Source organism: Protomyctophum bolini (assembly GCF_963924005.1).
Source record: "Protomyctophum bolini genome assembly, chromosome: 18".
Taxonomy (NCBI): domain Eukaryota; kingdom Metazoa; phylum Chordata; class Actinopteri; order Myctophiformes; family Myctophidae; genus Protomyctophum; species Protomyctophum bolini.
This window is the reverse complement of record NC_137879.1, coordinates 23,084,523-23,206,418: the sequence shown is the minus strand read 5'-3', so window position 1 is coordinate 23,206,418 and position 121,896 is coordinate 23,084,523. Positions and strand designations below refer to the sequence as shown.

The following is a 121,896-nucleotide window of genomic DNA, read 5'->3' as shown; positions in this document are numbered from 1 at the left end:
GATGACCATTCCTTTCTAGTGTAGCTGGTACCACTTATTGATATGTCTGTCTCAGACTCAGTTATAGTGTTCCTTATATTAACCTTAATGTTGTGCTTTCTAACCTTATACTCCCAACTTGGCACAAAGAAGATGAGCGCCGCAGATACAGCCACAGGTATGTATGAAAGAATGTTTACATTTACACAATGAAGAACATGCTGGTGGTGGTTTAAGCTGGCCTCACACTAATTGGACTCTGAGCTAGGTGTCTATACACACCTGTTTTGCATCAAGCACACAGGATAAATCAGCCATGCCCCACACACAGAGAAAGAGAGAGAGAGAGCCTCTGTCATGACAGGTTGTTATCATATCTTATGTGGCTTTCTCATTCCTAATTTACCCTCTGTTGTAAGATGATGCTGCGTGTCAGGAATAGGCCATTTCTGGCATGCAACACTGCCTTAATACTGAGGAGAACAATGTATAAATCAGACATGCAGCACGTTACTTGGCAACTAGAAATAAAGAGAACTTTGATATGTCTGTTTCCGCCCTCAATGAGCTATTTACAACATATGTTGTAAACATGTTTAATGTTTTATTGTTTTATGCTCCTTTGCAGACCCATGGTTTCCCAGCATTGTGCTCCTAAAATCCCTGAGGGGGACAGGGTAGATTTTGACGTATGTTTCAATTACTACAGAGTTTTTAAATCAACTGGTTTATCATAACATGATTGTTGACAACAGTTGTCCTTGATTCCTATACATCCTCACACAGGACATCCACAGGAAGAGGATGGAGAAGGATCTTTCGGAGTTGCAGACTCTGATAGATGTTCACTTTGACCAGAGGAAGAAAGAGGAAGAGGAACTGATTGGACTGAAATATAGGATCGTAGGATCATTTCTTTCCCTCTTTTTTAACACAATTCTATAATGCTGTCATTCTTTCTTAGCTTCTACCTAGATCAGGATGTTTTTTGTCTGACAGTCGCCCAATTTGATGCTCATTAGGCCATGGACCCATTGATAGAGACCCTGATATGAAAAGATATTTTTAATTGTGCAAATGCCATGAATAGAAATTTTATTTGTGGTGATATTGAAAATTAGAATAGGCTAGTCATATACTCATGTGGCTGGGGACCCCCTGGCACCCCCTGGAGGATGACTGGGGATCCCGGACCACCTCACCACTGGCCTAGAGACCACAGGGGTGTGAGGTTACACTGGTGTTCTGACAACAACGTATGGGCTTTCTATTCTAGGAAAACCGTCGAGCGGAAAGGGCCGAACAGCAGCGAGTCCGGGCTGAAAAAGAACGTGACAGACAGACAAGAATTGCGGTAATTAACTTAGCAGCAAAAGCATTAATTAGTGTTACTGCATGGGTAATTAACCACATTTAAAAATGCTAAAATCATCCCGTCATAAAATAATTAATGAATTGAATTAAGTGTAGCCTAATTTAAAAGTGACAATATCAAATATTAACGTCCTACTTTAAATGTGTGGTGTTGTGGCACTATGCAGGTCTTACTTAAATGTATGTGGTTGTTTGCCTGCTTGTGTGTAATTGCATGCACACAGCTGCCTCTAACTATATGTGTGTAGCAGGCAGTCAGGTCATTAGTGTGTAGTGTATATTGCTCATAATAAGTCTGGTTGTCTTGTGGAAAAGCTATCCTGGAGCCCGCAGCTGAAACAGTAAATGGTTGGGATGTCTGGGGTCTTTGCTTAATGTAAGTCGCTCTGGATTAAGAGCGTCTGCTAAATGCCTAAATTGTAAATTGTCTTTGATACTACTACTATGGGTTTACCGACACATTCTCTGGTACTATATCCTGGATGGAGGGAAGCTCACATCCACTGATGTGCTGCGCTGTCCTCGTGTCCATCTGCAGCAGTTTGTGGTTGCAGTGCAGACAGTTCCCATACCAGGCCGTGATGCATCCAGTTAGGAATGCTTCTGGCCTGTAGGATAAGGCCATAATACAAACTTCTTCAGCTGCCTTAGCTGAGCACCACCTGACCGTTGGTTCAAGAGTCAAGAGTAAGACCAAGGATAAATTCAATCAATCGTGAAATAATAGATACAAACTAGATAAAGTGCCCCTCGGGGCACAGGTCTCCACCAGGGCATGTCAAGTTGTGGCCTCCTGGTGGCGCTATAATAGGCCAATGTGAAAAGGGTGCAATTTCTTCTTATGCCTTGGATGATTTGAGGCATTTTGTTCCAAAAATGTGTTTTGCAAAAATCCACCTGTTGGTGGCGCTATAACAGGCCGTAAAAGGGTGGTTGTTATGTGCAATAATGTCTTCCCTTTGTATTTAGGGTTTCTGGAGGCTGAAACCTTGACAGTCAAACGTGCAAATGAAAAGAAACAGTGCCATAGTGATCACAATATCATCCAGTCCCCCTTATTTATGAAGTAAAGTATTTAGTATTATTCATTGATATAACTCATTTAAAGAACGTTTTTCTTTAGGAGGAGCGACAGAGGAAAGAGGATGAAGAGGCAAGGAAAAGAGCAGATGATGATGCAAAGAAGAAGAAAGTGCTGTCAAACATGGGCGCTCACTTCGGAGGCTTCCTGGCTAAGGTCAGTGTTGCACTCATACAGAAATATTGAAATTGTGGCCAGATTTTCATTTCTACCTACTTTGACTATATTGTATTAACATACTGTAGGATGTCCAGACCTGAAAGGTTAGTCATAAAATATTCTGGAAGGGTTGTGGACCAAGAATAAGTCTAACTGAGGACTATTGGGTCATTAATTACAACATATTGAAAGTTGGGTCCCAGTGAGGAATGAGGATCTAGTTGTAAAATTGTGACCCTGTCCGATTGACCCTTATAGATGGCTGAATTAACCTCAGCTCAGTTTGTTGAGTGATGTTGCTGGTTTCTCATTGTTCATCTCAGTTTCATTGTGTTCTGCAGGTAGAGCAGAGGAAAGGGAAGAAGCAGACAGGGAGAGAGATTAAGAAGAAAACTCTGGGAGAAAGACGCAAGCCACTGGACCTTGACAATCTGAGAGAGGACGGCCTGAGGTCAGTTAGAGAGGACTCGACAGACCTCAGATCCCTTTAACTTTGGAATATCTGTCTCAAACATGTTTCAGGTCTCTGCAAGTTGTGTTTCATACCATACAAAACCAAATATCACAATATTTCTGACCAAATACCTCAATATTGATAGTGTGACAATAATAATAAATGTATTTTTTCTAAATTTGTCAAAAAGCTTGTAGACTCCACTATTTCTGAAAGTATCAAATAAGGTTCAAATGATATAGGCTTCATGAAAAGGTAATGGATAGAATAAGCACTAAGCAGATAATGGAATCCCTAGTTCTCTGCTGATGCTGTGTGTCCTAAAGGGAGCGAGCCATGGAGATGTGGGAATGGATCTACCAGCTGGAGTCTGAGAAGTTTGACCTGGCCGATGAGATGAAGGGACAGAAGTATGAAGTGAGTACATTGATTTTTGGTTTCTATACAGTCAAATCTTCAGTGTTGATCTAGCTCTGAGTTACAGTTACTGTTGATATTAAAATAACTTACAATTTAAGGGCAAAGCCTGGGAAAATATAGCATACAGTGACTTTTTATGCTTTCAGATCAATGTCCTCCTGAACAGAATTCGGAACGCTCAAAAATTGTGAGTCCTACATTCTCAGTTTTTAGACATAAACCATAAAAACATGAATGAATGCAAAACCACAGTCATTACGCTATATTATGATGCCACATGTGTATTGATAGAGATTGCTAAGCATTGAATGTGATTTTTTTAAATATATTCTGCTCCAGCTCCCACCTTTCTATCCATTTTCTCTATACAGCAAAAAAGTTCATGGAAAGGGCAAGGTTGGAGGACGCTGGAAGTGAACGCGCTTACACACACACACACACACACACACACACACACACACACACACACACACACACACACACACACCATTATCATCATCAGACCTTCAACTACTACAAGATACAACCTTTTGCCATGTGATATACACAAAAAGTTATAACTGATATTAAAATAGAACAAACATGTCAATTCAATGGAGAATTCATAAAATATGGGGGATTGTACAAAAGTAATATATCATTTTTTAAATACAAACAATCAAAAAGAGTATGAAGAAAGAAACAAAACATTCATGTGCAATAATAAGAAAAACTGTTATGTGTAAAGAGCTCTGAATAAATATCAGCTTTACTCTCAGACAGTTTCATTTCTACAAATAATTCTCTTTGTTATTTGACCAGCTCTGTCCCTTCACAGTGAAATCCTTTCAGAGTTTATTGTGTCTTTCTTGTATGTTAGAGATATCGGAGTACCGATACGATACCAGTGTGTCATTTAAACACATCTAGAACTGATGGGGGTCCTTGAAATTAAAAGGTTTGAGAACGACTTGAGCTAGGAATAAATATCAATTCCAATAATATTTGTCCATGTGTAGCTACAAGTTAGTTCAAATCAAATGTATAAAACAGTCCTGCAACATCAACTGAAGCAATCCAAATATGACTGTAAATGAAATATCATGTGATGTGTTACGTGGTATCGGAATAGCATACTGGTATACTGGTATACTCGCCGATGCCGATACCAGCATTTGGCAGTACTGGCAGGTATCGGTATCGGAACAACTCTACTGTATGTTGTAAGTAAGGTACTGCTGGAGATGCTGGTGATTTGAGAGCCCACGCAGTATATTTAGAGCTGTGCCTGTGCCAGGATTCAGTCAGCGTTAGTCTGCAGTGTGAAGGTTGCATGGACGTCATCACGCTCCGTCTGCTCCCTCGTTGGTGCAAATCCAGCGTCTTTAGCCATGTCCACCACTCTCTCTGCAAAGCCCGCCACTTGCTGTTTGGTCAGGTCCAGTAGGTAACTGAGATGTACACAGTAAAACGGGTTAGTTTATTGTACGAACTAGGCATTTTATTAGCAGATGCTCTTACGCAGACCAACTCGCAAGTGGGAAATCAAGAGTAAGCAATGTAAACATGAACCCCTAATAGTCAGCAAACGGTAAATAGTCACATGAGTAGAGAGAACAATGTAGTGCCTAAAAGAAACTAGGAAGAAGGAAGATCTCTGTTTAACTCAACATGACAACATTATTGAATGGCTGACCAAAGACAATAAATGCCATAAAATGTTATGTGTCTTATATGTATTTGTCATGTATAACAGAAAGCTATTTGGATGTCTATATTGCAGGTGACTGAATTGTCACCATGGTAACAAGGCGGTGTTACTATAAAAAACCCTCACTTGGCCAGTTCCACGATAAGCACAGCTCCCGGTGCTGCAATCTGTCTCAACGTAGGGTCCAACTGGTGCACCAAGCTACAATGAAAAACACACAGGCAATGAACGTGTGGTGATGGGAATCAAATAAATCACAGTAGTCTGCAGAGTGGAGGAGTAGGCCTACGAATGAAAATACTGTCCTGACTCCTGACACATTTACTCAAATGTTTTCATGCCAAGGACCCCCAAATGAAGGTTAAAGTGGTAAAATAAAAACGGCTTCTCATTTTGCTGCGGATCTTCTGGAACAAACGTTACTTTGAGAACCACTGTTTACCGTATGTACAAATGATGCACTCAGACCTAGCCCTGCAAAATGTAGCACACCTGGCGGCAATGTAGATAGTGTTGAAGAACTGGGAGTATTTCTGCTTCTCTGGCAGTTTCGCGAGCGAATCCAACGGCAAGAACGTCACTGAGACCCCATTCAGATGCATCAGATCTGGTACAAACAAATTTGGGTCAGGTTCAATAAAGACAAATTTAACTAAGGCATTGGGTGTTTCTGTTTTATGGATTTTATGCAATGTGCTTTTGGTAGTACTTAATGTTTTACCATGAATGTTGGTGGTATGGTGGCGAGCCTCTGGCTGCATTAATGACTCCTTTGCTAACTCACTCCCTGTGTGTGGCTGGGAAGTAGTGGAGCGACTCCCTCTACAGGACAGGGAATGGAACAACACCTGCACATTTGCACAGGAGATATCCTGGGCTGTCTGTGCATTATGGAGGCAAAAACACAAGAAATTCACACTCAACACGCTTCAGTTGTATTGAAATGTAACAGCTTAGCAAACTACTGAAATAAGCGATAGCGGTGCAGACGTGCAGTTATTACATTTTACCTTGACATGTTGCCCATTCTGCGTCTGTAATAGAGTCTTGTCATCGGTCTCAATGCCAAAGGAGAGGTAAGGGCTAGAAACAATGTCTCCCCAGTAGCCCCTAGCTGCCACTCTGTCACCCCTCTAACACACGCATGCACGCACACATGCACACACACACACACACACGCACACACACGCGCGCGCGCACACACACACACACAGTCATTGAAGGTATGTATTTCCGTGGTATGACATCACAGCATCAGGCACTGTCTCATAATACACACATGTACGTACATTTACTTACATGACTGAATATGCGTGTGGAGAGCAAGGTTGGATTGGCTGTTTGGTAGATTCCTTCCCTCATCTCAAATGCCAAGCCCTTTTCCCTCCACTGAATGTACTGCTGTTTGTTGATGGCACCGCACTAAACATAGATAACAAGGAGTTACCAGAGCCCCCTTTGTCTACATTTTCAAAAATAGCTGATAAACTCACAAAGCATCACATTGCGATGCGTTAAGAGCTAGTATAGATTGTCTATTTTCGAATAGCAGGGGAAATAAAATAGGGCCTAAGTGGGCACCCCCTGGATCGCCAGAGGGTCCCCAGACCATACTTTGAGAACCAGTATCATAAGACACGTGCTACATACTGTATGCCCACCACTGTGTCTACATATTGTGGAGGTGGAACATTCAAATTCGAAAGATTCGACCGCCAATCTTTCTACCAACATAGAAATGGTATTCAGTGATATACCCCTCTCTGATGCAGCTTCATGGTGAGGTCCCAGTCAAAGCAGCCCTGACTGGAGTCATAGCGCTTTCCCAGGTGCTTCCTGACCCGGCCATCCCAGGCCGTGGTTATGGAGACGGGAGCGTCACGGCCAGAGGATGCCGGTGATGGTGGAGGCTGGATCCACAGCTTGAATATCCTGACCAGCTCGTCGCGTTCCTTATACTGTGTAGAGGTGCAAATAAAATGGGATGGTGGCCTCTTACTGATATCTTTGTGTAGCAATTACGATTACAATTACAATCAGTGCATTATGGTGACAATAAATTAACTGAATGATGAGTCATCAGCCAGATCGATATGGGTTTGGCCGATATAGCTGCCATTATTTTACTTTTGAAGGAGAATATTTTCAAATGTTTTCAAAAGTAGCGGATCTACAAGCTCACAACGAGCAATGAGCTTATATGTTTGAAGGTTTCCGAAATCGGTGGGCCAGGACTCTCCAAAATTGTCCCAAACATTCTGGCACGGATCAGGCTCTTTAAATGTGTAGTGTAAGCATGTTTGAAAACAACGTTTGAAAGCTTACACAAATGGAAAGCGGTGGATCACTATACACAGTATGTATTCCAGGATGTTCTATTTACCTTCAGCACAGTTGTGTCAAGACAGGGATGTGAGGCTGTTTCCTGCATGTCGCTGACAGACAGAGAGAGCTGGGACGCAACGTGCTTCAGTGTCTCCTCTGTCTGGCTGCGGATCTCACTGTTTCCAAACACCTCCAGGAAAATCTCAGTCTTCTCTGTGATTAAATCATGCCGTGTTGGCATACTGTTAGTATGATAATACTTTCACTGAGCAGTCTCTTGTAGACACATTGTCCCCATTATGTCTAAGTTCAGCAGTACACATTCATATTAGTGTTATGCTTAGATTCCCACACAGAAGGTGTGCATTCATTCTGTCGTGACTGGAATCTCTTTAATAGCTTTTTCTTTATCTGCAATTCTGCACAGGAAGATGCTGTTATGGGCCTAGCTGTGTTTGGGGATTCCTGGAAATAAAAGTCTGGGTTTCCGAGGCTAGGGGATTGGTGCCTGAAGATCTGATTAAGGGCTGCCTGACTGCCTGTTAATCCTGTTAACTGATTGATTAGAACATGGGGAGCATCTTGGGTGGATTGCTATTCATATTGTGGTTGGTTGATTAGAAATGTAAGGGTGGAGTCTGCAGAGTATATAAAGGAAACTGCTCAGTAGGAGTGTAGGCTGTCATGGGGAGAGGTTGACACTTTGCCTACTCCAATAATTTAAGTTTTTTGAATTGTGTTTTCTTTGGTTGCACATTTTGCCATTTTTGTTGTCTTGGCCTGAATCAACTTAAGCCTTTTTCTGCAAGTTCACCAGGTCTGTTCCATTTAGATTTTTTTACTGACTTTGGTTCCCAGGCATTCACAAACCCACTTTGTGACAAATACAATTTCATAGAACACTTATTGTTACAAAGTGCTAGTCTTAATACTGAAGAAAAATCTATTCAAACTGAACAAAAACATGATGTGTGCACAAAATACAGTGAAATAAAAACATTCAATAGAATTAACATTGACACAGTATAAACAATAAAAGCAGGTTAAAACGCACAGACCATATCCCACAGTTGTGACAATATAATACAGTAGTGCAATGAGCAGAACAAAAAACAAACAAGGCAGAATAAAGACTATATAAAAGGCTATAAAAATGGATCAGGTCAAAGGTACATGGGAGAAAAAAATATGGAATAAAAAAGAGTCTTTAGGAGTCTCTTAAAACCGTCAACTGACTCAGCATTTTTTAACGCCAGAGGCAAGGCATTCCATAGGGTAGGAGCTACCACAGCGAATGCCCGCTCACCCTTTATTTTCAGCTTGGATGTGGGTATTTCTAGAAGACCTTTGTTGGAGGACCTGAGAGGTCTGACATTGGTCTTAGGAGGCAATATACAGCGGGCCAGCCCATGTAGAGCTTTAAAAGTATTTTAAAATCAATTCTGGCTTTAATAGGAAGCCAGTGTAGTGCGGCTAATACTGGAGTTATATATATTAATTATAGTAAGGGCCTTGACCAAATCTATCAATAACAAGGTATTGGGAAACCAAACAATTGGGCATGACTTCTAACTGTACTTATCTTGAATAAATTACATGGTTAGTACTGTATTTGGTTGTGTAAAGGATGAATTATAAATAACAGTGTGTAATCACTGTAAACACAGACTGCCAGACCCTTCATTGACACTCATTTGCAATGTGGACTCACCATGAGGTCCCATGCTTTCTAGAGGTGTAAGAGCCAGATAGACGAGCAGCAATTGACGGGCAACCACCTCCATACTGTTTTCTATGACCCATATCTACAGGGAAAACAGAAAGGTCACACACTATTGCACATCAGGCCAGTGGTTTTCAAAGTAGTGTCCGTGGATGATTGATAGTTAGGAACCAAATAGACCCTATAACTATCAGGTCTGTAACTCCACAAAATGGAACCAAATGGAGCTTACCAGTCCATTTGGTTCCATTTGAGAGTTGTGGCCTAATGTATATCTAATTGTGTTCCATGAAATTAAAACGTTTTGAGAACCACTGCATTAGATTAGCCAGGCAGCCCTACACCTGTCTATCGTCAGTAGATAAACAATGAGTACAATAGGCTCACATGAAGGGTATCGGTGTCCCTCAAACCGGCAATGGTCTTCAGAATGTGACGTGGATCTGTGCTGCCAACCAGCAAGATGTTGAACTCTCCCTCCTGTCTCTCAGAACCTATATGGGGGAGAGTGAGAGAAAGGGAGTATAGGCTAGGCTGCACCGCACCTGTATACATTTGATGGCAAAGTTGCAATGGTACACATAGTTATATAGACACATTTCATTATTCAGGCCTATTATAATTTTTTCTCCATGCACTTCACTTGCTTTGGCAATGAATGTTTGCCATGCATGCCAATAATACATTTAGAGGGTGGCTACTGGCTGTTGCAGCTACACCATACAGTAGCACACTGATTGATTGATTGATTGGATTTATTGATTGATCGATTGATTGATTGATAAACACTTTATTGAAAATGTATTTAAAAAGATATTTAGGACGCAAAAATCTGTTTCCATTGTGGTCCATTGTGGCACTAAAATATCAACTTACATCTGCCACATATCATTCAGTTATTTAGAAAACGCAATCCAATCCAGCATCATTATAAAAAAGAAAGCAAATATAATTCCCTGAATAAAGATCACATTTTAGTACGTGCACGTTAATCTCACCTGTATTCAGCAGGTCTCGTGCAGGGCTAAAGCCCCACCAGGTCACACAGCCGGGGCCATCTAGAGTTTGTCCTGCGCTCATTCTGCAGACTGGGAAAAAAAGGGGAAAAAAACCTAGCCTACTCGGTGAAAGTAGCTGCTGTTGATCGTGTAAAACTCCTGATTTAATTAATGCAAGTTATTGTTTTGGATGGATCTTCCAGAAACATTAAAAGACATGCCTCGTTTGTGTTGAGTGAGTGGTTTCGTTAGTTGCGCACAAATCCCTAGCCTGGAGAACAGAATAACCTCAAAGTTTGGAATGTGTTGCTAGGCAATAGTTTCCCAAAAACAAAAAGGACAACGTGCGCCCCCTGTCTGTGGGGGTCTCTCATGTCTGTTCCATACAGATGTATCAAGTAAAAAGCAGTGTATTGAAGTTTTGGTTTATTTTATCAAGTTATTTATTGAGACCATTTGTGAAATATTACAACAGTAATACTGTATTTACCACAATTGATTACAGCATGCAACACATGCAGGTCAAATTAAATAGTTAAATAGTCAATTGAGGAACTATCAATCCCTTCTTCCATTAATCCTTCATAATTATACATAGGAACTAGGTATGCAGATATATATTTGTTCTTCTGTTATACATTTAAACGTTTTTAAACACCCAAATGTCAAAATCATATTTAGAATTTATTTATGTACACACTAGGATACAGACTATTAGGCCTACTGAAGGTGCATTCACAAAATCATGGACCAGTGGCATTGGTCTTCACAATACAAAACATATTACAGCCGTTCTCAGGGGTACACACCACGCACACACACACACACACACACACACACACACGCACACGCACACGCACTCCATACCAAACCTGGCCAAAGAACAGAGCAAATGCTATGGCAACGTACATAACATGTGAATTGAGTAAACATTAGGATGAACAAACATTAGGATGGATACATTGGAACAATGCATTTTGTTGATATTGAAATGTCAGAGGACAGCGTCCTAGCGAGGTTTAGCCTTCAGAGCTTCGTCCACCTCCTCCACTAGAAGCAGAGTGTGCCACTGGGCTACCGGACGTCTGGGATTGGCCAGCATGTCCGACCAGTGGCGAAGGCCCACTCCCGTGGCTCCATAGCCCATGAAGGTCTTGCCGATGGGGTCGTTGCTCCCCAGCTTGTCGTAGTCGAACACTGTTATGACCACCTGTACTTTCTGAAGACGGAATAAAACCTGATTTATACTTTGCAGGAAATAACTGAGTCCTAAGAACTATAAGACCACTGCACGTACAGTGCACAACTTTTTTTTTTGACAATCTCAAATTGATGATTGGGGTGAAGAAATTAGCTGACCTGTATCTGCTCAAAGGGCACCTCGAAGCTGAAACTCTCATTAAAGTAAGGATTGAGTGTGTTCTTCTTGACTGTGGTCTTCTTTTTCTTGATTTTCTTCCCATTTTGCTGCAGAACAATCTTCACAAATGGATCTGATGGAAGAGTATAGGAGATGTTTCACTGCGTTTTGGCGGAATTACCCACTGGGTGACGAGGAATGAAGCACGAAACAAGGCATTCAAGGTAAGATATTGTTTACCTGATAAACCACCGACATCCATCTTCTTAAGGTTCTTTGCCTCCATGATGTTGACAGTCAGTTTGCCAGCAGTGGGTACATAGCGCAGCGAGATACAAATGTCACCCAGTTTTTCTTGCTGAAAAGGACACATTTGAATGGTAATATCACAGCTGCATTTTAGACTGTGTGATGTGTGCATGCGTGTGTGCAAAAAGTGTCATCATACCTCTTCCTTCTCACCACTCTGCAAGTCTCTCCATGTCTGCATTGGCTGACCCAAGTCCACACTGTTCATTGGTATCTCAATAACCCCAATCATGTCATGTTTGGAGAAACGGTCAAAGTCATAGACTTGCAACACCAAGGTCTTCCCTCCCAAATCTGCATATGGCAGCTGGAAAGGTAAGTAGTTAAAAAGGGAGGGGGGTATACAGTATACAGAATTCAATTATGTATACATGATGTCAAAGAAAACAATGTTGATACAATGGCAATTACGTTTTCACATAGTTTAACAAATATAGGACATTTAAAGTGACTGTACAAACAGGAGATACAAATGCATAATTTTATCACTCTGCATTTGTTTCCTTGGGTGGGATGACAGTGGGAGGCAGAGAGGTACCTTGACAAGGAATGAGAGACTAAAGACGAAGGGGAGTTGAGACATGGGCCAAACCTCTGCCGAACAATCTGGAATATCGACACAAGTAGACAGAGACACAACGACAAAGGGAGACAACCAACCAAAGCCAGACGATATCAAATAAACAATGTCACACTGACAGAGAGCGTCGTACCTTGAAGATAAAGGTTTCGTTAAAAACTGGGCACAAGTTCTTGCGCTGCACCTTGGTTTCATACTTCTTCTTCTTATCTGGTAATAGGAAGACTTTGACGTAAGGATCAGAGGTACCCCCCATATCCATGGCAGCAAGGTCCTGAGCCTGGAGGATTCCTACGATGAGCTTTGAGTAGAACAAAACAAGAGAGTGTAGCCAGTGAAAGACAGACATTATTACTTACCCACAATGCATTGCATGAACAGCCAGAGGTCAGCATGCCGAATTAAGTTCAGTTCGGGTATACATTTTAAATGTTAAAAATACTGTAAATACTTATTTTTCAATCGATTCTTGTGCCAATTCATATTTATGTTATTATAATGTGTAAGTCTCATGGCTCATGGAGTTCTAGGGGAAGGGACATCCTGGCTTCAGGCCTACCTGGGTGTCTGTGAAATTGTAGTCCAATGAGAACTCCAGTTTCCCCAGTTTCTCCTTCTCCTCCTCTTCCCCGCCTTCCTTCTTCTCCTCTCCCTCCCCCTACATGATAGATCAACATCTGAGCAACACGCATCCACATACAGTACACTTACACTATAATTGTGATAATTATCGTGCCGAAAGAAAGATGCTATGATTATACCTGGTTTGTTGTGAGTGAAACATAGATTTTCCTCATACCTTTTCTCCACCCTCTCCTTCCCCTTCCTTCGCCTTTCTCCGGCGACCACCCTTCGTCTCTCTCACTTTCTTGGTCTTCTTCTTTTTCCCAAAGCATTTCTTGAAAAAACAGAATATGCAGCACCCCACCAAGGCCAGTACCAAGACGATAATGGCCCCCACCGCCCACATGGGGACTGTGGAAAAGAAACAGTCGCTAAAGATGGGAGCATTACCTGTTTGTTACAGTCAACGTGGAAAGTCTCATCATTGCATTATTCACAATTGACTACATGTGATATGAACAGAAGGAACATAAGATCTGAACTACGATTATATACTAAGAAAAATATCATGAAGCAACATGCCCAGCACAGCTAGTACTGTACTTACCAATAATCCCTTTTTATCCCAACATCCTAAACCACCATATAGACAGAGCAATCAAAATTATGCTATTTTTGCTTCTCTACATTAAATATTTTCAGAATTTAAATAAAACAACAGATTTCCAAGGGGATTAAAATCTCCGGCTTGAGATGACTTTATTATTATTATTATTATTATTATTATTATTATTATTTCTACAGTATGCTTTACTCTACAGTCAAATCAATATCTGTGAAAATTAATTGTTAGGTCTTATAAGTAAGCTGTGATATTCTCGAGGGACACAAACTCGGATCAGCTCAAATGACGTGAATGATTTGTGAATGCTGTGGACAAAATGTTTATTTCTGCTTTTACACCTGAACTTTGTTTGCACATATGAACGTCTCCAGCAACATTCTGCGTCACGTTCATATAATTACATAATCACACCCAGGGAGCTGTCCAGTATAAAAAGTCTTCTGCTGTCTTCAACTAAGTAAGTGGGGATAAGTTGATGCTAGTTGTTGATGGAGGGGAGGAATTTACTCATTCTGTTTCCTCATACAGATTCCACAGCCATAAAAAAGTGTTCTGGTAATGTTAAGCCAAATCTTAATTAAACTAGGAAGTCCAAAACCCATTTAGGACTGAGGCAGATATTTGCTATACTGTAGATAGCAACAAGAATCCCAAAACGGGTTCCCGTCCTGAATGGGTTAAGCCATCCTATACAAGACACCTTCATATGTGTTTCCGCCGGTTCATATTTTCTGCTGAGCATATCAAACACATCTATGGGAAAAGACACTGGAACTGAAAATGGTACTGTAAGCCACTTTCAAGAACCCAGGACTACAGTTATGCACAGTATATTATTGAGGGTGGTCTCTATTGCTGCACTATAGCTGCCTGTTCAGCAGGCAGGAGGGATAGCGCATCCCATCTCAATGTGTGAGCTTGTAGAGCGGTTATTTTCGCCGAAAAATACAATTGAGCTCAGCTCTTTATTTGTTTTAATAGGCCTCCCTGGAACCCCCTCAATGACTCCTGAGGTTCCCCAAACCCCACTTTGAGAACCAGTGGCATGCGCCCTTAAACCCTCCCCAAGACCAACAGTAGGGCTTGGCAGTGACATGGACTATATTCACATGGGGGGGAATTGACATCTATAACAACTGAATTGAGAAAAAAGGAGCAAAGACTCACGTGGCAGTCTTTCTATCTCATTCATGAACTTGTTCTTCATGTGGTCATACTCATGGTGTGGGTGGTGCTCGTGCTCTGTTTGGGTGTGGACCGTGTGGTCATGGTGAACAGGTTCTGGTGTTGCCTCCTTCGGCTCTGATTCTGAGTGCTCTTCTACGGCCCGCCGGGCACGCACCCCGACACTAGCCAACCTCATGACAGCTGTAAAACAGCAGAATATCTGAGTTATTTGGTGTTAATAAGTAACAGGCCGCTGAGTGCAGTTACTCAGATTCTGTATAGTTATAGGCTCAATTCTTCGGTAGTATGAAAGAAAAGTTAACTGAATTGCATAATCCGTACATGCTTATGCGTCATGTCTAGTACCATGGCTTCATACAGCAGGACACAGGACATCTCTAAGCCAGATGCTCAACATGGCTGACCTTAATCCCTCTGTTTTTGCACCCCACCCATAACCCACCATGTCTAACCTCTTCTATTTCTCCCATACCCATTTGCCTCCCTTATTTCTGCATTTTCACCTTATCAGCATGTAATTGGAGTGAATGTTGTGGCTTTGACATTAATCCATATGCATTGACCCTTAAATAAAGAATATGGCCTCCTCCATCCATTTACCCCACCAAAATTGAGGAGGTATTCCAGCTGTAGCAAAACTAGTTACATCACATTTTTGCAAAGGAAAAATATTCAAAGAATTTGATGAAGAGTTGAATATATCATGTTGGCACGGATTTAAATGACTAATCAAGCTCTTAGCTTACATGATTCATGATAACTACTTCGTATGTATTTGATGTATTACCATGCTTTTTTAATTCTTTGTTCTTGCTTAATGTAAATCGCTCTGGATTAAGAGCGTCTGCTAAATGACTAAATTGTAAATCATATAACATTGTATTTAATATGCTGTTCTCATTTCTGGACCGTTTTACAGAAACAAAAAACAATACCAATATCTTTTAGCTCACATTATGATGCAACTGTCTGCTGTTTATTCACAAGGCAAATACATATTTAATTCAAAATACAATATTTACCTTACCTGGTAACCTATTCCTTTCTATATATTGACAAATATGTTGGAATGAGTATTTTTTTGGTTTCCCTCGTCTTGTTTGGAGTCCTTACACACCCATTGTCTCCTTGTTCATCAACCTTCCACCGACCATATCTCGCTCCCTGACCAAGTTAAAGCACTGGCAAATCACTAAAGCAGCGTTGGGATTTAATCCCCACCCCTACCCACCACCACCCTCCAACATGGACTCATGTCAAAATCACATCTGTTGCTATATATTTTCGGCTACAAGGCAATAACTTCCTTTATTTCTACAGCTTTTATTCTTTTTTTAAAAGGACCTCAGCCTAACTGACTAGTTCAAGGGTCCTCCTTGTTGAGATCCAGGAGTGACTGCTCACTCATTTAACTGATGAGGCACTGCTGTTGTGGTTGCAGTGAGATTGAAGTGCGTCCGTCTCTCCATCTCTTGCTAATCCTCTTGGCGTAGCTGTCCTGGTTGGTGTGGTCATTGTATTTACACACTGCTTTCACTGGACATTCCATCCTTTGGCTTATAGCATGTCCCTGTACTACTAAACACAGATCCTTACAGTGGTGGAAGATGTACACACTTTATTTTTGAGTAAAAGTATCAATACCACAATGTAGAAATACTGTTACAAGTAAAAGTCTGGTATTCAGAGTTTACTTGAGTAAAGTAAAAGTATCTGCACCAAAATATAGGGCTGAATTTGTTAATGTATGATTTTGCAATAATCAAAATTATTCAGTTAAAAATAGATAAACTAAGAGAGAAAATGGAAATGAAAAACCTCCTTACAAGACAAAATATGAAAGTGGATTTTTAAATACTTTCATGATCTATCAATTACATTTTGTGCAAACTTGGGGTATTAATCTGGCCCTGTATGCAAGTTTTGTAAGTACTTCAAACACCCTGAACCTCACATTCCTGGACAAGTAACCAAGTATGTGGTTTAGTCCTATTAAGGGATTGTCCTCTGTAATAATAAGGTGAGCAAGCAACACCAGAAGACGTGCTTTCAGACGTGCTTCCATGAACAAGGAATTTATCAGATAACATGAAATATATGAGCCAAGTATTTATATCATTATCCCATATGTTGTTCACACAGTATGAAAAGTCAGCTTTGTACAGTTGTAGGGCATCAGTAGAAAAACTGAAGACAAAAAACCCCCAGAAGATTAGAGCATTGGTCTTACTGCGATGCACACCACTATGCAGGTGAAGCTTGCCCTTGTAACCTGCAATTTACTGAAAAACAGCAGACTGTAGGCTATAATATAGTATCCAGACGACTCATGTTAAATATTAAGCACAACCGGCCACCCAGCTATGACAAAGCATTTTCTAGTCCCAAAGTCCCAGCGTTATCTATATGATGTCCTATATGTGCATACATGAGATTATAGGGTGTGTGTGTGTGTATAGACAGTTGAGATGATCGTTTCTGTTTGGCTCATGGTGTCTTGAGTGTAACACAACTGGTAATACAAGATTTAGATGCACACAGAAGTCAAAACAAGTCTTAATATAATCTTATTTTAATCAATTCAATTGCACTTTCTTCTGTTTGATCTGAAAATGTCAAACTCTTCAAAGCATTTCAATTGATCTAAATTTCAGTAGCACTGTAGTAACCAAAGTACGGTAGATTAACAAACTGATTGACTATGATGACAAAAATGATTTGAAATCATGCTGGAATGTAAAATACAAGGTGATCTGCAGATCTGTAAAGAGTCACTTAATAGCTTAAAAAGGTTTAGCACCAGACTAATGAGGTCATTTGAGCAACTGTTGAGGTATTTAACATTACTTTAGTTTATGCTACTGTGCTCAGTCAGGGGACGAACATGATGTATTGAAATAAAGTGTATGATTCCCGTCTTCCTATGGGTCTTACAGAGTGTGTTTGTCAAACAGGTATTCTCCCATAGCACCGTGGGACTCAGAGGAGGTGAGACGGGTCAGACTGCCGACGTAGTCTCCCAGTTTCTTGATGGTGTCATGGCTGTCGTCAAGGAATTTATCCTCGAGGAAGTCACACAACTGCAGAAAAAAAAGAAGACATGGCATACAGTTAATGTGATCCAAAACACTACAAGTGCAGTAAGTACTGTAAGCATGTACTGTAGAGCAGTGATTCTCAAACCTATTCATGTCAACGAGCCACAAATTAATTAATATATAGCCGTGGACCCCCATCAGAAAAGAAATGTGTGACAGGGACCTCCCATCCAAAATATTCCAATGTTTTTTTTTTCTTTTAAATGATAGAACTACAAGCTCTTAATGCTTTGCATCGCATGGCGTTTTTCTGGGGACCCACCAGAACCCTGTCAAGGCCTCAGACACCACTTTGAGAACCACTGCTGTTGAGCATCTGAATGTAGCGATAAGCAGGTCCAATGAATACCACGTTTTACATCAAGTATGTTAATATCTAACCAGTTTATTTTCTCACAATCGGTCACACAGGGACAACAAGTATTGCAACAGTTACATTATATCATATGTTATTTTCTAGGCATGTAACGATATATCGTAAATCGATCAAACTGAGTGCAATTTAAAACGTGATTAAATTGCAATTTGAATCGTGATGCAAACGGTAGAGAAAAGTAAGAAAAGAAGAAAATACAGGATCTTAGTAAGATAATTGATTAAAAAAAAAGTTTTCAGCCATTTGCTACTGCTACTACTAAGAGAAGAAAATTAAAAGAGAAAGAAAATACTGGATTTGTGTAAGATTCTTCGATTATTTGTCAATTTAGTCTTCAAAAAATAATCGTGAAAAAAATCGTATTGTGAACCTAGTACCGTGATTGGAATTGTATTGTGAGTTCAGTGAATCATTACATGCCTATTATTTTCTAAAATAGGTGTCAAATACAATAGCTTGGACTTACATGAGCGTCACCGTGGTTACCAGCTCTGCGGTGCACCTCGAGGATAACCGTGTTAAGAGACTTCTGGTAGTCCAGAGAGAAGGACAGCGCATCCAGACCACCTCTCCAGTCCTGTCTGCTTGGTTTCTACAATCAAATCAACACCAGAAATACATGAGACGAAAAGGTGAGAAAAAGGTCAGAAGAGATGGCCTTGAACACTTAAAACACCATATACTTGACCAGGGTCCCCCATCTGCATGTATGGCCAATTTATTCTGAATATTATAATTTGGATATTGCGTATATGAGTAATAGTCTGGAATGAAAAAAATCCATGCTCTCTTTTCCATTTTTTATAGTTATGCAGACCTGGAGATTCAAATCAAATTCAATACTTTCCATACTTGTGTGTAGGAAGCCAAACCAGGATGGATTGTAACAGGGAGTCATGGCTCATGGACGCTCTGAAAAATGGAGACGTGATGATGGCAGACTGACTAACCAGGATTGTATTCAGTAGAATCTGGCCACCTCTCATATTCTGATACTCCAGTAGCTTCTCTGCTTGCTCCCTCTCCTTTACTGACCGCTTCAGGAAAAAACTGGAGAAATTCGACAGGGCAACATCATCCCTGTCGAAATACATCCCCTACAGGAGAGTTGGGAGAAAATACACTGATGACAGCCAGCCCGTCGCAACAAAGCAATTTCTGTACGAATCATTTTAATTCAATAGCTGTCCCTTGGCAGGTTGATGTTAAAAGGTTAAAAAGAAAAATGGAAAAAAATACATTCAGAACACAATATTACAAAGCACATAGATTACATAAAAGCTAATCCATACATGTCCCAAAGGACTGCACAAATATATAAGCAATGCATTATAGTATTGAATTTGATTCATTATTAAACATTGCTGACATAAATGATTTCAATGAATTGCCAATTACCAGCTTTTAAAGATAAGTCAAGCTTTTAAAGATTCTCTAGTCAGTTGGAAGGATGTCCAACTATCCATCTGACTTGTCCAACTATGCAAAGCTCAAAATGAAAGTGCAGATTCAAAGCACCTTTTGCCGTCACCTCTGAAATCCCTAGTAATAGTATTTTTTATTTACAAAGTGCGTGGTGTAAGTCCATTAACTTGCATTAAGCCTTTAAAAAACTAACATTAACTAGTCTATTAACCTTTTATATAGAACTTCAGGCCAGGGATTGTAACACACTCAAATGCATTGCATCATGATAAATTATTCTCAAGAAATTGAGTTATCATACCAGAGAAAGGTAGGTGTAGGATGTAGTCAACTTGAGGTTGATGAGTTTGTTGATGTCTTCTTCACATTCGGAGTGGAAGTTTTGCTTCACCGTGGACTGCATGATTTCTGAAGAGGGGAAAAACAGTGGAGTTCAGATGTTGAACACAAAGCATCGGCTATACCAGGTTATCCTATTTTAATGTTATACTTCTCCTATTCGAAAATACAGAACATTGATAACGTGAACATTTTAGGAAGTAAGTTGACACATTTTGCGACGCCAGGGTTATAAATAAGCCTCATTGTTGATAAGCAACAGTGAAAGAAGAATACCGTTAAACACTGATGGTCTCTGTGTGTGTTCTGTGTTGTAATGTTGATGTCTGTCTGCACTCAGTGTGATAACGACACCTTTTATGCAGACACACACTGTTTATAACAGCTTCAAGAACAGAACAGAGCGTCACTAGTTTTATAGGTGAATGGGTTCAAGGTGGGTTGTGTCTAATCACAGTACGCAAACCAATTTCCTACTCTTTACAATATCGCATTAATAGTGTGGTGATTGTTGTGTTAAAAAACAACAATGCAATGTGTATGTCCTGTCTGTCTCTGCTCGAATTTAGTTTCTAGTCACTTACTCGCTTTGGTCCCAAGAAAGCAATCTGCCGTGACAGTGTTGTTGCAGGCTGGATACCTAAATGTCTGATTTGTCGTCGAACCACGATCTTTGTTTTATTATTATTAAAACCAAGAAGCTGCATCAACAGTCCGACTAGCTTGCTAAGCTAGCTGGAAGTAGTAGCGAATAGCATAAAGATGCATAAGTTAGGTACGTGACGACGGTGACGTCACAACATAATGCGGGCCCGGTGGACTCACCGGCGGTACATTTGCGTGTCCAAGCTACCGGTATATAAAGTTGTATACCTGTATATATTAATAATTTATAAATATATTACTTTGGACTTGTGACTTGAATTTTCGTCCGCCGGAATCACTTCCGCATGGCAGTGACATCAGTGACTAGACCTTGTTATATAAACCAGCGTGATCTTATTATAAAGAGATATTTGACGCCATCTGCAGTATTGAAGATGTATAACATCTTTCTGGCACTGTTTAGACTTGATGGAGGTGAACTGGAGAGGGTGCTGCCCACATAGGCCAGTCAGTCTAAGATTTAATTTTGGCCCAAAATAAATTGCAATAGTAATCGTTCAAAGTTTTTTATGATCCATAAATTAGGGTCATCCAAATAACACATAAAAAATTGATGGATTGAATTTATTTGGATCATGGTAAATTCAGGTGTTGAAAGTTGGTGTGCCATTAAAAACCTATAAGGCAAACATTTCTAATTGTAATTATGCTTTAAGTAGCATGTGACGTGTCAAACTAGGGGACGTTATTCATGATTCTGAATCCGTTGCAAGCATTAGTTTTGCATGAAAAACACTCTTTGGGTAAAACCTTAGGGTAAAACGGCCATGGCTGTCATCACAGCTGATGAGGTCATCACATTTGGGCAAGTGGCTATGGCCTAATTTAGCTCAAGGAGTGTTTTTTGTGCAAAATGCTTGGAATTTTTTCAGAATCATGAATATCCCCTAGTTTGACACGTCACATGCTACTTAAAGCCTAAGATATTTTTACCTTATAGGTTTTTAATGGTACCCCCATTTTCAACCCCTGCTTTTACCATGATACAAACATTTTCAATCCATACATTTTTAATGTTATTTGGATGACCCTAAGGATGATTAAAAAAAACTTGGATGATTACTTTTGCAATTTATTTTAGTTCACGCCTCTTTTTAGAGTAGATTGACTGGCCGCAAGCAACTAAAAGCCATGTTCATGACCTCCCACGTTTATGGGGTCACCCGGGTCAGTGGTTCTTCTTTTACTTAGGTAAAATAAAAATAATAAAAAACCCCAAAACACTGCTCATCTGCTGAAAAAACGTAAGTAAAGGACGTGCTGGAGTCACAGAAGGATAATGAAAAAAATTAAGGGGATCTGTGCACAATCAATGTTATTTGCAAGCTTTCGGTCTATACAGCCTGAAGATTAAGGTCAGTAATAGTATAAACCGAAAGCTTGAAAATAGTGTGCAGAGCTTCCCTTTATTTTTTTCACTTAGGTAAAAGTAGCAATAGCCTACCACAATGTAGACATTTTCTTTACTTGCTCACAAGTTGTGAGCTAGTATCTGCAATGCATTGTGACTCACAGCGCATTGCATCGTGATGTGAATCTGTGAAGCTTGTAAATCTGCTATTTCCGAATACCCAAACTTATGTTTTGTATTAATAATCTAAAAGTTAAAAGTTTACCTGAGGCTGTAAAATAATTTGTAGTATTCAATAACTGAGGTGTGCCGCTGCAAACTTTAAATGATAAAATAGGAAAGTACATTTTGTACGTACCTCAAAATTGTACTTTTGTACAGTAATAGTAAATGTACTGTTACTTTCCACCATGGCCGCCTGATATGTTTGTTGCAAGTAGTAATAAAATATTGTGATTTGTATGTCAACATGTTTGGTATGGTATGACTCCTACAGTCAGCCACTGGAAAACTCTGCCAATGGAAAGCTGTGATCACGTCCTGAAAATCTGCTTTCTTTTTGTGGATACCGATAACAGTGCACTTTGATGACTGCAGGGAAGACTGTTGTTTAACCCCAAATAACAGTTACTCTGGCTCCTAGCCATCATTTATAGGAGGCTAATATTCTTAGCTGCTATTTTGTTGTTTTATCAGTTTATTATTTGGTATCCTATTGTGAAGCACTTGTCTTAGCATAAATAATGCTTTGCTTTCTTATTTACTTACTAATGTACTTATTCTTTTTTTTTTTAACTTAATATTGTTCCATCTATAACCTTTACTTTGCTGTGGTGCTACTACAGGGGTACTGTTGAGTGGTTAGAAAAACCAACATAGTGGCACTGCAGTCAAATGGTTAGAGAAACCATAGAATTAACATTATTTTTATTTTATTTTTTCTTCCTAGACCAGTCACTCTGGAACGTGGGCTGCTGTGGGGTAAGTGAATGAGGTATTCCTCATCTTTCAGTAACTGTTGTTGAAGTGCCCAGTGTTTATTTTAGCACAGAATTGGGAACCACCCCTTGAGGTGGGGTCATAAGAAGATTTGCCTTTCTTATAGCCCCACATGACTACAGTGGGGTCGGTCCCAATTCAGGGCTAGTCTTGATTATGTATCTATAAAGGAGCCTATGTGTTCGACTAAGACAACTGGCTAGGTTAAATGTTCTCTCTAAAGTGGTTGCACAGGATGTAATAGCATGAAATAATCAGGATTTAATCTTAATACTTTATTTCTATTTTTGTGAAGATGCCAGGTACCAAGGCCTACCACTATAATCTCTAGTCTTGAGCTTATTAACCCATTTAGGACTAAGGCTGATTCTACAAACACCTTCTAAATCACAAAATTAAATAACAGAAGATGTGCTTATGGAATAAAATCTAAAGAAATATCTTTAAAAACTCCAAGGTAAATACAAATGTAAGTGAATGAGTGCCTAACATATGAGTATGAGTATCATATTTTATAATTCCAGTATTTCAGTTTGGTCCACATTTATTTACCTTTATTTCCTTCTACTGTTTCCTCATTATACAAAGTTATCTTTAAAACATTTTATTGCCTTCTCACATATAGTGGGTGCAATAAACAAGTTCAATGATATTAGGCTCTGCTGGAAAGTGTTGAGAAATGTAAACAAAAATGGTATAGGCTTCTTTGAATAGCGCTCAGAATCTTAAAAGATAAGCTAGCTATTTTAATAAACAATTATATGTAAGTTTAAATGAATTTAACACTATCTAATAATATTAAATCCCGTTCAGGACCCCGTGGAGGTGTTCGAAAATGCTTATCTTTCTTTAGTCACAAAGCTAATTACAAGGTTGCACTTTGACAGCGCAATACATTTGTTGACACAACTCTTATGATAATTTTACTGGGCTGAGATACATTTCACAAGTGGCAGGCCATCAAAGTTACTAAGGAAGTACCAGGCGGGGCAAAGGTCTCTGTGGTTTGTACTGGGCTGAAAATGAGAAGTAACAATAAATTAGGTCTCTGACAGCCATGAATGAGAATCAGAGGTGGCAACGAGGACAAGTGGAGGTTAAAACAATTGGCACAGGTGGAATGAAGCAAATAGTGGACTAGTGTTGATTCAAATGACTAATAGCCCTTAGAAACCTGGAATTGTTTCTTGTTGAAGTAAATAAAGGAAGGTCAGCAAGCTTATACTGTAGTATAGGTTAATAACTACAGTATATGTAAGATGACTAAGTCTGTATCTTACAAATTTAAATTGGCTGCCTTGCTGCTGGGCCTCTGTCTAACTCACGTTTTGGTAAGTTTTATTTATCTTACATTGATTGTCGTTGGATTGCATAGTTGTACTTTCATTTTATCAGTTAAGAAACAATAGCCGAGTGTCAAATGACAATGAAGATAATGTGTGAACACATATTTTGAAAAGGGGAGTAGAATATAATTGTCTGATTGTTACAATCAGGTTGTAATTGTAAGGTTTTATAGGTGAGCTATATAGGCTACTTTGAAACATGGAAATGCCTTTTTTAACGTGGTCTCCAGTAATGTGCTGTCACCAACTTCCTCATGGAAACTACAGCAGTAACATAGGAAACAACCCACTCTTAAGATAAAGGAAAATGTGCCTCAAATAATCCATTCTGTGCATACCCTAATGTAGATAGTGTGTAATTGTGTTGCTGTGTACTGCTCAATGACTTTATCTGTTAATGTAATGCAATAATAGAAGATGTACTATAGCCCATAAAAGTTATTTTAACTTAAAGTATTTTGGGGTCAAGAAGCCCTTGTTGTGTGTAGAATCTGAAGGAAAATGTAGAGTGTAGATGACTTCATTTTATCCAATCCAATCCAATCCACTTTATTTATAAAGCACATTTTTATACAACAAGGTTGAAACAAAGTGCTGTACACAAAGAAATACTAGAATATCAAGAAAAAAGCAACAACAACAGTACATAACAGTACATTTATCAATATATTTAATATTTTCTCACTAACATGTAATTACAGTGTAATAGTACAAAATGAAATAAAGTAAATCGTACCATTAGGCTCTGACGCAAAACCTGGACTGCACTATATCCTTTACATCACAATTTATCATAATATTATAATGATGATGTTTCTTGGCATCATCAATGCCGGTTTTTATTAAAGTGCCTCGGTAATAAAGGACACTTTAGTGTTAGTGTTATTTCACTTTTTTCTTTGTGAAATTAGGTTGAGGTTAAGGTCAGTAGGATCACACGAAGAGAAGGATTAAGGCAGACAAAAAAAGCCCAAAAAAACCTTTCAGATAAGAGATATTTTTAATCAGAATTGTGGTTAATAGCTCATCAATACATACTGTAACTCATTCAGTGTGCATCAGTCTACAAAATGATTGGAGATAGGCCTGTTAATAATAATATTATTAATAAGGATAAAGCATGGTTGGTAATTATCAGTTAGTGTAAGTCACGTGGCATGGTTTAGTATAGCTATTATTAACTGACAACAGAAAAAAGGAGAAATGATACTGCTGTATCTGTATGAAAATATTGACTGTGTCAGTGTGAAACCACTGGGCCATTTTCTTTTCAAACCATATTTAGACATCAATATCCCCAGTGTTCATTTAACTTTAAATATATTTTCTCTTGTGTCCTAACAAACTGTATGTTTCGATCTTTAGTGTCAAACCGAAGCTTATGAAAGTTGGACACACATGTCACACACATCTCTGCCACATCCAGAGACAACCGCAACAAAAGCAGAACCTGGTAAGCAACCATGATGCATCTGTGTCAATCTGTGGGTAGTGAGTGGTACATTGTCTGTTTACTTGATTATTAAAGAACATGTTCAATTTTACAGCATGGCACTTATACCAAATTTACAATCAGAATTATTTCCTATTTGTCATGCACCACTTGTTTTCTCTCCATTAATGATTGCCAATTTCTTTCCTATAGCTACTGAAAATGTGCATGATGTGAATCATGTGATGGTGTTACATGAAAATGTTACAGGTATGAAGTATTTTGTTACAGATTGGGGACTATATACGTATCAGATACATGTATTTATTGAACTAACTGCTTTTTATTAATTCCCATCTTAATATAAGAAATACAAGTAAAATGTTTAAAGCATTGCAATGAATTCGGCAAAAACACACAATCACATAAACACTGTCATTTCAGACAGACATTTATAATTCCTGCCTGTAATTTTATAACTGCATTTCTTTCTTTTTTTCTTTTTCTTCAAACATCAAATTAAAATATGCTAGCCTACTGTATAACGATGACTTAAAAGAAAATATCCCTTCTCTCTTTGTCAGCTCCTTCTAATGTGACGGTGTCAGGGCAAACTGAGAACAGCATAACTCTGAAATGGAGTACGGTGGATAGCATTCTAACATACAGGATACAATACATTAAAAGTGTTAACATCACGGAGGAAGACGCCAATGGTACAGAGGGACAAACATCAGTTGAACATACAGTCTTAAATCTCACTAGTGGGACTACATATAACTTCACCCTCTTCACTGTGTCTCTTAATGGCAGCAGCTCCGTTGGACATAACTTTACAGCTGCTACAGGTAAGTGACCATGGTAGCCGGGACAGATTTATTATAGGCTTATATACACTGTACAATATATGACAGAAATTGCTTTATTTAATCTGCTTTTTCATAAATCTTTATTAATATGATAATCTCTGACTTTGACTTTCGTAAAGTTAAAATGTTTGCAGCGAATTCTGTGAAAACAAAGCCCTAGATTGAAATAAAAATAATACTGCTACATTGTCTGTATTAACAACCCCATTTTCTGCTGTGATGACTTAAAAAACACTTTTCTCTTCACCAGCTCCTAAAAATGTAGATGAGGTGACGGCATTAAGGGAAAGCGAGATCAACATAACTCTGCAATGGAGTACGGTGGAAAACATTCTAACATACAGGATACAATACAGTGAAAGTGGTAACCCCAACACCACTGATGAAGAAGCCAATGGATCAGCGGGACAAACATCAGTTGAATATGTGGTCTCAAATCTCATTAGTGGGACTACATATAACTTCACCCTCTTCACAGTGTCTGGTAATGTCAGCAGCTCTGGATTGAACTTTACAGCTGTTACAGGTAGGGGAGCATCTAATTATCTTACTATGTATGTAGTAGAACAGTGGTTCTCAAACTTTTTAATTACAAGGACCACCATAACTCTGAGCGTGTCCATTTGGTTCCATTTGCACACTCTCAGTGTTACAGACCTGTAAGGGTCCTTTTGGAACCCACTCAAGGCACGCTGATGGTCCCTGGACCCCACACCAGAAAACAGCTTTATTTAATATGAACTATATTTGTATCTAGTGTCAATTTAACTATTGGGCTGACTGTGCAGTTGATACTCATTGTACTATAATCAAAAAATAAACATAATTTGTACAATAACAGCATGTCTTCTAATGGTGACAATTTCTCCACACCAGCTCCTGAAAATGTACATAACATGACGGTGTTACGGCAAAATGAGACCAGTATAACTCTGCAATGGAGCACGGTGAAGAACATTCTAACATACAGGATACAACGTGGTTTGAATCACACGCAGGACATCACTGGGGAAGAGGGACAAACTATTGATCATGTGGTTTCAAATCTCACTAACGGGACTGTTTATAACTTCATCCTCCTCACCCTGTTCAGTTATGCCACCAGCACTGGATACCCCCTTAGAGCTGTAACTGGTAAGTGACTCTGGATACTTTACTTCTGTTATAGGCTACAAATAATTGAGACGTGTGTTTCATCGACAATAATTGATATCTAAAGAAAAGGCACTAAACCGCATGAACCCTAGAAGACCCGAGTGTCAGTCCCACGAACATAAAAAACCCAATCTAGATACTGTATTAGCTATTTTCAGCAAAGATATTTAGTATAAAAGGAGGAAACGAGGGGGTCTAATAATAATATGCCGGGGTACTTACTGTTGTAAGTATGCAAACTATGTGTTGTAAGCTTGTAGTTATATTAACTTTTTTTAAGACTTCATAATGAAACAAAATATTAAAGTTTTGAAATATGAATTTGTAATCTAATCAATAAATCTGTAAGTGCAATATCCAGTGGTTGGTTTTTTGTATGTTTCCTTACTTTCTTAGATTTAATGTAGGCCTACCGGTATGTACTTATGGTTTATAAATCATGTGACATATGACTAACCTAACAGTTTATTGTCTTATCATGCTGTATTTGTATTTTGCTGCTTATAATGCAAATAGACTGACTAACCATCTGTTTCCATTCCAGCTCCTAGCAATGCACTGGATTTCAAACCAGTTGACCAAAATGAGACCAGCATAACGCTGCAGTGGAGCAAAGTGAACAACATCAGTAAATATGTACTTAAGTTCAATGGAAATGAAATGGCTATCAACGCAATAAACGCATCAAGCGGAAGTGAAAGTGTGGAACTCCCTGTCTCGTCACTCATGAATGGAACTCTGTATAACTTCACTCTCTTGACTGTGTTTGAAAACGTCAACAGCAGTGGAGAAAACATTAGTGCAGCCACTGGTAAGATATCTTATTAAGTAGTTATATATTACACGATTTCTAGTATCACAGTGAGTATTATTACTATTAGTAATAATTCGTTTTAAAAGTGCTGTAAGTGATATTTTGTGGTTAAGATTGAAAGTGGAAAGTTAAAGCTCTATATTCTGACAGTAATTGGATCGATATATATACAGACATTTTATTATATGAATTGGCTTTGAATGAAACTTTTAGTGTGTGCCTCTGACTCACTTTAATGGATAGATTTCCATGTGATGAAAACACACACACACACACACACACACACACACACACACACACACACACACACACACACACACACACACACACACACACACACACACACACACACACACACACACACACAAATAATTTCTAAATACAGACCTCAGACTTGTGGCCATGTGTGCAATACAATATAATACTACCCTTTTCCTATTTTCCCTTTTTACTTCTATAGCTCCATGCATGGTAGATGATTTCAACGCAGCTGGGCAAAATGAGACCAGTATCACTCTACAGTGGAGAAAAGTGTACAAGACTGTACAAGACTATGTACTTGACTTTAATGGAAGTGAGACATACCTCACTGCAGAAGATGAAAGTGAACTATTTACATATAATGTGTCACCTCTACATGCTACAAATGAATATGAATTCACTGTCTTCACTGTGCTGAACGATGTTAGAAGCACTGGGAAAACCATCTCAGCAGTCACAGGTAAGTAAGATGTGGTTCTCATTTTCTTGTCAAGGAACCCAAAGCAATACGTATGTAATTGGCCATGAACTGAACCCCTATTTGAAGACATGTTCCGTGGCGTACGTATGAAAGTGAATTGAAAGCTTGCGATTACTTTAGTTCAGTTAATAACTCCAGACTTTCCTTCTTCTCCTACCAGCTCCCTCAAATGTGCCTCGTGTCTCCACAAAACGCTTTTTGACCAATGTGACCCTGCAGTGGATTAAGGTCCATGAAAACACCACTTACATACTAGAGATTAATGGGAGCAGTATACCTATACACAATCAGATCTCAGTTGTGACCAGTGGTGAGCTGACATACACAGTCGAGCATCTCAAGCCTGGAACAGAATATAATTACACTCTCTACACTGTGTTCAAAGAGGTCAACAGCAGTGGCTTTGAAGATGTCACAGCCACAGGTATAGTACTCATAATTATTTGTATATAATATAGGATATTGATTATGTTGCGACTAGCGTTTTGTTTAGGCGTGAAAGGATTACTCTGAATGTCTCATGTCATGTTCACAGTAGATGGTCATCAGTTCAAGTCTTATTACACGTACAAATATTTTTTATTTATTTACCACTCTTCATAGTCATAGACTGTGCCGCATCACATTGGATTTTTGACAACTCATCAATCAAAGCAACGATTGAGGGTGTATTCTCACATGGAAGCGCCAATAATGGATCAGGAACGCCAATAATGAGTCCAGGAGGTAGCAATGTGTCCTTTACTGGCTTGTACCCTGGCTCTACCTATGAGGTGTCTCTGTGGTACAGAGCGGATCTACAGTGTGAACACAGCATATTCATAACCATAAGTGAGTCTAACTCTAAAATATAAAATGAATTTGTCCACATTATACGCTGTTTTAGAAGTTAGTACTGACATGAGCCTATTAACGACAATCGACTTGTTTTGTTCAGTTCCCCCAGATATTCAGGTACACTGTGTCCAAGGGGCTGCTGCTTATGCTATTTTTCTGAGCTGGGATGTGCCGGAAGGGCGGTGGACCCAAGTGGAGGTGAACGTGACCGGAGATCATTACACTGTGGGACAGAACAACGAGCTCACAGCAACTATTACTGGGTTACAACCTGCCAAGACCTACAAAGTGTCTGCAGTGTTTGCAGTGCAGTCCACAAAGTCTGGGATCTTGCGGAAGTTGCAGAGTAAAGTTGCTGAGACGACTTGCTCCACTTATACAGGAGGTGCGTGACAGACAGACCTATTGCATTATTTTGTACTTTGCCCTAGTTTTGTTCTGCTTTTAATTGTGTTCTTGTACTGTGTTTTTACTGTACGGCGACCTTGAGTGCCCTAAAAGGCGCCTTATAAATAAAATGTATTATTATTATTATTATTTTCTGTTTAGACCAAAATCACACCCTCACTTTATCTTTTATAATTTCTGAAATTAGATGAATATAGTACATCAACTTAGTATTTTATGCAAATCTCAACGCAGAGCACCCCTAAACCAAGTTTTATTTCTTGTAGGGGTCATAGCAGGATCTGTGATGGCCGTGCTGCTATTCTGTCTCCTGGTTTGTTTGGCTGTCTTCATTTGGCGCCGGAAACCAGATATTTTCAGGTTAATAATAGTTCTTCATAGATAATAATAATAAGAATAATCACCTCAAATATACTCTGAGAGAATACATAAATGGTTCATTCATATTGTTTCCTTCTCCCTCCGCAGGAAGGAATCATCATACATGGGCAGTTCCAAACGATCTAGTGTCAAATTCAAGTATGTATAAGTATGCATGAGAACCAACGCTTTCAGTGTGGTGGAAAACACAAAAGCAGGGAAAGGCCTATGTAAGTCAGGGATACAAATTCACAAAGAATTATCCATCCATTGTTTTTCCAGTGATATTCCTGTGGAGAAGTTTCCGGATTACTTCTATGAAATGAGTAGGGATGAAGACAGAGCATTCATCGAGGAATACGAGGTACTGTTCTGGACACTGTTCTGGTAATATAATACAGCCAGGTGACTAACTATGATCTGTCTTTTGTATGTTGATTGTAGATTTACATGCTAATTGCTATATATATTTTTTCATTTTCATTATTTTCATGCAGAGGTTCTTTCCAGTGGGAAAGGAGCAGACACAGAAAACAGCAGATCTCCCAGAGAACAGGCCAAAGAATCGCTTCACCAATGTGCTGCCATGTAAGTCGGTCACATGAATGCTTGCTACTTCATTCTATCAGCACTGCAGCTATATGAAGGCCTATAATATTTTTGTCTGGTTTTAAAAGTGACTTCCATACTATGTAACCAAATTGTGGATTATGCCATTTGACTGTACACACCCTACTTAGCCTGGTTCTTCATTTGTCCCACAATGCTTTGATTAAACCAAACTATTGGTTTCTCATTCTAGATGACTGGTCTCGGGTGAAGTTATCTACAATTCAACATGATGAGACCTCTGACTACGTCAATGCTTGTTATATGCCAGTAGGTGATGCAACTTGACATCTGATCTGTTCGCTTAAACTCTCTAAAAGTGCATTGTCCCTGGGAAGCCTGATGCACAATCTTATTTCCAGTTTATCTGTAAGAGAGCTAAATTTTATGTCTATTTACTATCGGCCAGTTTGCCAGTAAGTAATCATAATGACCACTGTGTGAATGTGGCTAATTGGTTCAACTGCCGTTGTCAGTAAATGACCAATAATGGTATATTAGCATTCTAGATATTATCGTCGCTGTCGGGCAGAAACTTTATTGTAAGGGAAAATAACCTACAATCTACAAGCTTGCAATGCATTGCATCACATTACGTTGTGAGCTTAGAGGGTATGCGCGTGACATCATCATCAAACTCGGAAGTTATGCAGGAAGGCCTACTGAGTGTCAAAAAACTACTTTCTGGCCATGACAGCCCATGCATCCAAACAGAGAAGTCCTATCTGATTGCATTAAACAACGTTAAACAATGTTGAACTCCCTTTGCATGTTGCTTTGCTACTCGATGTGCCATTCACTTTAAGCATGCGCATACCCTCTATAGGATCTGCAATTTTCAGTGTTTCTGAACATAAATGTGAGTTTTTAGAGCGTGTGACTAAATCATAAATAACTACTTCCATTGGAGCAGTTTTTTTCCTTTTCTGAAAAGTAACAGTTTACAAGATTTCTGCCCGACAGCAATAATATGTGCATATGACTTATTTTGATGTTTTTTGTTCTTAGGGTTATGGCAGTACCAGACAGTACATTGCTGCTCAGGGTCCTCTACCCTCCACAGTCAATGAATTCTGGCGGATGATATGGGAGCAAAGGGTGAAGGGCGTGGTCATGGTAACCAACTGCACTGAGGGGGGACGGGTGAGTTTTCAAGGAATGTCAGATAATCCTATATTGTCACATTTATATCAAGAACGTAAATAATAATCCATTGAAAATAATCAGTGCTAATGTTGACATGGAATGTTTTACATTTTTCAAATAATCGAGAATTTCTGCTTGGCTTTTAAAATCTAATTGAAAATACATTAAATTCAGTGGTAACCTAACTTTAAAGCTGAAATCCAGAACTTATTTGATTGAATAGATTACTATAGGCAGTGTAATGTAGGGTATTTTAATACACTATAGCTACTGACACATCTGCAGTGGTTGGCAGTGGACTCCCTTCTCTTCCATTGACTCTGGTGTTGGTAGTAAAAAGTAGTAAAAGTAGTACTGTCTGACGTTAATAATAATATATGCAATTATCTCCCCTGAACACTCGTTCAGTGGTAGAAATGTAGTCTGTCGTGCAGCTGGGATTCAGATCTCAGATAGGACATACAGTAAAGGTTTATTACAAAAATAACAGCTCACTGAAATGTTGTAGGCTGGATTACCTCTCAGTCAAGCCAAGCTGATTTTCATACATAGAAATTAATTGAATCTAATGGCTTCATTGAAAATAAAATCGAAAAATAACTATAGCTTTGGGAAATCGCTCTGGATTAAGAGCGTCTGCTAAATGCCTAAATTGTAAATTGTAAATTGAAATGGTCGCCAGTAATGTCAAGTATACCATCAGTTGTACACTACAGTCAATGGGCTAAACACAGCGGTGTGTTGTACCGTTATACGCTATATACATAGTATGCTCATTGCTGTGCCGAATTTTAAACAAAAAGCATATACCGTCTGTTTCATGCATCCACGTGAGAGCGTATAGCCTATGTGTGCATGTCTCACAGGGAATAATTATGGTATACCGCCTGAACAAAACTAGACTACAGCATTGGCTAAACATGCCATACCATCGTTATGTTCCTTTATAGTGTTGGTACCCAGATTTTGAGATTTAAATCAGTCTATAGCTTAGTTCATAGCTGCTTGGTCACATTTTATTCCACACATTGATGTCACTTTGTTATAATATTCCTAATAATTTAAAAAACAACTTAATTATGTTACGTGGTGTGAACGCAACATTCTAAATCTGCAAATGAATATATACTAAACATGTTAATCACAATTTTCTGTTTGTTCACACACCAGAAATTAACAGTGCTGAACAACAGTGTCAGCATTATGTTATATTCATATTCAATATTGTCCATCGTGCTTTTTGAATCCTACAAGTGGACAATAAAGTTTCTATTTTATTCTGTTTTCAACATTTCCTTCTCCCAGGTCAAGTGTGATCAGTACTGGCCACTGGATTCCACTCCTTGCCGATACGGAGACTTAATTGTCACCATCAATTTTGAGCACAGGGGAACCAACTGGACAATCAGAGAATTTGGAGTGAAACATGTAAGAGACATCTCAAACAGCAGATGGTGACATTATGACACAAAAAAGATGCTATTATTAAGAGAATGAATGAATGAATGAAGCAAACATCTACCGTCATAGTCAAAATCTTTGAATTTGTTTCAACACTTTATTCCGCTGGTATCGGATACTGCCGTTACTTCTGTGGTAGCATTAAACAGGAACTTGTGAATTTGTGTGGGATTCTTCGTCACAGATGGAAACCTCAGAGGAACGCACAGTGAAACAATTCCACTTCACAGCCTGGCCAGACCATGGAGTCCCAGAGGGAACAGAAGCTCTCATCCAGTTCAGGGGGCTGGTCAGGCAGCACATAGAGAGCGAGGGGGCCAGGGCACCAACCGTGGTTCACTGCAGGTCAGTGTTGTTTTCGTCGACTGAAACTATGACGAAAAATGTTCATCGACTACCTTTTTTCACTGACGAAAACTAAACTGAAACTAAATTAAAACTAAGCTATGATGACTAAAACCAAGATTAAATATTCTACAAATAAAAACTAGACTAAAATGTTAGCAAGGGACTAGTGGACAAGAGATCCAGTATAAGCCATTTACACTTGGTTGCATGCTGAAAATAGCTGATCTACAAGCTCACAACGCGTCGCACTGAGACGCGTTGTGAGCTTGTAGATCAGCGATTTTCAGCAAGTGTAAAATCAGTTATTACGACGGCATCAAGGCCCGCCAAAACACATTTTAGTCGACTAAATCAACTGTAGATTTAGTAGCCTAAAATGTTATATTTAGTCGACTGAAACTATTCAACACTACATTGACTACAACACTGATATTCCTGTTGAGTGGTGCAACTCCGTGTGGGGGTCCCCTAGGGGTCCCCGGAACTTCGACCCACAGGAACGAGCCCATGGTGCCGGCGGCTCGAGAAATGACAGTTAGCGTGAGGGGGGTCCTCGGAACACCCAGACCCTGAGGAACGTGCCCAGGGTGCGAGCCTGGTTCCGGCAAGCCGCTCCGCGTCCGAAACGGTCGAGAAATGACAGTTAGCGTGAGGGGGTCCTCGGAACATTCAGACCCCCAGGAACGTGCCCAGGGGGTTGAGCTGCTTCCGGCGAGCCACCCCGCGTCCGAAACGGTTGAGAAATGACAGTTACTATGTGGGGGATTTTCATGCTCGGACAGATGGACCCAGGCAGGGACAAACATAGCTCCGTAATGGAGTGGTTTCACCACTCAAAATGTAACCTCTAGAGTGTGGATATATACTAAATGAACTAAATCAAATTTTGTGTGAGTTAATTTTAAATGCTGGAAATGCAAATGTGAAAAACAGTACCAATGTATAATTTGGCATTCTCGTAATGCTAAATATGTTATACATTTTCAGTCCAGCCCAATATTTGCAAAATCTAGTAAAAAATCTTTTGTCATGTCAGGAGAGGAAGAAATCCACCCTGGTAAACTGATCCAAGCTCTGGCTAAACAAATACAAATCATTCTATTTCTGTCTCTCTCAGTGCTGGAGTGGGGAGGACCGGTACCATTATTGCCCTGGATGTGCTACTCCAGCAGCTAGAGCAGGAGGGGAAAGTGGGTGTAGCTTCCTTTGTTCACAAGATGAGACTGAGTCGGCCACTCATGGTGCAGACAGAGGTAAGGCTTTAACCACTAAGACCCTTGCTTAGTAAAACCTTGAAAATGACACGCTTACCGTCGCCGAAAAGTGTCTGTGCCCCAAGATTGAGTTAATAGTTGTCTCGATAGTTATAGATCACATGCTCAGGGACTATAAACTGAAATGTTAGGGTTAATGAATTATTTAATTGAAAATAGCAGATCTACAAGTTCACAGTGCATCGCACCGTGGCCTTGTGAGCTTGTAGATCAGCTATTTTTTACTTTGTACACCACCATTGTATGACATACAACTAGTTTAAATGGTTAATCAGCCTAATGATTTGTCAATTCATCCATATAATAAATAAAATATATGCACCTGCTTTTCAATTCTTAATCTACAAGCAATATTAAGTTATTGGTTCTAAATATCGTTCTTTTTAATATATATTAACATATACCATGAGCTATGTATACACTTGATGCCCAGGTGAAGCTTATACAAGAATTCCAGTAACTCTGGTCTATTCTTCCTTTTAGTCTCAGTATACATTCCTGCACCAATGCATCTTGAATTTCCTGGAGTCAAAGTCAAGACTTGAAGAACCCCTATATGAGAACACAGAGATGATATATGAAAATGCAACAGCACTTAAAGAGTTTCATCAATCGACCAAGACAAATGTTTGATCGTTAAGTAATAAACTCTACATTCAGATATGGTACCACCATATCAAGTTAACTAATGTAATTCACATCTGTATAAACTATTGTTACTATTGCTTTTGTAAGTATCATTCTAATATAATTTGAATTTTAAGTATTCTATAATATTTTGTGAGCGTATACTCAGGGAAATCATGGCACTTTTTTGGGGGGACGGGACTATTGCCCTTTTCCTTTATTTACAATCAAATGTAAATTATGTGAGAATAAATAAGTGTATGAAAAAACTAAGAAAACATTTTTGGACAAACTTTTTTCCCCACAAAACCTGCAAAGGACAGCTCTCTGTATCTCTGATACATGATCAATGAACGTGATGGCTTCTATTCCAAAGCGTCAGTGTTAAAGCCACTCTGAAACAACCTTTGAGGGTGCATACTGCATAGACTGGTTACGTTTTAAAATCCAGAGTTCAGTACTGTAGTAATAGTTGATGAACTGCCTGAAGACTAAGAGTCACAATATTTCTAGAATTTCACTACACGGTATAAATTGTATATATGTACATACATTTATATGTATAAATTTATGTGCAGAGCAACCGAGTCAGAAAATGACATCATTACTGCTGTGACTAACCCTGTATACAGCTTTTATAGATTGTGGAAGCATTGGCGGGCTTGTCTGCATGCTAGACATTGAAAAACTGTATTTAATTTTTTTGTACTGTACTTGTGTGATTTGTACTGTTTTATGTATTTTACTCTTCTGTGATATGGATCTCCCTGGATCTGAAATAAAGCATTGATTGATATAAGTATTGTTAGGTCTACATAATATTAAAATACTTTACACAGTTTATTCTATATTTTTCTAGACTTTAAGACTATAACATAGTGAGCCTGAGCCATCCAGTTTAGCTATGTCGCTGATGTCAAGTCAGTATGCATGCAGCCTTGGAATCCTGTTACTCAGGTTCATTCATTCAACTAGAAAGGTCGCAATTTTTCAAAATTGCAAAGTGTGGTTGCCACAGTCGCTTACATAGGCCCCTCCCACTAATATTGCCAGCCAATTACAATGTCACGTCACCCCTGTGATCATGCATAACTACTTCGGAGGATATTTATCTTCCAAAAATCATGTTTTTGCGACAAAAGGTAAAACGGTAAAGGGCCCCAGCACGAAAAGCTACTATACGGCCTGTTTTGAAACCGAATATACAAAAGATATTTTTACACTACTTTTCTTTCACTTAAAGGAGGAAACTGATACAAAAAGATACAAAAAGAGAGAACTATTTCAACTTCATGTTGACATATCCGTGGTGCAGTAGATCATATCATGGAGATGTGGTCCGGTCCCATTTAGACCTGAAGACATTTCTGCAAATGTCAGTTTTCTGAAAACCCTATGTCAGTCATTCTTAAAGTTTTTCATGTCAAGGACCCCAAAGATATATGTAATTGGAAAATATGTTGTTCCAGGGACCCCCCATGAAGCAAAGATTGAGTTAAAAACGATCGCTCTGACAGAATATATATTCAAAGATTTGCAGATTTGCAGACCTACAAGCTCGTAGCGTGGCACTCTGTGCCTCGTTATGAGCTTGTAGATCTGCTACTTTTCAATAGCTAAAGTATAACATACTTCTTAAAACACCAATATACTGTACAGTACTATGCTGCGTGAATAAACATACAATTTGATAGCATACAGTAGAATAGATCACCCAGGTTTTATGGTTTTTCAATCCTCACACGTGTGCGTGTGTGTATGTATAAGTGTTGCAACACTTAAAATGTAGAATATGACATTTTAACGGTAATATCGTATATCGTATCGATATTGCAATATTTGGCATAAAAACAGAGATTTGTAATACGGAAGTTTACGGAATGTATTGTAGTCGATAGGGCTCGCGTGAGTACATGAACACGTGACCGGGCTGTTTTCTGCGCCCTCAATGTCGCAACTCTGTCTATACTCTATGGCTCTGTTGTAATCCAAACGTACTGTACACGTGTGTGGGTAAAGGGATAGGGTGGCCTGGCTGGGTGTATGACTTGACTACCGCGGCCTGAATGATTCAGCCCTGCAGCGAGATATGATCTGGACAACAGATGTCAATATGAAGTTGAGGATAACATTGACCACTTCTGTGTCTTAGTCATACTTCTCTCTCCTTTCTTTTGTAATCTTTTTTGTCATCAGACGGACAGCTTGGTCATATACTTCTCTCTTTGTTGACGTTTTGTTAACTCATCCTCCTGCCGTTAACCCAGTGGTGGAAAGTAAATAAGTACATTTACTCAAATACTGTACTTAAGTACAATTTTGAGTTATTTGTACTTTACTTGACTCCAATTTCCAATACATTTACAAAATCTGTAGGAGGAGAAGCCGGAGGAAAAGTGTGTTTTCAATTAATTTTCATAATTATGAACCTCCCTCCCAAGTCTTGTAAATATGGCGCTTACAGTCTCCACTCTCCAATGGAAAAAAAATACTTACATTTAGTCTTCGATTTCCCCATTATAAATCTATGGAGAACTAATTAATTAATCAATTAAACTATACAACAGATCTCTTAGCAAAATACAAGCACACGATTCCCGATGAAGCCGGTCAATTTGACATATGGCTTGAGTGTGTGCGGCAGAAACTGGGGGAGGAGTAGTGCGGCAAAGTATCGCTCATTTACAATAACAATAGTCTGGTTGCCCTGGCAACCACACTAATAACCCAGTCATTTACCGAAATCCAGTTCAATGACCTTTTTGAGACATCAAAAAGGTCCTGGAGCAGGAACAGAGAACTTCTTAGCAATATTGTGCAAGACACAACATGCCTTGATGACCAAAACCTTTTTGTCCAAAGCACTTTCTTTGGCAAAGCCCAGTTTCAAAAGGCACCCAAAACGCCTCTTCAAGGAATACAGAGTCTTCTGCATGACACTGTGAAGTTTGGCATGAGCAACGTTGAAGGACTTGTCATCTTCATTTAAGGGTTGTACACATGGAGGCAGGACGTGTTTACTCAAGGCATAGTCCTTCCCAGCTTTAAAAGATAAAGAGGAAGGAGTTAATAATACTCTGTGGAAAGCAAAGCAGGGTTGACAGTTTAGTGCTGTGGATAATGTGAACTATTCTTTGCACTTGACATAATAAAGCAATAAAAATGAATGTTGTATTTCTGCGTTATGCAACTAGACAACCTCCATCCTAAATCATGCAAGCTCAGTTCTGTCCAATGAGCAAGGTAAAATGTTTGTGTGGCTTTGACTAGGGCTGGACTGGACTAGACCTATCTCACACTACAGTGAGGATAGCCGCAATTTACAACACTAGATTGTTTTAATAATGGGATTAATCTAGAGTTGCAATACCATCCATTGACAGCCCATTGATCCAAATCGAATTTTCTATCTGCAAAGCGGTTGTTTCATAAAAAATCACCGTAGATGTTATGAGATACTTTCTGGAATTTCTGCTAATAAATTCAGTGCTGTGATACATGTTGGAGATACCGTCTCCAACATGTAGCTTTGTCCCTATGTTTAGAGAACCAACAGGTGAGAAAGTGGCGTTGTTGAGCTTCACAGTTCACACTGTGCACAGGTTCATGATGGGAAGCTGAGTTTTTTGTGTAACATGGCAGTATTTTTCAGCACGAGTGTTTGTCTGTACAGGAGTTCAGTAAGACGCCTGAGGGCGAGTGCACGCATCTGCCTGGGTGACAGCAGACTGCTTGGCGAACGCTGACGCTTTGGAATGGGGGGGTCAGATCAACATATCTGCCTGGGTGACAGCAGACTGCTGGGCAATCGCTGGCGCTTTGGAATGGGGGGTCAGCTCCATATATGGAGATCTAATGGTTTGAGGTGAGATGTAGAGTTGCTGGCCAATATCATCTGGGATCTCCATCCCTGATGATGTCACGTGATCCATCCCTGATGTCACATGCTCTCTCGAGGGGTCAACAACACACACACACACTGGGGAAATGCACGTTTCCATAGCAATTACATTACAGTATAGTTCCACCGCTTTTTTTAGTTGGGATTAGCACTCGTTTTTATTAACGGCTCGTGCTGCTGCCAAATTATGTGCAAATTCGAAACACGCAAGTCAAGGCCGTTTAGTGACTTCTACAGGCGCTTTCAAACTCCAACACTTCACCTGCATAGAATTTATTGACAGAAAGTAGCTCATGAAAACAAACACTTTGCAGATTGAATGGATAATTCAAGTTTGCCCGGCTACAGCTGCAATGTTGGAAAGCTGTGATGTAGCCGATCATGTCACGTGCGTGTTCATTTACCAATAACCCGGTAATCTCCATCCACATCTCCCTCCAATTCAATTTTCCTAAGAGATGAATCCCAGATGTCTTGTGGTGGGGTACTTCCCGCACGGCAGTTCTCTTCCACGCTCAATAGGTTTCCATCGCAGTCGCATATCATTTGGATTGCGACTGTTGAGTGACCGAAGTTGTTCTGAAAAACCTGCAGCGCTGCCGTGTCCGATGTTTTTACCTTGAATTGAGCACACTCCAGGACGCCCAGCACCTTCGGTATCCCACAGAATCTCTCCATTTCGGACGCAACGTTTGCTCGGTCTTCGCCGCCGAAAGGGAACGCGATAAAGTGATCGGCCATGCCCGAAATGACTTGAGACACGATGCGGATGACATCGGCGCAATCGACCCGTTTCGTGCCGGTTTTTTCTTGAATTGCGAGCGACAAAACGCCATGTGCGTAGTAGTTGAGCGTGATCATGATCATGCCGTCCGCGGACACCCCGGGTTTGGTCATTTGGATCTCCCGCTGCGTGCGGCCACGAATGTTGTCAGCGATGAACGTGATGCAGGCTCTGTTGAGGTGAAACGTCTGGAATAAAGCCTCGTCGTCGAAGTCATCGAAGCTGACCTCCGATGTCGAGTCACCGCCACCATCATCCACAACGCCGCTGCTCTCCATTAGTTCATTCTGAACCATCAGCCAAATGGTGGAATTAAAAAAGGCCATTGTTCTGTTGTTGTTCCGCGTATCGTAAAAAAGTAGAGGAAAGAGGAAGACACCGGAAGTACATGTGTTCAACGGAAGTGATTGCCACGAAAATAACTAATCTACAAGCCGACCAGCTGACCTTTGTTAGCTTGTAGATCAGTTATTTGTTGGCGACACCGCTGTACGGCGGGCGGATGCACTTCTACTCTGTTACATTTAGCAGCTTCAATTTAAGTTTTGATTGATTGTAATTTTTACGATTGGTACAGGCAAGGATTAAATGTGCTACATAACTAGATAACGCTTCTTTTGTTACATGTTTTCAAAAGTAGCCACATTTGTTGAGCCTATGCCTATCATGTAGGCCTATTGTGTAATATAATCAAGTCCAAGGTGTATTGATGTCATTTTTCTTTTTAATTTCCCCATTACTATTTCATCATTGCCATAATCACTATTTGGTTGAATGACAGACCAATTTAATCAAGATAAATAATAGAAGCACACAGCATAGAACCAACCATACATACTTTATGCATTAATTGGATGCACACTCTGGTACACAGTCATGAATCCTACATTTGTTAAGTCTGATTTACTGCCGGAATTTTTTTATAAGACAGTAATAAGTCAGCTGGAAATAATGTAACCCATGAGCAATTCAACTTTTATTTACTTTTTTATAGTGGTCCTTCAAAAAGCACTTGTGATAAAGATGACATGTAAATTTGTAATGGAGGCAAAAATAATTTACAAGAGCAATAAACTTTATTGTCCAAAAGGACATCAGTGCACTGAAACAGTAAACTTCATGGAGAATTTCATGATTATAAATAACTAGGCTATAAATAAAAAAATACACAAATATAGCTCAATATTAGCCAACCAATACATTGGTCAGCTAGGTTATGACTTTAGTAGTCTCGCGTTACCAGACTGTTGCCTCTTGCAATTCCCCAATAGTTGTCTGGCTACGCGAGACTATGACTTTGGAGACAAGTAAAACATTTTGTTGACTTCACTGATGTCAACATCCTTTAGCCTGGGTATCCCCCCTTTCTGGCAGTCATCCATCCTCTGTGCTTTGGCATAGGTATCTGTCATGATCCAGAGATACAAATACAAGAGTTTAGGCTGGGAGGAAAATATTAGAACGCAAGAAACTCCTGCCCACAATCATGTTCTATTTTTAACCTCATGTACACAACTGCTAATATAATTATGCCATATGTATATCTCAGAACATTTGATTGCTTGACTGTTTCGGTTTTGTTTGCTTGCTGTTCCTTATAATCGCCATTCCTTTCCTCCTCCCACTACCTGAAAAAATACATATGATGTTGCCTGTACTAAAAAAACAAATTATATGAAATATGATGTGACAATAATGATTCTGATTGACATACCGAGTAGGTTTCAAAGATATTCTGGCGCTTCAAACACACAGGATCCTTTTATAAGACCAATTAATGGGTGGTCTTAATAATAATCATAATAAATTACTAAATAGAAATGGTTCTGGAGGGCAGCTTGTTTAGTATTATTTTAATGCATATCTATTATCGGATGTCTGCCTCCTTCCTGGTATGTGCATTCTCACTAATGTTTGGCTTGTTTCATGAGACCCAGATATCACCAATGAATTTCACACTCTTGTGTGAAACTTGACTAAGACTGACATTCCAGAAGCTAGTACTAAACTACACCATTTTTGACACCACTCAGCCCAATTCCTTGTAGTGGAAACGGTGGCACAAGTAGGCGTTGTGGGGTGCAGTGGCGTGACCATTAAAAAATATATATGGCTCATTGGTCGCTGCAGTTCGTTGGAGTGATCTGTCTCCAATGGGAGGAGGATGTCAAGCGGAAGTGCTGAAGGTCTGCGTCCCAGGCCGTCCCTGTCACTCAATTGACTCACAATCACAGCATGTCTTTTCTGGGACTTCCGTTTACATTGCCAAAGCAAAAGAGGGAGTCCTCTGATTGGCCTACCGAACATCCCCTGGAATCTTCAGGGAAGCTTCCGCTAGGAATCTCAAGGAATCTCTGGAAGGAAAGCTTGCCTCCATGTTGCCTTCCCTCGAGATAAAGAGGCCCCAGAGCCGGAAGAGGTGTCTACCTTTATATGTCTATAGGTGTGAGGCCATGGCAGTGGAAATCAGGCTGTATCATAGCTGTGTCATTTACTAGAAAATGCATGGCATAACTAACCTGTGAGGTTGTCCACTGAGTCGAGTGGAGCAGTATTGCACATGTTGATCCCAAACAACAGCACCACAGCCACGGTTAATGCAACTAGCAAGTAGATTGGAACAGCAAGGGCCCAGTATCTACACAAAATGCAAATCAAGATGTATCACCATAACCCATTGACTTGAGGATGATTCTACAATTTCTTCTGAATCAGTAGTTCTGAATCAGTAGAATCAGAAGAATCTACTGAATCAGTAGATTCTTCAAAAAAGTTCAAAAATATTCAATGAAAATTCTAAAATTACAGTTTTAATGGTTACTGAAAATGTAACACATGGATTAAGATCTCTTTTTCAAGTGGGAACTAGCCAAGAGGCAGAAATAAAATTACACTTCAATGCGACATCGTAGATGACAAATTACAGAACAGACAATACATCCATGATACACCTCAAAGTATAACATATAATACAAAAGATGTCCACGTAGTTCCAGCGTAGCAATTAAATACAAAATAAAGCTGAATCATAAACATACAAATGAATCACCATGACAACACATTGCAGCATGTGATGAGGCACTTTCCATATAATATATGATGATAATAATAATATAATATTTCCATACAATATTTTATCAATTTGTTTTATAGCGAAGTCACATACCGGTATTTCCCAATTCCCATAGCCATACTTACTTTTGAGGCCAGTATGTAAGCCCTACTGAATGAAGCCACTCATCTGGAATGTATGCCCATAGACAATACACAACTGCAGAGTAAGAGTGACATGTTTATTAATTTATATGTATTGAATGTAACTGAACATAGATGTGGCTGATCTATTGTAAATAATGAAAGTTCACAAGAACACAGATGGATTAAAGCAAGCTACAACATATTTGTCAGTACCTTTTATAGAAAAATACATGACTGACTTACAGAAACCAAACTGGGAACCAAGATACAGAACAAAGCCATAGATGGCCCTCTCGGGTAGGGGAGAGGGAGAATTCGCAACCATCATCTGAAACAACAATAAAGACTGAATAATTTTTTTTTAATACTTCCAAGTCAGCCAGGATACCACTGACCCATGGGCCATGACCAACGTTTGCATTTTAAAACAAAATGTCAGACAACAGAGGGACAAAAACAAAGAAAAGCTCTCCTTTGGCCCTTGCCAAAACAGCTACTCACCCTCAACTCTTCTCAATATATTCCAAGATATTTATCCAAGACCAAGTTAATAGATAAATAGCTAGCTTTACTAAACGGTTTACATATCTGAAAAACGCTCAACCAAGGATCTAACAAGAGTTTAAAATAAGGAAATAACATCTATGTCAAAGACCCTCCCACTGGTCCAATGCGACATTATGCTCGTAATGCAACGTACGTTAGTCACAATGGCAGTTCCATATTATGCTAATAAATACGGTTGCCTATTCATGTCTACTATGTATATAGGATGTATATAAAATAAGTAATTCAATCATTTTAAACATGGGTAATTGTTGACTTGCTGTGTACGTGAGAATAAATACTAGTATTTGTTATCACATGCTACTACAAATGATTCCGACGAGCACGTCTTGATGTTACACACACCACGGAACTTACGGAAGTACACAACACAGCATGGCACGCTTGTTTCAGCACTCAGCAGCAAGTAAGTAAGTAGACTAATAGACTACTACAGTAACTTCGACAACATGTTAGAAAAAATAACTCTGTTATTGTTATCGGAATTGAGTAGATTTTAGAGTCGGAGAAAATAAAGTGTGACAGAACTGACTACTGAGTGACTATAGTTTTGCGTGGCTTGAAACGTGGAGGTAGCAATAGTTACAAGTTAGCAAGTCTACAAGCAAGCGGTGTGCAACGTTACTCTAGAACAAAAAAGATACAAAAAAAAACCTCAGAGACGATCATGTCAAATGTAAAGACAAACAAATCAGCTTCTGCTGCCACAGCTAAAGCAGGGCAATCTGGAAAGAAAGGCACCGCCAAGGAGAGAAAGCAATCCTGGATGAAGCAAAATAAACACTACGCTTCGGCTAAAAAGAATAAGCCACCCCCCAAGGACCCAGGAAAGCCTAACATACCTCCCAAGGATGCCCAGGAGTTCTCTGCCAATTGGAAGCAGTTGTTAGGGGTAAGGGTTTGGACAGCTGTCGTATTTTACTTTGGTTGTTTCGCCACCATAACAGTATTATGTCAATCATTTACTGTACTTGTTCTGAATGTTATTTCCTATTCCCTGCAGCTGCTTAAGGACAATCCACCAGAGAAGAAGGAGCCTGTGAAGCAGAGTCCTGCTTTAAAAACAGCGGGGCCACTGTCAAAACACTCAAAAGATACCTCTAAGAACCACACCACTCACACGCAATCAAAGACTATAAAAACAGGGGAAAATTCATCTGTTCCTAACAAACTTGTGCCAGAGGACTCACAAGTGAATGTCAATGGTCCAGCTGCCTCAAATCAACCGCAATCTAAAGCCATCAAAAGGAAACAGGACGGTGGAAAAACATTTTCCGATCACACAACCAAGAAAAAGAAAGTTGCACCGGAAGAGAAGAAGCCCACAGAGTAAGTATACAGCTCTAAATTCACATTCTCTTTTGCTATAAAGCTGCATTAACATGTCACATTTCATGAACCCCAACATCCCTGACCGGCATCTCAAAAGACGTGAGCAAAAATGTATGTATGAACATTCAGCAAAAATAGCAGATCTACAAGCTTACAACATATCGTGACCCGTGAGCTTGTACATCTGCTATTTTTGACAAACAAATTATATAGGGTTTAAAAATGAAGTGTTAAATAGCTCTATATTCTCATAGTACTGCTTAGCCTGTCATAGCACATTAGCCAGACTGATATCACTGTAGATATTAGTCTGGAATCTCTGTGGCACCTGCATTTCCAAGGGGCGAAATACATTTGCATAATGAGCTCTGATTGGTGCCCCACATCTTCGGGGTTGGGGAAATCCAATCACACACATTTCTTTTTTTGCACTGGCAGATTGCTACTTTTTTACGTTTGTTCAGTGACTGGAGTCTCCAGCCCCCCACAGCTCTTATACAGATGAAACTGGTGAAAGCGGAAGTGATGACACAAATAAATGAGCAGACAAAATTGTAAATTAAGCTGATAAGTGGGTACTGATTAGCATATCATTTGTCAGTTGTCGCCTACCTGAAAATGTATTTTCTGTTTGTTAAAGAGTTAGGCAGACTCCTGTTTCTCAACGTTTTTGCCTGGGGTGGGGACCCCCGGAAATGCTTTGGCCTTGTCTCGTGATTGTCACTGACGCACTCTTTTCCGCTGTGCCGTAGAGCGGACCTTTGGTTTGACGACGTTGACGCTGATGACGTCGAGGAGGCGTTTGGAGCAGAGGCGGCAGACATTATGAGGAAGAAGAAAGGCATTCAGAAGAAGTCCTCCCAGGACACAGAAAGTGCCCTGGTCAAAGAAAGAGCATTCGAGGGGTGAGTTACAGCACATTGCCTACACTGTCAGCTACATTAAAATAATACTATGCCATGGGCATGTGATGTTCTACTGTGCTGTATTCTTTAGAAACACTAATATTGAAAGTGGAAAACCTAAAAAGTCTTAAAGGGATTTACTTTTCTCAGTAGTAACTGCTATTACTAGTACTACCAGTACTAACTGTCTATTATTGTCTTGCCACCAAAACAGAAGACAATAGCCCTTTTCATTCATAAATTAACCATTATTTAACCACATAGAGACTTTGTGAGATTTAAAAAAATATCTTTTAAGACATTAAGAGGAACCTGGCTAAGAGATAAATCACAAGAGCAGATGCATTAGGATTAATATGAGGCCCTTACCAATACCATCTAAGCTCCTCACACATACAAGGCATTGGGATAACAAAACGGTAGTGATCAAGGCACTTTTTTTTATCTTCTGTTGTCTACTATGGCAACCATCAGCATCACAAGAGCAGTGGCCATGGACTGTGAGATGGTGGGAGTGGGGCCTGATGGAGAGGACAGCATAGTGGCACGCGTGTCCATCGTCAACCAGTTCGGGAAGTGCATCTACGACAAATTCGTCAAGCCCACAGAGGAAGTCATAGACTACAGGACATTTGTCAGTGGCATCCGACCAGAGGACATAGTAAATGGTAATTTGACAATGTTCATATTTGTGCTTCTGAAATTCACTTGACACAAATGCCAAGACATTTTTGTCACTGTGTGGTCACGTTTTCCTTTTAGGTCAATATTGCTTCATATTTTTAAGCTCCTATGCACAGCGTATTGTGCGTATGTGTGTCTGTCCGTTTAGCACGGAATGTACTCAGCTGATTGGCTGAGCACGGAATGTTATGTATGATGATAAGCTCACCCCTCACTCACACAAGTGTGATTTCTTTCCTAATACACTATGTTCTGAGTTGGCATACATGCGTCTTCCATGTCATTCTGTGCTGTAGGGGAGGAAGTGCTTACTGTCCAGAAGGAGGTTGCTGATATCCTGAAGGGTAGAGTTCTGGTGGGCCATGCTGTACACAATGACATAAAGGTTAGCCTGCTGCCTAATGGCCATGACCGGACCAGCTTCATTTGTTGTTTTTAGCAGTGATGAACCAACTCTAAATTCTCTTTCAGATTTTACTCTTGGATCACCCCAAAAAGAACATTAGAGACACCCAGAAATATAAGCCTTTTAAGAAGGAAGTGAAGGTACTGAAATATTACCCTACTTGTTGCAGAGGATTTTGTGTTTCCGCTCCTGAGATGATTTGTTCTGACTGAGTGTTTTGTTTTTCTCTCTTTTAGAGTAGTCGACCCTCGCTGAAACTCCTCAGCAAGAAAATACTTAATGTGGATGTCCAAAAGGGGGAACATTCATCCGTAAGTTAACCTCAAAAACAGTCCTCTTTGACATTCCTATACTTTTCCAAACTAATTGTGATATTGGCCACCCATACAGCCTATGATGATATTGAATTATTATTCATTATTTGCTCAGCTTTCTCATGAGAAGTCTCATGTAAAACGATCTTTGAGGCTTATTTGTGTAACACTAACCATTGTCTTTCTGTACTACAGTTACAATGAACATCACTGCATGAATTGGAATGTAATGAACTTGGCATATATTAATATAACTACCCTATAATCTTTAATTGATTTATACATATTTTTCTCTCATCTGCTATTTCTCTTCTATTGTGACTGAGAGCAATGCACCACATCACATTGTGGTATGTGAAGTTACTTCTAACTGTGATGTCATTACTCTATTCCATTGATTTCTAGGTCCAAGATGCCCAGGCCACCATGAGGCTGTACACAATGGTGAAGAAAAGGTGGGAAGCAGACATAAAAGATAAATATAGGAAAAGAGAATCATACAAAGAACATCAAAAGGAAGCCCCAGTTCCTGGTGAACACGTTTAACCATCTCATCTGGCCCTGGAAGGACCATACCAGTCTAATTTTGACTTCTAACCCAAGTGTATGCAGTGTAGTAGATCTCACACTACATTTAAACTGTCATTCACTGCCCTTGATGTTGAAACAGTGTTGAAAATCAGTACGAGTCTCTAAGGTTGCTAGGTATTGGTAATTCACACTTTTGATGTGTACATTGATGTCAATATGATTGTAAAAAAAAAGAGTCATTTTAGCGAGAGACATTTTAGCTTCAAACAATACAGTGAGATAACACTGACAGAAATGTTCAAGTACATTCTGTAACATTTATTGAAAACAAACCAAACACAATATCTAAAAACTAAAGCAATTTGCGGTCAATGTGGCCTTATGTAGTAACACTGGTATGGTTCTTTAAAAGGGAACCAGTCTGCAAGAAGAGAGATGTTGCAACTGGACAAGGGGTCAAGGACCCAAGATGATGAGTTTGTTTGCAGTAGGCAAAGCCATGATATGCACACTGTCAGAATATGCAGTTGTCCTTGGTGAGGATGTAATAATAATACACTTTGTTTTAAAAGGCCATAAAGAGCTTTACACTCACTAAGACAACACAATCAGAAATTAAAATCGTTTGGAAAATGGAAATGCCGGCCAGTAAAGTAATTTACTGAAAATGCAGGATACCCAGACTAGTTTAAGATCTGTTTTAAAATGGTATGCCGTGGTCAAATTAGGCCAAACTTGTACACATGGACCAGCAATCTTATTAAAGATTAATTAGCCCATGACGATTTAGTTTTGAGCTGTGTTTCAGGTATATTTTATATATTGTACGTTGAAGAAATGTCTTCCACACCATAGTTTTGTATCTCAATCCTTTTGGTTTGGAGCAGGTGCTGACTTCTGGAAACTAATAACTATCATGATTCATGAATAAAAATATAAGAGAAATCAACAAATGGAGGACATTGTTCAAAAACGTAGTACATTTTATTTTTCAAGGTATGGAAACGGAACAATTTTGCATAAAGAGTTAAGATGAAAGCAATTCTAGAAACATCAGTGCTTGATAGTCAAATCTCCAGATTACATATCAAAGACAAACCAAATTCACATCACTACACAGATTGTTAAAGCAGGCACAAGAGGTATCAGGTTACCGGGTATTTTATAATGGCTGAGAGGCGTAGTGAGACCGGCGTGATAGCGGAGGGTCTCCTACCCTGTCAGCCATTATAAAATACCCGGTAGGCTGGGACCTCACGTGGCTTACTTTTCTAAAACGGTTACAATTAAACATTTAGCAATATTAATCTCATAAAACTATTAAATTCACAAAAGTAGCTACGCAGCCCAGTCACGTGACCATGTCCATTCCTTCTCTAAGCTTCCTTTTGGTTATCACAAGGAAGCTTTGAGAAGGAAAGGAAATGGTCACGTGACTGGGCTGCGCCATGACACCTTCATGCCATGGACACTTTCATGGGAGCAAAACTCACACCGGAAGTTCAATGAATACATGGCAGTGAATGGAGCCGCCTGGACCAACTCATAACAAACATTATTTCTGAACAATTGAGACCGTTGTCATATAATCGGTTCAGGAATATAAACGAAGACATATTTCTAATCACTTGCTTTTCGATGTGCACAGTATATCATTTTATCTGAGGATCTAAACAGCAGCAGGTATCGTTTCTGGTCTCGTGATACTTGGTATGTTCAGAAAGTTACTTTGTGCTCTAGATACCATACCTCTATAAAAATTACACAGTGTACACATCAAAAAGCAACACAGCAGACAACTAGAAAATTCGCAATTAAAAAAAATTGCAGAGTGTGGTTGCCGCAGTGTCTTACATATGCCCCTCCCACTAATATTGCCAGCCAATTACAGTTTCAAGTCACACGTTAGATCATGTGTAAGTAATTCGGAGGGGATTTAACCCCCAAAATTCATGTTTTTGCGACAAACGGTAAAGAGCCCCAGCACGAAAAGCTACTATACGGCTACTATCACTCAAAGGAGGAAACTGATGACAAAAAGAGAGAACTATGACTCATTTCGACTTCATGTTGACATATCCGTGGTGCAGTAGATCATATCATGCATGGAGATGCGGTCCGGTCCCATTTAGACCTGAAGACATTTCTGCAAATGTCAGTTTTCTGTCAGTCATTCTTAACGTTTTTCATGTCAAGGACCCCAAAAATATATGTAATTGAAAATATGAAAATATGTTGTTCCAGGGACCCCCCATGAAGCAAAAATTGAGTTAAAAACGATCGCTTTGACAGAATATATATATTCAAAGATTTGCACCACATTTTCACGAATAGCAGACCTACAAGCTCGTAGCGTGGCATCTGCTATTTTTCAATAGCTAAAGTATAACATACATCTTATAACACCAATATACTACAGTACTATGCTGCATGAATAAACATACAATTTGATAGCATACAGTAGAATAGATCACCCAGGTTTTATGGTTTTTCAATCCCCACACGTGTGCGTGCGTGTACAGTATGTATAAGGGTTGCAACACTTAAAATGTAGAATATGAAATTTTAACGGTAATATCGTATATCGTATCGATATCGCAATATTTGGCACAAATACAGACATTTGAAATACGGAAGTTTACGGAATGTATTGTAGTCGATAGGGCTCGCGTGAGTACATAACCACGTGACCGGGCTGTTTTCTGCCCCCTCAATGTCGCAACTCTGTCTATACTCTATGGCTCTGTTGTAATCCAAACGTACTAGTGTGTGGGAATAGCGATAGGGTGGCCTGGCTGGGTGTATGACTTGACTATACCGCGGCCTGAATGATTCAGCCCTGCAGCCCTGCTGTGAGATATGATCTGGACAACAGATGTCAATATGAAGTTGAGGATAACATTGACCACTTCTGTGTCTTAGTCATACTTCTCTCTCCTTTCTTTTGTAATCTTTTGTGTCATCAGACGGACAGCTTGGTCATATACTTCTCTCTTTGTTGACGTTTTGTTAACTCATCCTCCTGCCGTTAACCCAGTGGTGGAAAGTAAATAAGTACATTTACTCAAATACTGTACTTAAGTACAATTTTGAGGTATTTGTACTTTACTTGACTTTATTCAAATTTCCAATACATTTACATCTACTCTACTACATCTCAGAGCCAACATTTGTAATTTTACTCCACTACAATTATTTGAAAACTTTAGTTACCAGTAAGACGCGCAAACGCGGGAAGCGAACGCAGCTGAGACCCTGCAGATCATGTCTGTCTGTCTGTCTGTCTGTGTGTCTGTCCCGCTGTTACTGTATATGTGGACCTGGCCCCTTTTGTGCCCATATATGGAGCTGAGTGATTGCTGATGCAACACACTCCATATTTGGACGTATAGCGGGACAGACACACAGACAGACAGACAGACAGACAGACACACAGACAGACATGATCTGCTAGGTCTCATAGTAAGTGCTCACTGCGTTCGCAACTAGTTACTTTGGAGATTTACATTTTAATTAGAAAAACATACGTTACTGTAACCACTTCAACCCTATATATTTCGACCATTTGAAAATAGCTGATCTACAAGCTCACGATGCGTCGCAATGCATTGTGTGCGACCTCTCTTTTCTATTCAAATATGAATATAAACTAGTAGAAAGGTCGCAATTTTGAAGAAATGCAATGTGTGGTTGCCGCAGTCAATAGGCCCCTCCCACTAATTTTGCCAGCCAATTACAATGTCACGTCACCCCTGTGATCATGCATAACTACTTCGGAGGAGATTTATCTCCCAAAAATCATGTTTTTGCGACAAACGGTTACATTTCTCGCATTTGCGGCGCCCCCCTATGGATGAAAATGGAATTGCTTTTGGAACTTGGTTGATTGAACCACCCGTGACATGCGATTTAAATTTGGAATGGATCGGACATTCCGTTCGTGATTTATAGCATTTTTTGTCAAATAAGCCCCTCCTACTATCTTCTGATGACGATTACGGCCGAACGATACGCACTACCAAAATTCTGCAGTTGGTGTTTTAATCGGATAGGTCCGGAGATCATGTGTGCCGATTTTTGTGAGATTTGGACAAAATCTGTAGGAGGAGGAGCCAAAAGTGTGTTTTGGAGAAAATTCAAATTAGCAGGAATTTCTTTCCTGACTAAAATGGGCGTGGCCCATATGTGGAAATGCATCATGACCCAAGGAATCCATGGAAAAATATTTTTTTATTTTACGACTTACGGTTCAAGAGTTATAGGGAAAAACGTAAAGTGGGCTGTTATAGCTCCACCATGAGGCCGACTGATGTAATTCCTTTTAAATTAATTTTCATAATTATTATGAACCCCCCTCCCAAGTCTTGTAAATATGTCGCTTACGGTCTCCAATGGGAAAAAAATACTTACATTTAGTCTTCGATTTCCCCATTATAAGTCTATGGAGAACTAATTCATTAATATCAATTAAACTATACAACGGATCTCTTAGCAAAATACAAGCACATGATTCCCGATGAAGCCGGTCAATTTGACATATGGCTCGAGTGTGTGCGGCAAAAACTGTGGGAGGAGTAGTGCGGCAACGTATCGCTCGTTTACAATAACAATAGTCTGGTTGCCCCGTTAGGGCAACCACACTAATAATGTGTTATATGTCTTCTGTTGTTTTCCAGAAGTGATTACTTTACATAAGGTCTGTCGTTCATGAGCTGGTCACTGAGCTCTCATGACTCCAGTGCATTCTTCCGAACTTCCGGGTGTAGTTTGGCTTCGTTTGGCTCATAGACATATAAAGGTAGATGCCCCTTTCGGCTGTGGTGCGTATGTGCTCAAGGGAGGACAAAAGAATCCAGAGATTCCTTGCGAAGCACCGTGGAAGCATGAGTGTGTGTCTCAGAGCGCATGTACTGACTGAAAGATGTGCTGTGATTGGCCAGTAGTCACTTGAGTGGCAGCGTTACATAGCGTGCCTTCCACTCTTGCAGCGTCCTTCCTCACCCAGTGTAAATTCTTCCGCCCTCCCGTCGACACATGGCTCCAATGAACTGCAGCGGCCAATGAGGCATCTAGCTTCCTAGATTGAGGCGCTTGATGTCTTTACAAGGCTGCCCGGAACCACACAATCATATGGGCGTGTAGCTTGGGTGGTGCTTACACGCCCACATGGCCAGCGTGTGTAAAGCAATCAAGTTCTCCCCTTACCCAGTTCAGCTACAGAGCTGCGGGATCAGCTGGGAATGATATAAAGTGATTGAAGGTGTGCATTATCGTGAGATTTACAACGGTAACCAGCCAATCAGAATCAAGTATTGGGACTAACCGTTTTAGAAATTAACATTGCCACTGCTTCAGATGACCTTTGGTGTTGCTCAGTTTCCCCAACCTCCCAGTCCCAGGGCGGACACTCTTAACCACAAGGTCACTGTGCTGGTTAGCTCATAGGCAGGAAGAAACTGACATGTTCCGAACATCTTAATCAGCAATTTAATTCAGCAGACATAAGATAGAGGAACTTAATGACCATCCATGATAAATTCCAGGTAAATTTAAACATTCACATCAATTAGGGTTTCGATTATTTTATTAGTGTATGCATAACTTTGCTAAATGTTCATCAAAAGTTATCTTAAGACAAACATCTAGAATTTTGGTGTGTACCCTGCACCAGCAGTCAAAAACATTTTATAATCTTAAATAAAACCTTGCTGAATTTGTAATTATTTGGCCACAACAATGAGATTTATTCACTTTATTTTGATTGATTATTGATCATTATTTGTTTCCAGTTCACACATTACACATCACCATATGATATGATACAGTGGCTCTTTACATCTAATATCTAATAATGCTTTGCCAAATCTACAATAAAGCAATGGTTTCAATAAGTAAGTCAAAAACATCTATTTAAGGTGGTCCCTAGCTAAATGTTGGTAACCAAATGGGCCCTTATATTATAGATCATGTAAATTGAGTGGGTACATTTAGTTTCATTGTACACGCTCAAGAGTTAAATTATTGGTAAACATTGCATTACTTCATTTACAAGAAGTCTACACAATTACACAATGATTGTTCTTTTGATCATTTGCCTGTTATCTCTCCTATTGTGGACAAAATCATATCCAACGATAACAAAATATTCTACGTTGCGGGTCTGAGGCTAAATAGAATAAATAATGGACCTTGATATGAAAACGATTGAAAACCACTGAACTAAGGAGCCCCCTCTGTTGTCCCTGCCATCTTCTGTTCCTCCTCCTGTTTCTGCAGTGTGGCGTAGGCCTGTTGATCTCCCCTGTGAGGGAGGGAGAAAATAAAAATATGAAGACAAGAACGTAGTGCAAAGACAGCTCATACTGTATGACCAGAGGGGTTTACTCAAAACATGAAATGTATGAATAACATAGGTGGGCTACAACCTTAAAGCGTAACAAATATTCTAATTCATCCCAAAGAGATTATTGGGTTTATCTGATTTGCTTCTGTCAAAACTCCACTGTAATTATTTCTCTAGTCTAGTGATTTCTCAAGGCATTTTGCCTATGGCTTTTTCCTTGAACGTGTGATGGGTCTTACCTTTTGCCCAGAGAGGCGAGGCCATACAGAACACCTGCAGCAAATGCAACAGCATTTCCAAACAGTGTGGTAATAGAGAAACTGATGAATATGGGAACCAGAGCCATTCTGTAGATGAATGGAAACATTAAATCAGTTGATGTAAGACATTTTAAGTACAGTGTAGATCAATTAACTACACCTAAAATTAGGTGTTGATCAGCTGATTTTCTTTTCTTTTGTAAGTATAAATTTGACTTCACACTCCATAATTCTGTTTTATAATGCCACTGTGATCTACTAAAGGCAAATACAAAAGGACTTATTATTTTTCTCACCCACAGTAGAAGACTCCTTTCTGCCAGGACTTGAGTTTATTGGCCCGTGTTGCTATTACGTTAGAATACTCTACAAACTGACAGCAAAATGGTACTTCACAAAGGAACAGCAGAAAGGCATTCAACCTTGAGAGACAGGAGGTGAGGAAAAGCAGCAGTAAATTATCTTGTGCATACAATTTGCATACCTTTTATACATTGATAACAAATAAACAGGCCTTGAAAGTGATAATCAAAACGATTATTGGTCCACATACAGTTGTTGCTTAGTAGCTAGCGTCATAATATGTATCAAATGTACAAGTGGGTCTATGTTAAGACTTACATCATCCAGACTCCAGCAATAATGCTTAATGGATGCACAGTAACACAGTTCCATATCCCTAGGGTGGCACAGGCTATGAGACGGAAAGGAAACGGTGTTAATAATGAGAAGAATAATTACTACAGCATAGGGAAATTACACAATGACTTGCCTGTGGGGAAGGTTGCACATGTGAAATATAATTCATGATGGAATGAAAAGGTTGTTGTGACAGACAGAAATGGGCTTGTTTTCTGCGCTTTTTTGGGTAATTTTCTCCTCAAATGAATTAGCACAGCCCAGCATGGTCAAATAGATATCGGCTGAACCCCCAAACAGAAAAGAGTATCGTGCCAGTTGCCTATTTGGTCTGCTGTCCCAACACACATGCATCCTGAATAATACAGAGCCCATTGAATATGCAACGTTCCAATGGCTGAATGTGATACAGACCCATTTACTCTGGTGACATAGTAGGCTACCTAATGTGACAGAGAGAAGGACGGGTGGGGGAAGGGAGGAGGCCAGCAGTAAACTGCAAAACATCACTCCTGACTCAGTATTGTCTGAGTCAATAAATCCTTCCTGGAACACACAGGTTTACATAAAATTAAGACTTACACTAAACACTGAGCTTACACAGATCTACTAACTAGATGGAAAGTGATGGGGAACAACTCCAATGCTGGTCTGGCCCAGCAGTGTCAGAACCTAGCTGTTGTATATAAACAAACTTCAATAAAAGCAGAATGAGATATATCACTTCCCACTGCTTTCACTTCTCCTTTCATTGCAGTTCAAAGGTCCACTAGGTGAATTATGGAAAGAGCAGTGTGCCTCAGAATCATGGCCAATTTTTAATACAACCTGTAAGGAAGGTAGTGTCAGTCATATCTGCTACATTAACTTCAAATTACAGCTAAATAGCATGCTAAATGTAACTTTTAAGTGGCATTTCCACTCAGGTTTAGGTCCACAGAGCTGACCATTACGCTTATCATAATCATGCAGGCGTGTCCAGAAGGTGTGGTAAGCAGATCTGTCATTATGCCATACAAACAATTAACTATCAGCAACTTACATATTCCTCCAATAACCCCAGCGATTTTGCAGAGACATCGGTACCACCATGATATGTCTTCTCCTTCCTCCGGGGAAGTTTTGGTCGGCGCAGCAGTAGCCTCGTCGGTGCTCATTGTGTCTGGCTACCTAGTTGCCTTCATGCATCATTTAGATGTCCCAGCCCAGTGCCCACCCAACCACAAATACTTGTTTGCAATAATCCAGTGAACTTCATCTTTGGTTATTTAGCAGTTATATCACTATGTGCAAAAACAGCAGTAATGGTACAGTAGAAGAAAGTTAGAGCTGGGCAATATTTCAACATCAATATTTTATGAGACGAGATATCGTCTCTGATTCATATCATGATATGGTATAAATGTTGTCTTCTGGATATTAGAGAGCTGCTTTACAGTATGTAATTTCCTGAATTCATATGGCTGTTTCTAGTTGTTCAACCCACTTAGTTATTATATGAGAATTTCTGATGATTATTTATCAAAAGTATCATTGTATAAATAGTTTGTGAAACCAATGGTCATTGTCAGGATATCAATATCGATGTACTTGGTCATGAATATTTATTTGATTTGTGTCACACAGCCCTAATGCAAGTAAGTTAATACCCAAACAAGTTCTTTTTTTGACACAACCCAGATCTGGCCTTGACCATTATAGTGCAGTACTGATAGGTCCCTGAGGGACCCATGTAGGATAATAACACAGACAAATGGAGGTAGCATTTCACGAGCCGGATTGAATGTTGATTGACTTGACTGGACAGGACAGGACAGGACAGGACAGGACAGAGCTTCAGTCTTGATTACATTGGAGTACACGTAATCAATTAAAGCGGGAAGTACAAATACATAACGGAAGAATCTAGCAGTGTTCCCATTCTCTTTCTGGTGAATGTTTCATGTTTCTTTTCTATTCTACACTATTGAGTGTAGTAGACATTCTGAACCAAATCACAAATACTGGTGATACTGAAAATAAATACATATTTTATTACTTGAATTTGGCATGCATCATTTTATAATTCGAATCATTTTTTCACAGTTTTATAGGTGTAAAGCATTGGTACGTGTAGAATGAGAGTAGAGGTAACGAGATAAAAAAGGTTAAAAAGAACAAATAAATACAGTTGGAATATGTGAAAGCATATGTTTGCATATGCAGATGTGTTATTTTGAAACATTAGCATGCAGGTGGGAAAAAAGGAACAGCAGGTACAATATAAGGTGCTGTTTCAAAGACCAGGTTATTTTTTTTTTTTTTTTTTAACTATCGTTTTCCTGCATGGCCTATACCTTATGTATATCAAACTCTGACTGGTGCTTAGCGACACCATCCGATAATTTATCACAGAGGCAATGATTGCATTTTTTTTTATCTGTAGTCTCGAATACAGTTCCTGGCAGGGCAAATCTAAACTTTATATGACCCAATTTACTGTATACAGATAGGTCTGAAAGTCCAGAGGAAGAATGATGGGAAATTTCTACTTGTGTGCCAACTACAGTAAACTTAGTAAAGTCCTCTGTGTTCATTTAACCACTTGAACCCTGGCATCTATATTTTGGGGCATGTGTACAGTAGAAGCAAATCTTCCAATTGAACCACATGTAAATTAATGTGATGAAGAACAAGTAGGCGATGTCTGACAGTGACAGGTGTGCAAGCTGGAAGAATTTATCTAAACATTTCTGTTAAAGCTTGATTTCATACTTCATACATATACCAAAAATGGCTTTGCATAAATGAGGTTTGAGTTTGACACCACACTATTGTTTGTTTAAAACTGATGACTTTATACTGCATTATTTAAACCATAATGGTTCAATGAATTGATGTTTAATGTTGTGAAGGGGTTTCCAAAATGTGTTTCCCCGAATATAACACAATAGTTATTCCTTTGGTCGCAATTATTTGTATTTATTTATTTGTCCCAGAACAGATGTTTGGAGTATCTCAGCTCTGGGTTTTGAACAGTCCAGGTTAGGTGCCTTGCTCAGTAGCTTGACTAAGATGGACGTCCGGGCAAGTAATCAAACCACCATTTCTTCTTTTGCAATCAGCCGTTGCAACCTCATGGCCAGCAATCCTTTCTCCTCGCTATGACTCGTGGGATTACTTTTCTGAAGCTTCTTTCATAGCCTTATATAGGCTACAGGAGCCCCTCTTAACAAGTAACAACTGTAGCCTACATATAATAACATGCAGTAGTACAACATATACTGTAACATAACCTGCTGTAACATATGACATATGCAAAAGGACTTGCTCTTAATAGTGAACTACTGGGTCACATTCTATTAATTTGAAGTATATTGATCCCATTAGTTTTCCATGCATCCAACAGATATTATTCTTAGCTGAATATTGGCTTAATCCAAATGCTATTACTCATATATTGGAAAGTAATATATGATAATCATTGCACATTATTTACCCTTAAATTACGTTACATATTTTTAAACTATAGATTTTCTGCTACGAAGCCATTTTTTTTGCTTGACACCTTCACACCATTCCTTATTAATTAATGTAAATCTTCAAGGCAAGATAGTATAGGTTCACAATAACAAGTCATTGTCCATGGCAGTCTGCCCCTCCCCATAAATGGCTGCAACCCTTTTCTTGGCCACATGATGTCTCCCCAGGTCTGGAGCCTGAGGACCTCTGTGTGCATGTGCTGCCACCAAGAGGCTAAAATTGGATTTCTCTGATGACTGTTCAGTTTTTTGTGTGAAGAGTTAAATGAATAATACATATGCCACATTCATTATTTCTGCCATGCAGGTTGACAAAATCAGAATGTAGACTGCTATTTTTTATTAATCAGTGTATGGAAGAGGAAGAGGTTCCTATATCGGTTTATGTTTGGTGAAGCAGGATGCAAGTCAACTATAGTAGCCTATAGTTTAATAGGCATTTTGAAGGGGTGGAAAAACATCGGACTCCTTTCTTAGTACACCGCCTGCACCATGAGTCAACCAATTTTGCAATATTTACATGAACTATTCATAGAATCAGGATGATCCCCTTTAGGTTTCCGATGCAGCTGTGATCTGTCCATGTGTAAAATGATTAGAATTCCAGGAGCAACAATGGTATTTGTGACATTAAATACTTTATTAGTCAGAAATGTAAACAACAGCACAAGTTATAGTCAGACACTAAGGCTATAATGGATAGCATCTGACAATGATGGGAAGAATATCAAGATTCTTCCCATCATTGTCAGATTATATTGCAATACCTTTTGGATCTATAATTGCTCCAAAATAAATATGCACTGAGCAACAAGTTATAGAAAGAGACGCAGCAGTGTCTGCTATAAGCTGCAATATAACATCTGGGACATCACATTTTACAGTTTCTTTGGCACTCTTTAACAGCCTGCACGTCTTAACCACTTTCAACCTGGCATGGCTATTTTGGGCATGTCAAAGCACATGGGTAGGCTACTTTATTATTATTTTATTTTATTATTATTTAGAAAAGAGCATAAGATTAGAGAATGTTTGGCTGCTATCTGAACAACAAACTGGGCCTTTTACTGACACAGAAGTAAACACATGATTCTACAAGCTACTAATTTTAGGCCTACTACTAATCGCATCATCATCATGGGAATACTAACTAGGCTAATCACCACAATCTTAATTCACTGATTGAAGGTCATATTTTTTCCAGAGAGGATGTCTAAAATGTACACATTCTATACATTTGTAAACTGCTTGGTACCAGTCTGTCGATGTCAGCAGCCAAGGATGGTAACCTCAGATAGTCAAAATGGTGTTTTTCGTTTCTTGCAGGCAGATTATTTGTGTGCAACAGCATTGCCCCTGCAAGAAATAGATATAGAAATTAAAATAAAATAAATAATGAATAACAATATTCAACAACACAATCACTATATCCCAGTGTGTGGGTGTGGCTATTTGGTATTGATTATTTATTTAGTAATCAAGTTCAACAACACCATATCAGAAATTAGCCTGCATATTATTCAGTGGGGTCCTCCTCCCTCCCACCCTCTATATTTTTGTCCAATATAATCCGCCCACATGTATTGTCTGAGGGGGGGAAATAGTGCAGAAGGTGACGCTCCTCCAAGGCAACAGGGAGAGACAGAGGGAAACGTGTGCGTGAAGAAATACTGGGTGCACAGTGTCTCCATCAGAGAGCTATATCTCCATTGAAACATTTGGGAGGGGGAGATAGAGGAAGGCTTGAATGGTAGCTACACCCTGCGCCTGGAAGCGTAGAGACATTAAAAGAAAAAAAGGGCTGGCATTTATTTATTTTTCTGGCAATAACGTGAGGTGGGAGAAAGAGGGGCACTGCACTGGTATCGAGGAAAATAGATTCAGAGGGACATCTGCTTCATTTCATACAAGAGACTCATTCCTTGCCATCATCAGCATGACCATAAGCTATAAGTAATAATCGGCAATAAAAGAAACACCTGCTTTTCAACAGGCGCGCGCAATCCTATTTTGATGTATTATAATCGGGGGGGAAAGATCTCCTGAATGCCTGCGAGAAACTGGATACTCTCTCTGAAATCATAAGAACAATTTAAAGAAAGAAAGCTACATTTTGATTGATCTTTTGGGTTAATGTGCGTGTTTTTACACGCGCACGAAACGAACCCGAACCAAAAGCAAGTGAGTATTAACCGTGTCTGGTGTATATGTCTGTATTTTTGGTGGCATATTATTCTGCGTTTATACAACCTCCAATCAATGCACAATTAAAGCTCTTTTTTTGGGCCCGCTTTAAAGAAAAGAAGAAAGAAAAAACACCGTGTAGGCCAACGCAACCACATTCAACAAGTATATCTGCGCTAAGTGCAACATTTTCATGTAACCTCAGTGAAATGTGTTTTAATCAATATCGTGAGCTGCCAGGCCAGTAGGCTACTGTACCAATTGGTCGATTTGTCTCAAAGCCCACCAGTGTAGCCTATAGCTGTTATTTCCTACAATGACAATAATAACTCCGATATTCCGATTTAATTGCACACGCACTGATTATGGTGACCGATATTTCACACTGTATTGCCTAAATCCTATTGCACAAAGGGTGGGTGTTTCCCCATCCAGAATAGATCACAGCAGTTTCATGTCCCTATATGCTTTCATCAACATCATCTTGTGTGTTAGTTTGTGTATCATCATGTGTGTGTTCGTGTGGTATCCGTGTGCAGTGTATGAATTGTTGTCTATAGGCATCTGACTGTGTGTTGACCTATCTTCTGTGTTTATGTGTTCATGGGTGTGTGTATTGTTGTAGTATTTATTGTGGTAGCGAGAGTGTCAAGGCCTGAAATGGAAGGTTGATTTGAACCATTGGAGGTGGAGCGGGGGGAGGGGGGGGAGGGGGGGGGGGGAGTGAGGGTGGCTCACAGACATATAAGAGAACTAGGTGTGATGGAATGGGCCGAGAGAGCGAGTGTGTGTGTGTGTGTGTGTGTGTGTGTGTGTGTGTGTGTGTGTGAGAGAGAGAGACGGGGGGGGGGGGGGGGGTAGTATCTCAGTGGAAGCACACAGGAAGGACACGGTGTCATCGACATCTCACATACAGGACATCAACGGAGGCAGTTAAAAGTCTAGACGTGCTCCTCTGTTACATGATCAATAAATATACCCCAGCATTTTATTTTTAAATCGACTTGACAGGGCAGCACTCAACCCTTATTTCCCTCCACCTTACTGGGATCTCACGGTGGTGTCCCTTCTTCTGTCATGTACTATGCTGTGCTTTTCTCAACCCTGCATTATAAATCTGCAGTTGGTGCTATTTTTAGACTTCAGGGTAACCCAGAAAATACCCCTTCTATTTGAGAGAGAAACCCCCCCCGCAGACAGAAGCAGGCTGCTGATTGGTGGAGCAGTGATGGGGGCAGAGAGGTATGGTGTACTGTGTGATATGGGGGGGTATAAATCTATTTTAAGAATGTGATTGAATTATCTGTGTCGTGCTCGTGAATCTGACCCTTCCCTGGTAGTGATGGCTTCTGTCCCTGCCATCCTGTGTCCTACAACACCAGTCCTGTTATCCCTGGTAGTGATGGCTTCTGTCCCTGCCATCCTGTGTCCTACAACACCAGTCCTGTTATCCCTGGTAGTGATGGCTTCTGTCCCTGCCATCCTGTGTCCTACAACACCAGTCCTGTTATCCCTGGTAGTGATGGCTTCTGTCCCTGCACCCTGCCATCCTGTGTCCTACAACACAAGTCCTGTTATCCAGAGATTTCCTCTTTCTCACCTATAATGTGTCTATGGAGACACCTTTCTTGTTCCGGGAACTAATTAATTCTCTGATCAAGTTAACCTTTTAAATTGAAACCCTCCAAGTCTCAGGCGTTTGACCTTCAGGCTTACCTCAAACAAATCTCACATACTGTGTATGACTTGATGGGTATAACTTAATTTACATCTTGTCCTTTTCTCACTCCGTCATCCTTTCCTTTCCTCACTCCTCTTCTACTAATTCCCCTGCCTTTGCTTTCATTTCCTTTAACGTGTTTTAATTTTAAATCCTTTGTCTTCTCCTGGACTGCTCGTCTAATTCCTCGTCTAATCTGTCACTCCCCTAAGAGCCCCTCCTCTCGGTTTAACTGGTGTCCAGTTCACAGGTCAGACATCTGTGCAGTAATACTTTGGTATATCATTCCAGTTCCACCAGCTGTCTCTTAATCATTCAGGAAGGGCAGAGTCGTTAATTAGGACTGGACAGATTTAAAGGACTTGCAAAAGAATGATGGGGCATGTGGGGTTAAAGACCTTTGGTCCTGATGCAAATTCTCTCAGAGAATGTATTTATTTATTTGTGGGCTTGGATAGCCACTTATCTGTAATTAGCTCAGATATGCTTGTGCCCCAAAATAGAATCACTTCCCGTCTGGATACCTTATCCCATGGCTCTTTCCTGCCAGCCATTCAGTTGAGCATGAGGATCTTTCTACCTCTGCTGGACTGCTTGTGGTTTCCTTATTATTTCACCCACAAAGGGGTGCTATAGTATCTCCTCTTCTCTATTGTCCTGCCCTGCAACAACAATGTCTTGCCTTTAACATTTGGCTAGTAAAGTCTCACACACTAAGGGGCACGGTGGCACAGTTGGTAGTGCTGTCGCCTCACAGCTAGAAGGTCCTGGGTTCGGGACGCTGTGGGTGCTGGCGGCGTGTTTCCTCCTCGGCGTCATCAGTGCCCATACCCGAAGGCGGGGTTGGCGAAAGGGCCTTTCTGTGTGGAGTTTGCATGTTCTCCCCGTGTCCCTAGGTACACGTGTAGGTACCCTCACAAAAAACATGCAGTAATCCTGGTCACTAAACAGCCTCCCCCTGGCCAGCCGGGGCGCCTGATGGAGGGGAAAGGAACTGGTTGGAATAACGTGTTCCTTCCACACGCTACGTCCAACCAGGGAAACTCCCCCCTGTCAGGTGTAAAGGAGCAACTTGGACACTCAGGCATGAAGGAAGCATGAGTTCAAGTCCGTTGCTCTCCCCTTGTCCCCCAAATATGGGGACTAGGTTGGTGGAGGGTGTGTAGAGCCCAGGATCACATTAGATGATTGACACAGGGGTGAAAAATGGGTTACAAAATCGTGGGATAAAAAATATATATAAAAGAAAAAGTCTCACACATGGTGATAAATACTTACTATAGTAAAAATAAACTCTAAATTGCTAGCAGGCTTAAGCCTGATGCATACTTTGCTGCACAACTGTGTGCACATAACCAACCTACAAGCTCACCACACTTCGTCGTGCAAATGACACGTGAGCTTGCACTGTCTGTCGTCTGCTATTGTCAGTGTACGACACTGCCGTGCGACAGAGCATATATTAGACTTTGGCCTTGTGTATTAATCATCCCTAGTGGCAGCTAAGAGGAGACGTCTGAGAGCACGAGCCTCTCTCCCGAGAGTTGACTCTGAAGCAGCAGTAGCTTATAGGCAGTGATTGAACAATATGCACAATGACAAGACCCCCGAGGAGGCTGATGATGTTGCAGTACATGCGGATTGGTCGCATAGTAGGAGGCACAGCCACCCCACCGGTGGCACGGCATAGATAAGCTTTTACTGCCTCCGGTAGATTGCTATTTCCCTTTCTGCTTGCTTAATTGATTGGCTATTCAATTCACATTCAGGGTTTGCCCGTTAGTGAGCTTTATTATGCCAAGAGATGTTCTGTCCCACCAAACCCCCCCACACCTCTCTTGTCTGCGTGCTGTAACTGAGGGTCTCTCTCTCTCTCTCAATACTGTATATATCCCTCTGCTTTTCGTTCTGTTTCTGTCATGGTACCATCTCATCTCCCCCTGTCTCCATATACTGTACAACTGCATGCACTCACACACAGTCTCTAAGCATAGCTGTTGTGATTTTCTCTTTCCATTCAAGCCCTTTCCGGTATTCTTATTGCACACACTGCACCAACCCGCCCATCTCCACCAGTACCTTTTACTAAAGATGTGCACTGCACACACAGAGAGAGAGAGAGAGAGAGAGAGAGAGAGACACCACGCCGCTCAAAAAAAGGGGGAGGTGACCGCAGTGATTTGCCGGTTCTGCAGTGCCACAGTTTCTCCTGATGGGGTCTCCTCAACACTGGGGAGTAAATGCAAGAGCAGAGGGAGATAAGGTAGCACTGAAGCTGTGCTGCGGTGCAGGAAGGGAGGGAGAGTAGTGATGTGCGGGGAACAGCATGAAACCTTGTGCTTACATCCTTTGATGATGAGGAAGCGGGGGGGGGGGGGGGGGGGGGGTGGGCTTGCGGCACAAACACACACATATACTTGCATGTGTGTGGACACACGTGCTTATATATGCATTAGAAAGCACACAATTCTTCCCCCAGTGGTGCACACACACACACACACACACACACACACACACACACACACACACACACACACACACACACGCATGTGTCTATTTCTATTCTCAGCCCCTCTCTCTCGTGTTTTGTCCCCCATGCAGCCTCCATCTTCTACCTTCATTCCTCCAATTCCATTCAGGTGCATCAAACGGCACTATCCTGAACCACTGCAAGATCTCTCTCCAACTCACTCCCTCCCTCCCTCCCTCACCGTGTCTTTCTCACTCACCAACCCTCACCTTTTTCACATCACCCCTTTGTGTGTGTCCCCTCTGCATTTTGCATCCTCGTCAAAGCCATTGAATCCCCCAACCCTGATTTTGTTTTATTGCCTTTCATTTTTCCCCCCCATACACACACTTCATGTCACGTCACCTCTCCTTCCCCTGCCTTATTTTTTCCCTTTCCCCTAACAACACCCCCCCTCTTCTCTATCTATCTATCTCTATCTCTCTCTCACTCTCACTCTCACTCTCAACCTTTCTGTCTCTCTCTCTGTGATTGGTAAAGGTTTTGTTTTGCTTTTTCTGCCAACTGGTGGGTATATGTTCCGCATAGTCAGCAGCACTCCTCCAAATTCCTCTCTGCCTCTGCACTCTCTCTGTGTCTCGCTCTCTGTCAGTCTCTCTCCCTCTGTCCCTCCTTCTCTCTTTGTCTCTCTCTGCAGCTCTCTCTCACTGTGTCTCTCTCGCTCTCTCTGTGTCTGTCTGTCTCTCTCTCTCTCTCTCTCTGCGTCTCTCTCTCTCTCCTTGTTACTCTCTACCGCTCTCTCCCTCTTCACTCTCCTCCCCTCCCCCCTGTTACTGCTGGTACCTCACAGTCAATGCGTCCCATGATCCCACACCCTCCCCCTCTTGCTGCAGTGTTTCTGCTAATATATATTAGCGTCAGTGCAGCCGTCATTGGTACCGTGCGCTCTCTACTTCTTTCTCTGCCCCAATATCTCCTCTATCTGTTGCAGAAATGCACATCCCCCCCAGGCTCATTATCGTTAAGCTGCATTTGCCCTGCATGTATGCAGCACTCGCCATCAGGTGAGAGTGTGTGAGGCTCTCTCTCACTAGTTTTCCCCATCTCTCTTTCTGTGTGTGTGTGTGTGTGTGTGTGTGTGTGTGTGTGTGTGTGTGTGTGTGTGTGTGTGTGTGTGTGTGTGTGTGTGTGTGTGTGTGTGTGTGTGTGTGTGTGTGTGTGTGTGTGTGTGTGTGTGTGTGTGTGTGTGTGTGTGTGCGCGTGTGCGTGTGTGTGTGCATGCACGCGTGTGGGTTCTTGTGTGTGTGTGTGTGTGTGTGTGTGTAACGGCAGTAGTAGCAGGGTGTCGCAGGACACGGTGGCCAAGTCAGGAAATGCTGCAGGAGAGAGAGAAAGGGATAGAGAGACATAGAGAGAGAGAGAAGGCAAAAGAGAGAGGAATTGTTCTTCTCTTCGGCTCTTCTACCTCTCACCATGTTCTCTCCTCTTTTTTGCTATTCTCTCGTTTTTTGCTTCCTGAAGCATCCAAACTCCCTCTCTCTTTGCCCCTTCTCTTGTTTTCTCAATCCTCATTGGATGTTCAGATCCTTCCTCCATTTTAAACCCCACTCTCACCTTCCTCTGCCTTTAGCCCCCTCCTCATGTTTTTGGAGCAGTCGCATTGCTGCCTGTGATCAAAGTGCTGAGGCCAGCTCTTAAAGAGACGTGCGTGCCTTCTGAGCCGAAAAAACCTCGGACTGAAGGCAGCATTGAAGGCAGATGAAACTAGAAGGTATTTCATCTCATAAGCCTTGAACTCAATAAGCTCTTTTATCTGGCATTGTGTTGACTACAACTTTTAATTTGTCACGTGGACATTTCATTTTGAAATCTCAGAGGGATGTGTGTAAGGACCCATGGGATGGCATTCTACCCCAGCTAACCTCCAAATCATTTTGCTGCATAAATGAACACTTAAGCACATTTATGCAATCAATATGTGCCCCCCCCCCCCTCATTCTGACTGCAATGTGAACAAAAAGCATTTACATACAGTTAGAGACTTGCGGCTGTCCACATATAAAATATTAAGTAGCTCGGTAATGACCTACAAGCTACTTATATGAAGTAGTTGCCAGGATTTCCAGTCAAAGGGTCATCTAAGTGGTAAATTCCAGACACTATATGATAAAAGCTGCTCCTCAGAAGTTATAGAAGTAGCAGTTGTGGAAGCACTCGGACGGCCCCGGCCTGTCCTGTCCTGTGCTTTACAGTGCAGAGCTGTCCATGGTCCTGAAAACCATTCCACAACACAAGCATTCTCTTGCTTGGAAGAATGCCCCGCAGGACGAAGAGAACAGTCTGTACGGATCCCTATTCACTGTCCCTGAACTTTCATCCATTATTATTGGATGACTTGTGCCTAAAAATGACCACTTAATAAGTGTCTTGATATCAATTGCTAGATTAAATACACATGGTGTATAATTGCGGTGTTCATTTAACTCTGAAGAGTGTAAAAATGGAACTAAATGCACCCTATCCATTTTGTATGCACTTCAGAGTAAATTGAAGGATTTTATTGTATAAATGTATTTTTTTGGTCAAAAAAAGAAGAATTGGGGTTACTGCAGCAAAGACTGGAGTGTTGACTTAAAAGTAGCATGAACGCATTAAACTTGTGTTTGCACTCTTAGGACACTGAGGACACTGATTTTGTGATCTGGATGTCTAGCACTACTGGTCTCAGATCTGTTTCCAAATTGTGATTTCATTCCCATGCAGTTCTGAATAAATCTTACCTGAGTGCTGCGTGTCTCTGGGGTCCTCGAGAAAAATACATATTCAACTGAAGAAAAAAATAGATAAAAAAGAAGAAAATAAAAAAGTTACAAAATCAATTTGAAGAACAAGAAAAGGAACTTCAAAATAAGATTTGAAGAGAGACCAAGTTTCACATGACAAAAAAGTTTTCAGAAACATAACAAGTGTACGTAAACAGACAAAACAAAGGAACTGTCACAAGAAAGACACAAGCAAAAATAAATACTGCATTATGATAGACTCCAAGAGAGTGAGAGAACAGAAGTTGAACCAAAGTAAGAGAGGATTACTTTGGGAAGGGACAAGAATGGTGAGGCTGAAACATGGTGCAGCAAAGAGGGAGCAAATTAGGAAAGAAAGAATGCACACACGGGAAGACGAAGAGGACAGAAGTAGTTGGAGTGCAGAGGAGAGAGTGGGTACCAGGAGAGGACAGAGAGGAGGATGTTGTGTGAGCAAGAGGAGGTGGAGGAAAAGTGAAGCCTCGATTCTCCTCAATGAAATGTGATTCCTTTATGCGGAATATGAGAGAGAGCGAGAAAGGAAGGGAGAGAGTGCAATACAGAGTGGGAGAGAGAGAGAGAGAGAGAGAGAGAGAGAGGAGGAGGGTAGGCGAAGAGCACCGGAGAGAGAGAGAGAGAGAGAGATGGGGGAGGGCTGGAGAAAGCGAGAGCTCAGGAGAGCGGGGGGAGGGGGGTTTAGAGGACGAGAGTGGCGTATTTTGTGAACGGAGGAAAAAAAGGTTAACAACACAGGTACGGTACAGTGGATGTGCAGACCGAGGGTCGTCGTCTGTAAGTGTGGCTTCTCTCTAGAGCGCCGTGCACGAGCCGTGGGAACACGGCACACCGGGTGCAAAGCAGGGGTTCTTTGGGGGGGTTGGGCAGAAACCTTGTATGTTTCAACCTTTTCTATTTTCGTCAAATAATGCCCTGCTTTATCATCTGAGTGTCGCAAAAAGTAATAATGAGCTCTATACACAAGCACACAGTGAGCTTGTTCATCATCTAAATCTATTTTTTAAATAAGAATGAAAAAGGAGCGGTATTGACATACAAGGTTTCCAGCAAGGAAATAACTGTATTCTTTGCTGCAGCGGAATGCATTCACTTTTACTCTGCGCTCTCTCCTTCCCAATGCCAACCCCCCTCGTCTCCCTCACTGCTTTCCCTTCTCCCAAGGGGGGGCCTCCCCCCTCCTCATCTCCATTACTGGGGAAGAGTCACTAGCTGTTTGTCGTAACCGCCCGTGGCGAGGGACTAAGTGCATTCACCCTTTTTTTGTTTAACCCTTTCGTTTTCCAAGTGTCCGACTGCCTATTTATCACATTCACAGCTTTCTCCTCTCTCTGCCTCTCTCTCTCTGTTACTCCCCATCCCCAGGAATATGCCTCTGCCTGGCTTGCTTTCCAGTTTGCAATTTAGTCCGTCCTCTGTCATCCCTCCATTAAAAAGCCAGATTTATGGCGTACCCTCCCCTCTCTCTCTGTCTCAGTCACACCCCTGACTTTCACCTCCCTTCTACCTTCCCCTCTTTCTCTCTGTCCACACACACACACACACACACACACACACACACACACACACACACACACACACACACACACACACACACACACACACACACACACACACAAGATGTGTTGAGCCTTGTTTACACTTCGTCATACGTCGGTGTCACTTGCAGAAAACAGACAGTCTCTGCTGCAAGCTTCATGTATACTGGCTATTTTTGATGCACCACACCATCATACGATGGAGCATAAATTAGGCATTACAGTGCAGTGTGTGACAGTGGCATGGTGTGAATGTTAAGGCAGTGGGAGGCAGTGGAGAGAGCGCTGCAGTGTAGTGTTTAGCATGCTCGTAGACTGATTGAGAAGATCCAGCATTAGCAGGGACGCCGCACTCTTGGGAGGCAATTAACACATGTGCACGCACACACACACACACACACACACACACACACACACACACACACACACACACACACACACACACACACACACACACACACACTAGGAGGATAGGAGGCAGGGGAGCTGGAGGGAGGCATATATCCAATTTAATACCCACCTTCGTTCTCCCCTTTCTCTCACTTTCATTCCCCTCATTTTTATTGCTACCCCCCAATTCCTCCTGAGTCCTGACACATGCTCACGTGCAAGTTGCAACACACACACACACACACACACACACACACACATAAGGTGCCATATACTCTCACCCCCTCTTCCATGGCTCACAGTGGCCTAATTATAGCGAGAGGATTTTGAATGAACTAAATTGAATCTGGATCAATGCTCACAGGAATAACAATGGGACCTGCATGGTTGAATGACACATAGGAAACATTAATGGTTAAATGATGATTCAGTCCTTTTAAGGGACTGAACATTGTGCTTGGAGGTTGTATCACGCAACAATGACTTTATGCTATGTTTGTTTCATGGTGACTGTGGTTCATTTGCCTATAGCTTTAAGAATTGTGATCACTATGACAATCTTGTGGTGTTTCCTGTTGAGTTATATAAATTGACTAGAAGCCACCTGCTCAAAATGACCGTTTAAACAGGTGTGGTCTTCTGATAATAACTTCAAAACCAATCTTTCTCATATCTGTCAACCTAGACAAGGTCATTTTGTGCCACCCTCTCTGCAAATGATTATCCTACACGTGAACTGCATATCTCCTGTATGCAAGTAATTCTCAGTTTACAACGAAATGTTGATGTTTTTATCCACATCATCGGCTTCTGCTAAAATTCTGTCCTTCTCTCTCTCCTGCAGACTCCTCCCTCCTCCTCCCTTCGGTTTCTCTCATCCTCTTCCCCCCCTCCCCCCGGTCCTCTATGCTCAGCTCGGTGTGTGTATCTTCTTTTAAAGGACGCAAGGGTGGGAACAAGTCGTCCAACAAAGCATGTTACAGCGCAGACATGACTTGTCCGTCGGAAAGCGAGAAAATTGTGATAAACTGCGGCGGAGTGCGGCATGAGACTTACCGGAGCACCCTAAAAACGTTGCCCGGCACGCGCCTATCGTGGCTCACCGATTCGGACGCCTTCAGCAACTTCGACTACGACCCCAAATTGGATGAGTTCTTCTTCGACCGGCACCCGTCCGTTTTTTCCTTCATCCTCAACTATTACCGCACGGGGAAGTTGCACTGTCCGAACGACGTGTGCGGACCGCTGTTCGAGGAGGAGCTCGCCTTCTGGGGCATCGATGAGACGGACGTGGAGGCGTGCTGCTGGATGAACTACCGGCAGCACAGGGATGCTGAGGAGGCGCTGGACAGCTTTGAGAACCCCGAGCCTGAGGATCCGGACGACGACCCCGCTCTGTGCGGCGCGGATGGGGACCTGAAAAGACTGTGCATGGCGGAGGAGGCGAGGAGAGCAGGCTGGTGGAAAACCTGGCGACCCAGAATATGGGCCCTTTTTGAAGACCCATATTCCTCCAAATATGCCCGGGTGAGTTACCCCCATGGTCTTTCTTTTGTTTATTTAAAAAAAAAAAATCACCATTTCATCATAGCCCCTCACTTCATATAATGTGGTCACCGTTAAAGTGGTGAGTTTTAAAAACTTTGTGAAAAATGTATCCGCCCATATGTTGAATATAGGCTCAATTTCCCTTCACAATCAACTGCAGACCACTTATAAAGCTACCTATGTCATCCATCACTTTATTCTATATTAAATGGCAGGATATATAGACTCAAGGATATTGAATAATTGATGCTGATAGCATAAGGGAAAAAGGGAAATGGTATGGCCAGTAAACCTATTGGTAGAGATCGGTACCAGTTGATTCCAAATGAGTTTTTTGTCAAATGCATCACTTTCATTTCATACTCGTGTAGGCTACATGTACATATTTCATAGATGAGCTTATAGTTGCACAGTGAATGCTTTTTTTATGGCTATCATAATTCCAATAGGCTATACATACTTTATATGTTGCCAGAACAGATTTAATATATATATGCTTCAAAAAGCTGCATCTCCTGCATCCAAATGCCTTCATTAGGCTGGATTTGTCTGTTTATGATGCGCATAAGCATGCCGTATTTCATGTTAGTCTTTATTTATTGAAGCGCTTCACAGAGGAGGCTCATGAGACCCAGAGGCCCCTGTGTTGAAGTACATGTCTCCTTCCCCATTTGCCCTTGATAGTGATACTGCTCTGTGTGGCTGTTTTCATTGTCAGTCTCCTGTCTCAGTCAGTCACGTCCCAAATGTCTTTTCACCAACGAGGGCTTTATTGAAATAGTATATGCAAATAGTTGAATCACTTTGATGCTTGACGTTTGATCGTTTTTCCTCTTGATGAGTGTGAATTAACAAGTTTTAAAGGTTTTTATTACCAACTGTCCCCACAGAATGTAATTGAGTCATGGGTGCATTCAAACAAATAATATCAAATACAGTACTATTTTAACAAACTTGATACAGTCTATCTATATCTGATCTCTGTTTTATGCATGCATGTTAAATGCATTTAATGCCTTTGATGTAGGCTTTTGGATGAAGACATAATGGTGATTACCATAGGTTTCTTTCTACATTCTGGTGGCGTTAACAGGTCTTTTCCCTCTGCATAAGGAGTGTAATAATCTATAGATACTGGGAAAGGATACACACTACTTTATGCAAAGCCAGACAACCTGCAGTGGTCAGATTCACATGCCATCATGTAAAAAACCAAACCGATATTGTATGTTCGTGTTGCAATTGTTGCATGTTCAGCAACAGGCACTGTGTTGTGTACACAGCATGTATTCAGTTACATCATAGATGGCAACATGGGCTGCAAACACATGCTCTGGCGCTCTTTTTTTTAGCACTCAGACACATACCGTATTCACTCACGGTACTACTGTAGGCATGCATGAGCCCACATACCAGGACTGTGGTCTCCCTAGAGGAAAAGCAAAGTGTCAAGCAGTGATGGACAGACAGATAGTCTGGATTAGGCAACTTGATCCGTTCTCATGATCTCTCATAGGACATGGGATCAGGATGTAGCCCGTCCGAGTGTCATCCTCCTCGCCCCATCGGACGGAACTCCGCCGATGGGATCAATTAATAAACCCCCCTGATTCCACCTATATCACAATGTTCAGCACACATGTGTGCTGAAAGAGGTCTAGAGATTTTCTGACTTGATGGTGTTTATTTGGTATAGGAACTACATCATAGCTTTGGTATAGGAACCACATCATAGCTTTGGTATAGGAACCACATCATAGCTTTGGTATAGGAACCACATCATAGCTTTGGTATAGGAACCACATCATAGCTTCCTCAAAATGGAAGACGGGCTGATTCGATAGCCAAACGGGAAAATATTAGAGTGTCTGCTGCTCAGTGCTTCAAACATGCATGTTTAAGAGAAACGCTGTGTGGACCAAGCATGGATTGGGGCGTTGCACAGTGAATCGACTACTTCACCTAAATTAACTGTACATTCAGGTGCCGTTCCCATCACTTGCAAACAGGTCAATCTACCTGCTGCCCCCATCGCCTCATCGCCAACTAAGGCAGCAACGAATTATATAATGTACTGTACACGACACTTGCTGGTTTGCAGTGACCACTGTCTCATTGTGTTGTGACTGGTGTTGGGGGGGGGGGGGGGTGTACAGTAGAGCACAGAGCAGGTAATACTGTAGGTGGGACTCATCGCCATGGCTACGCACTCGGCACCCAGCTCTATTTGTGGGGTGAAGGCAGCCCGCTTCTCCCTGTAGGTAGAACAGTATGTCGAACGGCACTGTGACCCAGATCGTTTTTTTTACCCCCCCTCTTTGTCTGCCTTTCTAAAAGTATTCCAGTCCATCAAGGCAGAACCTACCGTGGTATGCCTGCGTGATGTACCTTATATGGAGGGGGGGGGGGGGGGGGGGGAGAGAGAGAGAGAGAGAGAGAGAGAGAGTGAGAGAAAGAAAGACAGAGTGAGAGACAGAGAGAGAGAGAGAGTGGAGGGGGTCTGCATATGAAGAGGAGGGTTGAGAGAGAGTGAGCCAGATGGATGAGAACAAGCTGGGGAGAGAGAGGGAGAGACGAGGCATTGCTATACAAATACAATGGGACAGATGAGAGAGGCAGAGATAGAGTAGAAGAATGGGATGGTAGGGTAAATAAAAGGAGAGATCGAGAGAGCTTCGTCTAATGATTTAAGGGGTTTTGTTTGTATGTCTGTGATGTAATGCATCAGCAATCAATGTACCGATCAGTGATGTTATTCAAATTATCGCTCCACATGAAGGGCTCCTGTTTTTCTGATCCTCCTCTCCGCCCCCTAACCCCCCTTGTGCATGATATTGTGGGGCTCGCTCGTGGATATAGTGTATAGTGCACACACACACACACACACACACACACACACACACACACACACACACACACACACACACACACACAGAGACACGCTATGCTGGTGTCTGTCTGTGCAGGCTTTTCTGCTGCAGTAGACATGGGGAGTGAGAGGAGGGGGAGCGCTAGAGAAAGGTGTGTGTGTGTGTGTGTGTGTGTGTGTGTGTGTGTGTGTGTGTGTGTGTGGCAGAGCAAGGGAGATAGTGAAAGAGAGAGAAATGGGGGGAAAGGAGAGTGAAAGCAACAGAGGAAAGGAGAATGAAAGAGTAGGACAGAGAAAGGAGTGTGCGTGCGTGTGTGCGTGCATGCTGTGGGGTGTTGTGAGAGGGGAGTGAAAACCAGGCAGCAGTGGAGAGAGAGAGACATTGGATTATGGGGGTGGGGACCCTTGTCTTGGCATCTTCGATCAGCTATATGAAGGCTCTAGCCATCCAATCTTACTTCCATGTCCCTGCTGCCTGCCTATTGATTGATATTTTATTGATTATCTTCTCTTTTTGTCTTTTTTTACGACATGGCTCTGCAAGAGGCTAGCCGTCTGTGACAGGGTCTCTGTGTGTGTTTGATTGTCCGGAGCTAATCTCACAAACCGCTGGACCGATCAGTGACAGTCCTTTTTCAAGTACATTTTTCACATAATGTTCTTTAAAAATATTAAACTTGATTTGTTTAGAAAATGTTAAGCCATTCCTTTCTCTCCAGCTCTCTTCTTCACCCATTAAAGGGGGATTTGACCAGCGATTGTATGATAACACTGCCGTTAACCCAGACTCAGGCATGATTTACACATGCATTTTTCACTTCTAATTTCTTAATTGATTGCACCGCAATTTGCATGAGCGGCAATGGAGACCCGGATGATCGCCTGGAGTATATAAACCTGTCACATGAGTCGTCACACGTGTGACAAATTCTGATCACATCTGACCAGTTAGCAGCACAGTAAGGCTAGTACTTTGGCTTGGACATCCATAGTTTTGAACAGAGCTTTTCAATTCATATAACTTCCAAACGGGAATGAGCCTAATTAAATAAGGATTTACTGATAGCCACGTCAATGTGTTGTTACTAGTGCACTAGAGGTAATCTAATTTGATCTCATCACTTGTCAGTTGTCACACTGGCTATACGTTACTGTCCTAACATGATGGGGGTTCCACCCGGGTTAGAGTTTTATTGACCATGTGAATATGATCAATACGAGACAAGGCTTTCTGATTATTGAAGTAATAGTGAATCACCAGGTTAACCACAAGCCCTATTTCAAGCCCTGTTTAAAAAACAGTGAACATTTTTGTTTTAACAATATAATCACTATAATATTATAGTTACTATAACTATAATGACATGCCCAAAATAGGGCCTTGAAATTGAAAGTGGTTAAAGCGTTGTTTAGCGTGCATGTTAAATAAGTATTGGAACATTGCATAGTATTGAAGCACAACCATAGACATGGAACATTTTAATAATCACCTGATTAAATTGGATATAGTAATAATTTTAACATTCTTGTCAGTACGGACAATATTTGATAAATTGTCTCCCGACCCCACAATTAGCGTGCTTCTATGTTAAGGTGTGAATCAATATGAATTATCCTTGTATCCATCTTGCTTAATGTAGGCTAGTTTAAAGCCATGTTGTGCACATCCAATTGTCGCCAAGACAAGAAAACATCCGCACACAACTTGTAGCTCTGTTTATTTCATAGTGTGTTGCTTAATGTAGTCCCACTGTGTCACAGGTGTAGTTGTTTTTGGCCACTCTAGCATCCAAAGAGGAAATAACTGCCCCAGTCAGCATATCTCCTGACAAAGCACCATTTGTAGCTCAGCATGTACAACATGTCCACCCCCGCCCCGGTCCGGACTAGTGTGATTCTGTTTTGGTCTATTGCTGTTTTTGGGGAGTCGAAGCTCTGTGCCCAGGCCTGGCTGTCCAGACCAGAGCCCCTCTGAAGGTCATACTTTGTGGTTTACTGTTTGTTGTTCTTCTCCGCTGTGTTGAGTCCTGGAAAGCATGATGTCATAAACACAAATATGACCAGCTGTTGTACCCGATGGCCCCATGGTCAGGTTGTCTCTCTCTGGGTAGAGAGGCACTGTGATGGACAGAAAATAGAAATCAGACCAAGGATCCCCATAGATTTAAAATTGTGTACATTACATTTCTCTTCTCTTTCTTAAATTTGATGCTATATTAACTTAATTTGTTGGGGACCCCCTGAAACCTCCTTAAGGACCCCTGGGAATCCCTAGATCCCAAAAAACTGTTTTTATTTCAGTTTGGGCAACTTCACAGAATTATAACATACATATTTCTTACAACTTTTTTTCCCCCACACAACCTCAGCTGTTTCACACTTTCATATAGAATATATATATATATATATATATATATATATATATATATATATATATAGCTGTATATATCAGCTGTTTCACACTTTCATATAGAATATATATATATATATATATATATATATATATATACACACTCATACACACAAACAACTTTATTATATTTACAAATATTCACAATAAAACAAGGAAATAAAAAAAAGTATCAACAACAATGGGAAGTGAACAACGAACAATACTGAATACAGACATGACTGTGGACAGAGGCAAGGCAAGCATATGAACGTGCCAGAAGGTCTGGGGAGAATTGTATTTGGTGAATTGTTTCTCAAGATTCCAGTACCTACTACAATTACAGGACTCCATCTTTTACTAAATATGTTTGGTTGAAGCCTCAAGGCATATGTAATTTGTTCCATTTGGTAAATGTCCCATATTATTTCCACCCATACTATGTTGGTGGGGCTGGTTTTAGCCATTTAATTGTAATGCATTTGATGGCCCCTGTAAGCAGCACATGTAATAAATATATTTTGGCTTTACCCTCCAGACCTTCCGGTATCATTCCCAACAACATTACTATCGGATCCTCTGGGATGTTTTGACCGAAAACTTATTTTACCTCTCCCCAAAATGGTCTCAATTTGGGGCATGTCCAGAATATATGATTCCCAATATGTGCTCCAACCCCTCCAGCATCTATTCGAGTGATTTGGACCCATTTTGGCCACTATTTGAGGCGTCCTGAAAAATCTAGATATTACTTTCCATTTAAATTCTCTCCATGTATTCGAGTTGGTTACCAGGTGCGCTTCACTACATATCTCTTCCCACGTATCCAGTGTTACTTCTACACCTAATTCAGCCTCCCATTTCTCTTTTATATACAGTGTATTATTTGGGAAAGGTCCAAGAAGACTTGGTAGAATTCCTTGATTACCTTGCCATCACCAAATTAAAATTTTAGCAATAGAAGTGGTTTTCATGGCTCTCTCCCAGTCCACACCACTGACAAAACCACACACAATTCTAGTACTCAAGCAATGAACATTAAGGGCAGTCAAGAGCAGAAAGGCAAACATTTCCTATCAACATAACAGTGCAGGATCATGAGGGGGACATGAAGGCTTGTGAATATAAAAAGGTTTCAAGTCTGGATTTAAAAGACTCAACGGAGGGAGCAGACCTAACAGCGAGGGGAAGGCGGTTCCACATTGAAGGTTGGGCCTGCGACAGCATAGGCGTGATTGTCCCTGAGCCAGAAGGGTATTTTGGGAACGGATAACAGTTAGTTCATGGAAAAAAGAGATCACAAATATGCAGAGAATACCTGTTTTAGACGGCTCTAACATTTCATGTAAGAGAACAACGTACTGTCCTCCTAAATGTAACCTAACTATCGGGCTCTCATTTTTGAGGGGCGCCAGCCACAGGTTTAATGTTTGTCTTTAGTTCGTTTGTTTTGTAAACGACATTGACATAATTTGACAATGAAGGGAACATTTACGTCATAATGTGCCTCATGTCATATTGTCTCTTTATTGTTAATGGCATTTAATGTTTGTGTTTGCACCGTTTGTTTTACATCACCATTACATCACCTAATCAACTTGAGTTAGACTTATATTAGCACCCCTCACTTCACACGGGTGTGATTTTTCCATTATACATAGGTCACAGGGGTTGACACTAAGGTGTCAGAGGCACTTGCCTGTCGGGCAAGTACTACTATGTTCTACTTGTCTAAAGGTCAAACTCCACTTGCCTGAACATTTTATTTACTTGCCACGGGCAGTCGGCCAACCGTTAGTGTCAACTCCTGGGTCACTTCTAATTTGGCATAGCCTTGCAAGTTTCTTTCTCCGCATCAACCGTTTATTTTGAGGGTTGAGTTACGCCACCTGACCCCACAAGTCTGGTGGGAGTTCTTTGATATTCGTGTCGAAGGTGACTGTCGATAGTGTGTCCCAACCAATCATGGCTGGCCTCTACCTCTCTCCCCCCTTTCAGTTCCGTGATTGGTGCATGCCCCCGAGGCTCACTGCATGCTGTGTTCTCAGTGACAGCACAGCTGTCATCATCAAAGAGCTAGATGTGATTTTTCTCACGTTAACCACTTGAGCCGCAGCATCCATATTCTGGGTGTTCCCCCCCATAATATTAGCCAAAAATAGCAGATCTACAACCCTCTTCCCAGTGGGTTGACTGTGAAAAAAAGAGGGAAGGAGAGGGGCCTTAGGGCTCCATTTTCATCACCGCTAAACCCCTTATCCCTAAACTTCTTCGCCTTTTTTATTTTGTTAAACATGGCTAGTTGAACTATTCAAAAATGTTTTTCAAAATAGTAAAAAAAGGCAAAGAAGTTTAGGGATAAGGGGTTTAGCGGTGACAAAATTGCAGTCCATCTGTTTGGTGGTAAATTAATCCCCTCATCACTAGGGAGAGGATGAGAATGTATGCTTGTACCACACAGTCAAATCCTCAGTGGTCATTCAACTATGGCTGTAAAAATTGCATCTTTTACGCGCTTAGAGTGAAATGAACACTGGGGATTTTACTGTGTACAGCACGTAAACAACACTTGGAGAACACAGGTCTGAAAATAGCCATCTGCCACCTCTGCGGTAGCTTTTGTCTGGGCCTGTCCAGTTAGACCCCCATCCCCACCCCCGCACCACCGCCGGCCTTTTACAGAGATGAGGAGGAAACACTCTTAAGTGCTCAACAAGTTTACGACGGTCCCGCATCTTTTGTCAGGACAGGGCTCATGGGAAGGGCATTATAAATGATTAGCCAAATGGCCTTTCCTGTGACCCCCAACCATGTTTGTGAAATCCATCGTATTCAGTTTTATCTGATGCAAGTCTTTTGGCCCCTGGCCATCTTCGCGTTGTGTTCATATCCCTAGAAATGTTTTCTGTAGTGTGACCACCGTCTGTTGGTGATATTTTACTATGCATACAGTGCAGAACACACAGCCATTGTATTGACCCACAGTGATGCCTTTAAAGACAAACTAAATTGAGTCACGTTTGTCGGAATAACTATCCGCCCTTCTTCACCTGCTATAGGAAGTGTTGCATTACAAACAGGAGCAATTAGCTGGTTATGCATTGATCACAATGCCTCTGCTGCTAAACAGGCTTCCTGCATCCCATCCCAAAGCCTTCCTCACTCTCTCTCTCTCTCTCTCTCTCCCCTTTACTCTTCCTCTATCTCTCCATTTGACCCTCCTCATTAATGTGCTGAGTCAGCGCCCGGTGCCGCTGTGCGGCCGCTGGTCAATTAGTTATAACCTGTGGTCACCCCTGCGTACCTTCCGCCTTGCACTTTAAAATATAAAATGTTTTTGGAACACTGGCGTGCATGGCTGGAAGGCTTGCTTTGCGTGGCGCCATGGGTTATCAGTTATGGTGGCGGCCGGGTGTCTGAATCCTCTAACTGAGGCATCATCCAGTCAAAACACACGAGGAACGGAAACTCGGCAGGGTCTGGTGAAGAGAAGTGTGTGATGTATTCTCGCGCACACGCACAGCCCACGCAGCCTCATCACATACACTTGCACATATTCAAATGCATATAGCGTAGGAACTGGCGCGTGCATATTATTTCCCTGCACAATCCTTTTCTGTTGCATGCACGCCTCGACACAATCTCATACCTTAGGGTTATACAAGTCTTCGCTTTGCACCAAAAACTGCAGAGTCCTAAATAAATCATGAGCACTTTCAACACACACTGTAAATAAACAAAGACTCAACATGGTATAGAAATATCGCACTTAGAGGCAGTATACCTTACACTCTTTAAGACACGTGTGAGTGAATATAAATCCCTCACGCTGCATTCACACGGACACATTGGCCTTTACTCTGTATGTGTAGCCGCCCATAAAGCATTCTGCTGAGCACTTAACAGAATAGCCATAAATCACTACATGTGACACACCTCCACACATACAGTAACCCATAAGCACCCATTGAGTTCCCCCATATGTGTGTCACGATCCCAACCTCAATATCATGGCGGCACATGGACAACGCGGCCACATGCAGTGGGCCTGCAATGTGAATGGCCAAGAATGAATCGACAGATAATGATTGAACCTTCGGAATCAGCTATCCGCTTCTAAAGAAGCTTTAGTAAATAAAGTGTATATTTATTTGTGTCTGTAACCGATCATGTCATCTGCATGATGGGATTGGGGATTTTTCACAATACATTTGTTCTGCTTCAAAATACCCTTCACTTTAACCAAACCATTTTGATAACAATGCCATGGCTCTTACTGTATGTATCTGGTTAAAGGTTTTGCAAGTGTTGCATGCATGGCTGGACACGTGCCATTGCTTTGCTTCTGCCCTCGCCCCGTGGCACTTAAACAGTCAAGCAGGATCCCTGCTCATTCCCTTGGAAAAATGACATTGGATCGTGTATGTGGTCCTGTGTGACCATCTGCTTCGTCGTGATTAGTCCTCCCTTCCAAGTGGCAACGGAGTGGAGGCAGAGAGGGCACACACCAAATGAATGACCAATGCAAGGGGCAATGCAGTGAATGGAGCACTCTTTGGTGGAGGGGGTTTTGGAACCCCAGATGTGTTTGTCAGATTCGGGCGGAGTTCGGGCTACCGTGAGCGTTTCACGTGCAGTCGTTTCACCCCTGTGACTTCCCTTTTCCTTTTATGATGCATTTCTTTATTTTTTTCTGGTAACAAAGCTCCCAGTTAGATTAAGGACAGTGGTAGAGGGAGGGAGGGAGGGAGGGAGGGAGAGAGACAAAAGGGGGACGAGAAAAAGGAGGAGGAGTAGAACGGAGGAGGAGGAGATGTAGGTGGTCAGGCAGGCATTCTGTCATCACAGCTAATAGACTAGGAGCATCATTGCCAAACTAGCTTTCAGCCTTTCAGACGATATAAGCCGGACAGGAGGGGGACATGAAAGGAGGTGGGACGGATGGAGCAACGGCCGAGGGGCGGAGGGCGGGATAACAGGGGTGTGTTTGTGTGTGTGTGTGTGTGTGTGTGTGTGTGTGTGTGTGTGTGCAGCGGGGGGGGGTGTGGGGGTGTGTGTGTGTGGGGAGGGGGGAGGGGGGGGGGGCGTGTGTGTGTGTGTGTGTGTCGCAAGGACAAGCGCACATAGCTGCAATGATCTGAATCGAATACAAAACAGACGAGAGGACAAGGAGAAAGCAGCAGTCGTTCACCTCCGCACTGTTTGCTTGTCTCGAAATGTTTGACAGGACTGCAGTGGGAATGAAATGGAGGGAACATAGGGCTGCAGAGCAGATACGACACTGTGACGCGTCAGCCAGAGAGCTCTGTGTGTGTGTTTATGTGTGTGCATGTGCCTGCGTGCACATGTGTGCGGCATGCGCACCTGGCCGCGTGCATGTGTGTGTCTGTGGCTCTGTGCAGTGTGCACATTCGTGCGCATGTGTGTGTAGGAGAGCTCACCGATTCAACACAGCATAGCATGTCGCCTGTCCGGGGAATCATTGAAATAGAAGTCTGTTGCCATCGAAATTTCCCATAATCTTTTTTTAATAATACAAATAATTGTTCTGAGCTAGAAGATTCAGTATCTGAAAAGGCAGTTTGATGGCTGACAGATCAGCTGATTATGCACACTATAGGTTAATGGCAGTCCGTATAGCTCATCCCACCATCAAGTGTCGCCCACATGGCGTTCATACACAGTCCATACAGGACAGATGGTTGCACAATGCACATGTTACTCATGGAACGCAAATGCACACTTTCCAAATTCACACTTGCACGTGTTGTTTGTCCCCCTCATGCATCTCCCACCCTTAATTGTCCGTCACTATATCTCACATACGTGTTCACGTGTAGGGTGATCCCTAGTTGGGGCTCTATGTCTCTCACCATCTCCCCTTCTCTTGGCATGGGGCCCACCGACCCGTCGCACCATGTCGCCTTTAGTGCCCTGGGGTGCTGACATGACTGGCGCTACTCTGAGTCTGAACACCTCTCTCTTACAGACATACTGGATCTTATGTGGTGGTGTGTAAAGTACATTTAGGCTACTCAAATACTGTACCGCCTACTCTTACTTCTGCTCCAATCTGAGGCAAATATTGTACTTTTACTCCACTACAATTATTTGACAACTTTAGTTACTTTTTATGATTATTATTACAAAACATACATTATACAACTTCAGCCCTCATTTTGGCCATTTGAAAATAACCCATCTACAAGCTTGAGGAGATGCAATGTGAGCTTGGTATTTTCAAATACATTTATATATATATATATATATATATATATATATATATTTGAAAACTTGAAATTGAACATTCTACTAAGTACATTTTGATGCTAATACTTTTGTACTCTTTCTCAAGTCAAGTTAGAATTACAGACTTGTACTTATATTTTGGTAGAATTTCTACAATGCACTTTTGATACTTTAAGATATGTGAGCACTCTTTCCACCACTCCTCTGGCAGACATACTGCATCTTATGTGGCGCTTCGCCTGGCACTTTTTATTTTATATCGGTCCCTTCCTTCTATCGGTCCCTTCCTTATATCGGTCCCTTCCTTCGGGTAGATAGCCCCCCAACCCACCCCACCAGTGCTTCTGAGAGGAAGGAGGGCCCTTAGATAGTAGATAACTTGTGATGGTTCCCTATCTGTCCTGTCCTCCCTCATTGTTCCGGCTATTGTATGTCTGTGATTTACAAGGGTCAGCGATCTGCCGTTTTGAAGCATGTCTTCGACCCCGCTGGATCAATGTACCACATTATTCCTTGATGGTAGGGCCACTACTACACAAACCCATCGAGTCCAGCTCTCCTTGGGTTGATCACTGCTGTGATTATGGCCAGAAAGATGCTGAGTTAGGGCCGCTGCAATAGAGGTTTTAATGGACAGAGTAAGCCCAGTGCAAGATACACGATAATGTGGTAGCTGTGATATTCGTTGATACATTGTGCAGTGCTATATGCCAGCATAACTTAGGCTTACTTGAGCAGCTTTGAGGTTGGGAGGTTGTAAGCTGCTAAAAGCTCCAGTGATAATTCATAATTCAACATTGAGAGAATAGACATCGCTGAAGAAATGACATACACCCCAGACCCCCATCTCTCTCTCTCTCTCTCTCCCTCTCTCTCTCTCTCTCTCTCTCTCTCTCTCTCTCTCTCTCTCTCTCTCTCTCTCTCTCTCTCTCTCGTGAACTCTCTGCATGTGCATCACTTTTGTTCAGACTGCAGGCAAATCCAATTTGTTTCTCAAATCTTTAGGACTGACTGTCCTAAAGATGTTGGTTTCATGTATTCAGACATTGCTGAACATTGCTGAAATCTAGCAGATGTATAATAGATGGGCTATTTCGTGGAGCGACATCGTCGTACAACCACTTATAAATCGTGTACAGACTCAGGCACATCTTCAAACCACCTAGAAATGCGGTTATTATTATCAAACATCGGTTTCCATGTGGCTCCTTGCTGTTCAGATTTGAAAAACAATCTGATTTCACTCTGGATTGAGAGTCTCTGTCCATGCCGCACACTTCCCCTCTTTTGACAAATGACTTCCAGATGTACCATATATGTCACGTCTGTGTGCTCAGTCAGTTTGCCCTTCATGGGCGGCTCTCTACTCCACATCGCTAAACTAACTTCCATTCCACAGCCCTTGTCCACGTCCAGATTTTCAGATCACCCTTCAGTGTGTCTCCTTATCACTGCTGACTCGGCGATAGTGGTCGCTCATTTGCTTTGCCCTCTGGGAAGGCTTCCACGCACTGTATCTAACCGGCTGCTGTATTGTTATACTGAGACCCTGATCCAATATCACGGCGGCGCACAGTGTATGAAACCAGAGCGGGTGTTTTTACACTTTACGTTTTTATGTTGCAGTTCTGTTATTTTCGGTGTGCTTGACAGAAAATCTTTGGAAACCTTTTCTAAAGTCACACCCCCATCACACGGATAAAGGATATTGGAAAGAATCAGATGTTTGCTGGGTGGCTCCCGTCCTTGTGGAAGTCTTGCCTAATGCTGTTGATTATACAGTTTCTTGATCACTTTCACCTTTATGCCCTGGAAAACTTCAATAAACAGATTGTGGAAAAAGAACAATTTGAACAATTTTGCCTATAATGACGTGCCCAAAATAGGAGTATCAGTCCGAGGCGGGATTTACTTCCCGTTTATACCAAATGCATTCGCCACAAATAGCAGATCGGCAAGCTCACATTATTGCGACACGTTGTGTGAGCTTGTAGATCCGCTATTTCTGGCGAATGTACCCCTGAGAATTGGGATACTGGGGTTCAAGTGGTCAACAACACCCACAATTGTTTTATTAGTCACATACATGTCAGGATGAAGGTCATCAGCATCAACAGGTACAGCACAGTTGACTTTTTGTAAAACATCTAGCAACCCCAATGCCGATGATGATCACAGTTTGGGATGGGGGGGTGGGGGGGTATGTATGGCAGTTAGTATAGAGAGCAGTATTTGGCGGAGCCCTGTCCTTGGTGCCTGAAAGCAGAGGCTAACGCAGTGGTTGTCATGGCGACAGAGAGAGAGAGAGAGAGGCAGAGAGAGAGAGACAGCCAGGGAGGGCTGCTGCTGGTAATACTGTAATGATAAAGCTCTTCTGGATTGTTCCGCAGTAAACACAGCGCCACTTGGGTCCCGTTAAAGAAGAGCGCAGCGTGCGGCCGCGCATGCAAAATCGCCTGTAGTGCTAACATGGTTCCTGACCGTCGTTCGGTGGTTATATAATTTACATTCCATTGATCACTGACCCTTTCCTTTTCTTCATCCGTTTCTCTCTCTCTACACACCACCTGTTCCTTCCCTACTCTTTTATGGCCCCAACCCCCTGTATCATATACTATTCTCTTTCTTTATTATCACTCCCCTACTCTCTCTCTCTCTCTACTCTCTCTCTCATGTCTCCTGTGATTGGTGAGACTTAAATTAACGACGTTCCCTCTCTCCTGTACAGCCTTTCATCTCCTTGCCTTTGCCCTCCTTTGCTCCCTTTTATTCATAGATCCATCCATCCAAGCACAATCATCGCTAGTTTTCATCAACTCCCTTCCAACATTGTCTCATTGCCCCCCCCCCCCCCCCCCCCCCCCACACACACACACACAAACCTTACACCCCCCTGTCCCCTCTCTTTTATATTCATGTTGATGATATTTCCAAATTGGATTTCAGTGCCCAGAGATCTAGTTGTTGACTCTGTTGGTGCTTGAAGGTCATTGGGGCTGGTTACATTTAGTGCATGCCATGTGCTGCCTCTCCCATACCGGCTCCTGTATGTTTGAATACATAGTACATACTAAAATGGTGTGCTCATATACAGGCTTTTCAGAGCACAAACACATACAGTACACACACACACACACACACACACACACACACACACACACACACACACACACACACACACACACACACGCACGCACACACAAATACCCCAACCTGAATATTGTCTTTAGAACCCTAACTCGCATACAAATGACCTGTTGGCTCATGGGGATCAGAAGAATGTCCCCGCATGGGTCGATAATTTCTGGTCTTACTATCCTCGGGGGGTATTGTGCATTGTATTGTATTGTGTTGTAGCACTATCAGTGCATTGCAGTGTACTGTTGTCACTATGAAGGAAGGGAAGACAACAGAGAGAAAGTGCCGTAGGACAGGAGATAAATAAGTGCAAAGTGACAGAATGATACTCCACTTCATCGTCCTCGTCCACGCCCCCTCTCTCTCTCTCTCTGTCCCTCTCTCACTTTCGCTCGATCTCTGTCTGTCTGTCTGTCCATTCTTCAATGTTGCCTCAATGCAGTGTTCATGTACAGTAGGTAACAGTCACTGGCTATCTGCCATCGTCCAGCGGGCACACACCTCCTGTGCCTATAGGCTGTTTGTCTCAATCTGCTTGCGAGTCATGTCCGCACACACGTGCACCAGGCAGGTACTTGGTATACGCGAACACATGTTCATCCACACACACACACACACACACACACACACACACACACACACACACACACACACACACACACACACACACACACACACACACACACACACACACAGGTACACATGTTGCCTACACATGTAATCTCACCGTGCACAGTATATATATGTGCGCAGTGCATGTAACACATAATGATGGTAAAGAAGGGTACACGCAGACACACTTATCACACTCACACTGCGTACATGTCGGTACACAAAGACTTGATGAATAGCTTCAAGTGCATTTCATTAATGGCGTTCCAGTGGCTCTGTCTAGGTTCTCTCTCACACAATGGATCCGCGCTCGGCGCCACTGTAGATTCAGAATGCATTGGCTGTTGTGATGGATTGATCCATTATCGATGCGGTGTCCAGATCTTACAGTTGCATTTATTGCATTCTGCCACATCACTTGAATTACTGTTGCATTCACTTACAGACGGGATTATGGTTAATAGCTATCTGACGCCTTAGATTTCAAACACACAAACTTAACTCAACTTAATTATGCTGTCAGATGATAAATGATAAAGAATAATCTTCATACTGTCTTTAAATTAAACAAAGGAAGTGAAACATGAAAACAATTATAGTATTACAATTTACAATTTAGGCATTTAGCAGACGCTCTTAATCCAGAGCGATTTACATTAAGCAAGAACAAAAAAGCATGGGAATACATCACATAAAAACATTTATCATGAAACATGCGTAAGCCACTTGCTGGGGACAGGCTAAATACAGGCCTTTTTGGGTACAGTGCCTGCTTTTAACTAATTCAGATGGCATATGAAAACAATTATAATGAAATTAGTGGCATAATAATACTCAACTGTATTACATTTAACTTTGCAAGTCCTTTTATTTTTATGAATTAATTTATTTTTAACATAAATAAGGCTCTTATGTGTGGGACATGTTTTTTCCACTTTTATCCCTCATCTCAAGAATGAGTGATATATATATATATATACAGTCAAGAGAAACATGGACATGAAGACGATCTATCTAGTTATACAACACAATGTTGTTTTAAGCAGAGATTCAAAAGGAGACGCTGATTTCTGCTGGCAGGGCATTTCCAGAGTGTAGCAGCAATGACAGCAACGGCTCAGTCACATTTGTTTTGACATTTGGAAAATGCTGAAGCCATCAGACTGCACTTTACACAGTGCTTCTCTAGTCTCCCGTACACTAAGCCGCAGTGCCGTTACAATGTATGCCTCACACACTCATTCATACACATTTCACACACCGATGGCAGAGGCAGTCATGCAAGGAACCAACCTACTTGTCAGGAGCAGTAAGGAGATCAGTGTCTTGCTGGACACTATGACACAGCGCTGGGAACCTTCCGATTCCCAGTCCTGAGCCTCTGAAGTGACTAAATGTGACCAAAGTAATTACACCTCTATAGGTCAAATGTGACATTAATTTTCATTCAGACCCGTGAGACATATGCTAAGAACTTGCTTTCGCCTTCCCCGTTAGGGTTAGGGTTACCATTAACATTTGCTGTTAACATTACCCCTATAACCTTTTTGTCTCTGTCTGTCTGTCTCTCTCTGTCTGTCTCTCTCTGTCTTTCTTTGTCTCTCTCTCTCTCTCTGTCCCCTTTCATTTCCTTCTTCCCACTATAATTCCACCACGATGTCTCAGCTCTTCCTCCTCGTTGTCTTTTTGGAAGCTCTCCTGACTTGACATGGTCAGGTCACTTCTGTAAGTTCTGTATGATCAGACTGATGAGCTGGCCAGCTGGCCTAACCTCGCCCCGGGAAGACGACACGCTCCATTGTGTCATTCTAAAAATGAAAGGTTACAGCCGTGTCTGGATTGTCCCGTCTTGTGGGACCTGTATTATTTGTTATCGTCTTTATTGCACTCTGTCCCCAGTCAGTTTATACCCCTTGAGTGTTTTCTCTTGTCCACTCCACGGCAAACTCCAATCAGTGTTAATGTAGTCTAAGTGGTATTTGCTTTGGTCGAAATTAAAAGTATTTTGTGGTTAAAGCTCTATATTCTGATAGTTATCATTGCTATAGAGAGTTTATTCTCTCCAGATTTTTTATATACAGACAATACATTTTCAGGTGGGTTGCCAATTTCAGCCAGTCAGGAAAGGATACCCATTTAGCAGCTTCAGTTGCATAGCGTTCCGGTTTCAATTGTGTTTGCTCAATTAATTGTGTCATCACTTCCAATTTCACATGTTTATCCTGTATGTGTCCTACATATATGAGTTTGGATAAAATTTATTTTCTGCTTACTATAGAGCTGGAGAGACAGGAAGACCCCTATTACTGAACAAACAGCATATTAGAAAACATATTTTAACATCCATCCATCCTTCTGCTTATCCGGAATCAGGTCGTTTGTTTAACGGTTCCAATAGAGAGCTCCAGACTTGCCTTTCCAGAGCATTATTAGCACGTTCCTCCTGGGAGAGCCCAAGGCGTTCCGTGGCTAGTATGGGGATATAATCCTCCCATCTGGTCCTTAATGGTCTGCCAGGGGGTCTCATCTCAGTGGGATGTGCAGCCAGGACCTCCCTTGGGAGATGCTTGGTAGGCCCCAAACTATACCTACTGTAAGCTGGCTCCTTTCCAAGTCAAGGAGCAGTGATTCTATTCTAGTCTCTCACAGATGACAACGAGCCATGAGAAAACTCATTTTGGCCGCTTGCTGTATGTCCACAATCTTATTCTGAAACGTAAAAACATCACTGCACCTTTAACTCTTGAGAGCGGGAAGATGGACCCACGTGAGTTAAATGAACCTCAGGATTTTGCAGTGACCTTCCACTTCATGTGGTGCTCTCTGTGTTTGCTCTGCCTCCCTTCCACTTGTCATGAGCCCCCCTTGCTGTGTGTCCACCTGTGTAGATATGAAGTGACTGTGTGTGTGTGTGTGTGTGTGTGTGTGTGTGTGTGTGTGTGTGTGTGTGTGTGTGTGTGTGTGTGTGTGTGTACAGTGTGCGTGTGCACGCTCGGAGTGTATACGTCAGTGAGACAATGTCGGAGGGAGTTGATGAAAACTAGCGATGATTGTGCTTTGACCTTTTCTGGAGCAGGGCCTACTTGAAAATCTCCAAAGTGTTCGCGGCCCCCCCATCTGACCACTTGTGTTAAGTGGACCCTGTGCATTTAAAATTTTATTTTAAAATCAATTTTAATAATCAATCCATTGTGTTCCGGCTTGGATCAATGGAACTAATGTTCCTACTTATTGGCATCACAAAGCAAACACAATTTTCAAGGATTGCAGTATGTTATGTATGTTATGTTATATAATCAGTAAGATCTTAGTGTTTCGCCAGTCATTTGGCGGCCCACATGCAGGGTGGATTCACCGAGCCCTAACAAAACACTGGGGGTCCCCTGCAAAATGTATTCATACAGCATTACAATCATTTTAACAGCTTTATCCATTTATATGTTTTTGGCCAAAGACATATCAATTTGGTGGTCCTTAATGAACAAGTTTGGGAACTACTAGTGAACGATAACATGCAGCTACCTCCAACCTTCCCAGGCCCCCATACCTCATTACCGCCAAACACCACCGACAATCCTCCATTTCTCTTTCTTCCTCCCTTAAATTTTTTATCATGAACACACCACTGTAAACAACACAAAGAAACCGACGGCACCATTAAACACGAGGAACAACATAACACCACCGGGAAAAACCCCTGATTCGTGCTCACAAAGGCTCTCTCCGCTGTTCTCCGCCAATGAGGGAGCGTCTTCTAGAGCAGGTCCCTCTGGTGCTATCCTGCTTCCGTGGGACCGACGAGAGCTCTTGTGGGGGTGGAGGGGTGGGTGGCTGGGTGACTGAACGACAGTCGAGCGCGTGTGCGTGTGTGTGTGTGTGTGTGTGTGTGTGTGTGTGTGTGTGTGTGTGTGTGTGTGTGTGCGTGCGCGCATGTTCGCGATACAGAGGAGAGCACTGCCATAATCGAAGGAAAGTAGGTCAGACACCCGACTAGCAATGAGGAGAAAAGAGGTAGGGAAAGAGAGAAGATGGAAAGATATTTTCTTGTTATTCCAGAATATGTTTTACATGAAGGGGAACAACAGGTGCTGTAATAGCAATAATACAACTAAGAAAAGAAAACTCGATAAAAAGTTTACCACGAAAACCATTATGCTTCGGTTTACCATGCTTCGTAACCATTCAGGCTTCGGTTATGGTTAGGTTTTAGTGGTTAGGTTTGGAGTTATGCCGACTTATTTGTGCGGTGATGTTGAAAGTATAGGTGTGTGTGTGTGTGTGTGTGTGTGTGTGTGTGTGTGTGTGTGTGTGTGTGTGTGTGTGTGTGTGTGTGTGTGTGTGTGTGTGTGTGTGTGTGTGTGTGTGTGTGTGTGTGTGTGTGTGTGTGTGTGTGTGTGTGTGTGTGTGTGTGTGTGTGTGTGTGTGTGAGAAAGAAAGCGAGATAATGAGAGTATCAGGGGAGTTGAGACCAGCTGGATAAGAGGAAAACAAAACCTGCAACAGACATGATGCACATGTGTTCATTGTGTAATAATAAGTGTAATAATAATTTACACTCTTGAAGTGAGACTAACACTGAGTTATTAAGTGTAAATACTGTACATAGACAATTATTGATCCTGAAGTAGATATAGATAAACTATACTTACTCCCAAGCACCAAATGTTTTGTGAACCAAATGGTATTTCACTCCAAAAATATGATTATTGCAGAGTAGTGTAACTGGAGGTTCATGTTACAGAATATCACAGCATAACTCCGGCATGACAAATGCCAGGCCAGTTTAACACCATAAGTTCTCTGTATGGTAGAACCTCATATCGCCTTTCCTGGAAGGTACTACTTTCGCACCTAATCCAGGGATATGCAACCATTTCAGATACAATATTTGCTTACTGGATGCCGGGCACTGCACTCCCTCGGGTCGTCTGCAACGCACGTGGCGATTTGTACGACGATTCCCTGCATTTATTATATAATTGTTAACCATTAGGTGTCCTATCCGACACCAGTGTCACAATTATCTCAATTGAAGAGTAGGGAGACCACCTCCAGCCACTGCAGATTTGTTATATAATTATATTGTAATGTATACACATCCTCTACCATACAGATTGGTTAAAACAATGAAATATAATACTCATGCAAGGTCTGTCATGAAGACACTGCATAGGCCCTGAAAGAAGAATCACACCAGCACTCCTTTCTTTCATTTTTGCGTCACTGTGTGTATAGCTCTTGATATTATGTTTGTGCATAATACTGGAAATACGCATACAGTAGACACATACAATACACTGAGGGCACTCAGACATCCTACATACTGTATATAGCCTCCACTCAAGTATAAATTACCTCTCCCTTTTCCTCCTCTGGCTATGTCTGTGCTTTATTATTTATTTGGTAATGCACGAAGTATACTGCATCTATAAATATCCACTACAGGGCAGACTGAGTAGAGTAGCAACTGTGTGCAGCAGCCAAGTGAACTGGTTTTCATCATCATGCCAATGGTGGAAGAAGTAGGCCTACCTATATATTCAAAATATTCGAGGATCAGTCCAGGTTGGAATATTTGGGGATAAACAAGAACGGTGATGTTGAGAGTGATGTATATGGAAATCAGAGGGTTTATACATGCGTGCGGTGGAGGGATGAGGTGTATATTGGGTACTATGCTGAAGATGGAGCTGCCAGGCAAGAGGAAGGAGGCCAAAGGGGAGGTTTATGGATGCAGTGAGAGAGCACACAATCAATCAATCAATCAATCAATCATCAATCAATCATATACAGGTGGCTGGAGTGACCATAGGAACATGCAGAGAATAGAAACAGATGGAAACCGATGATCCACTCTGGCGACCCCTGATGGGAATTCACAGCGAAATGAAGATTACTGCATACGCAGCCTCACACTGATCTGTGAATGACCCCAAAAAGTGAGCGTGTCTTTTAAGATTGACGGTAAAGAGTAACAAGGAGAGGGGCCGGTCACTCTTCATCTCAGTGACTGAACTGTCCAGGCAGAATGCAGATCACTGTTGGTATATTGGTATACTTTGTTTTGTTTTCCATCCAAGATATTTTGCCCTAAGGAGATAGTTTTGGCAGCTTGACGCTAACGGATCTTAGTATGGGTATTATGCAGCCGACCACAATACTCTGTAGGGGAGGAAGGGATTGTTAATTACTTAAAGTGATGGCGGTGTGGTTAATTCAAACAGTGATGGAATCTATGGCTGACAAACAGTATGGACACAGATGCATGTCATTGGCACTTCCCCATGATTTTGCTTCTTGTTGCAGACTTAAACTTAAAATCATGCACTTGGACCATGCAAATTATTCTATAGTTAGAAGAACAACCGAAATGAGTTACATTTGAACACTGCTAACACAGATACAGTATACTGCATGAAATACTGCATTAGATTGTTAGAGGCTTTGAGCATGTGCTCTGCTGCTGTCTTACACTCTTATGTATCTATAATTCATCTGGCTTATCCTTACACTCCCTTTTCATTTCTCTCTGGCACTGCAGTATCAATATGGTCAGTACTCACCCTGCCCAGGCAACGTCTCCCATTTGCGTTTGGCCTCTGCAGCATAATGCATGTTGTCTTATTGTGTTACCCACTGTGTAAAGACATGGGAAACTGTCATATAACACGCTAAGAAGACACGAAAAGTGTCCCAATCCTTGGGCTGTACAGTATGTAAAGGACAAATCGATATAGGCTTAGGCCACAGATTTTTGTTGTTAGATTAGATTTAGTTCACAATATGCATTTCTACATGGTGGGGAGAGAAGAGAGAAGAATGATGCAGGAAGTAAATGATAGTCATTCTTATGCGTTCTCTCATTGGGCTAACTTCTAGCCTGTGAAATAAAGTGACCTTAAACTGTTCTATATTTTGCCATGGAACCCCCCCCCCCCCCCAAGGACCCCTGGGGGGTCCCTGGAGACCACTTTGAGAACCACTGGGTATATGACAATGACAAACATTACAGCCTTACAGGCCACTAGGTTAGATTGAAGGTCAACAATTAAGTCACTTAAGCATGTAATCCGGCGTCGTGCAAGTCCGTATTTATCTCTATTCCACAGAGAAATCCCCTCCAGTGGCTGAAACTAGTTGTTGAACATCCACCAGTTGTTGCTGTCTGGTTAGTGTAAGGTCACTGAAATTGTGCTTGCATTGTACTTGCATTTGTCGCTGATTCATCATCTTTTTCTTGCTACGTCTGTTTCTCTCTCCCAACCCTCCCCGTCCTCTGTCACGCCCCGTCTCTCCTTCTCCTTCTTCCCAACAGTATGTGGCATTTGGCTCCCTACTCTTCATCCTCATCTCCATCTCTACATTCTGCATGGAGACGCACGAGGCCTTCAACACAATCTACAACAAGACGGAGAACGTCACGGTGGGCAACGTGACCCACGAGGAGATCGTGTATGAAGTGGTGACCGACAGCTGGCTGACGTACGTCGAGGGCATGTGCGTCATCTGGTTCACCATCGAGGTCATCCTCCGTGTCACCTTCTGCCCGAGCAAGATCGAGTTCTTCAGGAGCTACCTGAACATCATCGACTTTGTCGCCATCATGCCCTTCTACCTGGAGGTGGGTCTCAGTGGTCTGTCCTCCAAAGCTGCCAAGGACGTCCTGGGGTTCCTCCGCGTGGTCCGATTCGTCCGTATCCTCCGTATCTTCAAGCTGACCCGCCACTTCGTGGGCCTCCGTGTCCTGGGCCACACCCTCCGGGCCAGCACCAACGAGTTCCTCCTGCTCATCATCTTCTTGGCCCTCGGCGTCCTCATCTTCGCCACGATGATCTACTACGCCGAGCGCATCGGCGCCGACCCCGACGACCCCACGGCCAGCGCCCACACCAACTTCAAGAACATCCCCATTGGTTTCTGGTGGGCCGTGGTCACCATGACGACGCTGGGCTACGGAGACATGTACCCCGAGACGTGGTCAGGCATGCTGGTGGGCGCTCTGTGCGCCCTGGCCGGCGTGCTGACCATCGCCATGCCTGTGCCAGTCATCGTCAATAACTTTGGTATGTACTACAGCCTGGCCATGGCCAAGCAGAAGCTCCCCAAGAAGAAGAACAAACACATCCCCAGAGCGCCTCAGCCCGGCTCCCCCAACTACTGTAAACCAGATGCCCTGGCAATGGCTACCGCGTCGCCACATAGGATTCTGGGAAATGTCCTGGGCGACGTGATCGGGTCCGGAGGTTTAGGGGGTGACTGCCCTCTCGCCCAAGAGGAGATCATAGAGATCAACAGAGGTGAGCTATTTACATTAACAGCTGAATTATTTTGAGTAAATAGAGGTATGTGAGTGACATTGCCTAAGTTTCAACCCAAATGTAGGCCTTTCTGAAGTGTGCCAGGCTTCTTCTGCGAGGTTAAGTGGTGACTGGTGGATATGGCTGGAAATGCAGAGACAGGTTGTGGAGTTACTGTAGCGCAGTCAAGAAGTGATGTACTGTTTCTTCTGGAGGAGCCACTCTTGCTGGCCCATCAGAAGTCATGTGTAATTTATGATCAACTGTTGGCCCACAGTCGCCTTGAGGCGCCCATCTGTCAGTGACGAACAAACACCACGCTAGTGAAAATGAACTCAATTATCTGTTAAAACAGACTAATGCATCTAGGCTCGGGTTGACTTCACATATTCTTTGTGACTGAAATTAGGAGGATGATTTGGCTCTCTGCTTGCATTTTCCATGCCCGAACTCCAGGCTTCACTAACGGCAATAATGTACATTTAATGTTTTTTTTTTTTTTTACTATCTTAAGTCATCAGAGAGCCAGTAATAATGGGGTTTTATTACATAAGCACTTTGAACATCCCTCCCTGTCTGGCGTTCCTCCACACTTCCTCCATAAAGGTTTCTTCCAGGAGGTTGTGCGTGTAGATTTCTGGAGCAGGAGCTCATGTCATATTAGATATGACAGCTGGGCCTAAATCTAGTCACCCTGCAGCCTTCACGTCCTTCACCATGCTCTCTCTGCTCTGAACGCACCAGCTTACCACAATGTCAAGATGTGTTCATGATCTCTGAAACAGTTGTCCCAAAAGTCTATAAACATTAAATGTCACCGTGCCAAAATGTTGGAGAATCAAATGTCATAAGTAACTGTGAAAGGCTACATGCCCAAATAGTCACTTTGTACTAACAATTACGCAGTGGTATGCAAATATGTGGTCCAAAACAAGAAGATGGAAATTCAGTAATTGCAGTGTCTCACAAAAATGTCTATTCACAAATGGATTTGTTTGCTTGGTTACCTTGTATTAAACCTGAAATGAGTGAACATATGAACAGTCTAATAAACATAAATGTACAGTGAGCATATGATTCAATATAAATTTGAATATACGGTATTATGTACATGAATTAATCTAATATAAATTATATAGTTGATTGAATATACGTATATATTTTTGGTTCAATATTGATAAAACCCACACCAGACTTTGAAAAACGTTAAAGACATTTTCAAATAGGGAGGTTAGAGTTCAAGTGGTTAAATAATAATTAGTCGTTCCGGAAATTGCACATTGTAAACACAATATACACGCCCCAGGGATTTTCTTTTAATGGACAATAAAGTGTCATTATAATCGAACCACACTGCTTTGTTTCTCAAAGTTGCGCTCAAAGAAGATTATAGTTTTACAAAAATGTATCCGTTTTTGTGAAAGAGCCTGAGGACACACAATTAACTTGCGTGCAATTCCCGCGAGCGGGCAGGAAACCTCTTCTCTGAGGAATGCTCTTTAGTATTGTATCTCAAAGTGTTTCTATAGGTCTGTCACAATTATTACATAATCGTCTAATCGCAATTATTTGAATAATCGAAAAAAAATCATATATTTTCAGACATTTTCAGATCTGAAAAGATCGTCTATTTATACTTATTTAAGTATAAAGTTATTAAAAATGTCAGTCATTTATTTGTATAGCTATTTAGCTTATTTGTTCATTAGCTTATTTATCCATTATGTTCCCAGTGTTTAATGAAACTAAAACACAATTAAATTGTTAATTGCAATTATTTGTGCGACAATTAGTCGTCACGTACAATTTCACAATGGTGACAGCCCTAAGTGTTTCTCCATGTCCCTTCATGCTGGCTGTGTTTCTGCTATGTGCCCCTATGTCGCTTCCCCGCTGTCTCCGCCACCTCCAGACTCCAAGCAGAACGGCGATGCAGCTTCCGCGGCCCTGGCTAACGAGGACTGCCCCACCATCGACCAGGTGCTGAGCCCAGACGATAGGAGCCCCGCCGGGAGAGGAGGCGGCAGCGCCGGTCTTACCCGGGAACGCTACCAGCAGGACCGCGCCTGCTTCCTGCTCAACCCCAGGGAATTCCGCGCCACAGATGGGAATGTGCGGAAAGGTACGTTTCCCACCAGGGGATAGATGTATGAACACGCACTGCTTACGCACAACACGAGCCACACGTCAGAGACAATATGGGACCATACTGGCCCCCTCTGTTCAGTTAATGTATGCGCTAAACAGGCTTGTGCAACCGGGATAGATAAGTGCACTGCATAGTATGAGATACACTTTCATTATTTCCTCATCCGTGGTGAGACATTTTGTCAACTAATCAGATAGACATGTCGAGAGCCTATATATCTAACATAAGAACTGTGGGAGCCGCAGCTCTGCTTACGTGACAGGAGGCCCCATTCACAGCTAACGATGAAACATTCATGCGTATTCTCACACACACATACACACACACACACACACACACACACACGCACACGCGCACACGCACACAGTACATTTTAGCTCTTCTGCTCTGCTCTGTTTGTTTCCATCTCTTCACATCCACGTTGTCTCTGTTTCCATCACAGCTCGATATCATCTTTTTTTATTTCTGTTGTTCCATATTCACATGGCGGACATGTTGTTCTTATGTCGTACTCGGGTATGACTTAAGAGCAAAATGGCTGCCATGTTGATATGGGACAATTGTCACAGGTTTTCTGTCCTTCTACCCGTCTACATATCTCTCAGCTCTGTCTCAGAGTGTTTATTTGTCCATCTCTCCATGCAGTCTGGATTTGTTTGGGTTTTTTTATGTGTCTCGTCTGCACACATTCATTCATGCTCATAAATTATCTCACATCTCTCTGTCTTCTGAATCAGTCAAGACAGTTAACCATGCATTAATTTGACTTCTTGTCACTTATGTTTTCTTTCTCTCCCTGTTCCCCTCTCTCGCTCTCTCTTTCTCTCTCTTTATCTCTCTCTCCCCTTCCTCCTGCCTAACTTTTGTTTTGTCTTGTCCCCCCCCACCCCCCCACCCCCCCCCTTGATGATACTCCCTCCCCTCCCCTAAATCCACACCTCCCTGCTCCTTTTCTTCTCTGCCCCGTCTTTGAATCCATATCTTCCTTCCCCTCCTCTTTTCCTTTGTGGTGCACCTCATTCCCTCCGTCCTTTGCCTTTATTTATTGTTTTACCCTGGGTCTGTTCTTATTATCTCCCGCTTATTTCTGAAAACCTGGCAACCTCAATTAATTTGTTTCCTTTGTCTTGTACTGTTGCAATCCAACCACCACCACCAACTACCTGCACTAAAACACTCCCTCACACCTTCCAAACTCCTAAAACCCCCCTTGTAGACAACAAACTAGAGGCAGCGGCCCTGGCAACCAGCCCAGACTCCCCTCTGACTGAGGATTGGTATAAGCTGGAAGGGTCTCTGTTACAGCAGGACCTCAATGCAAACTCCACCTCCTCCTGGATCAAACCATAGGCCAACAGAGGTAACACCAAAACAATTTAATGAGAGAGCCCTTAGCCTAGTCGAACCTTTATCAAAACCTACAGGAAAATATGTCATCCTACTAACATGACATACCGTAGCATGTTTTGCGGCTGCTCACTTGGAAAATAGGGTTTTCGCCGGTGACATACACATTTTGACACCAACACTTGAACACTGACACCTGCATTCGCGCACACCGTGTGTGCATATAGTTACAAATCACAAACATACGCCACTGTGTCCACTGTGTTGTCTCTATGTTCAGTGGCGTTTTAAATATCATCTCTGGCGTGTCTTCTATGTGACTGAAAGTGTGAATGTGAGAATTAGGTAAAGCACAGCTGTGCTAAGGGTATAGTACTTTGTTTTATATATTTTACAGTCCCATCGTTGTAATTAGCAAGATATTTTATCCAGCCAAACCATCCAACTTCTATGGGCTAACAGTTTTATGAACTCAACGATAATCTTGCAATTAACTGAACATCCATTATCCTTGCTTAACACTTACTCATACAAAATGTACAAGATGGAAAATAGAGTTATGGGGAAACTAATCAGGGACTACATTACAGCGTCCGTAATGGTTAGGCCCGGGTATTCACGTGTAAATGAATACACAGTCTGAGTGTTAATGTAACTCTGACCGTGCAAATGTAGATTACATTTGCAGTTGCTTGCTCAGAGTTACATTAAGACTGACAATTTTACTGTGCAGGCACTTCAAGCAGCATGTTCTTGAGTACGCCCTTGTGGGGATTCAGACTGCTTAATGCGTAACGGTCAACCAATGCAGCAGTGTGTGTGTGTGTGTGTGTGTGTGTGTGTGTGTGTGCACGTGCGTGTGTGTGCAAGCACGCCTGGGTGTGTGTTTGTGTATAAGAGCTTGTGTGGTTTACAGTGAGTGTCTTGTGTTAATAACGAATTAATAATAACTACTAATAACAAAACGACAACAAAAACAAAGCAGTGAAGAAGAAGAAGAGAACAGTCGTGGGTCCTGTTGTTGTCTGATGTGCCTGTGTGTTGTTGTTTTCTCCCTTCAGGTTGTGTCATATCACGCGTTTGTATGTGGGCTTATATTCATTCTTACATGTTCCTTATACACCGTGTCCCTGTCCTTCTCAATGCCGTCTGAGTGTTGTGTTGGTGTTTCGTCGTGTGGCTTTCTTTTATTTCCTTTCGTGTATTTTGTTTTTATTGTGTTATTATTTTTTGTGTCACTCTCTCGACCTCACAGACCTAAACCCTGGCGACTGTCACTGCATTCTTTTTTAGGACTTTCCCTCTTGAATGAATTCAGTGAATCAGTAAATTGTATTATAGATTTATATTGCTGTGCTTGATATGTACATGTTGTCATGCGCTGAACTTAAGTCATCATTGAATATTCATTTCAGCTAAAAGTAAAAAGCTAAAGTACTATCCGGAATACAGTGCCGAACGTGCACAAGAATATGCATACGTAATATGTACATATCAAGTGTTTTCTATAGATCAATTGGCCTGCCTTAATTGTCACGGTTGTGACACTGAATGCAGTGTAGAACAATGGGGCGTAAGGTCACTGGGGTCAGCAGGGAGTTGTTAAAGGTCACTGGATAGTACACTATGACACATACCGCGCCGAAACACAGAGCACATTTTGGGTGCTGGCTTTCAATGAGCCAGACATTCCCAATTTAATTTTACGAAAGTAATGCATTACAAAGCTAGCTTCCAGTATGTGGCATTGTGGGCGTGTTATGGGTCTGAACTGAAGTGCTATTCCCCTGATCACGTAACTGTGTTTTCAGTGCCTAGTGTGGTTCAAAGGTCAAGACTTCATGTACTGTATTTGTACGGTGCAGACCTCGATGATAGTTCAAATAATATTTGTTCACAAAACTGCACTTGGTGACTGAAGAACGTATACACACCGACTGACCAGACAGACAGACTCAATGACAGACTTGCTTGAAAACTGTCTCGATGCTGCCTTAAGGTAAGCAAGCATTGAGCTGTCAAAGTCCTACACACAGAGATCCTTGATATTCCTTCAGTTTTCTGATTCAACTGTTCTTTCTTATAAAAAAAAACATAAGTGCCAGAATAAGTCCATTAAAATGTAATAGAAGTCTTATTCCAAGTTCTAATCAGGCAGTGTGCATGTTTTTGGGCAGCTATAGCACTCCTCACTTCTGTTAGTGGTTCCACAGTCTTGGGGTGTTGGACAGAGGACAGATTGTCGCTAACAGTAAACAGGACATAGGGTCTTTCTTCATCCTTTTCTTGAAACCGATTATTCAATACTTAACAGTGAGGTTATTGTCTTTGCCTATCAATGCATTCCAAATATAGGCCATCAATGACCATTCAATGTCATATGAATGACATTTAGCTAGCTCTATTAATACACGTAGATAGGCCACAATGGCCATGCAGTCAATGTACTGTATGCATGTAACACTTCTTCAAAGAGATAGAGCAACACTAGGCTTTCTGTTAGCCAGTGTTCCAGCTGAGCAGAACGTTCTTCTTTTTAAGAGGGGTTCTTCTGTTTTCTAAATAATGGATCTTGTTATAATAGCTTCTTCTTTTTTTTGTAGATAGTACATACATAAGAAGTTGTTGCCAATTAATGATCCGTCTCCTCTCTTAGATTTAGATTTTTTGTCCATTTTGACCTCTTACGCACAAAATGAAATATGCATGGCTCAGTAAGGTCAAGCAGTCAATTAGCCCTCTGATTGTCCGCTCTCTATCACTGTTTAGACCTTGTTCAATAAGCTCTTTCTCTTTGGGAACTCCCTCTATTTCTGCATCCTCTCTCTCTCTCTCTCTCCCTCTCTCTCTTCGTTTGGGTTTGTTTTTGTGTTTACGAGTGCCTAGTTTTTTCCCCTTCTTTTTTCTGTACATGTCTGTCCTATGTATTCTGACATTGTATCTCTATAGTGTTTGTGAAGTGGGTTTTCTGCATCAGTGTTGTTTTAGGTGTGTGTTATTATGTGTGTGGTCTTTTCATTTGTGTGAACTTTTGCGTTATTTTGTGCATTATTATGTATACATATTTTCTTGTTTGTCTTTTATGTGTTTTGCGTAGGTGTTCTTGATTGTCTTTGTCTTTTTGTGTGTTTTTCTGTAGTAGTTAGTCTCTACTTTCAGTTCTACCATCATCCCTTGTCCTTTTTTGAAGAATTGGAATGATAAAGGAGAGAAGGAAATTACCAGCAAAACATTGGAATAGATGCCAGTTGTTCTGGAATGTTTAGCTCATTCACTATGATTCCCAGTCTTACTGATGACCATTTCCCAAAGCATACCTTGGTTTGATTTATTTGTGGGGAGGCCACTCAGTTTCATTAATTTCAGTCTAGTGAAACTTAGACATGAGATTCTGCAACATTTATTTGGTCATAGTCGGTTTATTAATGCATGCTTAAGTGCAGATTGATTTGACAAGACTTGCTGAAAATAGTCCCGGAAAAACAATTTATTTATGAACAAAATGCAAGTGTCTTGTATTTTTTAATGCAGACAGAATCAGCAGCAGAAGTAGAGAATTTGATGTTGGGTTTATGAGCTGAAAAACTGAATGTTAAAATGACAAAGATCTCTTTATTTTTCCACATTCTTAAAAAAAAAGAGGTCAGCAGTAATGTTGAATGTACGGTGAGTTAAATGGGCTAAATATGCCAGAACAGTTCAAATATACATTTGCTTTGGAAAGAATGACAGAAATCTCACTGGTTCATGATGTTCACTCAATCATGACCTAATACTCAATACTATCCATATCATTATTCATTCCCACAATGAATACAATTTCACTGAGGCCATTTTGTAATAACACCAAATTTTGTTGGAGAGATCTCACTTCCTAGCCACTACAGTCAGTCTTCCAGAGTGATGTTGCAGATTACATTTAAAGGCTGGATAACTGTAATAAATTTGAACTTCCATTAACCCACTTTTGCGATCTCTTAGGGCCTTTTTTTGTATGTTTCATATCATATTAACAGTTGTCAACACGTTTCATTGTCTTCCGTGTTGTTTCCTGTAGTGTTTTCCCTGTGCATGCTTGTACTAACCAGTGTATACACTTTTCACTTTGTACTTTTCACAGTGTCTCTTCGTGACAACACTGCAAAAAGTCAACCGTGGCCAGATTCTTACCATAATTCGGATAAAACACGATATAGTGTATATACATTTGTAAAATATTTAATAACTTAGATGTAATTTACAAGAACATTCAAGATAACATTGTGTTGTTGGCCCCAAAAGACATCCCAGGCATGTAAAAGTTGAAATGGCATGCAGGCATGTAGAACATTGTGGCTTCTGTCGTGGTCCAGAAGCGATCAATAGATCTAATGTAATCGGAGCTTTAACAAGCTGCTGATCATCTCATGTAAGAATATGATATAGTATGACACCGTAACCTTCTGGCTTCAAGGATAGCATTGGAATGGAGTTGGAAATTCCTGGACATGCACTAAAGTCATTCAGAACACTGCCTACAGTATATTCATTTACAAAGTTCACACGCACGCATGCACGCACGCACACACAGACCCAGACACACACAGACACACTCTTCAAATTCTATCCTGTGTTTCCATAATCAGACCTGTACATTGAATGTGTATTTTCTTGGTGAGAAATCTGGCCAGAACATTTGCACTTCTCCTTTTATCTCAGTCCCTCTGTGTGTGTGTGTGTGTGTGTGTGTGTGTGTGTGTGTGTGTGTGTGTTTTCCCCTCAGACCATTTATCCCCTCTGTGATTAACACTCATTCTCCATCGCATTCCCAGGCCGCGAGTGCAGTGCAAATGTAACAAAAGTCTGACAGTAGGTAGGTACTTACACCCTCCAGAGTGTAAATTAAGTGTGAATTTAGGTAGGTAATATTATGTCAACATCAACCACATGCAGTTGACAGGGAGACTTGCGCGTTTCCCTTATGGGGAATCCCAGAGCGCACTTGCTCAACGCCAAGCCTTCTGGTGATTTTGCTGTGAAGTAGTGAGCAGACCCTCTCGTAGGCTCATCAAGTCTCAATTTAATTCAAGTCTGCTTGGTACAGTATTTATGTTATCTCTGCAGCAGACTCGGTTGCTTAAAGCTAGAGTCTGTAAGTTTAATGTCTGTCCCAATGGAGAAAGGTAGCCTAATTGCGGCAATGTCTACTAATGTCTACAAATTAACTACAATAAAGACACAGATGAAAAGAGAGGATCCGGGCACTCAAAGTAAAAAATGAGGAACGCCTTTTTTAATTAAAAAGGCAACTGCCAACATGTTTGGACCAATAAGGTTGTAGAGTGTTTTGGCTACATTTAGCTGCTACATCCACATCCTGGATAACATCCGCTCCGTCTGTAAAAGTGCGCCGCTGCTATAATTGGCTGGGCGCTATGATTTAATGGATTAAATAACCCTAGGCAATCGGAGTGTTAACATGTTGCAAGTTATTTGTATGTTTAACAGTTTCATTGAGAATCCACACTTAAGCAATAAGGCCTATATTTTGGATATACAAAGACTTATGTTAAAAGGAACAGGGCCTCCCCGAGCGCTTCACTGTGCAGCTGCTTAGTGCTCCCTAGTATGGATCAAATACAGAGGAGGAATTTCACCAAACTAAGGGCCAATAAAGTATATCAAATCAAAATCAAATAACCTAAGCCAGATTTATGCTCTCTTACATTATATTTTTTATCTTTAGACGAACCATAGTGCGCATCATTGATCATAATGGTGGCCATAGCTTAATTTTCCACCACCTGAATGTAACATCAGAGAAAAATGGCCATGTGAATACTATTCACACAACCATATTATGTGTTTTCCTTTTCTCTTCCTCTTTCTCCCTTCCTCTCATATTTTGCATGCTGCATGCTGATTTCTGCTTAGCACCGAGAGAAGATCCAAAGGAATCGCTGGGTAGTATAAAAAGCTATTGGTGTATGCTTGATAGAAGGGTTCCCCAGCCCTGGTTTTTGAGCACTGCTATGTTTGATACATACTCTAAACCCAGAGGGCATTCTTCATCATTAGTCAAGGTAGTTGCACAACAAATCCTCAATACTCTTAGTGCTGAAAGGGAACCAAAAGCTGACAAACAACATTGGTGACAATTAATCCTGTCCAAGACTGTATTGATTCCATCAGCTGAAAGTAACTTGTAACTTTTCAATTACTCTCAAATGAGCTGTCGGAACATTAACAGAACAGTTTGGAAACAACACTGTATTGAATTATTGGAACCATTTGGGCCATCCTTCCAAGCCTAAATCACTGAAGTGTTGGGGCTTAAGAAGATTGTTCATTTTCATTGATTAAGACCTTGAAACAGTTTAAAAGTAATTTACATTAACAACACTCTGCCAATGTTCTAATGTGAATAAGGCCTTACCAGCTCCATCAAGTTTAAAAGATTAATTTACTACTGTAGTTGTCACTTAGGTCCTTTTTAAAGCAGTTTTAACAGTAAATTAGCATATTTCTTTCTCAAAGTGAAATGTCAGTATATTCAACGGCTCTTTTGATTCACACCATGAAAAAGTACATTGACTGTAATGAGTACACAATACACAGGAAAATATCGTAAAATATGATCAAAAAATATATGTGAATCATTGCGGTCCTACAGTATGTTGCTAAAAGTTTGTCACTAACGGTAAATATTATCTTAAATCACTGATAAGAGAGTTTCAAATAATCAGATTCCTTATTTATATACTCTTAGCCACTTAAACATTATTAGGCTACTTAGTTGACCGGATAGGCTCCATCCTGTCTTCCAACTAAATATCTTTTCCAAAAATAGCCGATCCATCAACATGATCGGCTATTGAATAATGAATATGGTTGGGTTGAGTGCGACCTGAGCATCTTTCAGTCTTGTGAAGTGATTTATATTGTTGCTGCCGGGAAGAAACCTTGTATCTCCATATTTAAAATGTTGATGTTCTTTTTGTGTCACACAAAAAAGTGGTGAAAATCACAGATCCAGCGAGATCACAACTTGTGAGGTTGTAGATCGATTAAAACCGGAAAAGCTTCTATGTCATTTTAGATTTTAGTGTTGGCTATTCAAAAATGTACAAGTTCACAGCTGCAGGCTTGTACATCTGCTACTTTTGAACATTTGTGCGAACTAGTGATTTGGAAGGCATTTGTAGAATCGGCCTCATGTTTTAATGGGTTAAACAAATAACAATATTTTTTTTTATGTCCATTAGTTTTGGACATACAAGGTTTTCAGCTGACAGCAACAATATACTGTATAAGGGATAATGTACAGTGAGGTGGTCGTTATTGAAACGGAACTGATGCAAAGCAGAGGTCCTGCTTCACCCTGGAGGGATTCATTTTCCAATAACGACTTCCTCACTGTACGTTATGCCAATTATTACATGGCTACTTATGAACAAAATCAATAATTTCACATGGAATATTGATTTAAAATGATTATATATTAGCTTACAAGCTTTTCTCAGATAGCAGCGGCCTGTTATTGAGAACGGATGGTCTGCTATCAGGAAATAACAGACCGCACAAGTGCCTTGATTGACCGATCAGAATATAGTATTCCACAAGGCAGCAAAAATTATCAAAGGGATAAACATATACAGGTATAGGAATATTCAGGTTTTCTCTGAATGGGAAACTATTGTAGCTGAAATTTAGCACTGGAACAGCAGCTCAGCTTGTCCACGCAGTGTTGTAGAAATGTTTGTGTAGCATGCTGCTTCTACGCAAAACCAGAGAAATTGTATTCATCAATATTTCAGAGTTGCCTACAGGACTAATGTGCCTGAGCCAGTCAGAATAAAAAGTGAGGACCTTTATTTATGGTGACGTGTTATGTACAGTGGTACAGTTGCACCACCACTGTGCACCACAACGTTTCCATAGGGAACTTTCTAGTTTTCCATTTCAGCAAGAAGGCGCAAAGGTCATTGTATTGTACTGATTGGTGTAGTTTTGTTGTCGTCTGTCTGTGACTGTGTTCCTTAAGATGGTTGGAGTTTGGCCATAAATACACTCTATGACCCGGTGATTCGGTATACAGTACCACAAGCAATTTCTGTTATTGATCTGCTAACACATTGTTAACCACTTGAACCACAGCATCTCTATTCTGTGGTGAACATTCGCCAAAAATAGCAGATCACAGTGAGCTTGTAGATCGACTATTTTGGGGGGAGAGATTTGGTGTAAATGGAAAAAAGCGGTCCAAGTACAGTTGCAACTCTGGTCGTTTCTCTAAGACTAGGGTTTAAGTGGTTAACACACACCGTGCTGCTCCACCCATTCTTGCTTGGTTCGCCATTGTTAGGGCAGCAAATTCTACCTACCAATGGTGTTTCCTACTACACTTGACTCAACAGCACTTCACCACGGCACTACAACCTCTGGCCACTGATACAGGGGGAGTTCCAAGTTTGCATGCTTTGTCCCGTGTTACACCCGTAAATATACAGAGGGAAATGACACATACGTATAACCGGTAAGTGTATTGCCGTATGTCCTCGTATGCATAATTAATTTAGCTTCAGAATCACTTTTCAGTGAAGCACTCTGTTTGACTGTGTGTCGTTTCCCACGGTATATAAAACAGTGAACTGATCTCCATTTCAGGATATGATTACCGGCAACAGGAAGTGATTTGGCAGGGAGGTTGTTTTTGTGTTGGCCATATGAAGTTGTCAAGAACCGCAATAGCTTAACCAAAAACATGTCCAGTAATGACCAGTATGTCATCACTGCCTATCGGATGTGTTTTATCTCCATATTTCAACTTAAAAATACATGAAATCAACTTCATATCAAATTGAACACAATTTAAAAATCAAAACAATACATGAAATCAACTTCAAATCAAAACAAATTGAACACAATTTTAAATAAATAAAAATAAACTAACTTTTGTAAATGGTATGTAATTAGGCTAATCACCGGTCAAACTTCATTTGGTCAACGATTGTCATTCAGATCTAAACATGGTGTATTTGCTCTGTGTTGTCTAATACTGTATGCTTCTGGCCAAATAGTTGTCTAAAACACCTGCACATACTGTAGTATTTGTATCAGTTCATATTGTAAAATGTTGGGTGTTTTATTCAACTGGCCATCTGGGTGTTTAAATCCTTAATATCTTGAAAACCGTTTGCTTTTCTGTTTTGAGAAGAAGAACAGAAATGAATGACATAAATCATAACTCGCATTTTCTTGTTTTGTCCTGTCCTGTCTTGTCTCTATGTCTGTCCTTGTCTGTCCTTTAAATGTCTTTAATGTTATTATTTTACAACATTCAAAATGTTTTACACTCAAATTGTTCTATTCTCTGATGACATACTCTCTTAATTTGAACACCATCTAATATCTGATAACATGCTCATGTTCATGTTTCAATACTATCCATACAACCATTTAACACACAATCAACATCAATCCACCCCCTCTGGCTATATTGTCATTAAACGTAAAAACGTATGATTTTCTTTTCATTCATAATTCATTTTGGACATGACATACAATAATATTTCTAACTGTACACAAAAAACCCCACCCCCTTAATCCCACGGCTCAATCCATTGTTTAACTCTTACTCCCTGAAGCGACTGGCTATGAGAAATCTCGCAGTTTGAATAACATATCGGGCATGGCTGGGTCGTCCCTGCGCCTCACTCCCATCACTAGCGCGCCCTTTGAAACCTATGAGACTCCAGGACAATTGCGCAGATGCCGATCCCCCATCCCCTCCATTTTGTAGCTGAACGGAGGTTCACTAATAGGATGTTGAAAGATCCAGTGGATTAGCTATGGACAGAAAGCACTCATACCTCCATTAGAGTTGGACACGAAGACACGATGCGCGACAGCAATAGCAATAACTCAACATGATCTTGAATGTAGAGAGAATGACCTCTTGTCTTGTGAATACAGTGGTTTATGATGCATGCACCAGGTTAGCTGATGGGGTCACATAAAAAGTTTAGCTTGAAAAAGAAATATACATTTACTTTGAATTCCTAAGAGAAATATATATAAATAAGATACATATTTGAAATGGGTAGGAAAAATAAATAGGACATCGTTAAAGCTAAGTAATGAGAACATTATGAAAACATGTGCACAGTTAGGTTTTAAAACTTAGCATTAAGTGTGTAGATTGACATCTGTTTTTGTGCTTTCTGGAACAAATCACACTGAATTCACACTGAATGCTGTCCAGATATATGATAATGACATGGATTCATTTAGCCAAAGAACAAAATATATTGTATATATAATAACCAGGCCATGTGTCCCTGGAATTGAGCTCGACATTAACAACTACTGTACCTTCAACTCTTATTTGTTTTTACCACTTTCAATGTAATACCATGCAACATGATTTTGTTGATCGGTAGTAGCAATGTCAGCGTCAAAACAATACAGAAAGATAATGGTTGGTACAAAACAAACTGCCCTCTATCATGCTCCATGCTTTTAGGGACAACTCAAACTGCTGTAATTTGCACCATTCTAGAGATTATTAATTTATTCTACGTCATGCGTTGGTGGCAAAAAAAGAGCAGATCTACAAGCTCACTGCAAGCTTGTAGATCAGGTGTTTTCAGCACGCGCCACAGGCATACAAAGTATAAATTGGGCTTAAAAGGATTTGTCTTTGTCGATACTGTATATTGTATTAGTTATCAGTACAAGCACTTTACTAACAGTCGTTTCTTTACTAGCTTTAAAACAATGAGCTTGCCTGTGTGGATTCTACATAAGACATGATCCATAGTACAAAACATAAACATTACCTATTTTCAAACAAACTGCAGGTAATTTTAACCCAGCTGACCATTCATCAAAAACCTTTTCTAACAATGGATGTTTAGTTTTTCTAAATATCTGTTCTGCTACTTTTGTCACCTTTTGTATGATTTAAGAAAAAGAAAACACCATTTCATAGCTTTTTACCCCTGCTCTATCATTTTGATATACGGTAGACTAAAACAAAGTTAGCTGAATAAGATTACAATTGTCATAAAAAATAGATCATTATGTCATGAAAGCAAAAAAGTTAAATACATGTATTACACATACTCATATATGCAATATACATGCAATATTACATTAATGCTGGAAACATGTTGTGCACATACATATGTAAATATGCAAATCTATTTTTAATCTTGAATGTGCACAGATTTAATAGGCAATCCACCTATTATCTTTAATTTAGATGTTCACAGTCTAAATGTCTTGACAGTATTACAATGACATGAGCCATTTGTCTTGTTCTGATTCAAGTCGGTCTTGTCTTACTGGTCTTACATTTTTTTTTTAATGTTGTACTGTAGCTGCCATTTTTTAATTTTATAACAGTAATATTTTAGTTTTGTAATCGTTTTTATATTTGCATGTGTATTGGTAATGTGTATTTCATTGTGAGGAATGAATTTTTCTGTACCAATGTCTATTTAAACAAACATTTGTCAACAAAGGTCTGTTCTATTTCTCTGTTACTAAGTTCTCTACAGTATGTGTAGATCGACTTAACTGTCCCCCAACCATGAGCAAAACAGTTGTAAGTGCTTTAGAACGAACTAACAATTCTAAAAGTATATATAGTACTTTCATACTTTGTAAAAGAGAAACCTAATCTGTTGGGTTAATCCATTCCAGTATCCTTAATCTAGCAGTTCATTATACAATCAGAAAAGTGTTTTGTCACAAAACCTTTGTGCTTCCAGAGGACCTGAATTTAGGTATGCAGTATCAAGATTTAGGATATAAGCCAGGACCTGACTTGAATATTAATGTGACAAATAACATGTACGACAATGAATTTACATGTTTATAAAGGTTCAAGTTATGGTTATCTCAGTAAGAGTAGATCATATCTTATGCTAACACTAGATGACATAATGCTTGCTCATAGTGAAATATTGAGTCATTAATTTCTGTCAGATATTTATAAAGCCCCAATGCAATATTTACTAGTATCATATTTTGTGCTTTTTGAAGATGTTGCACAACATAGCAGGATTCTAGATTGTACACAATTTTGGAGTTGCTTCATAAAGCTGATGGAAATTGTTGTCTCAGCATAGAGTTAACAACATTCTTGGTAGCATCAGTTCTCTCAGTGTTCAAACCCTCCTTCGACTTTTTGAATGCACATGGATGCTGTTTGATCTTAAGTGCAATGTGAATGAATGCTACTGGTATGCCAGTATACTTGGACTATACTATGTTATTTTCTTGTTGTTGAAATCAAGGAAAATGTCAAATGATATGATTGATAATGATCAGTTGCATCGCATTCACAACATGAAAATACTGTATGTCTTCATGTTAGCAATTTAATGTATCAAAAGCGGCGAGAAGAATTTTGTTTCTGTAGATATTTCACATTGTTGTGCCCAATGAAATTCACCTAGGACACTTTGAAATATACATTGTTTAAAGAAACAAAAATAATCTGATGTTGAAAGTGCCTCTATGAGGCTGCAAAGTCAATTGAAGGGTAATTTTTACTTGGTTGCGCGCCGGTGTCCTACACTGAAAATAGTCGATTTACAAGCTCTCAATCTGCCACACTGCATGCTATTAGGCATGTGGTGCCTGCCATGTCGACACCGGCGCACAGCCAAGTACAAGTCAGTGTTAAGGAACTCATGCAAAGTAGCTAGATTTACCTAGCTCCACATTCAAAGTGATGCTTGATAAGTCAATAGTTAAAACTGAACATGTACATATCTGTATCTACATGTGAATATATTAAACTCATATGAAATACATTTTTGATGTATACTTTGTCAGTGGGGGCTTGGGATTCATGTCGATTCTAAAATGATCCACTGTTTTCTTTGTCCTTTTAAAAGGCAGATGCTGGATGTTGACTATTTCATAAAAACTGCAACATGAGCTATTCCAAAAAGTATTTATTGTTTTCAGATACTGTAACTTTTTTTTATTTAATTTTTGATCAAATTGACTGATGATTATGACATACCTTTATTGATCTTGTAATAACTTACAGATATAGAAATTATTGTTTTCTTTCAGGTTATGGTTCTGACTTGTTTATTTGGGTAACAATTTACACTATGGAGTCAAATACAGTATGTATGAATACATAAATACAAGCTGTTATTCTGTGTTTTGGTTACATGTGCTATGAGTTTGTTTTGGTTTCATTCACTCTGGTTTGAACATGCAGTCATACATTAGAATTACCGGTATACAAAGTGCAGTGATAAATAAACTTAACCAAATGCACATGGGAGTACAAATGTGTACTGAAGTCAGTCTTTTATCATCTCTGTGAAACATAAGTTTCACAGAGATATAATAATTTCTCTTGTTTTTTTTCTTGAATTTTGTAGAGCATGTTTCTCTGCATTACAGAAGCCTTTCTCTTTACATATCTTTTACATTGGACAATGACAAATTAAGTGGGACCTGAATGGAAGCACAGTTGAGAAGAGATGAAATAATAGAAATGAAAAGCATACTGTTTTCTCTCTCTTTTCTTTTTAGGGTTGTTGTGTGCTCCACATTCACTGGACTGCATTAGAAGTGTTTAACCTAACCCATAGCCATTGCGTACCCAGCACATGCTGAGAGAATTATTGGCCGTACCTGTATGCAATTGAAACTTTGGCCAACTGTACGTGACAAGTATTTGCCTGAATGGACACTCTGCTTGCACTTACTGTACATGCAGTGCAATACTAATTATTAGGGATGCCACTGTGCACTCACTTAAGATGGTGTCATTGTATGGCAGTTTTCTACTATGCTTTGTGCAGTACAGTAATTCTTCTTTGGGGTGTGTGAAGCGTTCATGGGTAGATGGGTTGTGTACAGTGTACTGCATGAGTGTCTATCATTAAACAAATGCAGATATTTGCACGCACTCACGCACGCACACAGCCACACACACACACACACACACGCACGCACGTATGTACGCATGCACACACACACACACACACACACACACGCACGCACGCACGCACGCACACACACACACACACACACACACACACACACACTGTAATGACTAACTATTCAACACTTGGTTTTCTATGAATTATTTTCATGGATCAAAAGTTCCTGTTTAGTACAAGCTTTTCCATAGTTCAAATAACATTACTTACAGTATGTATTCATTTAGATTGGTTGGAGAGTGGAGAACATGGTGTTGGGTGGTTGGTTGGTGAATGAAACAATGTTTCATTCAGCTTTATGTCACAGATGAAGCCTAATTTATTCTTTGTCACGTGATGGTCTTGCACTCCGAGACCAGCCGAGAACAGCTGGCCTATAAGCTCACAGCGCGCCGCATCCACGGCACACCGTGAGCTTGTAGGTAGGCGAATTCTCAGTGTGAGGCAAGGTATGAATCAGGCTTGACACAGCTGTGATTGATTTGACCTGTGTGTGAGATTCTTGATGTGCCTACCATGGATCATTATGTTGCGGGTAGCCTTTTACTGTAGTTGTAGTAGAAATGTCAATGCAATTCAAAATTATGCATTTCATTCTCACATGCACAGTTAAGCAGCAGTGCACAGGTAATGCTAATCCCCAATTATTTCCCTATTGTCCATTTTGTATTGGTAACATTGAAACAGAAAAAAAAACATATTGAAATAATTTGATGGACATTCATGTAACTGGCTAGATTCAAAAATGTTTAATTAATTGAAATTGAAATAACTGTCAATCGATGTGAAAGATTGGTTTATATTAGTTGAACACTGCTATAAATCAACCTAAACATGAATGCTAACTGCTAATCAGTGATTGTCAATAATATTATTTAGGTTGACATTTGTCTAATTCCTATGAATTGAATATTAATGGATTTCTGTTCTTGTCTTCACAGTGTTAAGTTTCTAGCATTCGCCCCTTTTCTCTAAAGAAGAGTCAGTTACCGGTAATCACAAATTAGCGGCGTGGAGCCACATAAGTGACATGTGACACGGATCTACAGTTTAAAGGAGATCTATGGCGTGACAAGAGAGACACCAGAAGCTAATCACGAAGGAAAGAAACCCCAACAAAACAAAAGGAAAAAAATAAAAACATTCCAGATGACATCGTTATCTTGTACGATGATCAACCACCATCTGTCGTGCTGATCAGCTGAGCAAAGATTCCGAACAACCACATGGCTCCACACAGGACTGGATGAACAATGTAGCATCTCTGCTAACATACTGTAGCATTTGTTGGCTGGGAAATAACTTTACTTTTCCATCAACAGTTTGAAGAAAGGAATTTATGCATTGAAAGGATGTTTTTTAGATGTCATCTCTCCTCTTGGATTCCTTAACATATACAGTAATAGGCTACATGAGAGACAATGGATTAGTCTTTCTCATCAAAACCTGTAACATTCCAAAAGTTGCGTCAGATTCTGTGAAAGAACAATATACAGTAGTCATTGACTTAACATGCACATGGCGGATCATTATAATAGCCATCCTCCAATTTTGTAACTTGTAGAGCAGTTACAGTTCATTAAACCTAAGTCTTCCATTTACTTCCATGAGGTTAAGAATTCTGCCATCTTTACTTCCACACTTAATCAAAATCATCAAAAGCACTTGTGACCATCAACAAAAAGCACATGTACAGTAGCATCAGCTCAGACCAAGATCAGATTCATGATCAGATACAGGAGCATTCACTATGAAGCAAAACGGTGGGCAAAGCCTTGTTCATTATGTCTCTCATGTACCAATGTGTACTTTCCCCTAAAATCGATGTGAGACACCAAAAATGTCCAGTGGCATGCACTTGCTGACTGAGCTTTGTGTGATGTAATATAGATTAGGAGAAATATTCCATTTTAAGGTTTGAACACACTTCTTGATACTGCCATTGCTTCTGTTTGGTACGATTCCGAAGTAGAAATGTAATTCCTCTCACAGAAGTGAATAGTAAGTCCTTAAACTGCCTCTTAACCCGTTTCCTTATGCACATGAAAAAAGAAAGAAAAGCTACGTCATGTGTGAGAGTGACTGACATTCTGCACACATCAATCATAAACGGCACACCGCCTGCCAGAGCGAGACAAAGCTCAAAGCCCAGAGACCACTATCCCTCTTTGCCTAATAAAGAGGGCCATGGGTCTGCTTAAATTACAGTGCACAGGATGCCTCTACCACAAGGATATTCTTGAAGTGTCCAATTAGCCTGCTACCCTCTGTTGCGATTTTGAAAGGGACCAATCGGGCAAGAAATCCCCAAGACACAAAAGGCCTACACTGCCAATCAGGCACCCTCCGGTATATACTGCCCCATTCCTCTCTTGTCCGCTCGTGCTGCCAACGACTGCTTCAAGGGCACGTCTAGCCTACGTCAAGATGAGGATGGCCCCCAGAGGAGACCATGAGCTACACAGGCAACCCAGAAGAAATGGACCTACAGGAAAAGTGTGTGGTCGTGGGAGTAGGAAGTGTACAAAGAGAACAAATCTATATTTTGATAAACAAATCAACTATGAATGGCTTCAGAGGAAGTTCATTGGAAGAAAGAAGCCGGATTGTGAGGGAAGGAAAAAAAAATCTGATGCAGAGTGTGAATTTGGGAACCCGGAAGGGACTCAAAGTCATGGGGGAAAAGAGGTTTTGTGACGGGTGTGAGAGTCATCATCCCCTCGAGCACTGGAAAGCGTGTTTGTTATTTAGAAACCCCAACAAGCAATGACAGACTCATGTCTGCAAAGAAAGACATGCGGGTCTACTAAAGATGGACGCTGTGATAAACAAATGAAGAAGAAAAAAAAAAAAGAAGAATGCATTTTTTGTAACTTTGTTTACCAGCATGACTACTCTGCATGACTGTCTTTTCTGCAAGCCCTTAGTTGAAGACAAGGGTGCTAGAGATACAAAAAATATATATAAAATGAATTTAAAAAATGTTATATGCAATTAATGTTTAAAAAAAGATTATAATGACAGAGAAGAGCTATATTTTGTTTTGAAAAGTTGAAAAAAAAATGTGAATATTGAAATGTTTGCAAAGTACACCCTGAACTCTGTTTAGTTTGATGAAATCTCTCTGCTACTACTGCCCCGCAATCCTGCCCTCATTCCAACATTTTGGACCCTTGCCATTGCCATTGGTTTTCACCTATTGTGTTGCGTTATACTTATACGAGCAGCGTATTTTCACCACTACCATGTGTTCAATCAGAAGACCTAGCCAACCGCATACCATTAGGACTGGAGATGTTCCCCTCTGTTCTCACCTGCAAACTACATGTTCTCCTCCCTTGATTCATTTGCACAACTGTCGTAGCAGCAGCACTTGTACAACATCAGCTCTCTGTACAGCGGCTTTACTGGTCGACAATTATCAGTGGTGGACAAAGTACTTGAGTCAAAGTATAGATACTCCTGATCAAATATGACTCAACTACACCTTAAAGTTGCTCTGTCAACGTTGTACTCGAGTTAAAGTGGTGCAGTACTTTCTTTTAAATCTGCTTCAGTATTCAAAAGCACATGCTTTAATTTAAGATCTGATTTAGCAGTAGTGATTAATTAATAATTTCATTTCAAAATGTTGTTTTTGAAGTGTAAAAGTATCCAAAAATGCAAACACTCAACTAAAGTACAGATCCTCAGAAACTGTACTTAAGTACAGTACTCAAGTAGATTTACTCTCCACCACTGTTGGTCGATAATTATAAAAAGCTTGCTTTTTTCCTTTGGCAATAATATACATGAACTGTCATATGATTGTAGCAGGGCAAACGGAGCTCCGCGTGGCTATCTCCTATGCCTAATGTCTAGAGATTCGTAAAGTCTTTGGATGTCCCGTGGCAGGGTTGTTTTGCTGAGATAGGCAGTCTTCTTCCACTGCTCCTCGGGAGGGACGTGGTGGGAGTCAAAGTTGAAGTTATCCAATCACAATCCACTGATTGTTCAAGAGAGATACTGTAATGGTCAATAGTCAAGAGAGATTTCAGGTTTGCATGATGGAACCAACTGCCATTCCCAAAGTTTGTGTGTCTTATAAAGGACTCAGGTGTGTTGACGGTGTGTGTGGATGTAGGTGGTTTGCTAATTTATTTTTCTTCCATAATAGAAATTCTACTATATAGATAAAGATAATGTGAACACCTCACAGTGATGTGTATAAAAAACGCATGCATTATGATTTGATTGTCACTCTTGAGGGGTGTGGAGGTCGGGCAGTCTTGACATAACGTACCCCTTAAACTCCCTTTTGTTGTTACTCATGACTCCAGTCCCGATATAACTAAACACTGTGCCGTGTTGTAGAGCAGCAAACGTCTTCCTTCGAGAGACAACTGAACACTACGCACACTCTTAACAGTGTCAGCATGGGTGTGTAGAGGTAGCTCGTATTTGTTGTTTTTTGGTGGTCAGGTCTTGCATCCGCCATTAACCTCATGGTGTTGCCGTCGTCCCATTGGCTCGTTGGCAGCTCGCCGCAGCACTCAACAAAGTCATGCGGGGTATCCCCCATATATAAAGACCCAGAGCTTCCAAACTGATGTCATTGAAGTACTTTATAAATAGAAAGAGGAAGAAATTGGTTGACAGATGCCAGTGGCCACCCGAGTGGAAATGAAAGGGTAGCGTAGAAATACATGTATCAAGACTTCCCACTGTTGAGCAGGTCGGGTCGTACATGGTGGCTCTCCGAGTATCTCGTCCGTGGTTGGTAATCCATGAGAGTGTTTGAACACCCTGGCTGGTCCAGGGCTAATCTAAAGCCTAATCTTTACTTTGTCGCAAAGACTCGCACGACCTTAACGTTTTTCAATTGGAAACCTGATGTTTTCATCAAGTGACACGGTCGCACAGCAACGTATGTTAGCACTAAGGCAGCTGTTAAATATCCTTGGTTGCTTTAGAATTTGAGGATTACCAGTAGACAAGACTCAGGAGCGTGGTATAGACAAGAGACAATTCAAGGGTTTTGTTGGGTCTGCATTGGTTTTACAGGGTCTAGAACTTTGTGTCTACTTGCAAAAAAAATGGTCAGAAGCAGGATTTTTTTTTTGTTCCCCTTTACCTTTTAAAAAAATGTCTGTTCCTATTTTAAAAGGCAGTAAGAGACATTGGTTTTGTGGGTCACAAAGTGAGGGGTTTATGAATATTTCAGAGGCTCATAATCTGATTGTTACTTTGTTGTGCAATGTGCTGTGCACCGGAAATTGCAGATCTACAAGCTCAAAGCTTGTGAGCTTGTAGATCGGCTATTTTCGGTGCATAACAGCAACCAAGTACTATAACGGGGCTTTATAACACGGAATGGTGTGCATGCTTGCAAACTCTGCGTCACCCAGCAGTTTGAGATTTTAGCTAAAGTATTGCTGTTTGATTTAGTTTCCCCATCACTGATTCCTGAGTTGGCCATTGCTTCATTCTGTACATTGTGGTTTCTCATCCTCACGCCAGGCGGAAAAAGATGTCTTTCCTTTCCTATTGCGTAATACTGCCATTTGATTTTGTCACGTTGAACGGAATGAGATACAATGTCGGAGTACTAAGTCTGTTTTATCCTTTTAAGACTGCTTCTGAACCATTCAACCTCGTTTATGCTTTGACATTATACGTCTTTCAACCCGGTTGTATGATGGAGTATAAACGAAGGTTAATGGCAAAGGAGTCACCATTGGCTGCATAAGTATCACATAACCAAATGACCAAACAAAATATATATACTTTTATGTGGTCAGAAATTGCCACTGTTAACCTCAATATTGTTGTGTATAGTTTCCACAGTACTATGGCCTGATGCTCTAGTTGAGAAAGTGTTATGTGGTCTTTATCTGTCATGGTATACCTCCACAAGCCCTACTCCTTTACTTTTTGTGCCTGCCATTTTAAAGCCAAAACATATCATGATTTCCTTTTTGGTTTTCTTTGTTTGAACTGAGGATATGCAATCTGCACCGCTAATGCCAATGATAACTGACTCTTTGATTCATACTAGGTTGCGTGCTGTCGCGCATCGCAAATAACAGATCTACAAACCGCGGCGTGTTGTGATCTTGTATTTCGGCTATCTTTGGTGCACGACCACCACACAACTCGGCATAATTCAGACAACGTACAATCTCAGAGTTTCTGATGTTCTGTCATCAGCTCAGATGATTGAAACCACATCTCTAGTGGCTTTATGACTTGCTATAAATTGACTTAGTAACCATTAACTGCACCAAATTTGAATACGAGGCTAACTAAAAATGAATACTAACTTTTTGAATACTAACAAAACGATGGAAATTGTTTTCAAAACAGATGCCATTATCATAGTGGATAGATATTTTTTTTAAAGATTCTTACTTAACATCATATGTTAGCAAATACATTATACACATATACTGTACACCTTTCCCAATATGATTTACACATGCATCATGCATTCCAAAGATGAAAGAAAAAAATATGTTTTAGGTCCATCTTCCATGCCATCATGCTTCATAAAACAGACTTAGGTACTATTCCATTGTACTGTGGTCACAGGAGGAGAATACATTAAGGGAGAAGATGGTGGTCACTGATGTATCTGCCGGATAATGCCGGATTTTATTTTTGAAACGGAACACAAAGAACAACTAACTCATCAAGAACTGTATAAAGTATATTTCAATGGAATGTTCATGATCTATCTTTTTATATTTTCAAGAAAAGAATATAAACATATCAATAAAGTGTCATAATTGAACATATGTCGACTAATGAGACTTAAAATGTATGAATGTCAATGCGATCTAATGTGAACCAATCTCCATAACAGCTTGAATGATCATTAACCGATTAACAGTCATGAGATGCTTTTACAAAGACATGAAAATTGCTTAAAATCATTGAAATGAACTTAAAATAAATGAGAAAAAGGTTATATCAAAGAAGTGCAGTTTGTGTTAGCTTTCTGACTGATATAAATGTGTCGTCTTCTTCTGTGATGATGTTCCCGTAGAAATGAAGTGCTAATTGTCGGTACTGCCAGGAAAGGCCTCATTATATTGTCTTCAAATATAAGGTACTGTAGGTCAGTGATACTCAACCTCAGGCCCGCGGGCCACATCAGGCCCGCGGGACCATTATGACTGGCCCACCAATGAAAATCTAAAAAAAAAGAAGAAAAAAAAATCTGGAAAATGAAATAAAAATAAATAAATCTGAATGAAGTTATCTTTAATTACATTATTATAAGTAATACTATTAGAGTTGTACTATTACTCGAACGAAAATAAAAGCTTGGGGGGGGGGGGGGGGGGGATGCAATGCAAATGAAAGACATATACTGTGTATCCCTATTCCCTGACATAATTTTATAGCTAAACGGACAGAATTCTATTTTATTTGAATGATGAAACCCAGCTGCCATTAATAGTTGGAAATGGAAATGGAAATTGCGGAAATTGTGGAAATGGAAATTGCGGAAATGGTGGAAATGGAAATTGCGGAAATGGAAATTGCGGAAATTGCGGAAATGGTAATTGCGGAAATTGCGGAAATGGTGGAAATTGCGGAAATGGAAATTGCGGAAATTGCGGAAATGGTAATTTGATACATTTTGCGAAAATAAAGCAATTGAAAGAGAGAAGTTATCAAGTATCATTAATGTCGTAATTTTATCTACTGGCCCCTGGTCCCTTGCCATTTTTGTAATGTGGCCCACAGGTAAATCTATTTGAGTATCCCTGCTGTAGGTGAATTAAGTTGATTTCATGTAAAAAAAACAAAAAACAAACATCCATGCTGTTTTACAAACAAGCATGTTGTGTTTGGTTAGTTTTCAAGGATTGAAAGATGATCGACATTCACATTCACCCACCAGGTCAGGGAGACATGAAGCTATGTATACTGCAGTGGTTCTCAAAGGCATTGATACAGACCTCCATTTTAAAGGATTTAGTGTCAGAGAAACCTATAAAACAATTTAGTTGTTAGATTTAGTATACATCATTATACAAACTGTCTATACAGTATACTAGGTGCCCTTGGGGAGATAACAGTGGAGAGGGTGAAACCTCTATGATCTGAATATACTGTAGTCATCAACAAAGAGAATGTGACGTGAACGTGTTGTTGTAATAGTGGCAGACCTCACAAGATGACGCAATCTGTCCATTGTATAAATAGGTGTCATCTATACTTCTCTTATTGGGCTAACTTCCAACCAGATGAAAAAATGTATAAACACAGTAAACTGTGTTGTTGGGGGGAGGGGGGTACCCCTGAAACCCCCTCAAGGACCCCTTGAGCC

The 121,896-nt window shown here is 40.9% G+C and overlaps 9 protein-coding genes and 1 pseudogene across 12 annotated transcripts; 4 read left to right on the top strand and 6 right to left on the bottom strand.

Annotated features, from left to right (window-relative positions):
* Window positions 1-611: 611 nt before the first annotated feature.
* Window positions 612-3,899, top strand: LOC308332980 (troponin T, slow skeletal muscle-like; the record flags this gene model as incomplete). Its single annotated transcript, XM_080789134.1, has 8 exons — window positions 612-668; window positions 766-882; window positions 1,256-1,333; window positions 2,477-2,590; window positions 2,917-3,044; window positions 3,374-3,464; window positions 3,614-3,654; window positions 3,839-3,899. The coding sequence occupies 8 exons, from the start codon at window positions 612-614 to the stop codon at window positions 3,882-3,884; spliced, it is 672 nt and encodes a 223-aa protein (XP_080645260.1). The 3' UTR covers window positions 3,885-3,899.
* Window positions 3,900-4,746: 847 nt separating this feature from the next.
* On the bottom strand, window positions 4,747-10,285 carry dnaaf3l (dynein axonemal assembly factor 3 like; the record flags this gene model as incomplete). The annotated part of the gene is made up of 11 exons (XM_080790049.1): window positions 4,747-4,897; window positions 5,284-5,358; window positions 5,650-5,764; window positions 5,879-6,038; window positions 6,168-6,290; window positions 6,457-6,579; window positions 6,915-7,115; window positions 7,541-7,695; window positions 9,194-9,287; window positions 9,593-9,699; window positions 10,204-10,285. The coding sequence occupies 11 exons, from the start codon at window positions 10,283-10,285 to the stop codon at window positions 4,747-4,749; spliced, it is 1,386 nt and encodes a 461-aa protein (XP_080646175.1).
* Window positions 10,286-11,212: 927 nt separating this feature from the next.
* On the bottom strand, window positions 11,213-14,848 carry LOC308332755 (synaptotagmin-1-like; the record flags this gene model as incomplete). The annotated part of the gene is made up of 8 exons (XM_080788805.1): window positions 11,213-11,422; window positions 11,563-11,696; window positions 11,804-11,921; window positions 12,012-12,179; window positions 12,586-12,753; window positions 13,012-13,110; window positions 13,252-13,427; window positions 14,809-14,848. The coding sequence occupies 8 exons, from the start codon at window positions 14,846-14,848 to the stop codon at window positions 11,213-11,215; spliced, it is 1,113 nt and encodes a 370-aa protein (XP_080644931.1).
* Window positions 14,849-16,789: 1,941 nt separating this feature from the next.
* Window positions 16,790-20,810, bottom strand: LOC308332757 (ferritin, lower subunit). 2 transcript variants are annotated; one of them, XM_080788808.1, is made up of 5 exons: window positions 20,344-20,399; window positions 20,030-20,136; window positions 19,254-19,400; window positions 18,770-18,895; window positions 16,790-17,909 (listed from the first exon to the last, which is right to left on the bottom strand). In XM_080788808.1, exons 2-5 carry the CDS (start codon window positions 20,129-20,131, stop codon window positions 17,760-17,762), a joined length of 525 nt encoding a protein of 174 aa, XP_080644934.1. In that variant the 5' UTR covers window positions 20,132-20,136; window positions 20,344-20,399; the 3' UTR covers window positions 16,790-17,759. The 2 variants fall into 2 exon arrangements, with proteins under 2 accessions (XP_080644934.1, XP_080644933.1); XM_080788807.1 differs by lacking the exon at window positions 20,344-20,399 and adding an exon at window positions 20,652-20,810 and having other exon boundaries at window positions 16,792-17,909.
* Window positions 18,887-37,637, top strand: LOC308332752 (receptor-type tyrosine-protein phosphatase H-like). Of its 2 annotated transcripts, XM_080788803.1 has the most exons (22): window positions 18,887-18,935; window positions 23,034-23,065; window positions 25,795-25,882; window positions 26,075-26,131; window positions 26,446-26,709; window positions 26,981-27,256; window positions 27,607-27,864; window positions 28,430-28,696; window positions 29,160-29,420; window positions 29,602-29,865; window positions 30,045-30,272; window positions 30,379-30,663; window positions 30,953-31,046; window positions 31,155-31,205; window positions 31,329-31,410; window positions 31,544-31,634; window positions 31,849-31,925; window positions 32,664-32,798; window positions 34,107-34,229; window positions 34,447-34,607; window positions 35,728-35,863; window positions 36,368-37,637. In XM_080788803.1, the coding sequence occupies exons 1-22, from the start codon at window positions 18,923-18,925 to the stop codon at window positions 36,515-36,517; spliced, it is 3,393 nt and encodes a 1,130-aa protein (XP_080644929.1). In that variant the 5' UTR covers window positions 18,887-18,922; the 3' UTR covers window positions 36,518-37,637. The 2 variants fall into 2 exon arrangements, with proteins under 2 accessions (XP_080644929.1, XP_080644928.1); XM_080788802.1 differs by lacking the exons at window positions 18,887-18,935; window positions 23,034-23,065 and adding an exon at window positions 24,152-24,414.
* A 575-nt stretch (window positions 37,638-38,212) lies between these two features.
* LOC308332756 (putative nuclease HARBI1) lies at window positions 38,213-41,695 on the bottom strand. The gene is made up of 2 exons (XM_080788806.1): window positions 40,817-41,695; window positions 38,213-39,553 (listed from the first exon to the last, which is right to left on the bottom strand). Exons 1-2 carry the CDS (start codon window positions 41,520-41,522, stop codon window positions 39,282-39,284), a joined length of 978 nt encoding a protein of 325 aa, XP_080644932.1. The 5' UTR covers window positions 41,523-41,695; the 3' UTR covers window positions 38,213-39,281.
* A 477-nt stretch (window positions 41,696-42,172) lies between these two features.
* On the bottom strand, window positions 42,173-45,041 carry pigp (phosphatidylinositol glycan anchor biosynthesis, class P). The gene is made up of 5 exons (XM_080788810.1): window positions 44,896-45,041; window positions 44,638-44,722; window positions 44,395-44,467; window positions 43,716-43,834; window positions 42,173-42,601 (listed from the first exon to the last, which is right to left on the bottom strand). Exons 2-5 carry the CDS (start codon window positions 44,720-44,722, stop codon window positions 42,486-42,488), a joined length of 393 nt encoding a protein of 130 aa, XP_080644936.1. The 5' UTR covers window positions 44,896-45,041; the 3' UTR covers window positions 42,173-42,485.
* Window positions 45,042-45,328: 287 nt separating this feature from the next.
* Window positions 45,329-50,090, top strand: LOC308332754 (RNA exonuclease 4-like). Its single transcript, XM_080788804.1, has 8 exons — window positions 45,329-45,853; window positions 45,965-46,290; window positions 47,046-47,198; window positions 47,673-47,866; window positions 48,179-48,267; window positions 48,354-48,428; window positions 48,525-48,599; window positions 49,008-50,090. The coding sequence occupies exons 1-8, from the start codon at window positions 45,629-45,631 to the stop codon at window positions 49,146-49,148; spliced, it is 1,278 nt and encodes a 425-aa protein (XP_080644930.1). The 5' UTR covers window positions 45,329-45,628; the 3' UTR covers window positions 49,149-50,090.
* Window positions 50,091-54,946: 4,856 nt separating this feature from the next.
* On the bottom strand, window positions 54,947-57,532 carry LOC308332758 (calcium channel flower homolog; the record flags this gene model as incomplete). The annotated part of the gene is made up of 5 exons (XM_080788809.1): window positions 54,947-55,434; window positions 55,716-55,823; window positions 56,033-56,158; window positions 56,358-56,430; window positions 57,418-57,532. The coding sequence occupies 5 exons, from the start codon at window positions 57,530-57,532 to the stop codon at window positions 55,353-55,355; spliced, it is 504 nt and encodes a 167-aa protein (XP_080644935.1). The 3' UTR covers window positions 54,947-55,352.
* Window positions 57,533-62,029: 4,497 nt separating this feature from the next.
* Window positions 62,030-120,509, top strand: LOC308332753 (voltage-gated potassium channel KCNC1-like; annotated as a pseudogene). The gene is made up of 6 exons (XR_013966251.1): window positions 62,030-62,077; window positions 71,862-72,544; window positions 95,138-96,119; window positions 98,032-98,241; window positions 99,485-99,628; window positions 114,518-120,509. The product of XR_013966251.1 is annotated as a voltage-gated potassium channel KCNC1-like (transcript).
* Window positions 120,510-121,896: the final 1,387 nt, after the last annotated feature.

What these genes read in the sequence shown, in the direction of transcription:
- LOC308332757 (XM_080788807.1), bottom strand. Translation starts at nt 20,131, where the DNA reads ATGCAGTCCACGGTGAAGCAAAACTTCCACTCCGAATGTGAAGAAGAC. An exon ending in TTCTACTGAATACAATCCTG is followed by an intron (nt 18,896 to 19,253) that starts GTTAGTCAGTCT and finishes ATTTGATTGTAG; the next exon opens with AAACCAAGCAGACAGGACTG. An exon ending in GTAACCACGGTGACGCTCAT is followed by an intron (nt 17,910 to 18,769) that starts GTAAGTCCAAGC and finishes TTTTTTCTGCAG; the next exon opens with TTGTGTGACTTCCTCGAGGA.
- LOC308332752 (XM_080788802.1), top strand. Translation starts at nt 24,343, where the DNA reads ATGACTAAGTCTGTATCTTACAAATTTAAATTGGCTGCCTTGCTGCTG. An exon ending in TAACTTTACAGCTGCTACAG is followed by an intron (nt 26,710 to 26,980) that starts GTAAGTGACCAT and finishes TCTCTTCACCAG; the next exon opens with CTCCTAAAAATGTAGATGAG. An exon ending in AAACATTAGTGCAGCCACTG is followed by an intron (nt 28,697 to 29,159) that starts GTAAGATATCTT and finishes TTACTTCTATAG; the next exon opens with CTCCATGCATGGTAGATGAT.
- LOC308332756 (XM_080788806.1), bottom strand. Translation starts at nt 41,522, where the DNA reads ATGGCCTTTTTTAATTCCACCATTTGGCTGATGGTTCAGAATGAACTA. An exon ending in TGGAGATTACCGGGTTATTG is followed by an intron (nt 39,554 to 40,816) that starts GTAAATGAACAC and finishes TATCTTTTAAAG; the next exon opens with CTGGGAAGGACTATGCCTTG.
- pigp (XM_080788810.1), bottom strand. Translation starts at nt 44,722, where the DNA reads ATGATGGTTGCGAATTCTCCCTCTCCCCTACCCGAGAGGGCCATCTAT. An exon ending in TGGTTCCCAGTTTGGTTTCT is followed by an intron (nt 44,468 to 44,637) that starts GTAAGTCAGTCA and finishes CTTACTCTGCAG; the next exon opens with TTGTGTATTGTCTATGGGCA. An exon ending in CTTACATACTGGCCTCAAAA is followed by an intron (nt 43,835 to 44,394) that starts GTAAGTATGGCT and finishes CATTTTGTGTAG; the next exon opens with ATACTGGGCCCTTGCTGTTC.
- LOC308332754 (XM_080788804.1), top strand. Translation starts at nt 45,629, where the DNA reads ATGTCAAATGTAAAGACAAACAAATCAGCTTCTGCTGCCACAGCTAAA. An exon ending in ATTGGAAGCAGTTGTTAGGG is followed by an intron (nt 45,854 to 45,964) that starts GTAAGGGTTTGG and finishes TATTCCCTGCAG; the next exon opens with CTGCTTAAGGACAATCCACC. An exon ending in CTTTTAAGAAGGAAGTGAAG is followed by an intron (nt 48,429 to 48,524) that starts GTACTGAAATAT and finishes TCTCTCTTTTAG; the next exon opens with AGTAGTCGACCCTCGCTGAA.